This window comes from Cetorhinus maximus, chromosome 26 (assembly GCF_964194155.1).
Source record: "Cetorhinus maximus chromosome 26, sCetMax3.hap1.1, whole genome shotgun sequence".
NCBI classification, from domain to species: domain Eukaryota; kingdom Metazoa; phylum Chordata; class Chondrichthyes; order Lamniformes; family Cetorhinidae; genus Cetorhinus; species Cetorhinus maximus.
Window position 1 is genome coordinate 28,755,455 of NC_135904.1, and position 139,938 is coordinate 28,895,392.

Below are 139,938 nucleotides of genomic sequence, written 5' to 3' on the forward strand. Positions count from 1 at the left end.
GAAAATGATTCACAACTCTTCATCTAACCCTATAAATATAGCTTTTATTACTTTCTCATGTTTATCTAGTTTCCTTTAAAGGAGCTATGCTGTTTGCCTCAACTACTCCATATGGTGGAGAGTTCCATATTCTCACCACTCAGGGTAAAGAAATTGCTCCTAAATTCCCTATTGGATTAGTTAGCAGTCTTTTGGCCAAGCAAAGCTCTCTACTGTAGTGTGGCTGTGTGTGATAGCTCATCTATTCCAGCAGATGGAACCAGTGTCAGTTTTAAAATCAGCAAGTTTCCAAATGGATGGAATCAAAACTGGAAACCTCAACAGAACTCCTGCAGAAAAAGTGATTCCATCCTGTCCACAGAAAACACTTGTTTAAAATTTGCTGATCGCAAGGAGAACGCACCCCATCCTAGGAATGAAATAGTCCTTTAGGATGCACAGGATCAAAAAAGGGGATTTTTGAGTTGCCTGAACCCGAGATCATACATAAAAGATACTGCAGCATACAAAGGCATATTTGATAAGCCTATCCCTGCCCTCACCCTTATCAATTTCATTCCTTGGAGTCTTCCCATTCTGCAGCAATGGGCAATAACTAGGTAGTTGGTGATCACAGAATGTGTGTTCCGGGTGTACCTAGAAGGGTAGCTACTTGGCATATAGTTACAGAGGACAGGTACCTGGGATGAAGCCAAGTAGTAATCTTCGTGGAGGAAAATGCAATGAAATTTTAAAATCAGCATCCATACAGAGAATGACTCAAATTTCTGAAGATTTAAAATATTTGTAGTTTTAGGTAAACTGGACCCCAACAAATGATGTGATTAGCCCATAACCAGATCATGCCCTTCAAGGGCAATTAGGGATGGGTAATAAATGCTGGTCTAGCCAGCGAAACCCACATCCCATTAACGAATAAATTTTAAAAATGCAGATTCAAATCAGAGAAGTGGGATTTAACTGCTTCATAGAGGGTGGTGGACTCCAAAACTAGCAGTCATAAATATAAAAAAAGTTCTGTTGAAGGGTCATGAGGACTCGAAACGTCAACTCTTTTCTTCTCCGCCGATGCTGCCAGACCTGCTGAGTTTTTCCAGGTAATTCTGTTTTTGTTTTAGTCATAAATATAAGATGATCACTAATAAATTTGCCCAAATTGTGACGAGGATGTGGAACTCGCTACCAGAAGGAGTAGTTGAGGAGAATAGCATAGATGCATTTAAGGGGAAGCTTTAATAATTACATTAAAAGGATAAAGGAAGAGCAGAATGTGCCAGAAGCAAAATACTGCGGATGCTGGAAATTTGAAACAAAAACAGCTGGAAAAACTCAGCAGGTCTGACAGCATCTGTGGAGAATATGCTGATTGGGTTAGATGAAGAGGGGGGCAGGGAGGCTCATGCCATCCATTTTAATAAATCCATTGTATTTAAATTTCTAACTGGATAGTTTTTAAACTGAATAGATGTCATTCGAAAAAGCAAATTCCTTTATTTTACAAAACTTAGTTCGTTTTACTTTTTACATTCCTTGCACGTCTTTTTTTAAAGTGTCGTTTTTATATTAAAGTAAAACCTATCACAAGATAGAATAGGCAACACGTGTTCCTCTGCTCGAATATGTACATTTAAACCTATATACCCTCATACAAAAATATACACAGTATCTGCCAAATCTATTGGCCATTAAATAGAGATGCTCTCAAATGAGAGTAAAGGTTTGGAAAAAAAAATCTGTGATAGCATATAGTGAGCAAACATCACAAATCCCATGAATAATCTGTGGCTTAATAGAGATCAGTGAAAAACTACAATCCATGAAGTATTAGTTCTATGCTTTGCAGCAGTTCAGTGCTTTTTTCCCATCTGCTGCTATTAGCTTCATTACTGGTTCAACACGGTCCCTGATCTTTGCATTCTTCTTGGCTTCTCTACATGAAGAAAGAAATGAACATGAATTGTGTTAATATGTACACTGTGGCAGACATATCCAGCCTGCCACATTGAGTGCATTACATTTCAATAATTGAGATGAATTGGTGCTTTAGAACTGTGCTTCAACAGGTAATACTTGTAACTTGTCTTACTGTTCTGGTGCATACAGGGGTTTACTGTAGTCTTGATTTTGTTGGCCCAAGACAGGTTTTACACATCAACTATTTTATTTTGGCAACAAGGTCTGGATTCAAATTTCAGATGTTACAGCTTTTGACAGCAGTTTATGCAGCTTGTCTGGCGATTGTCCTTCCCTTCCTGAGGGGCAGCACCCAACCTCGCAGTGTAACAGGAGTCATCTGCATCTCATTAAGAAGCCCCATTAAAAAAACTCAGGAAATTAACTACTGACCCCAAATATCATCCAGATTGTAGCAACTCTCTCCACGTCTCAATCCTTCTAATTAGGTGAGTGAAAAACAGTTAGGATTCTCATTCCTGATTGCTATCCAGTGAGTGCAGACATTACACAAGACAGGATGAGACTCTGCTGCAAATTCTCACTGATCATCATGGCTCACTCTTGAATAGTGGCTGCATGGGTAAGGTACCAAGAGACCAAAGATTAGTGTCAGTGGATCTGTACCAAAGAGATACCCACACAAACTTCCATTTAGTAACCATTACCAGGGTGCAATTTGACAATTCCATTATCTTCTGAACTTTCTTCCAGGAAAAAATGATTGTGGATACACATCTCAATGCAGGAACGTCATCCCAACACACAGGGAACAACATAACACCAGAGTACTATTCAAAGAGGAGCAGTGAACTCTCCCAATATCCAGACCAACATTTCTCTCTCAACCAACATCAGATTATCTGCTCATTCATCCTGTTGTGGAACTTGTATTCACTGTTAGGCATACAATCTGTGTATGACATCTCCAAAATACTGTAGATGGGTTGTAAAAGTACTTTGAGGAGTCTAGAGACAGTGATAAGGCACTAAAAATACAAGTTCTTTTTCTTTAAAGTGCATGCATTCTACTACTCACATAATTAGTAATTATAATAGGCTTATTTTTGCTTACTTTAATACCTTAGATCTGGATAGTTCGCAGTGAACTTACCTGGCCAAATGCAGGACAGCCTCCACCACATTGGTCCCATCTTTTGCACTTGTTTCACAAAATAATGCATTGTAAGTCTAGAGAAAGATGAATCATAGAACAGTCACAGCACGGGAGGAGGCCAATCAGTTCATCAAGTCCATGCTGGCTCTCTACAAAAGCAATTCAGCTAGTCCCACACATATGTCCTTTCCACATAACCCTACAAAATCTCCTCTCTTCAGGCTCTATCCAATTCTCTACTGAAAGCCACAATTGAATCTACCTCCACCACCCTCTCAGGAAGTGCATTCCATATCTTAACCACTTACTGCAAAAAAATAATGTTTTCTCATGTCACCTTTGGCAAAAGAACCAATCTCCTTCAATGGGTGTCCTCGGGTTCTCAGCCCTTTTGCCAATGGGAACATTTTCTCTCTACACTATCTAGATCCCTCATGATTTTTGAATACCTCTATCAAATTTCCAATGAACCTTCTCTAAGGAGAAGAGACCCCAGCTTTTCCAATCTATCCTTGTAACTGAAATCCCTCATCCCTGGAACCATTCTTGGAAATCTTTTCTGCACCCTCTCTTAAAGCCTTCAGAGTTTTCCTAAAGTGTGGTGCTCAGAATTGGACACAGAAGCACAGGTTTACTCTGCATTGATCTATACACAGGTTAGTCTACAACTAGCACCATGATAACCACTTGGTGGATTAACTCAAATGTTGTCCCAAACTGCTGGGCTAATATTTTACAAACCAGCCACAGGCTGATATGATGTGAACCACTTAAAAAAATGTAATTTACCTGAAAATAGTTCTATATTAATGGTATCTTCCTTATGTATAGAGGGTTTACATGAAGTTAGTTTCTAACTTGTGTTAATGACAGCATGTATAGCAAGAGAAATCTTACCATCGCTAGTTTCTCTCCATGGGCAGTCAGCACAGTGCCACGCTGTGTATAAGGCGTTTCATTTCTTAAATCTATTTTATTCCCGATTAAGATAATTGGTGTTGGGATATCAGTAGAACTCTGAAAAAGATATTATTCATTGTAACTGTTTTACTGAACAAAAAGGGGTTATCGTGTTTTTAAGAACCATTTAAAACGAAACCTGTATATTGTGGACATTTTGGGGGCTGGCATCAGCTGTTTTTTTTTGCAGCTATTAAAATGCTTCAGGACAATGGAGAGTTCTTTACCCAAAGTCCACAGCAGCGGAGAAACCACTCTATCCCTAGGATAGAGCCGTGCAAACGTTCAGTCCCATAGATAGAGCAGTTTCTCTGCTACCACGGATGCCAGGAAAGAGGTGCCCATTTCCACAAAGGAATGTCTTTCACAGAAAACCACTGCCCCCCTCACGCTGAAATACGTGGCCAGTGTCTTAAGTTGTGAAGTCAAAGTTGTACCTTAAAGGCAGTTTGTAATTTGCAGCGTCTGTGATTTCAGGGTGCCTCTTTTATCTTTTACCATACAAGTCATTTGGGTGTCTCAATGAAAAAGAGTGTGTCTAGGTTTCACTGTAGATAAGATTATTGGGGAAGATTTCCTTTGATATTGTTAAAATTCATTAACCAGTTTATAAAGAACAGATTTAGAATCATTATTTATTTATTTATTTTACATCCAGGACAGAAGATGTTGTTTTCTAGTGCTGACAATGACATTTGGGAGGGTAAACAATCCTAGCTCACCATTCTGGTTCAGGCAGAGTGCAGTGCTCCACACACAGCAACACCCAGAGTAAGAAATAGTTAGGAAATTTCACAGTATCTCTTGCTTCCTCAGGACATTCTAAAGCACTTCACATCCAATGGATTAATTTTTGCTACGTAGGCAAACTTGGCAACCATTTTGTGGAATGCAATGTGCTTTAAATAGAAAATCTGATAAATGTAGCCTTCTAGCCTTGGCTGAGCAGTAACAATTGCCTGAGTTAGAACGTTATGGGTTCAAGCCTCACTTCAGAGACTCGAGCATGCAATCTAATCAGGCACTTGAATTGAGGCCCCACCTGCCTGCTCAGGTGGACATAAAGGATCTCATAGTATGAGCAGTTATATGCCACCTCCCTGCAAGAGCAATTTAGCTCATCCCATTCCCCACAGGCCTGCAAATTTCTTTGCCTTCAGTGTTTATTCAATCCCCTTTGAAAGCCACAGTTGAATCTGTTTCCACCACTCGCTGTGTAAAAATGTTTATCCTCGTGTCTTCTTTAGTTCTTTTGCCAATCGCTTTCAATCTATGTCCTCTGGCTCTCAACCTTTCTACTAATGGGAACAGTCTCCCTATCTACTCTGGTTAAACCCCTCATGATTTTGAATACCTCTATCAAATTTCTTCTCAATTTTCTCCAAGGAGAACAACCCCGGCTTCTCCAATCTATCCAAGTCCCCATTCCTTTAAAATCTTTTCCAAACCCTTCACATCCTTCCTAAAGATTGGTGTCCAGAATTGGATACAATACTCCAGTGGTTGCCAAACCAGTGTTTAGCAAAACGGCTTTGCTTTTGTACTTTATTCCTCTATTTATAAAACCCAGGATTGCACATGCCTTTTGAAACCACTTTCTCAACTTGCCCTGTCTTCACCAACTTGTGCACATGTACCTCCAGAACTCTTTATTGTTTATTAAAGAACTGTGCTCTTTATTTTATGCTGCCTCTCTCCATTCTTCTTACCAAATTCTATTATTTTGCATTTCGCTCCATTAAATTTTATCTGCCAAATGTCCACCCATTCCACCAGCCTATGTTCCTTGAAATCTATCACTATCCTCCTCTCAGTTCACTATACTTACATATTTTGTGTCATCTGCAAATTTTAAAATTATTCCTGGTACACCCAACACTAAGTCATTATTATAATCAAGAAAAGCCGTAGTCTCAGTATCCAACCCCTGCAGAACCCCTCCAGTCCAAAAAAACAACCTTTACCATGACCCTCCTGTCCTTTAGCCATTGTCCCTTTTTGAACCCCATTGGGTTCAAGTTTGCTGCCAAACCATTAAGTGGCCTTTTATCAAATAACTTTTGGAAGTCCAGAAACACTACAGCAACTCAAGCAAGTTAGTCATACACTATTTGCCTTTCGCAAGTCCATATTGGCTTTCTTTTATTAATTCTCCCTTGTCCAGGTGACTGTTAGAAATGATAATCCAGACATAATTAAGAGCTTTCCCACCACTGAAGTTAAATTGACAGGCCTGCCGTTGCTGGGTTTATCCTTACATATTCTTTTTGAACAAGGGTGTAACATTTGCAATTCTCTAATCCTCTGACATCACCTGATATCTAGAGGCAGATTGGAAGATCATGGCCAGTGCCTCTGCAATTTCCATCCTTACTTCCCTCAGCATCCTCAATGCATCCCAGTCTTGGTGGCTTATCAACTTTAAGTACATCCAGCCTTTCAAATAACCTGCTCTTCATCAATTTTTAGCCCCTCATATCTCAACTACCTCCTCTTTCAATATGCCTTTGGCAGCATCATCTTCTTGGGAAGGGCAGATGCAAACTACTCATTTAGTATCTCAGTCATGCCCCTGTCTCCATGGAGGCTCGGTCATTGAATTTGTTCAAGGCTGAGTTAGATAGATTTTTGATAGACAAGGGAGTCGGGGTTATGGGGTCTGACAGAAAAGTGGAGTCGAGACCAGAATCGGATCAGCCATGATCTTATTGAATGGCGGAGCAGGCTCAAAGGGCCAAATGCCCTAATCCTGCTCCTACATCCTATGTGAAGGTCACCTTCCTTTTTTAGTCTCTAGGCAGATCTAGACATTCTGTTAGTGTCCTGGACAACATTTATCCCTTAAAACAGATTGTCTGGTTATTTATCTCACTGCTGTTTGTCAGACCTTGCAGCACACAAATTGTTTAAATAAGTTACAAGATGTGAAAGGCACAATACCAATGCAAGTCCTTTCCTCTCCTTATAACTGATTTTTCACAGTTTTGGATCATCAGTAAAATGGCAGCTGCTGCAAGTGAAGCTGAACACCATGGAATGAAAAATGATTTGATATCTGTCGGGATGGTTTAGGAAACCTTTGCTATTGAAACCACACACTAGAAAAGAAACAAACTAACTCCAGACAAAATCAGTTTGATTATTCTCCATTTGTAATGCATTGCTTGGACAACTTCACCCTATATCAGGCATGCTGTATAAATTCTGTGGTTTATGCCTTTATCATACATATCACCCCTACAGTGTGTAGGGTGGAGTCTAACATAAGTTGAAGAAACTTTACATTTAGCACAACATTACTGCGTGTAGTCTCCTAGTTTCCCAAACCACGAGAAAGGAAGAAATCTTAAGGTTTTTGTATGTTAGTATTGCATAAGGTAACCTCAGGAAATGCGGTTTGAACATTTTAGAAAAGATCAAGTTTTATAGTCTGGAACAGTTAAAGGAGTGGGTTTCATGTACTAGAAGGCATGTTACCTGAAGGAAATTAAGAAACAGGTAGTAGGATTAAGATCCGATAGCACTCTCTGGAAAACCCAATGGAGACAGAGTCAGAAGATGGAGCAACAACCACACACAGATAAGGTTATCCAAGAGGAAGCTAGATCCCCACCAACATGGTTAAGTGAAGGACCATATGAACTTGAAAGTACACAATGCCAGAACAACCTGAGAAACACAATAAACCATTGGCAAGGCCGAGTAATTTGGTCAAGCCAACAAGATGATCTATACCTTAATTTCGTCAATCCACTCTCGGACATTCAGAAAACTATTCTCCGAAGTCACATCATACAGTAATAACACACCATGAGCTTTTCGGAAATAGGACTTGGCAATACTACGAAACCTGTAATAAAAAAAAATGCTGTTGTCATTAATGGACTGAAAAGGTCTCAACTCCAAACTGATTAATCCATTCTATCCATATACAGCAAGAGGTATTGTTAGAAATATGAAGTTAAGATTGTTCTGTATTGGGACTCTTTAATTTAAAATAAAATGGTGGAATGAAGGGTTTCACATGACCTGCTCCAAATTCTGCCCAACAAGCTTGGGCGGAAGGTTAAAAGGGAGCCCGGGTTGATTCATTGGGAAGATGATGCACGATTTCTCTCTGAAACACAACTTTGGAACAGAAAACAAATTCCTTTACAAACGCAGATAAAAGGTAAAAGATAATGAAATATGCCGGGGGTAATTTTCACCACCACCTGGGCTCACAACCATTGTTGAACTTAACCAATTACTCATTCCATTGGAATTACTGAACCAAAGATCAGGTTCTGTATTTAAGAGAGTGATAACTTGGTGCTGTTTTAACTTGATTTATTGCCTCTTGCAGAAGATGTCACGGTTCTGGGCTGGTGGGAAGTGTCACGGTTCTGGGTCGGTGGGAAGTTGTAAGTGCTGTGAAGCTTTGTCAATCACAATTAAATGGGACAGGCTGGAACCAGTAGTATTTTCCTGTCCATCCAATAGCAAAGTATCTGTATCTCCAAGAAATTCTTTTCATTGCATTAACCCTTTGACGTGTCACACAAACACACTGCTTTCACGTAGCTAAACTGAATACTGTCAGTGTAATTAACATCTATTGTAATAAAATACTACATTAAGTAAAATAATTGGCAGGAATACATATTTTAAATTCTGATCTATTCATAGCTTTTTGAGTAGAGAAAAGCAGCAGGTTTCTCATTTTAAACAGTCACCTTTACCTCTCCTGCCCAGCGGTGTCCCAAATCTGTAACGTGGCACTTTCACCATCAACCAATAGTTTCTTCATTTGAAAATCAACTCCTAGAAACAAACAGATGATATTCAACACTCGGGTTTCACTTGGATTAGGACATTTGAAAAACACAGAAATCTAAGTTAACTACAGAAAGGAGGTGTAGTCGTTAACACTGTCCATTATAATTATAAACGTTATTTTTCTAAATGGAAAGTGAATTCATTCTCAGGAAATGGACATCACCAGCAAGGCCAGCATTTATTGTCCATCCCTAGTTACCCTGAGGTGGTGAGCCTACTTCTTGAGCCACTTTAATGGTTTTGATACAACTGAGTGAAGCGTTCAGAGTTGGTGTGGGACTGGAGTCACATATAGGCCAGTCATGGGTGAAGGTTTTCTTTCCTAAAGCAGTTGGGTTTTTAATGACAGTACTGACAGATTCATGGTGGCTTTTATTAATGGCAGTTTTACATAATAAAAAAACTAACTAGATTCTCAAAGTGCCATGATGGGATTTGGATTCATGTTCAGTTGCATTACTAGTGACGTGTTTACGGTACAAGACTACCACACCCGAGTAAAACACACGGTGGGTGATTCACTGCTGTCTGTTTTGTGCCACTCCTATGACTGAACTTCCCAACCCCCCCACCCCCCCACAATCAATATGTCCAAACCTCAATTCATCCTGAACAGTCACAGTCTGGTAAACCAGATTCGTTTGATGTAGGTGACTCTCATCCCATTATCACTCACCTCACCTTCCCCCACACCAACAGAATGATCACCAGGGCTCAGACCCTCCTGGCTATTGCTTTTGAATAAAAACCAAAAGGTCCCAAAGCTGATAGCCATTCAACTTGTTCAAAAGCAAAGTAGGAAAGTAGCATTGTAAAGGGCCTAAGGCAGGTGAAATGGCATTTCATACAAAACACTTTCTGTGGCAAAGCATTCAAAAAGTTGCAGTGTAACACACTGGCTGGAATTTTATTGCCCCATTGCGGTGGGGACAGGGCTGTAACATGCGGCCAGCCATTCTAAACTCCACTGACTTTGGCGGGAATGTAAAATCCCGGTGCCATAAAATTCCACCCATTAGATAACAGGAAGGATAAATGTCCCATTATTTCTAGCCCCAAGTTAATGATCACCAGGAAAGGAGTGTGAATCAGTAAAAGGTGGATACCATTCAGATACAGAAGAATTTGGGGTGAAATTCTCCTCTTTATGCCTGGGATATGATAATTCCCCAGTAGAGGGGAACAAGCCTTTTTTGATCATTTGCATTCCTGAGGATCTTGCCAATGGGTGGAGGTCAGGCATTTTCTTCTGGAACATCTGGAGGCACATTATTGCTATGATAATGCAGCATGATGGCATGACACCACCTGCCTCCTCTTCCCAGTCTTCACTAGGTGCAGGCCTAATCACCCAAGCAGGCCTCAGTTTTCACCTAGCTTGCCTCAAGAGCAGATGATCAGAAAAGAAGCTGACAGCAAACTTGTGGAGATACCAGAAAGATAAGTGACTGACCCTCCATCGCCACCAGGACAATCAACAGGCTCTCTTGCTTTAGATAGCAGGCAAAAGGTTCCAAAACAGGCAACAATTTGACTAGTGCAAGAAGATCTCTTGCACGTTTAGCAAAGTAGGGCTATTATAAAAGGGCCCAAACCTGCAACAATTAATTGGTTCAGAATATGCTTTGGATGTGCTCTACCAGACTCGTGGTCTGGCTGGGGTTGGGGAGAGGTTAAAGGAAAATTGACCCCAATATTGTGATCAGATCAACATGCTGAAGGCAACCCCACTTCAAAAGACACACCACCCTTTAAAGATACAGGGCAGATAGCAAGGGATAATTATCTTACCCAACGTAGTAGGAATGTGTCTTTTGAACTCATTCATACACAGACGCAGTAAAAAACTGGATTTCCCTGAACCAGCATCTCCTGCAAGGACAAGTCTATAGAGTGGTCCATCAGATTGGGTATGGTCCCCTGCAATGCTCACATTCTGAAAGTAAAAACAAAACTAAGTGATAAACGCACAAACCTATTAACATAGAATAAAGAACAACATCAGAACTCAATTTGGCTCCAATCATTGTTGAATTGCCTTTTCAAAAAAAAAAGGAAGCTAGAATTTTAAGGAGATTAGTAGGCAAAGATTAGGTTGACCTTCCAGCACAGTGACCTACTGGCTTCTTAAAGCCACTTTCTCCAATTTATCTGGCTCCCTTGAATCAAATCAGCGTGGGGTACAAAATACCGATAGGTCACAGGTTGTGTGTTGGGATACAGGTGCATAGTGGCTGATAATATGCTCAGAGCATTTTACTGCAAACCTACATGTTGTCACGTGTCATGCAAACACAACAACTGCATTTGTTTAGTGCCTTTAAGATAGTAAACATGTTCTAAGGTTTCAGACAAAATTTAACACCTAACCTAATGAAGAGATTAAGACAGGTGACCAAAAGTTTGGACAAAGAATTACGTTTTAAAGGAGCAACATTTTTTGAGTGGTGGAGAATAATGTTCCCTCTAAGCTGTGCAGCAACCCAAAAGTCATCGCACAGGCTGCGCACAAACCATTCATTTTAAAATACTTTTGAAGGCTAGGCGGGGAGGCACAAATGGGAGGGGTATGACCTTCGGGGAGTGCCCTGAGGCACACAGGGCACCCCCTGAAGGAGGTACTCGCCCCCCCCCCATTCACCAGCTTTGTTTGAAAAAAAGTGTTTCCACTCTTGCCTGCCTTCCACTGCCCAGCATATTATGGCAGTGGAGGTGAATTCAGGCCCTTAATTGCCACTCAGTTAGGTAGTTAAGGGTCTCAATAGGCTTAAGGGTGGGCAGTTTAGTGGGCCCTCACCAAACCCCTGTATTATGGGGACCGGGTCAGGGGTGGGCTACCCACCCGATCTATTTTACCATATCTGTGCTACCTGCATGGAATCCATGTCCACTAAATGAGAATAATGTTGCAATGTAGTTGCAGGATAGATGTGACCAGCAGATGGTTTTAATCTAATCATTACTTAAGGTCATAAAAAACTGGGGGAATAACTTCAGTGTCAACTGTTTACAGGAACTACAGCATTTTAAAAAAGATTCGGCAGAAGCCATTCAAACCCTTGAGCCTCTACTACCATTGTCAGGTTGTAGCAGATCTACACTTCAACTCCATTTACCCACCTTTGCTGTACAACCCTTGATACCCTTATCCATCAAAAACTGTAGATCACAGTATCAAATGTCAATTGTCCCAGCATCCACAAGCTTTAGGGTAGTCTGTAGTATAGCACAGTAAGAGGCTATTCTACCCATCCTCCTGATGCTGACCTATTTGAAAGAGCTATCCAATTAGTCCCATGCTTTGAAAATGTTTTTTTTTTAAGCCTATATCTAATTCTCTTTTCTGAACGGTTTCCATTGCCCTCTCCGGCAGCACGTAACTTGTCTGAGAATATATTTTTCCTCATCTCCACTCTGGTCCTTTCGCCAATTATCAGTTAGGCATCACAGACTTAAATCATACTTTTCTCTGTACTTCTCCAGATGATGGGTCACATTCACATCATCAAGAGATACACACAGCATTAAGTGAACTGAAAACAGTCACAGATTCACGGGTGCAATGCAGTGAAAAGTTTAAAAGAGCCTTCTAAATCTAGCAGAACAAAAACATTACGCCTAAATGTGTCCATGTGTGTTATGAGTTTGGACAGCTGACTGGGACGGAGATAAATAGTTTGCACGCTTAATGTTGCAGATGGGATACTGATAGCCTAAAATTCAAACTCTGGATACCTAATTTCAATTCAAAACACTACAGGGTAGGTTTTACAAATGTAGCGTTCTCTGTGTAAAGCTTCATACGAAGAATATATTATCTTGAAAAACTCGGTCAGAGGTTTGCGCATCAGGTCAATTTTCTGTCCACTGAAATCAGCGTTGACAAAATAATTAATCTTAAAAGCACAGTTCTCTGAAAGTTTATTTTGTACCAGAAACTCTTTAAATGCTGTGTCATATAATCAATATGTTTATTCTGTTTAACTATAGTCAATTTAGAGCTATGCAGGACGACAAAGTAGCTTAAAATTGACTTTGAGGCCCTTTTCGTACCCGTACTTTAAGCTAACTCCTGAATCAAGGTGAATTTGAAAAGTAACAAGCAATGAAAAGTCTCACTGCTCAGGATAGGGCCAAATATAAATAACATTCCTGAAAATTAAAAAAAATGTAGGTCTTAGACCATATGCAGGGAGGTCTTGTGATGCAGCGGTAGCGTCCCTACCTCTGGGCCAGAAACTCCCACTTCAAGATTAGATGGCCACAGAAGGAGAGTTCATAACGTGGCCAAAGAGGCTGATTATCAGCTTGAAAATCCTTCCAATACACCTGGTGGCAGGCAGCAAGAGCAGAAGAGTTTCTTGGTCAGCCATACTGCAGAAGGCAATGGTAAACCAAGCATAATCGTGGCCCAATCCATTGGAAGTCCATGGTCGCCAACACCCGCTTAAGACATGGTACCTGAAGGAGGAGGAGGAAGACACTAGATGCATCAATTCAAATACTTGGAGCTTTCAATACTGAGATGTGAAGTGTTAGGTAAATGGAATTGAAGTGCAGATCAGCCCCAAGCAAACTGAATGATAAAGAAGGTTTGAGGGGCTGCATGGTTACCTCCTATATTTCCTCTCTCTTCATACTCTTTTCCACGCCCGCCCACCCCCCCCCCACCCCACCAAAACCCCACCCCCCCCCCCAAACCTCACCCCCCCCACCCCACCCCCCAACTCCTGCCAAGCTAGTTTATAGGCGATGACTTTCAGCACAGTCAAAACCCTGCACCTCCGGATTTGTACTGGAAGATGTCAATGACACTACAAACAGAAGAGGACAATACCACTTTGGTGCTCAATTTTCTGTTGAAATGTAGAAAATCCATTCAAACAGAGCAACAAAACGTCAATCAAAACCGGTGAAAAGATGGTATGTCCTGAAATGGATTGCTTTGGGGAGGAGAGGCACGGAATGGAAAGACCAACAGTTTAAGGTCATCCTGCCACTTTGTCATCTTTCTACAAAAAGACAGTAAAACCCCAAATTGTTTTCATGCAAAAGGTTGAGGTAAGGGGAGGTTAATCGCAGGTAAACTGGCACAAGGGAGCCCCCAAAAATGTAAATGTATAGCTTTCTTTGGCAATTTTCTTCCCCGCCCAAAGCTGTGGTTCCACATGCACCATTCATCCTCTTGTACCTTATCCAAGTGATGTTATTCATGTGTGAGCCTCAACAGTAAAATGTCAGATTATTCAATCAAAGCAGGAATAAGAGCCAAAATTGATTCTGATCTCACCCAACATCTACACAGGTGAATGGTGGGATCATTGAGCGCTCTCAGGAGTGGCAAGAGATGTGACGACCAAGTGGAGCAGAGGTGGGGTGGTGGTGTGGTGACCACCTGCAGTGTCCTACCACAGCATCAGCTAGAGATCAATTAACTCAACACTGACAAGGGATTTACCCTGGCCCTTTCCTATGTAGTTCCCTGCTGTCTGGATCAACTCCAGGTTCTGCTCTGTGGTGTTCCGAAGGAAGAGGAAAAGGAATGGGGAGCGTATGCAACCTTGCCATACTCTTGCAATGGTGATGTTGAAGGAGTCCATGATGCCCGTGCTGGCCTTGACACAGCAGCTGGAGTCACAGTTTAAGCCTTTGAAGATGTTAATATGCTGCTCTGGGATGCTGTGCTGTCTCACGATGTACCAGAATGACTGCTGATGGATACTATCAAAAGCCTTCCTGAAAATCAATGAATTGATAACAAGTGGCTTCTGGTACTCTAGGCTCTGCTGTTTGATGTTCCTGAGCATAAAGGTCTGCTCATTGCATGATCAGCCACCCCGGAAACCTGCCTGTTCTTCGAGAAGAGTATTGTCTACTTCTGCTTTCAATCTGTTCAGGAGCACCATGTTGAAGACCTTGCCAGGTATCAACAGCAGCATTACACGCCTGCAGCTGTTGCAGCCGCTGAGGATCCCATTCTTTGGCAGCTTAATGATTACTCCTCACCTCCAGTCATCCAGGACATCCTCCACAGTCCAGATCTTATTGAACAGGTCAATGAGCTCTGTTGCGACGGTGTTCTGGCCGTGTTTCAATAACCCTGCTGGTATCTTATCAATTCTCAGGTATCCTATTGTTCTTCAGAGATCCAAAGAGCCATCAAGAGCCTAATCTGGCAACTCCCCCCAGGCTGATGTTCAGCTGTTGACAGTGGGTGCAGACTTTGGCATCCCATAGCAGCACCACCAGTTGATGGACCTGGATCTCGCAGACGACATCACCTTGCTCCAATCACACGTGCTCCAAGACATGACCACCAATCTCGAGAGTAATGGTGCCAAGGTTGGTCCAGGCATTAGCTGTGAGAAGACCACAGTGATGTCAGGTCAGCAACAAGGTCCTCCCTCATCAAGGACATTGGCCACTTCCCCTACCTAGGGAGCAATATCTCCAGGGAGGGTGATGTGGGGATCAATGCCCGCACAAGAGTCAGCAAAGCAGCATCAGTCTACCAGCAGATCCACACAGTCTGGGCATTCAACCCCATCAACACGACCATGCAGCTGCGACTTTACACATCCAACCACAATCTGTGCCAGTGAGAGGTGGAAGAGAACATCAAAGTTGGGTATATTTCACCAGTTTTGCCCACGCAAGATCCTGGGCATCACATGGAGAGACAACATCACCAACGAAGAAGTGCTACAGAGGGCTGGTCAGAATTGCCTGTGGGACATCGTGACAGAGAAACGACAGAGACTGGCAGGACACACATTTCACCTCCCAGACATACGCCCTCCACAGTGGCAGTAGAATGGACACTACCAAATGGAAAAGGGTAGCAGGGCCAGCCAAAGACAACCCGGTGAGGTACATTTAAGGAAGGCCTTCAAAAGCGTGACACCTGGGCTGCAGCGAAAGAAACTGCGATGGATCATGGCTGGTGGCGGAGTCTTGCTGTCCATTGTTCCTCCAGTCCGTGTTGGACAAAGTCTAAGTCTGAATCAACTCAATGAGCCATGGGGGAGGGCAGAGGAGGCACTTACCATACACTGTTGTTGACATTTAAAGGCCAACCAGTTTTGCTTGCTGATTTACCACAGTCAGCATTCCATTCTGGAGATGAATTTAGCATGTTTGATTAATTTGAACACCTTTGACTGTTAACCTGGTGTAGATACTGCTCGCTAACATAAAAGCATATGATTATTGTAATCCCGGCAACATTTGAGACCATCGACGGGATTTTCTGCACCCGCCCGCCGATCTTCCGGTCCTGCCGCAAGTCAATAGACTTCTGGCTGGGGTGCCACCTTGCCCGCTGTGGGTGCCGCCTGCGATGGGGCCGGAAAATCCCGGCCCTAGACTTGGAAGGCCCCACAAGATGCCATCCGATTCCAGGCTTTCATACATGCATAGATATCTATCTCACACAATCAGGGGCAGCCTTGGGAATCAGTTACACTTCACAATGAATGTATACCGATACATCAAACTAGCACCGAATCCAAAGTCTCAGGCCCTCCTGAACCGTCCCCCCCCCCCACTTTGGTTGATACTGTAGGAAGCCGTGACTTGTAGAAACTCCCCAGGATGATAAGTAAGGACACAACAGCAATCTTCAGCAACCGACACAGTCATGCCACTCCTTGGTTTGCAGTCACATATCTGGAATGCATGGGTCTCCAGTTAGAAACCAGATTCTAAAAGATCCATTAGAAAACTGTAAGCTATGACGAGTGTTGCAAACAATCTTATGGTCTCCATTTGAACCCTGCTGTTCCAGGACCCAAGCAGGAACGAGAAGGTAACATTTGTTAAATTGCCAAATACTGTCAGCATGGAGTTTGAGAGAAATATTTTCACTTTAAATAGCATTAACCAGCTCTCCACTTTGTTTTGTGAATTGTCAACCAGAGTGCCTGTACAAGAAGCAAACTTAACACAAATCTGCAATTCATGCAGAATGGGCTAGGTTAACAACTGCTTTTGAGTGTACAATGAACAGTGTCCTCTCCATCTGCTCCTATTACGGTGGGGTGGCAGAGGAACACAGCGATCGTTTTTGCTACAGTCTTACACATTTTAAATGCAAATCAAACGTCTCAACAAAGAATCAATCATTTATAAAAGCACTTATTACCATAATCGCTGTATTTCAGTTTGAAGTACTGATGGATAATTTGTTATGTTCCTGAAGATGCTCGTGAGGACAGGGAATAGAGGTTTTCAAAGAAAGAACCATTTTGCTCTCAGGGAATAGATAGCCAATAGCTGGCACAATAGGTGAAATGAGCTGAATTTTCTTACCATTCTATTGGTAAGCTAATTACAAGCTGCACGCCAATGAGCACAAAATGCACCTCCCCATTCACTGGGAGTAAAACTTGTAGTTTTCATTTTGAAGTTTTCTTCCTGCCTTGAGAATTTGCAGTTTGCCCAATTCAAAACACTAATCACAGCCATTTCTTGTGTTCTATTCAGAAAGTCTCCCAGGAAAGATTCTTGGACAAAATAAGAAACAGTCCTCTCATTTGTTTTGATCACCTAAGAGGGTCAGAGTGAAATTTCCCAGATTACGCCCCCAACCCCCACCCAACCATCCTAGGTTTTTAAACCTGGTTTTACACCTCTCCCAGAAAATTACATGGTTTTATCTGAGTTGGGGAAGGTGTACACAAGGTATCGGCATTATGTGGGATAGGCTGGATAGTCCTGTTGGTCATTGTTTGGATGTTACCTTTGACGAGAATGCTGGCAGACGTCTCCTGGAGGATGCTGTGGAGCTGCAGCGGCTGACAGGCCGTGATGGTTTCCTGCTCCCAGGCACTCCGTCCACCTCTAACCTCAACTCCGGCATCTAATGGAAACACAGCCATATAAATTCCCTGCTGTTCTCCAATCCAAGCCCACACCAAGTGGGCAGTTATTATTACACATCAGGAGCACAACCGAGATACAATCATTTCTGACAGGTACAACATTAATCCCACTGTTTTCCCTGACAGTTCTTTGTCCCCCTCCAACAAAACACTCCTTGTTAGATCAATTTGAATTACATGCTCAGCAACTACCTACATTTGCGATACCATCTTTAGGGTAGTAAAAAATCACAAGCTGCTCAACAGGATTGATATCAAACAAACTTTGACACCAATCTACATAAAAAGATTATAAACCTGGTGACCAAATGCTTTGTCAAAGAGATAGGTTTGAAGGAGCATCTTAAAAGGAAGGGGGGGGTGGGGAGAGAGAAAGAGAAAGAGAATTCTAGAACTTGTAACTTGGTCAGCTGAATGTGCGGTTGCCAATGGTGAAGTGATGAAAATTGGATTTATACAGGATTAGATCAGAATTAGAACAAGACAGATCTCAGGGTTGTGGGTCTGGAGGAGGTTAGAAAGGGAGGGCCATGGTGTTAATCTGCTGAGCAGGGCGCCTGGTAAAGGAAGAAGCTGGAGCCAGTCAGCTTTCAACATAGGTTCACAAACCCAGACTTACTTTTCCCTTCTCCCCCACACAGGTGGAAACTGATTCTTTAAAAAAAAATATTACTGGTATGGTCATACTATCCAATTGCAAATAAAGCATTATAAGCTTTTAATTTAACAGTAAGTAAAGCACTGAAAATGGTGTTTATCTTAAGAACAAGCCAGATCACTGATTGTTAAATTGGATGGCAATGGAAGTGCTAGGAGGACTTGAAATGTCCCAGAGACCAAACTTGACCTTTGGTCAACAAATTCAACTCATTATCTCTGGTGGGTGATTAACAGGTGGCAGGATCACACAGAACACACGACAGTGGGCTCCAACCGACCAATCAAAACCAGCATTCACCTTGTGGGCGGGATGATGGCCGTTGGGCATAGTTTAGGTCTTCTAATCTTTCCCCAATTAGTATCAACTGCTCTTAAATTACAACTGGAGCAAACACTCAATTGTTAATGTTGCAAATATTGTGACAATGGGGGATACGATCTCAAGAATTAAAGTTTTAGACCTGAGGGGTCGCAGGACAAGTCAGCGATGTAGGCCAGTGAGCACAGCGGGGTGATGTATAAACAAGACTTGGTGCAAGTTAGGATTTGGGCAGCAGAGAATTGGACAAGCTGAGGTTTACACAGGGTAAAAGATGGGAAGGCCAACAAAAGAAAATTGGAATAGTCGAATCTGGAGGTAACAAAAGTATGGATAAGGGTTTCAGCAGCAGGGCTGGGAATGGGTGACATTGCAGCAATGGGTGTAGGCCATTTTGATGAGCGAGAGGACGTGATGCTCAGCTCAGGGTCAAATATAAGTCCAAGGTTGTAAACCTTCTGGTTTAGCCTAAGCCAGTGGCTAGTGGCCAGAGAGAGAGAGTGATAAAGAATAAAGTTAGTGGCAGTGATCAAAAAATTTAATGGCTTTGATCTTGCCTATATTCAATTGGGAACAAGGGCCAAACCTAGATGTATAGTTACATTCAAAATGAAATGCCAAACAATACACATTTGTTTAAAATTGAAGGTTTCTGTTACCAGTGAGTGTCCTTCACGATATGCTCAGTTTACCTGGAAACTGAACAATAAAGAGTAATTGCCCATTATACAAGGTCTCACAAAAGTAAATTGATCACAAACCTGACCTACAGCAGGGAGAACACCTTACGTTATTGGCTGCTTTGCAGAGCCAGTTTACATGGATACTATTGTACTTCTAATTTTATGGTTTGGAGTTGCTAGGTTTTGACCTCAGACGTGTGTTGCATAGGGGAATGTGGAATAGCAAGTTTATACTCTAAGGAGTTAATTAGAAAAAAAAATGTCGAAGCAGACAGCTGATGATATAATGCACAGATTAACATTTAATTCAAGTCCAGGTCACCCAGACTGGTTGGTTATGAGAGGTTTGATAACAAAATGTTAGCATTTTCTAACAGAATCAATCTACAAGAAAAAAGACCTGGATTGCAAAAACTGAGATTAACAGCAATTCTCCTCATACTTAAATGTGCCAAACTGTTGCATCTTATGACTGGGAACATCAGATCTGTGCAGCTTGTTGCTACTGTGATAGAAAAATTTGAACAGGTTTTGTATAAAGCCATTGGATGCACGTTGGGAGTGTTCATTTACTGGATTGGGGCATCTCGAAACTTGTCCAGTTTATTTTTCCTGCTCCCTTCAGCCGATTTTATTTTTGGCTCTAAAGCGAAAGCTAAAAAAGGTATCCAAGACGTGGGTGAATAATGGGACAAAGAACATTGTCCCCTTAACTAATAAGATTTACGGTTTGATAAATAAAGAGACTGAGGAGGAAGGTAAATTAAAGGGGATTAATTCAATGTCAAACCAGACGCAGAAAGAGAAATAGAGAGGGAAAAGAAGATTGGATTGAGTAATAGAAAACAAGAGACAGTAATGAAAATAAGAAAAAAATCTCCATCAACAATTCACTACATGAAGGAATGAGATGCCACACTTTCAATTGCTCACGTTGCGGGCCAGAGTCGTTGACTGGCAGTCTTTAACAATTATCACATTGTTAACAAGGTGCTTCTGCTGATCACTAACTTTCTGTGATGAGTATATTGGGCAATTAGTGTGCAAACCCAGCAACCTCATGCAACTCACAGGGAGGTTAAGGGCAAGATTACACTTCCACGAAGGTAATGACGGAACGGCAAAAAACTGTCCAGCAACTTGCGGCAATTCACAAGGCTTCGCTTTCTTACCACAAATTGCTGGCTAACTCTCATTAATAATAATGTACACTGTGCACATGCAATTATTAGTTCAGCAAATTCCAGCATGATGTCAGTGAGGATATACTGCATCGATTTGTTTCTTTGGAGATAAAGCAGAAGCCAGGCAATTTTGCCTTAATTAATGAGGCCCAGTACAGAGTTCTGCAAAACGTAGCTGGGACCAATTTGTAAACACATTATTTACAGCAATGCAATGGCTTTTTAAAATAGGTGCCTTGCAACATTTTCTGGTCTCCATAATGTTATAAAGATATAAAATTACTGAAAAAAGGTGCAAAGACCATTGACAAGGTTGATCCCAGAACTAAGAGGTTAGGCCCATCAGGAAAGAATGTTCAGGCTGGGAACCTTTACTCTAGAAAAGAGAAGGCTGAGTGATGACCTAATAGAGGCCTTTAATTGATGAAGGGGTTTTGTAAATAAATGTGGAAAAGATGTTCCCATCTGTGGGGGCGAACCAAAACTAGGGGCATAAACATAAGATAGGGAATTCAGAAGGAACTTCTTTACTCAAAGAATAGTTAGAATTTGGAACTCGCTACCACATGCAGTCGTTGCAGTGAATAGCAGAGATGCATTCAAGGGGAAGCTGCATAAACACATCTGATTGGCTGAGATGAAGTGTGGAGCATAAACAGGGACAGAGGCCAGTTGGGCCAAATGGTTCATTCCTATGCAGTACATTCCCTGTAACAAAAGGTTTACATTAAAAATACTGTATAATTTGTCATGAAGAGATATTAATGTTTATAATGTTATTGGAAATTTTTTAAAATAGAGTTCTAGTGGGGTCTGTGTCTATGTGTGTCTTAATTGGATTAAAGCCAGCTGGTCTGGGTGCTTTGATGTATAGTAGTTTTGAGATGTTAATTAGGTAAAAGTAAGGAGGGTAGAAGGTAAAGCGTAAATTTGCATTTGTTACAACTATTCAAAACTGCACGTGAAACCTTACACCTCACTAGAAGATGCCAAGCATTGCATTTATTTTTTTTCCTCAGCTTACTAATAAAATTGGTGGGATGAAAGGATATTATTGTTAGAAGAGGTAAAGTTAAAAGCCTAGTGATACAATGGAAAATTATACATATCTTTCTCTTTGAATGTAAAAGGAGATTGTAAGGGAGAGGCATTTTAAGATCCAACCAGTGTGAGAAGCCTCCAGCCTGTAAGCCTCAAGCTGCTGTCTGCAAAGACCCAGAGCTGAAAGAAACTCATTTTGAATGTGACTGACAGGTCGTGTTTTGCCAGGTGTCTCTTTAAATCTATAGATTTACTGTTGCCTTAACAGGGGTGATTTAATTAGGGGATTTTTGTAGTTATTATAGTAGTAATTTTGTAGATGTATGTATGTGTTTACAATCTTTGTATTAATAAATGTTTAATTTAGTTTATAAAAAAACCTCTTGAGACTCTGTGGTCTTATTACTACTGAATTCAATGCCTGCATCTTGAAATATACAAATTGCAAAAAATGGGTTATGACAGTTGTTTCAAGTTCCCTCAGATTTGAACAACTCAGCCTTTACCATTGGCTGTGTCATAATAAATTACAAGTTGTTCAAACAGCTCATTTCCGAACTCATCTGAATGAAATAAAATGCCCTTTTTGCAAAGCAAGTTCTGTCCTACAGGAGTAATTGGTATCAATTATTTTGCAGTGGTCAGCTAACATTTTTTGGGCGGTATTAGCAATTAATTTAAGTGACAGACAGTGGAGCCTGTGTGGAACCTGAGAGGGTACTAGATATAACACCACGGACAGAATAAAATTGCTGCACTCAAAGCATCTCTAAAATTTGGTCACCCAAAGACAAAAGTTTAATAATCAAATAGCTTGTTTACTTTTGTGAATTTTAGCTGATCCCTGTGAGAAGGCCATTGCCACTTATACTAAATTTCCTTCATCCATTCACAATAACATACATTGTTCGAAGCTCATTATTCAATGATGAAGACCCCATTAGCTGAGTGAATTAAAATCACGCCACAAACCTCTGGACAGGACATCATGACACACCAATGAGATGGAGCATGCTTACCATGACACACAACAGTTGGGAGTGAGCAAAGGATAGAAAAACTAAAAATAAAATCCCCATCATTGTGAAAAGGAAAAGCAAAGATTAAATTGGAGAATTTCCAAAGTTCACTTGAACCCAAAAAGTGATAACTGTAAACTAAAGACTCACTCTCACAACGTGTCATCATTAGAAACCCGCCAGGTCATAAAGCCCCTCACTGCAGAGTGTCTGTTACACTCCAGAAATCATTTCTAGGTCAGCTCACCTCAGCATCTGATGCCACACATGAATAACTGTAGTGCATCGTTTCACGAGAATCATTGCTTTCTTCACTGTCGTAATCATCCGAGGAATAATCCACGTCTTGAGATGTGGACACACCGTCCAGGTATCGGTCCGCCCAGTTTTCCACTTCAGATATTCTCTGTCTGGATTTATTTAAGATTGTACACTCTTCATTACCATTTGAAATACTGTACATGGAATTACATACAATATACAACACAGAAACAGAACTTCTCACAGTTTAACTAGTCTGTCCTCGTTTTTAAATCGACCCGAGTCTCCTCCCATTTCATCTCCCTCATTCTCATCCTTTCAGCATATCTTTCTATCCCCTTTTCTCTCTCATACTCGTCTACTTTCCACTTAAAAGCATCTAAGCTATTTGTCGCAACCACTTCTTGTGGTAGTGAGTTCCACAGTCTAATCACACTGAGCAAAGAAATTTCTCTTTTCTCACGCCCTCTTGGACTTCTTCATGTCTACCCTGTCCAACCAATCCATTAATTTATAGACCTCAATCAGGTCACCTCCAGTCTTCTCTTTTCTAAAGAAAAAGCCCCTGTTGAATCTTTCCCCATAGCTGTAATTTCTCAGTTTTAGTACCATCTTTTTTTCCAGTGTTTCTACATCCTTTTCCTATAATGGTGAGCAGAACTGTGCACATTACTGTAAGAGTTTGACACAAGTTGACTGCAACTTCACCATTTTTGAATTCTACATGCCTAGAAATAAACCCAGTGCTTTGCTGGCATTTTTAAATTGTATCTGAAGAACGTTGATGCATACAGATTTGCATCGGGTTCAGCAATTTCAACATCACATGCAACAGGTTAGAAGAGTCAGTTCTCTAAGCAACCTGTGTCCATCCGAAAATGGTCCTTTCACTCTCAGGGCCAGTTCAGAGTCCAGATCAGACAGATGGGTTGAAGCCTCTCTCCAGTGGTTGGAAATAAATCACCTTGGGTGTTTTCAAACTAGTTTCAATTAGATACAAGGGTACAGGAATACAACTGTTTATAGCCCAGCCATAATGAGCAATCTCATCTCTGGTCTTCTGGTTCACAACTATCCAATTAGTCCCCACAAGCCACACCCCCTTTCTCTACCCATTAAACTCATTCATACCCTCAATCTTTTGTTTATGTCCACTCATTAGTTCCACAAATAAAATGTATGGCTTTGAAAATTTGCAGCATTCTGTTTTTAATATATGGAACTCACTGGGAGAGGAGAGCAGCAGGTTTGGCAGATGGATTTGCACCCATGGGTCTGCCCTGTTTTCAGGTCTGGCAAACCTACAGTGTGTATCCAGCATTCCTTTATTTCCATTCTAGGCTGACCTGACTTTGTGCTGCTTTTCACCATCCTTTCTATTGCAGATTTGTTGGTTTTTGTAATTTCTTTTTGTCGACTTGCTGGGGTGACATTTTACATCATTTAACAGGAATCGACATCTATATTAAAGGAGTTCACTGCTCATTCAGCCTGCCCTTCAATGACTGTAACACCTGTTATAACGATATTCTGTCTTGCACACTTCAAAGAGACTTGCTTATCATTCAGTTCTGAAGAAGGATAAACCCCAGGATCATTAATTCATCTTTTCTCTAATGAAGTTGATAGTGCTACTGTGGGTGGTTCCAACCTTTCCAATGTTCTTATTTAGATAATACTGATGTCTGTTGCCATACCTGTTGTAGCCGGGTATTCCATTTTGTACCTCCGATTTTACTCCTCTCTCTGGAACCAATCCATTTAAGGAATACTGCAATCATAAGAGAAACTTTAGAAAATATTTCTTACTGAAACGCCAATCACCCAGTAATTTCAGTTTCTAAAATCTGGACAATAATGCAGTAATTATTCTTTTCTCCCAGTCTTTAGAGATCTTGCACCAATTCCTAGTTGAGAGCGCGTGAGAGAGCATACGAGCATACGAATTAGGAAGAGTAGGCCACTCGGCCCCTCGAGCCTGCTCTGCCATTTAAGATCATGGCTGATCTGATTGTAACCTCAACTCCGCATTCCTGCCTAACCCCCAATAACCTTTCACCCCCTTGCTTATCAAGAATTTACCTACCTCTGAATATTTTAAAGGTAAAGACTCTGCTTTCACCATCTTTTGAGGAAGAGAGTTCCAAAGATTCACGGCACTCAGAGACAAAAATTTCAACTATGTCTTCAATGAGTGACCCTTATTTTTAAACAGTGACCCCTAGTTCTAGATTCTCCCACAAGAGGAAACATCCTTTCCACAACCACCCTCTCAAGACCCCTCAGGATCTTATATGTTTCAATCAAGTTTCACCCTTATTTTAGATTGTCTGTCCATGTTTGCTTCCTACCAAAATGCATCACCTCACACTTCTCCGCATTGAACTTCATCTGCCACCTATCTGCCCACTCCACCAACTTGTCTATTTCCTTTTGAAGTTGTACATTCTCCTCCTCACAGTTTACAACACTCCCGCGCTTTGTATCATCCGCAACGTTTGAAATTGTACCCTGCGCACCAAGATCTAGATCATTAATATGAGATCAGGCAAATAAGGCTCTCAATACTAACCCCTGGGGAACTCAACTACAAACCTTCCTCCAGCCTGAAAAATATCCACTGACCATTACTCTCTGCTTCCTATTTTTCAGCCAATTTTGTATCCACGTTGCTACTGTCCCTTTTATTCCATGAGCAATAACTTTTCTCAAGTCCGTTGTGTGGCACTGTATCAAATGTCTTTTGAAAAGGCATGTACACCATGTCCATGTTCATCAGGACTTGTCAGCCCGCAGTTCTAACAATTTGCTAAGTACCACTTCCTTGTAATTTTCTGGAGTTCTTCCCTCCCTTCCATTTCCTGATTTACATCTATTTCTGGGTTGTTACTTGTATTCTCTATCGTGAAGACCGATAACCTGCTAACAAAATGACTGCAGTTGCACAACACTGGTTCAAAACAAAATATCATCCAATTTTTCTCTCCCTTTAAGTGTATGTTCCGGCCAAAAATCAGCTTTTATTTTATATTTTTCCTTTGCATCTAATCACATCTTTACCATGCTACATCGCTATGTTATTAACTGTATTCCTGACTAATTATTCTAATTCAAAGAGCTTGAACAAAATTCAGATTCTTCAGTGATTTGAATCATCAGCAGTGACCATTACTACCAAGAAACAGAGCCATTTGCCAGTCACAAATGCCTTTATCAAAATTTACCTTGTTTTTATTTGAGCTGTGATTTCTTTCCAAAGCAGTACGCAATCCATTATTGCTGTCGTAAAGACCCTTGTTGGCCTCCCTAAAAATGCAAAGGTTAACAATGGGCCATTGAAAACTAGAGTGATTTGCTAATCTATTCAGAAAAATTACTTCAGAACATGGGGAACAATATGCATTTATATCAGTTCTGAATAAAGGGCATCGACCTGAAAGGTTAACTCTGTTCCTCTCTTCACAGGTGTTAGCTGACACTGCTGAGTATTTCTAGCATTTTCTATTTTTATTATGCATTTATATAGGAACAAAGGAAACAGGGGTGGAAGTGGGCCATTTTGGTCCCTCGAGCCTGCTCCACCATTCAACTAGATCGTGGCTGATCTTCGACCTCAGCAGCATTTTGCTGCACTATCCCCATGTCCCTGGATATCTTTAATATCTATAAATCTATCAATCTCAGTCTTGAACACACTCAATTACTGAGCCTCCACAAACCTCTGGGTAGAGAATTCCAAAGATTCACCACCTTCCGAGTGAAGAAATTCCTCTTCATCTCGGTCCTAAATGGCCTGCCTCTTATTGTAAGGCTGTGCGCTCCCTGGTTCTAGACCCCTCCACCCTCCGCCTCCCAGGCAGGGGAAACATCCTTCCGACATCTCCCCTATTGAGACCTGTAAGAATTTTGCATGCTTCAAGGAGCTCACCTCTCATTCTACTAAACTCTGGAAAATACAGGCCCAGTCTCTTCAATCTCTCCTCTTGGGAAAATCCCACCATCCCATAGAGCATTTTTAACACAGTAAAACGTCCTAAGGTGCTTCGTAGGAGGATTGTCAAATAAAATTTGACACGAGCCACAGAAGGAAAACATTGGGAGAGGTGACCACGAGTTCGGACAAAGAGGTCAGTTCTAAGGAGCATCTTAAAGAGGAGGAGGAGGGGTTTAGGAAAGGAATTCTGGAGCTTAGGGCCTCGACACCTGAAGGTATGGTCTCCAATGCTGGAGCAATGAAAATTGAGGATGTGTAACATTTTGCCAGGAGATTTAACTAACCCGTGATCACGTTTAACCTAATATCGGATCAGATTTTACTTTTAGTAGCAAAACAGTGGTAAATTAGAGATTTTTTTTAAAATGAAGTAAATTGTATGGCAGGATAAGGGTATTGACTTCTACACACTGTCTAGTGGCCACTTCCATGTTGGGAAACTGTTTTTGCATTAGATGCAATGTCTATTGCGCCAATGCTCTCAAGAGTGGCCCGCTGTGCTTGCCATAGATTAGCCGTGGTGCACAGTGTGATGGGGCGGGGCGGGGAAGTAATGGGCCCACTACACAATAGCACAAACAGATTACAAGAGCGGAATGACATATGAAAATGAACATCTTAGATACACCTTGTAGTCTTAGGTTGATCCCAGTGAACATTTCAAGACTGAAAATCAATTTTAAATCCTTAAACATAAATAAAGATAACCTACTGAAGCATCTGTATCTGATTCATGGAAACTTCACTCTCTTCATTTAGTTTCTTCATGATTTCCTTCGTCCTATTTGGAAGAAATGGAATTATTCAAACAAAGCTTCTTTAAGGGCTCTTTTGCCCTGAAAAATACACACACACGCACGTGTCACACAATCCAGGTGAAAATCTCAAGACACACCTAACTCCCAGGCCTTGTGATTACAGCTCTTATCTAGTCACTACAAAATAACTGGCCAAGTGTTCACACTTTTCAGGAGGCTGTTCAGCATGTTCACTGAGTGGCCAATTGTGGAGAATCAGTTTTCAATGCATCTGTTGGCATGACTTCTGCTACATAAAACACAATTGGCTATTTGTTCTGCTTCTCAAATGATACATACCAATATCCCTTTTCAAAAATCACATTTCACTCCATTTATACAAAACAAAGTTTTTCTAAGGACTTTACCAGTAGGTCACAAAAGATCTGTAGAGCCATTGTGCATTTTATAATGCTCTGATTTTGGCACCAAACAGAAGGACACTTTCTCCTTCTTATGTAGAATGGGAAGCTAAATACAAGTTAAAGCAATCTACAGCAACATGCGGTTATATAGAAAGTTTAACGTAGTAAAATTTCACGAGGTATTTTACAGCAGCATAAATCAGTCAAAAAAATTTAAATCAAAGGAGGCAGTATTAGGACAGGTAATCAATGGCTTGATCAAAGAGACAGGTTTTAAAAGAACGTCCTAAAGGAGGACAGAGGCATGGCGACGCAGAGGGGTTTTGGAAGGGAAATCCAGAGCTCATGACCTAGGCAGTGAAGGCATGCTGAATGTGTACTATTTGGTTAGGAGACTCGAAATGAGACATAAATTGGACTTAGCCAGCCAGTGGAGGAGTGAAGGAAGTCAGGAATACACGAGAGAGATCGGAATTGAAGACATGCAGGTTTTCTGAGTGGTCTGTGGAACGGAGGAGATTACAGAGAAAGGAGGCCATGAAGGCATTTGAACATCAGGTCTAGAATTTGAAATTTTTGGTATTGCTGGACCGGGGGCCAATGTAGGCCAGGCACTACAGGGCGATGAATCAACAGGGCAGCTCAAGTTAGGATACAGGCAACAGAGTTTTGGATAAGCTAGTGTTTATGTAGGATGATAAACTGCTAAAATACTACAAAGCAGATAATTCCAACTACAATGACAGCAGTTTGAGGGTCAACTCTCCAAGTCAAACACTACGATTAGACAGAAAAATATTGTAATTCAGATGTCAGTATTTGTTTGGTATAAACCCTTATTTACTTACCGTTCCTGATCAAGTTGATGATCGGTGAGCTCATTTTTGCATTTGTCTAGTCTAGCTTCCAGAATGGAAGTCGCCGTTTGGCTCTGAAGCAGGGAACTTCTCAAATGCTCATTCTCCTGCAATAAACAAGCATAGCCCAACACTGAAACTTCAAATAACAAATAACAGTTGTCCTTCAGAAGGTTACAGGTTCAAGTCTCACTCCAGCCACTTGAGCACAGAGGCTAACATTTCGGTGCAGTACGGGGAAGGAGTGCTGTATTGTCAGAGGTGCTGTCTTTCAGATGAGATTTTAAACAACGGCCCCGTCCACCCTCTTGAGGTGGACGTATAAGATTGTGATTCACTATTTGAATAAGAGAAAAGGAGTGTTCTAGACAATATTTACCCCCTTAAATCAACATAACCAAAACAGATGATCTAATCATTATCACATTGTGACATGTGCAAGCATGGCGTGTGCAAGTTTGGCTGCCGCATTCCCTACATTACAATAATGACCACACTTAAAGTACTTCATTGGCTGTAGCGCTGGTGGGAACACTGGAGGTGATGAAGGGCACTATATAAACACCAACCTTTCTTTCACTGTTTAGAAGGGTATTGTAAGAGGAAGATTTTTAAGTGGCCGATGCTTTGCAGTTACTAGAGCAGGAGCGTGCATTTGGTGTAACACAGTGATACATATAGCTGCATCACTTAATTTTAACAAATCACATTCCGATAATCCACAGGTCTTGGGTGTCGAACTTTAAAATTTATCCATCCAAGGGGTTATAGCTTTTGCTAAAACGGCAAACTTAATTTTCAAACAGGCCAATAAGAAGTAGAGGTGCACAGAAGGCCATTTGGCCCATTGTGCCTGTGCTGGTTATATAAAAAAAAATATTCAGCTTAATCCCACTTTCCAGCCCTTGGTCTGTAGCCACGTAAGTACTAACATGCATATCAAAGTGCTTTCCAAATGAGTTTAGTAGACTGTAGGTGGTAGCATTGTCTCTGTACTGGAAGGGTTAATCAAGCTCTACACATGCACTCAGTTACGAATATTTTTCAGTTACGAATATTTTTTCTCAAGTTGAAAGAACTGGAACACAGAATTCTGCAACGTAAACAATTTGAAATGAACCTTTCCTCACAGATACTAATTGAGTAATAATTACATGGCACAACTGCAGCTAAATCACAACCAGCACCCTGGGATTTATGGACAGTTTGGGGAGATTGTGGCATAGTGCTAACATCACTGGGCTAGTAATCCAGAGATGAAAGCTAATAACCTGGGAACATGGGTTCAAGTCCCACTGCGGCAGTTGGTGGAATTTAAATTCAATTAATAAATCTGGGATATAAAGCTGTTCTCAGTAATGGTAACCATGAGACTATCATTGATTGTTGTCAAAACCCATCTGGTTCACTAATGTCCCTTAGGGAAGAAAATCTACCATCCTTATTTGGTCTGGACTACATGTGACTCCAGACCCTACAGCACTGTGATCGACTCTTAAACGCCCTGAAAAATGGCCTAACAAGGGCAATTAGGGATGGGCAACAAATGCTGGCCTTACCAACGACACTCGCATCCCGTGAAAGAATAAAGAAAAAGAAAATTAAGATATTTATCTGAATAATGATAACCAACCTATGATTCAACGTGATTAGACATCATTCACAAGCATTGCATGAATTGGGTCACTTGGCTAGGGCACATTTGGCATAACAAGTATCTCCAGACTGCAATTTAGCCTACACCTCCATGTCTGTTCATCTCAGTTGGGCAGCAGAGCTCGCATACTTTCAAGATCTCAAAAGGTATTGAGTTTTTCTCAACACTATCCATTACATCTCACTCCTAAAGCAACATAAACAAAGGCCTCTTTTTAAAAAATCAACTAAGGATGCTATTTGGGCAGTTAAACCCCTGGGCTTTGATTAACCTAACTCAGGCTTTGAATCTAGTCAGCTCAGGTGTCGGTTATTTCTCTGTGTTGTGTTGAAGCCTCAAAAAGATTGCACTTGAATTATTTATTATGGGTTTTATCAGGGGGAAGAGCTGACAATTAAATCATCGAATCATACAGAACAGAAGAAGGGCATACAGCCCATCATGCTTGGGCCTGCTTTTAGGAGGAGCTGTCCAATTAGTTCCACTCTGACTCTTTCCCCACAACCCTGAAAATATTTCGAGTATAAATCCAGTTAACCTTTAGCAAATTACTCATGAATCTGCCTCCCTCAACCTTTCAGGTAGTGCATTCCAGATCATAACTCTGTAAAACCAATTCTCCCATCTCCCGCTCTGACAACATCATCCCAAAGGTAGCACAAATCTGGAATAACTCATCCAATAAGCCTTGTGGATAATGAGAAGCGGGATAAGCCAAGTTTATTTTGGTTCTCTGCCAATTATAAGCTCTGTGCATTTGTTCTACTCAAATATTGGTTTTATTTTTCAATGGTGTGAAATAGCTCCTTCAGGGACTGCAACAATAGACGCGGCTCAAAACACACTTATGCATTCTTCCGCTATTTATCACTCAAGCTCCCACAGAAGCAAGGAATTTGAGAAATCCAAAGAGGTCGCCAAGACAACAGAATATCAAAGCAAACACAGCAGGGCGTGAGGAGTCTCTAATTTCCATCTGCTCAGGAGATGAATGGGAACTCCAGAAATACAAGAGATCATTGCATTGATTTATTTTTTAAAGTTAATATAATCCAAAATGGTTGCAACACAGTCAAAAAAACCCCACACATACCTGTGTTAATTCATCCAACTGTTCCTTCAGAGCAGAGATGTCCCCTTTGGAATTTGAATTCCACAACTCTTCATTACGCTGGAGAAACACAGCAATGATAGACATGTAAACGATACAGTCAACTAGAAGATTTCACAACGTTTACACAGCTAGCAAAATATTACAGCTTAAACATTGTGTTAGGCTATTGGGCTTTTAAGAATTTCCACAATGTGTACTTTTCTTTTTGGACATCCCCAAGATCATGGAAGGTTAGAATCATTCAGCACAAGAGGCCATTCAGCACCACAGGCTCTTGGAAAAAGCAATCCAAATAGTCTCACTCTCCTGCTCTTTCCCCTTTGCCCTGCAATTTCTCCCCCTCTAAGTGTTTATCCAATTCCCTTTTGAAAATTGCTATTGAATTGGTTTCTGCCAACTTTTCAAGCGAAGATTTCCACAGCATAACAGAGTAAAAAAAAATTCTCATCTCCACTCTGGCTTTTTAGCAAATTATTTTAAATCTGCGGTCTCTCCTTCCTGACACATCAGATGAACAGGTTCTTGTCGTTTACATATCAAACACCCTCCGAATACCATTATCAAATCTCCTCTTCACTTTTGCTGCACTAAGCGAGAACAATCCCAGCTTCTCCAATCTCTTCAGATAGTTGAAGTCCACACCCTCAGTGCTATTCTAGTAAATGTTGTAAAGTGCAGTGCCCAGAATTGGACCCAATACTCCAACTCAAACCCAACTGATGGTTGATAAATGTTCTTTTCAGATAATGGAAAGAATATCTGCAGAATGTAACTGGTCAGAGTTGAGTAACAAATCGAAATGTTAGATTGTCATTGTGGGTTATAGGGAACGGGAGAGGGGCAAGCAGAAAAACTGCTGTTTGAGTCTTTCCTCCCTACTTATCCCCCCTCCTCCTCCTCCAACATTACTAAACTAACCTGCTATTAAAATACCCCCTTTATTTTGTAATTTAAAAAACACATCAGACAGTGTACTTTAGTACTATCTTTACTCTGCCAATACAGCCATGTATAACCTCCAGAAGGCACATCTATGAAGTATATTGAATCTTCACATACTTTGCTTTAATTAAAGCTTGCCTTAAAAGGGCGTTGATGACCATGAACTTCCATTGGATTGGTCCATGATTATGCTTGGCAAAGTACTGCAGTGCTTTGCCGTCGCCTTCTGCAGTCTGGCTGACCAGGAAACTCTTCCGCTCTTTACCGCCTGCCATCAGGCGTATTGGAAGGATTGACAGGCTGATAATCAACCTGTTTGACCACATTGTGAATGGCCATCAAGTTTTGAAGTGGAGCTTGAACCGGAGCTTCGGGCCCAGAGGTGGGGATGCTACCCACTGTACCTCAAGACCGCCCTGTACCAACTTGTACACATTCTGCGAGCAGTGAGTCGATAAACCAAGCAGTTTTAGCTCACTTGCAAATCAGCAGTGCATCTAACAGAATGGAAAAAAGGTCGCTGTGTAGCATTAGTGACTGATTCAAGACTTATAGCTATGAAAGACACTGTACTGATATAATTCTGAATTAATTTTAATGCGTACTTTATAAAGATAGAATATTGAGCTTTAAAGTAATATATCTACAAAAGTTGCACAAATGCAGCTGTAGGATCATGTAACAGCGCTTGTTTTAATTCGACAGAGGCTGGCTGGGGTGAGATGAATTAAAGCAGAAAGCTGCTTGGTGCAGCAGAAACACCAGTATAGACCTGTTGGGCTGTGTGGCCTGGTTCTGTGCTGCAATATTCTATGTAACCCATGTCGTTTTTGTACAACTCTTACGCTGCTCAGCTTTGGAGCTGTAAAACTTGGAAGACGAAGACATTCAGCTGGCAATTTAGAAATTCATGCAGCGTCAGCAGTAACAATCCAAAAAAAGTTCTGGACTAGATAGGAACACTCAAACAGGCTAAGCTTTAATTAGAGTGAAGTGTGTGAAGATTCGATAGTCTTCCTAGATGTGCCTTCTGGAGGTTATACATGGCTGTATTGGCAGAGTAAAGATAGTACTGAAGTACACTGACTGTCTGATGTGTTTTTTTAAAAATAAAAAATAAATGGGGTATTTTAATAGGTTAGTTTAGTACTTTTGATATGGATCAGCTCAGGCAGTGAAAGATCGTTCCCTCCCTTTTGTTTTATTGCTGCCTTCTAAAAACCTGCCCTCTATTAAGACCAAAAATATGTTGAAGAAATGAAAAAAAAGTTTTTTGTTCAAATTGTTACATTATAGTGAAAAATCCCCTTCATTAAGGGATAAACCAGACTAACTGATAATGTAACAATATTCTTTGGAGCTTGACGGGTTTAGGTACCTTTTTCATTCGGTCAATGACTGCCTGTAGATCGGTTACCTCGGTTTCATGACGCTTCTGCATTTCTGCCATTTTTGCCTCGAGTTTCGACTGCTCCTGGAATGGGTGAAACTTGAACAGTGAGCTTCTGTTCGTCAGAGTGAACAAGCAATCTTTGTTGTCAAAAAGACCTGTTTTCAGCATGCTACACCAGTCAACGACAATAAAAAGAACAGCGTATTGAGCTACTGAAGCAACGTAACACTGCCTTCAAACTGGAACAGTACAAGACTCCGTTTCTTTAAAAAGGATAATGCTCGGGATTCGTCTCTCCAGCTCCTCTTCCCATCTCCTAAAGAGCGTAACACAGAAGAAGCATTTTTGCTGAAGATTTATAATGGAATTTACTTGTTTAATTCCAACTTGGTTCAATGTGGGCTAAAAATCAACTTCACACTTCATATATTAGTTCTGAAGCAACAGAAATGGTAATTTTGTTTTAAATCAGCTTCTCTCTGCACAGGTGCTGTCTGACCTGAGTGTTTCCTGCATTTGTCGGTTGAAATTTCAGATTTCCAACATCCGCTGTATTTCGTCCACCTGCTCTTCTCTCAGACAGATTTTCCATTTGTCCTTTATTTCTCCCCTCACCCCCCTCGTTCTGCACTTGCTTAAAAGCTTTTTCTCTCTTGACGTCTTCAGCTCTAACACAAGGGGTTGGATTTTCAGTTCCCGCCAAGGCCCGGATCGGAAGCGGGCGGGAGTGAAAAATACGCCCCCGGTCATCATGCCAATTCCCCAGCTCCGTTCCGCTTCCAGGCCATTTTTGGAGGCAGGATTGGGGGCCACAGGGCAGCCAATCATATTAAAAATTACCTTCATTTCGGCTCATTAAAAAAAAACTGCAGAGATTTTCCGGTTGCTCATGGAGGTTGGTACCAGATACATGAGCAGCCATAGGCTGTCCTGTAGCGGGGACCCTACCCACCTCCCCCACTCTGCCAGGTTCATTTACAGCAAGTCCTCACTTAAAGTTGTGGTTGCATTCCTGAAAATCACAACTTAACGAAACATTGGCTTCCATAGAAACCAATGTTAAAACTGTAGTTAGGTTCTGTTGGATCTTTCTTATCTGAAAGAAAATTAAAACATTATGAACCTATAAGTTGAAATATTTTACAATTGCCAAGTTCCTACTGTTAACAGGAGCATTTAAAAGAAAAAGTATTGTAGCAGCCCCAGTTCAGCACTCCTGCACCATTGGGACCCCCGCTTCCACAACATCGGAACTCCGGATTCGAATTGGATTCGGATCTTCAACGGGAAGCGGCGAGAGAGTTGGAGGTTCAATGAGAGGGTGGGAGCATGTCACAACCTGGAGGTCGGGCAGCAGGGAGAAGCGACTCCAAGATGGCACCAGATCAGGTCACGTGGGAAACTACATTAAACTGCTCAATGAGATTACAAGCCCCATTAACTTACCGATGTTAAAGTGAAACAACGTTAAAATAGTGCAACACTGAACGAGGAATTACTGTATTAAAATCAAGCCATTAGGGCGCGTGGAAATAATGCTCAATTTTCTTCAAAAGATGTAATCAGCAATGTGAATGATGAAATTGTTCTGTAGCGTGAGATTTTGCAAAGATACTTCACTTTAGAGAGAGCACATTCAGGCCGTCAATCTGTGCTAGATACCGGTGAGAATACAACATTCCCAAACACTAAAATCTAATGCCCCAGTATAAAGTTCCTTACTGCCTTCCATCTGTAACCTACAAATGCTACAGGCCACCAGAAGATGCATTTATTTCCTGTCAACAGAACAGCAGGTATAAAGCCTTGACCATCAATTTGGAACATATTACAAAGAAGCGATGTGCGAGAACAAATGAATCTTTTTGCTGAGTGATCAAAAATGTTGTGGGGACCTCCCCCACAGCTCAGTTGACAAAGCCCAAAAAAGGTCACGTGTTCAATTCCTGGTCTGGATCTACAGCTGGAGATGAGAATCAAGCTGGTTTCCCCATTTCCAATAAACAAGCCAACAACAACAGACCACCACCTTGAAAAAATGGCAGAAAGGCACAATGGGCTGAATGGTCTCTTTCTGTGCAATAAGGTTCTACAGGGGCAGTATTAACTCCCCCACCCAAAAAAAGGGTGGACTAGGGTCAGCCAAGAAGATAAAATCTTAACATTTTTTGAGCTTTACTCTAAGCCACCTCAAAACCTCCCACCTCCTTTTAACAGAGGTGTGTGAAAGTGGTGCAGGTGCCTCTCAGGAGGCAAGTCAGTTAGTGGAGTTTAAGGAGGTTGTGTGCCTCCATTTTAACAACCTTTTAATTTTTAAACTCAGGTTGACCGTGTTTCCCAGGTTTCAGGAAATCTGGCAGGTGAACAGAGACGAGAAGGCTGGGTCCATGAGACAACTGCCTTTATAGCACTGCTTGTGGGCCAGGAGCAGCAGGATCGTTTCCTCCAGGTCCAATGTGTAAACCAGTGATCTCCTCCCCTATTCGACACCACCCCGCCCTCCTCCCGTGGGTAGGTGTCAAGATTCACTTCCAAAGGGACTCTTGAATGGGAGGCATTAAAAATGCAAAGTGCTGGACTTAAAATCAATGGTAATTCTGTCAAGACAAATGGGAGAACTGCTAACCAGCCAGATACCCAACAGACATTGAAAACCCCCTGTGGAGGATGAAATAACTCACTCCATCTCCTGTTGGTTCCACTATCTTGAAATGTGTCAAAAGTTTCTGAATTGAAAGATCAAAAATGTGATTACTTGTTCGAAAGCAATGATTGCAAGTCATGGCAATTCAAATTCCTTCTTGAAATATACAGTCAGGAGGTTTAAGAACTAAATCTGCCAAGCCAGACGCAGAAGTCATCAAAGTGATCTGAAAAAACTGAAGTGAGCTGTAAGGAATCGCTCTCTTTCTTTCTCCCTAAAGCTAAGATTGTCTCCAAAGTGTAGTTACCCGAACTTCAGTTCAACCCCAGGATGTTAAAGGAAACCAGTTAACTTCAAACATTCACCAATCTATGCCTCAAGGACAAGCAAAGAGCTTAATCGTATATTCCTTTAGCTTTTATCTGGACTCTAACTTTTCCTACTTCTGAGATGTATGAGCACACATGCTTCTTTTACTCCCCCCACCCACCCCCCTTGGGTTTAACAACCAATAAACATGTTCTTTGAGCCAAGAAAACCTGGGTTTGATTGGCTCCTTATTAAAAAGTAAATGCATTTGGATTGGAAAAGGCTTCTTTGGGGAAAAAGAAATTTTAAAAATCCCTTTGTTGCAACCAACTGAGGGGGCTGAATAATGAGGAGTCAGTTCACTCCTCCTCACCCTGTTGTAACATTGCACTGCACTATTTTCTTGGAGCAATTCTCCTATCATCCCAAGGGTTAAAAAGGGATGCTGTTTTAATTGGAGTCCGGGGAAAGTTTATGCAACAACATTCCTGCACATTCTCCAGCTGGAGAATTTGAAGAATGCAGCGCAGTAAGTAATTAATAATTTCCCAACAATTAAAGGCACAGAGTTCATATCAGCTCATACACTCGGATCTCACCTCTCCTCGGATTTTCTGCTCAAGTTTCGTTGCCTGCTGTTGCATATCTTCTTCCATTTCAGCCAGCCGCACCTCAGCCATTTCCTCTGTCCTACAACATGATAATGGAGTAGTTTGTACGGTATTTACTGTAGGTTAAGATGAATTGTTCTCTCTTAGGGAAGTAGTATTTCAAAACAGCTTTGGGAATTACATTTGGGTGAAAAAGCTGGTTAGGCCATGTGTATGAAAGGGTAACTGTTAGTCAGGGAAACTCACCAAAATATTACCCAGTGCATTCGCATAAAGAAAGCTTTTCATCACTTCATTGTGGCCTTGCAAGTTTACAAAGCACTGATGTGACTTTATGTTGATTGAACTTTTTAAGTTTCATCAACATAAAATTAATGCAAGGCTTGAAATAGGTGACAGCTATGGGGGAGATCTCCACTCACTCCCTGTGCATAATACTGATCCTACAGTCTTCCAAACTCTATAAGCTTAAGAATAAATGCATTCATGAAGTTATCAAGATGCCTACACCCACAATGAGGAATGTGATACACCACATACTGCTCTTGGAATTTCTCCTCATCATGTTGGTGACACGAATGTAGACATTAAAGTTTGATACCTCATAACGCCAATTACTACAAATCTCATCTCTACACATTCTCTTGGCTTTGGCGTCACTGAGCTCCCTTGTAAATGTATGTACGCCACAAATCAGGAGCTTACCTTTACCTTTCAATATGTAGTCATACAATAGCATGGTGTAACAGATCGCAACAATAAAGCCCCCTAATTACACAAATCTGATACCGTTAACTCACACGTGCCTCCACATGCACTTTCCCAGTCTTTCAAAAGGCCAGCAGATTAACACTGTACCGAGACAGTGCCAAATCCAAACCATCAAGTTGTTTTATTTTAGTCAATAAGTGAACACCAGTATTAGTTACAGCAGACCTCATCTTTTTTCAATTCAATTTATTACCTCCTCGTAATAATAGAAGAAAATAATAAACTATGCCATACTATCCCTCATTACCAACTAACTAAATCAGTCTAGCTCTCTCAAACGAAGCCGGGATCTGTTCCCTCACCTGTCTTCACAACTGACTCCCAGCCAACCATGGGCGGAATTTTACAGCCCCTCCCACAGGCAGGATCTTCCGGTCCCGCTGAAGTCAATGGGCTTTTGAACGGCTCGCCGCATTTTATGGTCCCACCCCCACTGCAATCGTAAAATTCTGCCCCATGTGTTTGTTGCCTCACCACTGACAAAGTCAGCAATCCAACTGTTGACCTTCTCCTCATTCACCAGTAGAGCTACCAATTATACAGGCTAGGACGGCCATGGTTGGAGAACCTAGAACCTACATCCTACTGTTTTCATTATTATTTGGTCTACCCTGGCACAATGGGATCCATTTTGATTTTAGGATGGGTGGGAAGGCTGCAGTCACCAAGTGTGGGAATCCAGTAGCAGCATCACCCAGATTACCTCTGTGGGCCCTGGAGGTGCTCACTTGCTCCTCCAAGGCTGAGAAAAATAATTCAGGACTTAACCTCTGCTGGGTCTCTTGCTGCTGATTGTCCATGGGTCTGGTTGAAGCCCACACTATTCATGCTCCCACCTAGTTCCCATTTCAAATAGAATTCAGGGTCCAATTTACATCATAGAAACTTATTTCCATATTAGAGGGGCCTATTGCCTGGAACTTTGGTCACCTGATGGTAGGCTCTTTTCAAAATTAATATTAATGGGGTGGTGAGATCATTAAAGAGCCTTACGTGTCAAGTTTAGTTTTGTAACATTCCATAACCATAAGTGGTGTCATATCTTTACAGGACTAAAATAGGTAGCCAAAGTTTGCTGACAATACAAAGGGGAAAATAAGTTGCAAAAAGATCATAAAGAGACTGCAAAGGGATATAGACAGGTTAAGTAATTGGAAAAGAAGTTGGCAAATGGAATATAATGTAGAGCAATGTGAACTATCTACGTTGGTCAGAAGAATAGGAAAGCAGAATATTTTTGAAATGGAGGGAGCCTAATAAATGTTGGTCTTCAGAGAGAGATTTGGTTGTCTTTGTACAAGAGACAAAGTCAACATGCAGATACAGCAAGCAATTAGGAAGGTAAATGGTATGTTAGCCTTTACTGCGCGAGGATTGGAGTACAAGTAACAAAATGTTCTGCAATTATATAGGGCTTTGGTGAGACCACACCAGCAGCACTGTCTATAGCTTTGGTGTCCTTACCCAAGTAAGTTATACTGGTCTCACATGAGGTGTAAAAAAGATCACTAGTTTGATTCCAAATGAAAAGATTGTCCTATGAAGAGAAATTAAGTAGAACAGACCTACATTCTCTGATGTTTAGAAGAATGAGAGATGATCTTCTTGAGTCATACAAAATTCTTAGAGGACTTGACAAGGTCAATGCTGAGGGGATGTTTTCCCTGGCTGGAAAATCCAAAACTTGGGTCACAGTCTCAAGGTAAGGGGTTGGCCATTTAGGATTGAATTGAGGAGAAATTTTTTCATGCAGAGGGTTGTGAATCATTGGAAATCTCTACCCCATGGAGCTGTGGAAGCTCATTCATCGAGCTTTTTCCCAAAACTGAAATTGATAGATTTTTGGGCACTAAGGGAGTCAAGGATGTGGGGATCTTGCAGGCAAGTGGAGTTGATGTAAAAGTTCAGGCAGTAAGCTCAAGGGACTGTATGGGCTACTCCTGCTCTTGTTTTTTTTTTAAATTCCATTGAACCCAATGTTTAATTACAGAATAGAATTGTGAAGAGGTGATTCATACATTGTCAGAAGAATAATTATCCTAAGAATTGGCTGCTGAAATGACACTCCACAAGCTTTAATTTCATATGCGTACTATTTAAACCATGTTGTTTGACAACTTTCCTTCAAATTACCATTTGTTTAATTTTGCTGTACTTTTCAATTTCAAATAAAATTGCAATTAAATATTCAAGCAGGAACTTGAAGGGAACATGATAAACAGCATGCTAAAAAATAGTACAGAAAGCTGAATCCTCTGAAGTTACATGTTTCAAAAGTTAAAACCACGAGCCACTAATCTGGAATCCTTCCTATATTGTTGTGAACAAGTCACATATTTAGGGGATAGTTTTGGTATTAAGCAGTTTGCTAATATTTTACACCACACATTTTGTATTTCAACTAATTTATATTTGGCCACTGTAGCCCAGGAGGGTGCAGTGAACATCCAGCAGTACAACTTTGGTCATTTGGGTTGGCGTTGGTTCGATTACCATTTGCATGTGCCTCACATTTGTGTATTATAAGTTATATAGTATCCAGCTGCTCTATCAGCTTCAAAGCTTTCCTTAGAAAAGATCCCTGTGGTTGACATTTAAAGGGCCATTTGTAGCATTCATAATTTTCACAAGATTTAAAGTTACTTTGCCCTGGAAAAAACAGTGAAAAGCCACACATCAGTTTCAATGAAAAATGATTTTTTTAAAAAAAATCATGTAATGGTTTAGAGTCACTCTTAAAAGGCTAACACAACAATTCTTTCGCCATTAATTTTGGAATTGAAGACTATAAGAAATTAAGGAATCATGACAAGATGTCTCAGCTCAATACAGTTCCTCCAACAAGAAATCTGTAACTTATGGTCCTGGCCTGTGTTAATGAGAAGAAACAGTTAAAAACCAAAACAAGGTAACATTTCTAAAAACACATACATGTTTCTCTTTCACTCTAATAGAAAATCTAAATCACAATCGCATTTAAAGAGAACAGCCTTGATGTCAACATAAACATTAGGGGCGTTGAAACTATGGTCTCTAGGCCAATGCAGCTTTATAAAGCCCAGCCAACTTAATCCAATATTGCTCTTTTTTTCTCTCCAATTTGTCTTAGTCAAATTTTGTAGGTCCAGAGGTTTTGAAAGAAGCATTCTTGGCTCACCACCACCTTCGAGGGCAATTTGAGGAATGGGCAAATGCTGGCTTTACCAGCGACACCCACATCTCAAACAAAATAACAAAAATTCTTGATGCTATCAGCTCTTTGGTGGATAAATCCAAAATCGCTACATTGGGATCTATTAATATCAACAACTGCCGCTGTATACTTGTTAATGGATTCATCCATTTGAATATTATGGGCCTGGGGGTTTGTAAAAAAATTGTCACGTTGAAGATTTATGCACCAGTAATGTGAAAACCAAGATTAGTTAGCACCAATATCTGAAAGTATATGCTAATTAATGAGAGCATTGTTACATTTTGCATCTAGCCCAAAACCCCGTAATTTATGCAAGTGACCCATGAACACAACAACCTGGATGTGCCAGATCTCCACTTTGCAAAGCCAAATTCTGGAGATTATATTCCTATGGCTTTAACAGAATGGTAAACATACAATTCCATAGGAATGAGTTTCAGCATTTATATATACTCATGAAATTTAGTCCAATTCTAAACTACATTTCCATAAAGTTATTTTAAGCACTTATTGTATCAAAGAAGCATTCCCTCGAGTTAATTTACCCTCCAATAGCAACGTTAATTTGACACATAAACGAGTTATATTAAAGTTTGACTATGGTTTGACCAAAATTGAATCAAGTCCTGATGTTCATGTATTCCCTCACATCTCTTGAGATATAAAGGTACGCCCTCCTACAGAGACGGTAAGCCATATTTCAATTTTATACACACAACGTGTGAATCCATCCCCATATTTGTAAACTAAAAAGGAGATATCAAAGGGAAGTAGTTTGAAGCCTGGGATTTTGTTTTGATTATGACAGGCTGAGTGAAAATGGTGCTTCAATAATCACTCAGGTGCTGTGCAGTAAATTAATCCTTAATTAATTAATATCCTCCATGTGTGCTGGGATGAGTATAGAACCAGTTATTTCCAAACTAGAGTATATCATTGGTACAGTTGATACAGAAGATTATATTAACACAGCTGTAAAGTCTTTTACCATCAAGTTAAACTACACTGACCCCTGTGTGACAGTCTTGAGGCATTCTGTATTCCTCTGTTCATTCTGCTCTCTTTCAGGCCAACTGGAGACCAGCTCAGAAAGTGAAGACCCATCACCCACTTTCCAAATCCATCCATCACTTTCCCAATGCCTCTCCAACTTTCTCTTCAAAATCACCAAGACTGGAATAGATTTAGGCACAATTGTCTCATGATGCTCCTGTGAACCTGCCTTGCAAACAGCATGCAGTGTTTTACTGCAAAGGTGCTAGACAAAGGCAAGTTGTTGTGATTGATCAATTGGTCATCAAAATATACTTTAATGCAAGTACCCAAAATTGAACAGTGCATTGAACAGGTCAAAGTTCTGTTGAAGGGTCGAAACGTTAACTGTGCTCCTCTCCGCAGATGCTGCCAGACCTGCTGAGTTTTTCCCAGGTATTTTTGTAAAGGAGCTTTTGATTTGGACAGAGACCAGCCACACCACTATGTAGAAACTGAGAAGTCTACATCTGCCATTACTGCTGGAATAAATTGAAAACAATTGTTTTGGCAGGAGGGACAATGTTCATAAAAATATGTAAACATGTGGGAGGGTAAGATGGCTTTAGGCCAAATGGAACCCAACACTTGTTCGCATCTTTCAATATTCCAAAGCCTGACTTCGATTACACTCAATGAATGGTACAATATCGTACAAATTGGATTATTCCATGAATGTCCTTGATGGAACACCAGAGTCCCTTACCTTTTGAGTGTCTGTTCCAGTTTTCCTGTCTCCATGCCCTGAACCCTGCTGTCTTTGATCAGTTCGTGGATCAGTTTCTCAAACTGATGGTTCAAATCATGGTCCGGAACCGCACGGATGTGCAGGTAGAAGTCGAACAATTTCTCCCGGCTGTTGATGGGAAAACAATGTTAATCGCTGCTTGAATCCGACTGAAATGTCGAGTCACTTTAACTCATCTCCAGCTCCTGGTCATTCGCAGGGTTTCAGATGAGGATGAAACTCCATCACTGTTAAACAACACAGACCCCGAGCGACCATCCGATCCGGGATCGATTTCAACTGGTCGTCAAACAAAGGTCCGCATTTCCTGACTACCTAGAGCCCGTGTACACAGAGTGTAGGGAAGGCTACAGAAAGCACCGAGCCCTTCAGCACCTCACTCAGGTCTCACTATCCAGAGCCCGAGTGGATTGGCAGCGCCTCCCCTATAGACATGGTGCAATCGCCAGGGGAGAGACTCAGAGCGAAACCAACCCAGCCCCAACCTCCACTCAATCATGAGCAACCAGTGTCTGAAATAGGCACGGCTGATCCCACGCCCTGACTGAGTGGAGGTGAGATTGCATCTGCAGCCTCTGCCCAGCTTGCTCAATGTGCTGTGCAGACAGGGCGAGAGTTTAATGGGTTAAATATTTCTCATTGCAAAATGCTCCCAGTTGGTTTCTGAACAATGCTCAGTAAGAGAACAGGCGTGCCACAGCCGTTTGTTCCTCCCACAAAGGTTTCTATCTGGTTAGTATAGCATAGTCATGTTTAAAATGTTTCTTTGCCCCACACAGCAAGTTATTTTGGCCGCCAAGGTGGGACTATTGTAGTTGGGGACAATAGTGGTAGCCTCTCACTGACCCCAACCGGAATCAGTGCCATTTATAAATGTTCAATTAAGCTTAAATAAACTTAAAGTGATAGAGTCCTATCCCAAAAGAAAAAAAAACAAAGGAACTGCAATGATTAAACCATAATCTTATTCTGTGTCTTATTAAACAATCCATTGGGAACAGGAAGAGCCACCTAGCCCCTCAGATTGGTTCTGCCATTCAATGGGACCATCACTGATCTGGATCTCGACTCCATCCACTTGCCTCAACTCCAAATGCTTTTATTACCTTGACTGTCCGTCTCAGCCTTAAAATGATTAATTAAGTTAGCATCGACTGCTTTTTGCACGATAGTTCCACACTCCCGCCATCCTTTGTGCTGTTTCCTTACCTCTCTCCCGCACGGCCTGGCTCTGAGTTACATTGTCCTGGATTCCCCCCACCAGCAGAGGAAAAAGTTTCTTTTCGCATACCCCCATCAATTTTTTCAAAATCCTAAAAACGTCAGACAAATGACCCTTTAACCTTCTATATTTCAGAGGATGAAATCTCATTTGGGTAATCTCTCTTTATAATCTAACCCTTGGAGCCCAGGTAACATTTTGGTAAATTGTACTCCTAAGATCAAAATATCATTTCCAATGAGTATTGCCCAGAACTATACACAGTATTCCAGACGTGGTTTAGTACAACTGCAACAAAACTACCCTCTCCCTTCATATTCTAGCCTTCTAGTTATAAAGATTAACATTCCATTAGCTTTCTGATTATTTCCTGCAGTGTCTATCGGCTGAGGGTCTTGACTGTAGACACCACATGCTCCATCTCCAAAGTCACCAGGGCACGGACAAAAATATGCAAACGAGATAGGGAGCCAGAGCGATGTTCCAGGTGTTGTGTCCATCCTAGACCTGCCTATCGCCATTGGCTAGGTCCAGGAGCAGACCCATAAGAAAGGTCCTCTGACTTGCCCACCTCCCATCAAGTGGCAAAAGATTAGGAGCATTGGGCTAAAGTGCAACATAGCGTGAGGAGCAGATTCCGCAAATAACAAAATAGGGCCTGTAACCTACTCACTCAATTCAAATGTTTCTTCCTTTATCAACACTAGTGCGCTGCCTTCAGCTGACTGGAAACACAGAATGATACTGCCACAGATTGCAGCCATATGTCTCATTGTGTCTGTGCCGGCTCTTGGCAGACCTATCCATTTAATCCCACTTCCCTTGTTCTTTCCCCATAGCCCTGCAAATGTTTTCCCTTCAAGTATTGGCTGCCACTTGTAGCTACTCCTAACAGGAGATCTGCTGTCATAGGTCACCATCATCTGTCTTGCCCCATCCTCACACATCCACTGTAGCCTGTCTGCAACAGCTCTGTGACGTCTGTCATTCGACTGCTGCTGCCCCCCACTTTGCCCTCTAGAAGACACCTCTGTAGCTTCAAGAATGGATCCAATTCTTTTTTGACAGTTACTACTGAATCTGCTTCCGCCACTCTTTCAGCCAGTGCATTCCAGGTCACAACAATCCGCTGTGTAAAAATATGTTTGCTCAAGTCATTTCTGGTTCTTCTGCCAATCACATTAAATCTGTGCCCTATGGGTTCTACACTTCTGCCACTGAAAACAGATTGCTCCTATTTACTCTAAAATATTCATGATTTTGAACCTTTATCAAATCTCCTCTCAACCTTCTCCACTGTAAGGAAAACAATGCAGCTTCTCCATTTTCTCTACATATCTGAAGTCCCTCATCCCTGGTACCATTCTTGTTAAACTGTTTTGCCTCTTCCAAGCCTTGACATTCCTTCTAGAGTGGTTCCTCGATCACAATACTTCAGCTGAGGCCTAACCAGTGATTTATACAGGTTTATCATAACTTCCTTCCTTTTGTGTTCAGTTCAACTATTATTAAAGCCAAAGATTCTTTCTGTTTTTTTCGCAGCCTTCTCAACTTGTCCTGCCACTGATAATGATGTTTGTACATACATCCCTAGGTGTCTCTGTTCCTCTGTCCCCTTTACAATTGTACCATTTAACTTAGGTTCTCCCATCTCATTCTTCCGATCAAAGTGTATCTCTTTGCATTATTCTGCATTAAATTTCATCTGCCAAATGCCTGTCCATGTCACAAGTCTATGTCCTGAATTCTTCTTGTTAATTACTACACTTCCATGATTCATGCCATCTGAGAATTTTGAAATTATACCCTGTATATCAAATCCAGCTCATGAATACGTGTCAAAAAAAGCAGTGGTCTACATGTCAACTCCTGGGGGGGACAACTGTATACCTCCCTCCAATCTGAAATACAGACATTCACCACTTGCCCTTAACCAATCTTGTATCCACTGCCCTTTTAATCCTATTGCTTCTGCCAACTTTACCTGTGCCAGAGTTGGATTAAGGATCATTAAGAGTCCAGGCATAAGAACATTCAGCTTCCCTTCACAATGCTTTCTCAACTCACCCCCACGGCAATCCCTTAAAAACTCTGCCTAGTCTTCTCCGATGGTATTTTAAAATCCTGTGTTATAAAACCATGTTTTATATCAAAAATAACTTTATTTATTGAGTGGCTGAAACAAGATAATTTTTTTAAAAACGGAAAACAGCATTTTTAAGTAACCTAAACAGCAGCTCTCAAAATGGCTGAGAATTTACATAGCTATCAGAAAGGAGTCAGGGAAATAACCCACCAGGGCAATCAATTTAAAGAGGTGTGAATGGCCCAACCCCTGAATTTCTCAAACATTCAAATATAATCTGTTTATTCAGGTGGGTGCAGACCGAGCCATTAAATTCAATCATTTTAGACAGTGGATCCCAGCTGAGGAAGGGGTTCCATGGACCATTCAACCAAATCACTTTAAACAATGGGCCTGGATTGAGGGTTCCCCATTTTACTATGACCATATTTAGTAACTGGCTAATTTTGTGAATGGCAGTCATGTGATGGCAAGCTAACCATTTGTGTCAGACAGACCATGAGTGGGTAACAGTGAAAGGAGAACTTGTGATACCCACCACTTCCGACCCCTCCCCTCAGCCATTCTGCAGGTGTGTATCTGACCAGCCAAACACATCTGTTCAATGTAAACTAAACAGCTGCTTGCTTCAGAGAAAACAGGGCTCATTTGTCAAGACTTTAAACCGTACCTGCACAGAATCCAGAAAAATCCGTGCACACAGTCCGAAAACATCCAACACATCAGCTGACAGGATGCGTTTAAAATTTGACTTTCTTTTAGACACTCCAACAATTAACCTACTCTGCCTCCTTGTAACCTACTTGTGTGTGTTTATGTGTGTGTGTGTTTGTGAATTTCTTGAGTGCAAGTTGGAGCTTTTTTTCTTATCTAGCGGGTGTTAAGGGCAATAAACATCATTTCCTTATCTTTTAAAAATTGCAAAAAAACCTGTCCGTGTGCATCCTTTACAGTCACGGCACATAAACAGCAAATTATTTAAAACATTTTAAAACACCTGTTGCAGTCAAACAAGTGAAGGAAGGAAACAGGAGCCATTCTGCCACTTTTCAACTGCCCCTAACAGCTGTAATGTTTCAATGCAGCGGTTCAATGCAGTTTTTGCACATTGAGAGAGTTTTACAGGACGGGGGGGTGGGCAGTAGTGGGGCAGGGGGAAGGTGCATATTTGCTTGGGACACCTATGTCAAAGGCTGCATTTTTGTCTGGAGCTCCTTAACATGGGCCCTGCAGCAAATTCATTTATCCACCCCAGTATATATTGTTGTTTGATGTCCTATCTTGTCCTTTGTGAAGCTTTGATAGGCTAAACATAACACAAGTGTTAACACTTCAATTGTATTCTTGCTAATATGTCCAGAACTGTTTTTACATCATATTTAATGTCACTTTTAATGCCTGATTTAGCAGGTTACCTTGCATTCACACTCTGTTCCATTCTAAGCTAGACTTGCCCTGTTGCTCTATATCATTGTTTTTCTCCTCCTCAATCTGTTCGAACAAGTGCAGACAAGAATTTATCTTTGTCATTATTTCTCATGTTAGGTGGGGCACACAAACTCCTCATCACAAAACATTGTGTTAATTGCAAACACTCTCAGGTTATTTTACTTGGCCAATAAAGGAAATAGACAAGTGAGAGAGCTATTGAGAATACACCCAAGCTGTGCGATTTTAGATTGGCAGGTGCTAAGAAAGAGAAACATCTGTAATGATAGGGTTGTTAAAATTAAAAGTTGCAGCGAGTGTTACACAAGCCATCTTCCATAATAGTTGTGATCAGCGACAGGTTGTAACATTTGGTTGCTTTTTTTTCTAGCCAGTTAAAAGATAGATATAGCTGTTAGCAGTCTCTTTCTAAAGACTTGAAAAATAAAACTGCTGGACCACTCAGTCTTTTTAAGAGTGGAGTGTGCACTACATGGGCTTTGGTTGGATTCCAGTGAGATTTTTCAACAATTGACCAGACATATCATGGCATATAAAACTGTTCCATTCCTTTTGCTTTTTGTCCTTTTAAAAAAAACCAGTGTATCTCACTCTTACTTCCTGAACAATGCAAGTTTGTTGCATGTGAATTCCTGGTGCCATATCTTACATCCAGATAAACCCCAGCAATTTCTTTGAAACTAAAAGGCTGGCAGCCTCCAGATTTTGATTCCTGCCATGAAGTTGACATGGTAACTGACTTAAATTAGATACAAGATTAGCACTTAAACAATTTACAACAAAGGTGAACAAATGAAACAAAGCACTGCTATTAAGGTTTTTAAAAGCAAAATGTGATGGGAAGAGAGAATACTTCATCATAAGTGGAACAAACATTAACTCTGTGTTTACAAGGTTGACACAAGATGGAGCCCACTCCACTCATCTCGGCTAATTTATCCTGAACTGAAAAAAATCTCTCACGAATGCATGATCTGCTCCCAACAGATTCTAATACTTCTGCCTCCATTATCCTACTGAGAAGATCGTACCAAGTATTAATTACTGTTTGCAATGAAACTTGCAACATCTGCCCTAAATCGTTCTTATCACTAGTTTTAACCTCTTGCTCCATGTTGCAGTATCTTGGGTAACTTGGCAGTTGTGCTCCAAATCAACCTTGTGTATCGTTTTAAATGCCTTCCACAAGGTCTCTTCTCAGTCACCTATTTCTCCAACCTTTCCTCATCACTTTATCTTTTAATGCCAGCACAGGCATTTTCTGCTTTAACACTCGCCAACGTGCATTGTTTGGCCCGTTCATTTAATAGAAAATGTTGGCGTAAGGATTGGCCTCCTGGCTTTCGGCATCGTTTCCATGGCATGAATGGTTTCCCGATGGCGTAATGACCAAAGCTGAAGGTGTAACCGGATCAGAGGGCTATACGCTTTTAGCATGACATCTTCCGGGATATTCTAAGCTGACCCAGCAGTGTAATTTAACATTATCTCCAGTGCATTGATTTGACAAGTTAATCGTTGAAAAGAGTTTCTAGATTTTATAACCATGGCTACAAATTATCGCATCATTTTTGTGCCACATGAAAATGACAGGAGAGATGGTGCTCTGCTTGATACCAAAGCATTGCACTTCGGGTATACTTACACCTCAGAATCAACTTTGACCTCTCCCCGAGTCTTAAGTTGCAACAAGACAAAGGTCATTTAGCCCAGTAAGTTTGCTCCAGTGTTACAATAAATTGCACCACAGTCCAATCTCACTTGGCTGCTTGCTCCTCATTCCCTCCCATTGCTTATCTGGCTTCAGAAAGAAGGTAGACCCAGGAGATCATTGCCATGATGAGTGCCTGCACTTTCAAGCAGTTTTGCAAGGATCTGCTTTAACTTTTATAATATAGTCACTCAGAAAGTCAATTGCTTGTTCCAATGCAGGCATTCATCCCTTGTCTTCACTTGCCCAAAATCTACAAACGATTCCTTAGGTATTACGATACTACATCTTTTATTGGTTTGTTGTTAGGATGTGTGTGATACTGATAAAGATGTATTTATCGCCCTTCCCTATTTGCCCTGAGAAGGTAGGCTCTGCTTGAACTGCTGCAGTCTTTGTACTGTTGTTGTTCACAGGATGGTCTTAGATAAGAAGTCACAGGATTTTGACTCAATGTCCATGAAGGACCACTAGTGTGAAGTCCAAGTCAGAATGATGTGTGACTTTGAGAAGATCTTAGAGACAATGGTGCTACCATCACTTTGCTGCTCTTTTTCTTAATGGTAAAGGTTACAGGATGGGAGTTGCTATCAAAGAATGTTGGGGGTTGTTCCTGCAGTGCTTCCTGTAGATACAGTACATATTACAACCACTGCGCACTGGTGGAGGAGGAGGTGGATATTGACTTGATTGGCAGGAGTGCTGAACATGCAGATTGCTTCATCCTTGATGATGTCAAGCTTCTCGAGTATTATTGCAGCAGCAGCCATCCGAGCAGGTGATGAGTTTTCCATCACACCCCTGATATGCCATGTTGGATGGAGTGGCTTTCAGGAGTCAGTAGGTGAACCATCCAGTCCCTGTCCTGTGCTTGTAGCCATGATGCTAAAATGCCTGGACCAGCTAAGTTTCTGGTCAATGATGACCCCCAAGATGTTGATAGTGGGCCACTTGATAATATTGCTTTGTTGAAAGCCAGGAGGAAGTGTTTGGGGATTTTTTGTTTTGTTGGAGATGATCATTGCCTGACACTTGGGTGGCACAAACGTCACTTGCTACTCATCAGCCTCAGTCTGAGCATTGTCCAGATCCTCTCTTAGGATAGCATGAACTGCCTTGTTATTGGAGGAGTCATGAATGGAGCTGAACATTGTAGAGTCATCAACAAACAACACCACTCCTGATCATTGGACAGAGGAAAGATCATTAATGAAGTAGCTGAAGATAATCACTTCATACTTTAAATCTAATTCATAAACATGGTTGTTCAGAGACACAAATCATTACTATTAAATCTGCAAATGGAAAACAAGAAACCATTTACCCACTGTGAAACATTGATTGTAATTTGATATATAATTGGTTGATTTAGTAACAAGACATTTTTTAAGGGGGCTGGAGAAGTCAGTTAATAGCAGGAGAGATTGATTAGTAAAGCGAGCTGAAGCTTTGGTATGGAATGGCACAGCTCGGGTCCCTCCTTCCCTTCCTAAACCTCTTCACCTCTCTACCCTGCTTTCTTCTGAGATGCTCCTTAATACCTAACTCCAACCTCCGTACATGGCTCAGTATCAAATTTTGTTTGACAACACTCTTGTGAAGCACCTTGGGATGTTTTACTATACTAGAAGTGCGACGTAAACGCAAGTTGTTGTTGTTGTTTAGAAAAAATAAGACTTTGGTCCAGATAGATATCGTGGCAAGTGGTGGAGCATGGATTTTATAATCTACCTTAAAGAAATCTGAGATGCAACAACACTTCCATTACATTATTTTTCACGAGTCAGAATTTGAAACCTGAGGCAGTGGGGTCAGTGAACTACTGTAGATCCCATAAGTACTAGCGCGATGGATGAACAGGATTCAGTGCAAGTCAGGATAAATGCAGAGAAGTTTTAAACAAACTTTCAGACCTGAAACGTGCCCAATTTATCTCAAATTACGCTGGCAAGGCAAAGTGTCTCAAATTTGAACAACAGGTTAAGCAAGCCGATTCACACTGCTACTATGAAGTGGCTAAGTAGGTAGTATTTTCCACTAACAAGGTGCTGCCATCATTCCAAAATGATACTCTGGCTACCACACAATTGAGCAACATTGTGTATGAATTTCGGTGCTGGTGCCATGCCAGGTACGTAGGCCGGATGTCCCACTCACTGGCTGATTGAATCCAACAGTTATGTTCCTTTGGTTGTTTGCAATAGGCAGAGTGCAGACTGTACTCAACCAGCCCGCGTTTTGGAAAACCCAAAATAAAACACCCACTGTCAGATACGATTCTCCGATTTGGGCAGTACTTGGTCAATCCTGAGTGCGCTATTCGCTACACTAACAACCAACTTAAGGTGATCTGTTGACCTCATAACATGGCTCATTTACACTTGCTAGAAGTGACATACATTCATAGGTAGGGACCCATCCTCTGCTAACAAAAGGAATATGTTCAAGCCTTGCGCCTTTTTTAATAACCAGGAGACTGGGGAGCCTATAGTTCCCTGTTGCTTTCTCCATGGCAATGCCTCAGCCAATCAGAATTGACTTGCCAACCAATCAGTACCCTTTTCTCCTGGAGTATAGATTGTTGTGGTTGTTTAAAATTTGGCATTCTTGCATTTGCCCTGAAGAGTGGAAGATGAGAATCTTCAGCAACAGGCCTCTCTTTTCAGCAATATTCAAGTTCTGTACTACCGAGCGATGGTTAGTTTAAAACAAGCTGGGGTTTATGGAGAGTGCAGCAGGCCAGCAAGGAAGACAGTGGAGTAGTTAAAACTGGATGGGAGAGTAGTATATATAACTGGCATTCTGAAAATGGGTTATTTGTGCCTGGCTTGATAATAATCACCATACACTTTGCAATTAATTGCCACAATTATAGGACATTTCAAAACAAATACAAGTGAGGATGTTCACAAGGGGCAACACCCACAGTGAAAGTAGTGGATAGATTCAATTTACTGACTCCTACTAACTCTTTATATGCAAAAATGTGCACAAAGATGCCAAAACCCATCCTGGCATTATAATCTGAAAAATGCATACCCTCAAGCTTTGCATCAATGTTTTATTAAAACGGAAGAGGATTGTACAGCAATAACTATGTAAAGGTGTAAAGGGCTGCTAGATAGGCAAGTGGCGGCGGGGAGGGGGGTGGATATTGGTTTAATGGCTGTATCTATAAGAAATCAGGCAGCTAGGTAGAAGACATTGCATCCACGGTCACAGCCAGGTCTGTTCTGAGCTGTGGGTGGATCTGGTAGTCCTAAACAATGATACTGGAGTTAAAAAGTTTGACACTCTTAAAAACACACCTTTGTGATGTGGACTTCCCAGGTTCCGAGTTCCCTGTCATCTATACACAAATAGAGATGGTCAGAGTGGAGAACTGGCCCTTAGCATTCACACACGCTCAGGCAAAACAAAATTCCAAGGAGAAGTGCATTTGGCTCATCTTAGTTCATCCACTCAGAATAGCCTCTCCAATGATCTGTTCAGTAACTCCAGGGTTTTCAGCAGAATAGCTCGACTCAAAAATCCATTCCGCTCTGTAGCAGTGCAAGCATTTAATATTTAACTGATTTTGTTGCACTTTCTCACTAGCACCATCTGTTGGTTGTCCCTCTGTTGCAGTTTAAACTCTCAGGTTTTTTCAGCTTATCTGTCAGCATCAACATGAGGTGCTGCATTAATATCATCATATTGAGAATATCACATTCACTGTGCTAACTAGGCTCAACATCTTGGAAGATGCTTGTTTAGACAAAGGGGTTTCTTTCCAATTTTGTCAATGCCATAGAAGATTAATTAGTTCAGTGTTCTTCATTGTAAAGCCTGCAAGTGTGGTGGCTCCCATCGACGCTCCCACAGGCGCTCTCACTCCCACACACACGCCCTCGCTCTCACACGCTCTCTCACACCCACACGTGCTCTCATACCCTCCCACATACGCGCTCTCGCTCCCACACACACCCTCACAACGCTAAGTGTGGCACCTCCAACCAAGACCCAGGGAACACAGAGCGGCGGAGCAGAGTGCGGAGTCCTGGGAGGAGAATCTGACTGCAAGATCCAGGCCCCTAGGGAGGAGAGGCTGGCTGCGAGGTCAGGGAGTGAACCGCTGCGGAACAGAGCCCCTGTCATGGAGTGGGGGTGGTGGGCGGGGGTGATGCGGGAGGAAGTCGCCGACTGCTGAGTGTGTGTGAGTGTGAGAGAGAGAGAGAGAGAGGGTGTGTGTATGAGTGTTAGTATGAGTGATTGAGTGTGGGAATGAGAGAGTGAGTGAGTGAGCGAGAGAGTGGGCGTGTGCGTGTGGGAGTGGGAGCGAGAGTGAGTGTGTGTGTGTGTGAGTGAGAGTGTGAATGGTAGTGAGTGTGTTTGTGGGAGTGAGAGTGAGTGAGTATATGTGTGTGTGGGAGTGAGGGAGTGTGAGTGTGTGTGTGAATGAGTGTGGGTGAATATCTGTGACTGCGTGTGTGTGAGGGAGTGAGAAGTGTGAGTGTGTGCGTGTGGGAGAGAGTGAGGAGAGTGAGATGTGTGTGTGTGTGGCGGGGGGTGTATTGAGAGAGTAAGTGTGTGGGGGGAATGAGGGAGTGAATGAATGTGTGTGTGTGTGGGAGTGAGAGTGAGTGAGTATGTGTGTGTGTGGGAGTGTGAGAGTGTGTGAGTACATGTGTGGGAATGAGTGTGGATGAACATCTGTGACTGCGTGTGTGAGGGAGTGAGAAGAGTGAGTGTGTGTGCGTGTGGGAGAGAGTGAGGAGAGTGAGATGTGTGCGTGTGGGAGAGAGTGAGGAGAGTGAGATGTGTGTTTGGCGGGGGGTGTATTGAGAGAGTAAGTGTGTGGGGGGAATGAGGGAGTGAATGAATGTGTGTGTGTGTGGGAGTGAGAGTGAGTGAGTATGTGTGTGTGAGGGAGTGAGAAGTGTGAGTGTGTGTGTGGCGGGGGGTGTATTGAGAGAGTAAGTGTGTGGGGGGAATGAGGGAGTGAATGAATGTGTGTGTGTGTGAGAGTGAGAGTGAGTGAGTATGTGTGTGTGTGGCGGGGGGTGTATTGAGAGAGTAAGTGTGTGGGGGGAATGAGGGAGTGAATGAATGTGTGTGTGTGTGAGAGTGAGAGTGAGTGAGTATGTGTGTGTGTGGCGGGGGGTGTATTGAGAGAGTAAGTGTGTGGGGGGAATGAGGGAGTGAATGAATGTGTGTGAGAGTGAGAGTGAGTGAGTATGTGTGTGTGTGGCGGGGGGTGTATTGAGAGAGTAAGTGTGTGGGGGGAATGAGGGAGTGAATGAATGTGTGTGTGTGTGGGAGTGTGAGAGTGAGTGAGTATGTGTGTGTGTGGGAGTGTGAGAGTGTGTGAGTACATGTGTGGGAGTGAGTGTGGATGAACATCTGTGCCTGCGTGTGTGAGGGAGTGAGAAGAGTGAGTGTGTGTGCGTGTGGGAGAGAGTGAGGAGAGTGAGATGTGTGTGTGTGGGAGAGAGTGAAGACAGTGAGATGTGTGTGTGTGGCGGGGGGTGTATTGAGAGAGTAAGTGTGTGGGGGGAATGAGGGAGTGAATGAATGTGTGTGTGTGTGGGAGTGAGAGTGAGTGAGTATGTGTGTGAATGAGTGTGGGTGAATATCTGTGCCTGCGTGTGTGTGTGGGAGTGAGAAGTGTGAGTGTGTGTGCGTGTGGGAGAGAGTGAGGAGAGTGAGTGTGTGTGCGTGTGGGAGAGAGTGAGGAGAGTGAGTGTGTGTGCGTGTGGGAGAGAGTGAGGAGAGTGAGTGTGTGTGCGTGTGGGAGAGAGTGAGGAGAGTGAGTGTGTGTGCGTGTGGGAGAGAGTGAGAAGTGTGAGTGTGTGTGCGTGTGGGAGAGAGTGAGGAGAGTGAGATGTGTGTGTGTGGGAGTGTGAGAGTGTGTGAGTACATGTGTGGGAGTGAGTGTGGATGAACATCTGTGCCTGCGTGTGTGAGGGAGTGAGGAGAGTGAGATGTGTGTGTGTGGGAGAGAGTGAAGACAGTGAGATGTGTGTGTGTGGGAGAGAGTGAAGACAGTGAGATGTGTGTGTGTGGGAGAGAGTGAAGACAGTGAGATGTGTGTGTGTGGGAGAGAGTGAAGACAGTGAGATGTGTGTGTGTGGGAGAGAGTGAAGACAGTGAGATGTGTGTGTGTGGCGGGGGGTGTATTGAGAGAGTAAGTGTGTGGGGGGAATGAGGGAGTGAATGAATGTGTGTGTGTGTGGGAGTGAGAGTGAGTGAGTATGTGTGTGTGTGGCGGGGGGTGTATTGAGAGAGTAAGTGTGTGGGGGGAATGAGGGAGTGAATGAATGTGTGTGTGTGTGGGAGTGAGAGTGAGTGAGTATGTGTGTGTGTGGCGGGGGGTGTATTGAGAGAGTAAGTGTGTGGGGGGAATGAGGGAGTGAATGAATGTGTGTGTGTGTGAGAGTGAGAGTGAGTGAGTATGTGTGTGTGTGGCGGGGGGTGTATTGAGAGAGTAAGTGTGTGGGGGGAATGAGGGAGTGAATGAATGTGTGTGTGTGTGAGAGTGAGAGTGAGTGAGTATGTGTGTGTGTGGCGGGGGGTGTATTGAGAGAGTAAGTGTGTGGGGGGAATGAGGGAGTGAATGAATGTGTGTGTGTGTGGGAGTGAGAGTGAGTGAGTATGTGTGTGAATGAGTGTGGGTGAATATCTGTGCCTGCGTGTGTGTGTGGGAGTGAGAAGTGTGAGTGTGTGTGCGTGTGGGAGAGAGTGAGGAGAGTGAGTGTGTGTGCGTGTGGGAGAGAGTGAGGAGAGTGAGTGTGTGTGCGTGTGGGAGAGAGTGAGGAGAGTGAGTGTGTGTGCGTGTGGGAGAGAGTGAGGAGAGTGAGTGTGTGTGCGTGTGGGAGAGAGTGAGGAGAGTGAGTGTGTGTGCGTGTGGGAGAGAGTGAGAAGTGTGAGTGTGTGTGCGTGTGGGAGAGAGTGAGGAGAGTGAGATGTGTGTGCGTGTGGGAGAGAGTGAGGAGAGTGAGTGTGTGTGCGTGTGGGAGAGAGTGAGGAGAGTGAGTGTGTGTGCGTGTGGGAGAGAGTGTGGAGAGTGAGTGTGTGTGCGTGTGGGAGAGAGTGAGGAGAGTGAGTGTGTGTGTGTGTGTGAGGGAGTGAGAAGTGTGAGTGTGTGTGTGGCGGGGGGTGTATTGAGAGAGTAAGTGTGTGGGGGGAATGAGGGAGTGAATGAATGTGTGTGTGTGTGAGAGTGAGGAGAGTGAGATGTGTGTGTGTGGCGGGGGGTGTATTGAGAGAGTAAGTGTGTGGGGGGAATGAGGGAGTGAATGAATGTGTGTGTGTGTGGGAGTGAGAGTGAGTGAGTATGTGTGTGTGTGGCGGGGGGTGTATTGAGAGAGTAAGTGTGTGGGGGGAATGAGGGAGTGAATGAATGTGTGTGTGTGTGAGAGTGAGAGTGAGTGAGATGTGTGTGTGGCGGGGGGTGTATTGAGAGAGTAAGTGTGTGGGGGGAATGAGGGAGTGAATGAATGTGTGTGTGTGTGGGAGAGAGTGAGGAGAGTGAGTGTGTGTGTGTGTGGGAGAGAGTGAGGAGAGTGAGATGTGTGTGTGGCGGGGGGTGTATTGAGAGAGTAAGTGTGTGGGGGGAATGAGGGAGTGAATGAATGTGTGTGTGTGTGGGAGATCCATTTGTATCCAGGAGCCGATCCTGACAGCAGCCTCCACCCAGGGGGGTGCCACCTGGCGTTTCGATGCTACTGGAGGTGTTCAAGGGGCAGCTGCATCTCAGTAGGATGTGGCATACAGGAGTTCGCAACCAGCTCATTGGAAGAGAGAAGCACATTCTGCAGGTAAAGCCCTCACCCAGCACTGAGGCACGGCCTAGTCAGTCAATTTCAAACCTGTATCCCCCAGAAAGAACAATGTATTCTGCTTTTCAGTTAATGTCCTATCTTTCTTTGCGTTATCGCAAGCAGGAGCGACTCAGGCAATGGCCTCTATTATCGTGGTCGATGTGGCTCTCATATTGCAGGTTTTTTGCTAAAGTGGCCCTTGCTTGAAAAATAGTGAAGATCACTGAATTAGTTAAGGACTAATCACTAATTAAAACAGGAATTTAAGTCATGGGAACAGGAAACAGTAAGGAGCTAAAATTCTAATCGAATCACATGATTTTGTTGTATCAGTGAAAATAATTTTGTCAAACTTTCACATTTGACAGCTGAGTAAACTATGCACAAACTAAAATGTTCTCCTTAACACAGCTATTATAGTATATCAAACCACAGTCATCTTTCTGCTTTGAATTAACCACAATTTAAAAATTAAATAATTTAAATAAAACAACCCAGAAGAAAGGGTTTGCCTTTATATAGTGCCATTCTCAACCTTAGGCTCTCCCAAAGTGCTTTACAGCCAATAAAGTACTTTTAAACTGTAATCCCTGTTGTAATGTAAGAAAACACACAGCCATTTTGTGCACACCAAGCTCCCACAAACAGTACTGGGATCAGTGACCAGGTAATCTGTTTCGGTGGTATTACTTGAGGGATGAATGGTGACCAGGACACCCGGGAGAACACCCTAGCTCTTTGCATAGTGCCATGTGACCTTTTATATTCAGCTGAGATGATAGATGGGGCTTTGCTTTAAAAGCATCAAAAACACAGCCCCTCCAACAAATGCTGTGCTCAGGTGTTAGCCTAGAAAACACACTCATGTTTCTCGTACTTCTCGAATTCATAACCTTCCAACTCTGAAGCAGGAATGCCAACACTGAGCCAAGTTTCAATTTGAATTAAAAGTTGACCCCTATGGTGTGATCCATAAGTTCTGATTCTGTTCAATTACTGGCATATTCTGATGCTGAATTTCTCAAGCTGCTGCAATAAAGTATGTGACTGTGCATTTGTATAATGGTAACCATACAGGAAAGTACTGAATTTACAGTTACACCCATCACAACAGCCAACCACCCAAATTATCAAAGACCTGTGAGACTTAATGTAATTTAATGTATGCAAAAACTCCTAAGGTTAGTCATAGTTTCTGCTCTTTACAGGTGCTTTCTTAATCACAAAGAGGACATTGTTACTTTGAAGTGAGCTGAGACATTCCTACCAAGTCTACTCATAGCCAGAGATGCAAAGGTAATGGTTAGGCAGCTGTGTTGTTAAGAGGACCCAACAGGTCTTTAGAATGATACTTAAATCTACAAATTTTGCAACAGCTCTATGGAACTATGCTGCCCTCTATCATTCACACACCATTGGCATAATGCTCAAAATCACCCAGGCCAGATTTGCAAAAGGATGTTCCTTTACGTGTAATGGACTTGCAGTTTGAGGTATGATGCGAGTCCAGAAAATGTAATAACCAAACAGGTCATGTCTGTGAAACAGGGAAATCTTTCGGGATTTAAAGATTGAAAGTGTAAAGTCATCACCGAGGTGCGGAGAGAGAACAGCCACGTGGGGATGTGTTTTGAATGTTGAGAACTATGGTAACGCAAACCAGGGATCTAAGCATGTGGGACTACAATCTACAAATGATTCAGTAGCTACCGTTATAAGGGGAAAGTAACAGTAATCCATCCAATCCATAATTCACTTATAACAAATAGTGCCATTGGCTTTAATTGATGTTGTATAATACCTTTCAAATCGGTAAAGAATGAAATAAGTTTTCAGCTGAATCAGCCATTCTTACAGTTGGTACTGTCCTGATAATTTAATGCAGGCTCTAATCATAAAAGGGGTTGGTGAATTGACCTTCTGTTGCCTTGACGATAAACTGTTGCAGTAACCAGCTGTTAGGTAGGCACCAAAAAAGCTTTTAAAAACATGCTGGTTAAAATTGTGTCTGAGCTATCTGTGCTCCTCCAGTTCTGACCTCTTCTGCATCCCCTATTTTAACCACTTCAACATTGGTGGCCGTGCCTTCAGTTGCCAAGGCCCTAAGCTCAGGAATTCCCTCCCTACATCTCTCTGCCTCTCTACCTCGCTTTCCTCCTTGAAGATACTCTTTGGAACCTACCTCTTTGACCAAGCTTCTGGCCATCTGACTTAGATCTCCTTATGTGGCTCGGTGTCATATATTGCTGTGAAGCATCTCGGGACATTTTAGTACATTAAAGGTGCTATATAAATATAAATTGTTGTTTCCAAAGATCTTTCTCTCTCTGCAGTTATATCCCTCCAGCTTATGTTCTTATGAGTTTATGTCCTCTCTCCTGCATGTTGATCCTGAATAGTTTCTAGCTTTCTCTCTGCATTTTCTTCTTTCCCAGAGTGTGAAAACTTTTCTTCAACACTTTCTTTCTCTCCCCCTCTCCTGTCACACAGACTGTGCCCTGTTACTCTCTGTTTCTTTGCATCGCTTTCTCTGTAGAAAATATTGTCAGAACAGTGGGGAATTTTGGTTTTGGTGAACGTGTGGGATTAGGTGTAGGTGCTGAGGGTGTTAAATGGACAAAAATCCCAAGTGGGTTCGGAAGCTGGCTCCAGCCCACTAACTTGCAGGTTTTACTGAAGTGGGGGGGAGGCGTGGTCAAGCTCCTCCCAGTAAGCGAGTCGGCATTTTAAATATGATAATGATGGTGGGAGCTTCAAACTGAACCTGCTTTGCAGGTTTGGAGGGCCTCAGGAAGCCTGGCAGCAAGGCAAGGACAGCCTTAGGGAGCATTCTTTGTGGGGCAGGAGTGTTTCATCCTGAACCCCAAGGTGTCCCACTATCAGACCCCCTTGCCCTCATAAAACAAACATGCCACCATCCCCATGGCATCGGACCCCATCCTCCAGGGTTCGAGGATTCACCCCTCCCAGGCACACTCTGGAGGACTAGGCACCAGCAAGACAATTGTGGGTTGCAATAGATTGTATTCTGTTTTGCATTGTCCCTTACACTCAATCTCTGCCTCCTTTATTATTTCCTACTTCAAAAATAGTCACCACACTGCAAAAGTACTGCAAAGCGCTTGGGAATGTCTTGATGCTGTGAAGTACTTCTTGTTTTTAGTGTCAGCCATTAGTCACTCTCTTGCCTCTGGGTCAGAAGGCTGTGGGTTCATGTCCCACTCCAGAGACTTGGGGCAGGATTTTACCCCCCTCAGGGGTGAAGTTGAATTGCGGGCGCGTGCAGGCGACCCTCCGAATGGCGCCCCCGATTGGGGGCGCGGTGCCATTTTATGTGGGCGGGCCAATTAAAGCCCGCCCAGCGCAACATCTGCACAGAAGCGCTATGCGCTCCCTGTGCTTGGGGTGGGGTGGGGGGGGGAATCCCTAAATCGAGAGTGCGCTCTTTCGCACATGCGCACGAAAGAGTGCACTCATCTCCCTGAGGCTAAGTGCTGCCTCAGGGAGATCGGCTGTTCTGTGACAAATATTAAAAATAGAGAAAAAAAAATTCCTGACATGTCCCCTCATGTGACACTGTCACGTGAGTTGGGACACGTCCATAATGTTTACAAAAACTTTAATAAAAGTTTTAAAAACCGACATGAAACATCATCCCGCCCGTGGATGAGGTTTCGTGTTTTTTCTAATTCCCGCCAGGGCTCCCGGCTTGTCCGCCAACCTTAAGGTTAGACGGGCATGTCCATTAATCAGCTTAATGACCCTGTCAATGGCCTCAATTGGCCATTGACAGGTCGGCGGGCGCACAGCTGATTTTGCTGCGCCCCCGCCTACCGGAAAATTTAAATGGGGCGCGGTGATGTCAGGGATTCCGCCTGACGTCACCGCGCTTCATTTTACGCGTCGGCGAGAGGGCCCTGCCCCCGCCGCCCCCACTCGCCGACGGGCAAGTCCTGCCCTTGAGCACAAAATCTAGGCTGACACTCCAGTGCAGCACTCAGGGAGTCTTGCACTGTCATGTGGGATGTTAAACCAAAGCCTCATCTGACCTCTCAAGTGGATGTAAAAGATCCCATGGCACTTTCAAAGCAGTGCAGGGGAGTACTCCAGCTGTCCTGGCCAATAACAACATTAAAGAGCAGTTTATAAGACCATAAGACCATAAGCCGTAGGAGCAGAAGTAGGCCATTCAGCCCATCGAGTCTGCTCCGCCATTCAATGAGATCATGGCTGATCCTCAATTTCACTTCCCTACCTTTTCCCCATAACCCTTGATTCCCTTACTGATTAAAAATCTATCTCAGCCTTGAACATACTTAACGACCCAGCCTCTACAGCCCTCTGCGGTAAAGAATTCCACAGATTGACTACCCACTGAGAGAAGAAATTCCTCCTCATCTCTGTTTTAAGTGGGCGGCCCCCTTACTTTGAGATTATGCCCTCTGGTCCTCGACTCTTCCACAAGAGGAAACAACCTCTCAGCATCTACCCTGTCAAGCCCCCTAAGAATCTTATGTGTTTCAATAAGATCGCCTCTCATTCTTCTAAACTTCAACAAGTACAGGCCCAACCGACTCAACCTCTCCTCATAAGAAAATCCCTCCATCCCCGGGATCAACCTAGTGAACGTTCTCTTGTTACTCTGCCAGTATATCTTTCCTCAGATATGGGGACCAAAACTGTTCACAGTATTGTAGGCGTGGTCTAACTAGTGCCTTGTGTAGTTTTAGCAAGACTTCCCTATTTTTATACTCAATTCCCTTTGAAATAAAGGCTAACATTCCATTTGCCTTCCCTATTACCTGCTGAACTTGTATGCTAGTTTTTTGGGATTCATGCACAAGGACTCCCAAATCCCTCTGTGCTGCAGCTTTCTTCAGTCTTTCTCCATTTAAATAATATTCAGCTCCTCTATTCTTCCTGCCAAAGTGCATAACCTCACACTTTCCCACATTATATTTCATCTGCCACGTTTTTGCCCACTCGCTTAACCTGTCTATACCCCTCTGTAGACTCTTTGTGTCATCCTCACCATTTGCCTTCCCACTTATTTTTGTGTCATCTGCAAACTTGGTGATAGTACATTCATTTCCCTCATCCAAGTCATTAATATATATTGTAAATAATTGTGGCCCCAGCACTGATCCCTGTGGCACTCCACTAGTTACAGGTTGCCATCCTGAAAATGTCCCCCATATCCCAACTCTCTGTCTTCTGTTAGTTAGTCAATCCTCTATCCATGCTAATATACTATCCCCAACACCATGGGTTCTTATCTTATTAAGTAGCCTTATGTGTGGTACTTTATCGAACGCCTTTTGGACATCCTTATATATCTTGCGTGTTACCTCCTCAAAGAATTCAAATAAATTTGTCAGGCATGATTTCCCCTTCATGAAGCCATGCTGACTCTGCTTGATTATATTATGCATTTCTAAATGTTCTGCTATTACATCCTTTATAATAGACTCTTAACATTTTCCCAGTGACAGATGTTAAGCTAACTGGCCTATAGTTACCTGTTTTTGTCTCCCTCTCTTTTTGAATAAGGGTGATATATTGGCAGTTTTCCAGTCCTCTGGGACTTTTCCAGAATCTAAGGACTCTTGGAAGATTACTACCAGTGCATCCACTATCTCTGCAGCTATTTCCTTTAATTTCCTAGGATGCAACCCATCAGGTCCAGGTAACTTATCGGCCTTTAGCCCCATTAGTTTCCCTAGTACTTTTTCTCCTTTGATAGTTATTGTATTTATTTCCTCCCCACCTTTTGCCCCACGATTATTTAGTATTTGGTATGCTATTAGTGTCTTCTACCATGAAGACTGATGCATGATGCAAAGTATTTATTCAACTCCTCTGCCATTTCCTGGTTCCCCATTATTATTTCCCCAGCCTCATTCTCTAAGGAACCTATATTAACTTTGGCCTCTCTCTTCCTTTTTATATATTTAAAGAAGCTCTTACTGTTCGTTTTTATATTACTTGCTAGTTCACCCTCAAAGTTTATTTTCTCCCTCTTTATTACTTTTTTGGTCATCTTCTGTTGGTTTTTAAAACCTTCCCAATCCTCTGGCTTTCCACTTATCTTTGCCACATTGTATGTTTTTTCTTTCACTTTGATACTATCCTTAACTTCCTTGGTTAACCATGGTTGGCTTATCCTCTTCCTACAATCCTCCTTCCTCACTGGGGTATGTCTTTGTTGTGAATCATGAACTAATTTCTTAAACGTCTGCCATCGGTCATCAACCATATTTTCTGCTAAACTCCTTTCCCAGTCCACTCCAGCCAACTCTGCCCTCATTCCTTTATAATTACCTTTATTTAAGTTTAGCACAGATATTTCCAAACTAAGTTTCTCACTCTCAAACTGAATGCTAAATTCCATCATGTTATGGTCACTGTTGCCTAGGGGACCTTTTATTCTGAGATCATTTATTAAACTTGCCTCATTACACATTACCAAATCCAAAATAACCTGATCCCTGGTTGGATCCACAACATTTTGTTCTAGGAAACTGTCCTGAATACACTCTATGAATTCTTGCTCATGGCTACCTCTGTCAATTTGATTTTCCCAATCTACTTGGAGATTAAAGTCACCCATGATTAATATACGATCTTTTTTACATGCCCTCATTATTTCCTGATTTATTCTGTGTCCTACAGCATAGCTACTGTTAGGGAGCCTATAGACTACTCCCAACAGTGTCTTCTTCCCCTTGTTATTCCTTCCCTCCACCCATATGGATTCAACATCTTCCAATCCAAGATCATTTCATGCTATCGTACTTATTCCATCTCGTACTAACAAAGCTACCCCACCACCCTTTCCTTCCTGCCTGTCCTTTCAAAAAGTCACATACCCCTGAATATTTAATTCCCAGCTTTGATCTCGCCAATGTTGCTGTGGGAGCATTCTGTGTGCAAGTTGAGTGCTGCGTTCCTACACCATAATTGTGGCTACACTTCAAAAGTACATAATTCGTTAAAAAGCACTTTGGGATATCCTGAGGTCCTAAAAGCTACTATATAAATGAAAGTATTTTTCCTTTCTTTCTCCATGTCTTCCTTTCCCTTTGACTCTCTTAATTTCCCTCTCCTGTCCCCACACAAATTTTTTCTCTCTCTGTCCCGACTCTTTCTCCCTCACCCCTTTCTAATTCTTTCCCTGTCTCCTTTTCCTTCCTCTTTCTGTTCCTACGTTCTTTGCTTCCCTCTTATGCTTCCTCATCACAGTCTCTCTTCCTTGCTCACACATTCTCTCTCCCCTCACACCTTTTTCCCTCACTCTCCCATTTAATTTTTCTTTGTTCTCCCTTTCTCTGTCTGTCCCGTTTATTTCTCTTTCCTCTTCCTTTCTCTGACTCTCTCTCTTCCTGTCTCTACTTCTCCCTTTTGGTCTCATGCTGCCAAAACAAAAACATATAAAACTTACCTCAGAAGCCTGAGTTAAAAGTCCCATACTTCATGGTTTTTGTGGAAATCATCTCCCATCCTTCCAATATTTCCACTCAACGTTCATTGAACAGATGAGAATAACATTTATGGAGTCATGGTGAAAATGGATAGAGTTTTCCTTTGAGAAAGATCAATAATGTTTGGTTTTAACTATTTTTTTAAAAAGCAAAAAGAATAGTTATTGTTTGCCTAGTTTTTGCTGAGGTAAAATGTAACTGCATTTCTAGTGTGTTTTCAAATCACTTGGAAAAAAAAACTAATCAAAATTTCTCTCAATGGACAAAGAGCAAGGAGAAAATTCGACCAATGCATGTTTAGAAATTAGGCACCGACTGAAACATCTCCTTAAGCATTAGAGAATAACAACAGTGCATCAACTTTAGCCACACTCTCCAGTAACGTTGATGTTTGATGAACATGCTAGGCCTGTGGTGGAACTTGTGAAGTGGAACTATAGCTAGACTCAGGTATTTACTTAAAACTAGTTTATTTACATTATGTACAATATGTACAAGGTGGGTTATGGAGTAGGCACGTCTCTGCTGAGTTGCCTGTCTACTGTATAGAGTCTCTAGTACATGACTACTGATGTAACAGGTACACCATAGTCTACATCACTCATTAACATAGCTATTCTAATCATTTAACCCTTTACACTACAGTTGAGGCCTTTAAGTAAAAACTTTGAAGGGATTAAAAGACATACAATTCTGTTCTATGGCTAGAGGTAACAACCTTCGTGTGAAATATGTTAAGTTTTTTGTTTTTTTTTTCTTTTACTTTTTTCCGTTACTTTGTACGTGGTTAATTTCAGTTGCTGAGGAGAAAAAAACAGGATGGGAGAGGGAAACAATTTTTTCACCTTCTGACTTCCTTTAATTGAAGATTGTCCTGACTGGTCACTCAGGACTGGTTGCTTCTTTTCCAAGGACAGGACTTTATGTCCCATGGGTGGGCGGCGGCTGAACAGATCGGGCATAAAATAGCGCGCGATGATGTTAGGCGAGCGTCCCGATGTCATCCCCGCGCAATATTTCAGTCGGCCGTTGGTGCGAGAGTCGGCAGCCCGCCCGCCAACAATTAAGAGGCCTATTAAGGCCCTTAATCAATTAATTGAAAGCTATTTTTCGCTGCACTTTGGTGGGTGGGCAAATCGGCCTAGTGGCCTTTTGATTTTTTTTTGGAAAACCTCATCCACGGGCGGGATGAGGTTTCCCCAATTAAATAAAAAATAAATATAAATTTTTGGGCAGAATTTTTATTCCGTTTATGTTATTGTGAGTTAAGTCCCATGTCGAGACACTTTTTTCTGATTTTAAAATCTTTTGTTTGTGATTTTAAAATTGTTCAGCTCCCTGAGGCAGCTGCCCCACGGGGGCTTTCAGTGCGCACTCCCCCCATGCCTGCGCGGACTTCTGCTCTTGCCCTTCTCCCGCCCCCCCCACCCACCCCGGGGCAGTGCTGAGCCTTTCAGGATGCCTTTCACACTGGCTGACCGTTAATTGGCCAACCAGCGTGAAATCGCGGTCGGGAGCCAATTGCGAACGGCGAACCATTTCCTGGCCGCTCCCAGGCCCGTCTGCCGTGACCTCCCGACAACCCGAAAATCCTGCCCCAAGTTTCTATGTGAATCTTCTCACTTTCGTTTCGCACCTTGTCCCTTTCTGATTTGCTTCCATTTTACTTTCAGCCAATCAACAATGCGTGAGAGGAAAAAATGTATCAGCAAGTTTCCTTTTTATTCATTCGTGGGATGTGGACATCATTGACAAGGCCAGCATTTGTTGCCTATTCCTAGTTTCTCTTGAATGGCTTGCCAGGCTATTTGAGAGGGAATTTAAGACTCATCACACTGCTGTGCGTCTGGAGTCATATGGAGGTCAGACCAGGTAAGGATGGCAGATTTCCTTCCCACAAGGCAAGGCCAGCAATTGTTGCTATCCCTAATTGCTCTTGAATTGAATGGCTTGCTAGGCCATTTGAGAGGGCATTTAAGAGTCACCATTTAAATAATCAGGTAAGTGGAGTCTGGTGGTGACGGGGCCAGTGTAGCAAGCCCTAGTGAGTGGCAGAGGGGCTGGCATTGCTGGGGGTAGGCAGTGCTGTTGCCGCAGTGACAGCGATTGATGTCCGAGAGACCTTCCGTGGGCCTAAGGCTGCCCAGAAAGGAAGGGTCACCCAGGAGCCACTGGGAGGCCGTCAGGGTTTACCTGGCAGTCTCCCCATGCATTGGAAGGCCCACCCTTACACTGGTAAAATGCCAGTGGAGGTGGGATGGGGCCCTTAAATGGTCATTTCGGTGGCCCAATTGGATGCCAGGAGGGCGGGTTGTTTGCCATCTTTCTCACCACTGACAAAATGGCATGACGGTGGGAGGATAACAGTCATGTCTCCTTTCGCCTTTCAGCGCTATTTTGCCAGCCTTCCAGTCTCCCAGCCTCTCCTTAAAGGGCTGGTAAAATTCTGCCAATGTGTTGTTTGATAGGGAATATATGGATTAGGAGAATGTGTCATTGTAATATCAGCTGGTGTGCACTCACCCCTGAGTAGGAAGATTGTTGGTTTGAGTCCCATCTGAGAGACTTGAGCACAAAACGTAAACTCACATTCCAGTGCAGTAGTGTGGGAGTGCTGCATTGTCGTATATGCTGTCTTTTGGATAAGATGTTACACCAAGGCTGTACCTGCCCTCTTGGAGTGGGGGTGGGTGCAGGCAGTGGTGGGGGAGTGGGGTATGAAAAGGAGGACTGAAAGAGAGTTGGTAGTGTAGTGCTAATGTCACTGGACTAGTAACCCTGGGGTCATGGGTTCAAATCCCACCATGGCAGCTGGTGTGATTTAAATTCAATTAATAAATCTGAAATATAAAGCTAGTCTCAGTACTGGTGACCATGACAGCTATCATCAATTATCATAAAAACCCATCTAGTTCACTAATGTATTTTAGGGAAGGAAATCTGCCGTCCTTACCTGGCCTGGCCTACGCATGACTCTAGACCCACAGCAATGTGGTTGATACTTAGCTGCCCTCTGAAATAGTCTAGCAAGCCACTCAGTTCAAGGGCAATAAGGGATGGGCAACAAATGCTACACTTGCCAGTAACGCCCATATCCCATGAAAGAATGTTTAAAAAGACACGTAAGATCCCATTACTTCATTCAAAGAAGAGTCAGGGAGTTCTCTCATTGTCCTGGTCAACATTTACCTCTTAACCCACACCTAAAACAAATTATCTGGTTATTTATCTTGTTGCTATGTGCAAATTAGCTGCTATGTTTTCCACATTACAGCACCACACCTCAAAAGTTGCAAAGTGCCATGGGATGTCTTGAGGTCATAATAGGCACTATATAAATCTAAGTTTTTTTCCCCCTTTTATCAAAAAGCACAATAATAAATCACTGCTAGATTGGTACCAGAAACAAATTCAGATTTGAGAACAAGGCAATGAATCAGCAGTTTGGCAACCACATCCCCGGCAGGAAGGTTACATGGAATCTGGAGAGACCTTAGCAAGGTAGCATCAGAACCCTGCTCATAATCTAAGGCCTGCAACTCAATAGATTTGCTACTCTTTGTAGAACTTTAAAATTAAAATTAAACTGCAAAACATTTCAAACACTTCCGCAACAGCTTTGTGACTATTGCCTTAGTTTCAACTCTCTAAACATTTACATTGAAGGAATTAACCAGTAGAATACTCTTATTTGGCCAACAAAGTCTCCTCTGGTTATCTTTTTGAAAACATTTAAAGAATTAGCCAGGAACTTCCTTGGACATGCTCCAGTTTTGTCACCAGAACTTCACTGTAACTCTGCTGGAAACCCTGTTTATGTAATGTAAATAGAGTTTCCAATGATTTTAAAAGGGAAAAAGCAGAAGCTGCTTCAAGGAAATTGATGACCTTTTTTTTCCAGATTTGCATGTTTGGGCATGGCTCAATGATATTATGATAAGCCTCTTATCACAGAACCCATGCACCAAAACATTACCTGCTTCCAACCCCATGTGACCCTCGCTGCTGCAGAAGCACTCATCCACGTCTATCGCCTTTAAGCTTCTGCCAAGTCCTGCTCCGGGCCTGATCTGTTCCTCTGTGAAGTGAAGATGAAGTGAAGATCTGTTCCTCTGTGAAGATATTTTGTGATTAAAGATGCTATTTTTTTTCTTTATTCTTTCACAGGAGATGGAGGTGTCACTGGCAAGACTAGCATTTTTACCCATCCCCAATTGCCCTTATACTGAATGGCTTGCTAGGCCATTGCTAAAGTTAAGAGTCAACCACATTACTTTGGCTCTGGAGCCACACGTAGACAAGACTGGTTAAGGACGGCAGATTTCCTTCCCTGAAGGTCATTAGCGAACCAGATATGTTTTTAAAAAATTGATGATGGTTGTCATGGTCACTATTACTGAGACCAGCTCTGTATTCCCGGTTTATTAATTGAGTTTAAATTCCACACAGTCCAAGGTAACAATCTACCCCAGTGTTTCCCATGTGACGGAAACTAAAATCAGAGGCAATGTCTGCACCCAGTTCTCCAATCTTTGCCCCCGTTCCACACTGGGACAGATCTTGCAATTTTGGGGTTAAACATAAGAACATAAGGGCAGGGGTAGACCATTCGTCCCTAAGAGCCTGCTCCACCATTCAATATGATCATGGCTGACCTTCTGCCTCAACAGCTCTTTCCCACTCACTTCCCATATCCCTTGACCCCCTGAGAGACCAAAATATATTCAACACGGAGCATCTACAACCTTCTGGGGCACAGAATTCCAAAGCGGCTGCAGTGGGATTTGAACCCAAAGAGTTCACCTGGGCTTCCAGCTTAGTAACATTACCACCTGCCACACCTCTCCAGCAGGCATGGAGAATGGGTATAACAGTGTTAATGGTTACAATACTAGACTAATAATCATGAGTTCAAAACCATAGCAGTTTGAGAATTTGAATTCACTTTTAGAAATTCTAGAAATGAAAATCTGATGTCATTAAAAGTAAGCATGAAGCTGTAGATTGTTGTAAAACCCAACTTTTTAACTAATATCCTTTCGAGAACAAAACCTGACATAATACCTAGTCTGACTAATAATGTGATACTCAATAAATTATCTAACTCTTAGTGAGCAAATAGTATGATATGTTTGCGTTATGGTGTTCCAGACATGTTGAAAATTAGTTTGACACGAGGAATGATTAACGAGACTGGCTAAATCAACACAAGAAAAGAGTCACAAGACTAATCGTGATGGGGAAAAAAAAAAGGCAGACTTTGAACACAATGTTCAGGAGTTCCAAGCAATTTCTACTGAGACATTGATGGTAATAGATCAAGAGTGAAGCAAAAGGAACATGCCTATATAATGCAACTGAGCAAGGACAGATGTAACATTTATGAGTTGATACAGTCCATATGTGCATTCTTGGAAGAATGATTAGCAACTCCCGCACAGATTGACAGGGATGGGAGCGTTCGAACATGACTATGACCAGGTTTTTCAAATTCCCAAGAAGTGGCAGTCTCACACAAAAGATTTTTGCATTTTTCAAAACTCATTCTCAGAAAGTGGGCATCACTGGCGAGGCTCGCATGGATTGCTCATCCCCAACTGCGCTGAGAGTATATTGGGCCTTCTTGAACCACAGCACCAGGCTTTTATTTCACTGAGTGGCTTACAGGCCACTTTAGACGATGTTTAAGAGTCAATCGGCCACATGGGACTGAAGCTGGAGTCACACATAGGCCACCACTGGGTAAGGACAGCAGGTTTTGTCTCCCTCCCTGAAGGACATTAGTGAATCAGTTGGGGTTTTCCGCCAATCTGACAGTTTCATGGTCATTTTTATTGATACCAGCTTTTTATTTCCAATTTTTTTGTTGACTACCTGAGCGTGGGCAATTGGGGTGTTTTCTCCTGAAGTATTCCAGTGCATGAAACATATTTCAGTCGGCCTTTAACTCAACATTCATGGCTCCCTTTTTCTAGAAACCTATCTATTGAATTAATAAATAGAACTTGCTTCTGTACTTTCAACATTCTTTGTCAATGTATCAATATACACAAAAACCAATTACATCAGTTTTTCCAAACTAATCCAAATGCACTCTCAGAATCACAAACTGCACTGATGAAAGTATACGGAGAGAAATATTATTTCAAATGCTATTTCCAATGCCAAAGCACCAAAATTGTGAACCCTCTCCGGCGCACAGGTCAGAGAATTGAGGTCAGTGCACCTGAGCCACAGCAGGATAAATTTTCACTGTTGGCAGGGTGTTAGAAAGTGGATGGATCAACCACCCATTTTACACCCCGCCCACTATCTGAAGTCAGTAGAAAGCAAAACTGGACAGTGTCTAATAACTGGCTGATCCATTTTCCACTCAGTCCAAAGTAACAATCTACCCCAGTGTTTCCCATGCTATGGCAACTAAATCAGAGGCAATGTTTGCACCCAGTTCTCCAATCTTTGCCCCCGTTCTACACTGAGGCAGGATCGTGCAATTTTGGGGTTAAACATAAGAACATAAGAGCAGGGGTAGACCATTCGAGCCTGCTCCACCATTCAATATGATCGTGACTGACCTTCCGCCTCAACACCTCACTTCCCATATCCCTTGACTCCTTGAGACACCAAAATATATTCAACAATGGAGCATCTACAACCTTCTCGGGCAAGAATTTCAAAGATTCACAACCCTTTGAGTGAAGAAGTTTCTCTTTATCTCAGTCTTAAATGATCAGCCCCTTATCCTGAGACTGTGCCCCCCCGTGTTCAGCCAGAGGGAACAACCTACCCTGACAAGCCCCTTCAGAACCTTTAAGACTCTTAACAGTCACACTAATCCAGGTAACATCTTAACCGATTTCTTAAAACTGCATTCAAGAATAAAAGGGTTTAATATGCTAGAGATCGTCTACGATCACTCACCAGACTGAATCTTACTTAAGATGAAAATCTTCTCCACTGTGACACAATATCCATTAAATACTATGCAAAATGTTGTTCATAGAATCTCACAGCCATCAAGGAGGTCATTCGGTCCGTTATGCCTGTGCCAGCTCCGCGAAAGAGCTACATAATTATTCCCACTGAAAGTTTCCTCTAAACTGTGTGAATGCCTGACCGTGCAGCAACCTGCAATGTACCGTGCAGTGCAATAAGCAGGCCGCACATAAAGAGAGAAAAATTAGAGGGAACGTGGATCCTACACCCCTGCTCATTCCTCATAGCCCTGCAATTGTTACACTCGGGTTTTGGAAGATCAAAATATAGATCAGACATTTAATCAGATAAGGCCAAATTGTGTGCATTCCTTCCTATATCAGAATAACATATTGATCAAGTTATCAGGTGATGAACAGTCTTCAGGGCCAATAATGACTTTTTTTTAAGTGTGAAGGCGCTTTTAAAATGTGCAGTGGGTGCCAGAGGAAACATGACAGAAGTTAGGACTCACATTTCCTTGTTTCAATTGTAGTGATTGTGGGGCCAGAAAGATTTGAGAAAATTATACTGTAGTGTCAATGGTAAATTACAGGTTTCCTCACCATATTGCATGCTCCATCAATCCTGTTTCACATCAGAGAAGTTGAGTCAAAATTTAATCTTCTACATTCAGGAGATTGATATACAGATGATGAGGTTCTCTGTGATACTTTCTACCAGTCAAGACAATGCAGTGCAGCTGGCATGCTGGCCGAGTTATTTACAATGATACAGAACAGTGAAGTGTAGCTATAATTGCCCTCGTGTTCCTTGCATAACCATGAGGTCCTGGTTTAAGAACAGTAGATCTGGGCATAGCTGTTTTACATTGTGAATAGTACAGATTACCCTCAACAGAGCAATGAGTCTTCAGGCGTTTTGACTCTTTCAAAAGCAAGATATGGATTTTCCTCTGCAACCTGTCAAACAAGGCTATAATAGTTAATTAGAGTGGAGATTTTCTGGGTTTTTATTTCCCTTATTCTTTCATGGGATGTGTACATCGCTGGCAAGGCCAGCATTTGTTACCCAGCCCTCAATGCCCTTGAGCTGAGTGGCAGAGGGCAGAGGTCAACCACATTGTTGTAGGTCTAGAGTCACATACAGGTCAGACCAGGTAAGGATGGCAGATTTCCTTCCCTAAAGGGCAGTATTGAACCAGGTGGATTTTCACAACAATCGGTTTTAGCTTCATGGTCACCATTACTGTGACTAGCTTTCAATTCCAGATATATTAATTGAACTTAAATTCCACCAGCTGCTGTGGTAGGATCTGAATCCATGTCTCCACACTATTAGTTTGGGATTACTAGTCCAGTAACATTACCAGTTACAGCACCATCTCCCCCTTAGGGCATTGAATGTAGCTAATATTGGGGAAAGAAATGGGGCAGATTGCCACGCACGGTTGTGAAGGACCCCACCTAATTATCTGATATTTGCTGCACCCTGGTCATGACACTGAGAAATATACCTTTTATACCAGGGTTGATACAAGTTTTGTGGAACAATGAATGGGGCAGTGAGTGACGGAATCAGCTGTGTTGCAAATTCTTGCTACAAATTTGTCTTTTTCAACTGTATTTGTTATTTGTTTTTCCCAGCATAGGTTGGATGATGTTGAATTTGTATCTATGTACAGCAAAATGTTAAGAGGTTTAAAAACCCATTTGAGAATTGATAAGAGACAGTGCAATCAGTATTTCTAGATAGAGTTGTTGATAGTGTTATAAGCATTTAAGACATTTATCCATCCACTGTTCAATTTGATAAAATATTTGATGCGGTATCTTTTAGATGCTGCTGCATAACTTTAGCACACGTTTCTACAATAATTTATTAACTAGCAAAAATAATTAAAGGGCCAACACTAATATTTTCTTCATTAGATAAAAATGAGAGAGAGTTGTTCAGATTAAACTCTGCTTATCTATTTTCACTTGGGTTTGATCCCAACTGGCTTGCAAACTCCCCTATCAGCCCCGTGTTTTATTTTTCCTCGATTAGGAGATTACATGCTTGTGGGGAGTTGGGAAGTGTCTAGACCTGTGGCTGCAGACAGCATGACTGTGGGGCAAGCTCGATAGGCCAGCTGGTCATTTCCTGCCTCTCAGAGATTTGTATGTTTTGCATACTCTCAGGGTTGTTCGTGTTTAACAGTGCTTCATTCAATGTGCAATTTGGCATAGAGTTCAGAATGGCTAAGAAACAGGAAGACTACCTTTGTGAAGAGGGGGTTGGATTGAAGAGTGCTTCTGTAAAGAGGCTAATTAACTTGGGCAGTAACTACATTTCTCTACAAGAAATGAGAGGAAATTAATTTATTTAAAAACAAGATTAACTCACTCTAATAAGTCACAGTTTGAATGCTGGGAGTGGAGCATTCATAAATTGCAACTGGAACCCTGACAGAAAAAGCTGAGATTTTAACCACCATCTTTATCCACACTCTCACAAACCAAAAGGCAAATGAACATCATTTATTTTTGTGTCCACACTGGCCAATTCATCCATTTCCTCTAGTTTAAGCCCCACTGTAATCCCGCAGAGTTATAAAAGGAGTATATATCTTTATGTAAGATCTGGATTTAACTCTTGAAATGAACATTCCCCAATGTGATCAGCTGGCAGGATCAGAATGGATTAGTGAAGATGCGTTATTTGTATGTTTCTATGTTGCGGCTGTCTGTTTTCCTTCCTCCTCTCTTTCTCATACGGTACTGCTGTCAGAGGTGATGGTAAAGTCCCTTTGCTAATGGTATCGTCTTAACATTGTAGCTCCAAAAGTGTGATTGTAAATTCTACTCAGAATCTCCCATCAGTTCCAACTGGCTGTAATTTATAACCATGTAATGGATTCATCTGAATTGACCTGTCAAAGTACACAACCAATAAAGAGACACTATCCTACAAATTGATGACTTAAGTGTCAAGTGTGGGTCAGTCGAAACACGCTCTCCTTTGAGTCAGTAGTTTTTGGGATTTAATCCCCAGTTAAGAAACTTGAACATATAATCTAGGTAAACAGTCCAGTGAGGGAGTACTGCACTGTCAGAGGTGCCATCTTTTTAGATGGGATGTTAAACTGAAGTACATCGGTCTTCTCAGCTACGTCTAAAAGATCCCTATTTCCAAGAACAGCACAGGAGTTCTCCCCAGTATCCTGGCCAATATTTATCCCTCAACCGTCACTTGTTAAAAAAAAGTGACCTGGATATTTATTTAATTGCTGTTTGTGAGAACTCGCTGTGCACAAATTGAAATTTCGTACATTATGATGGTGACTAGACTTCAAAGTACTTCATTGGTGGTAAAACGTTTTTATCCTGACGTTTTGAATGGTGCTATATAAATTCAAGTTATTTCTTTTATCTTTTCGCTCAAAGAACCAGCACAAGCACAGTGGGCTGAATGGCCTCCTTCTGTGTTGTGAGTTTCTATGATTTTGCTCCATCTTATGTTGCAGAATAAGAAAGCCCAAATATCAAAGGGTAAAAAGCCCAAATATCAAAGGGTAAAATACAAGAAAACTCTGACTTTTGTTTATTATCTGGCTGCATGGCGCCTACAATGGGCAGACAGTGTTCTCACTCATGCACCAGAGAGTCAGTGTAGCAGGAACAAGAAAACTCTCTTCATGTTCCAACACTCTCAACCTGTGTTGAATATTCACTGAACAGAACTCGTTGTGGGTGGTGAAACCGGCATCATCACTGGGCATTCAAATAGCTGGAGATGTCCATGTAAAATGTAATAGTAAGTAATAGTGTGTGTGAGTGTGAGAAAGGGGGAGGAAGGAGGCGCAGGAGAAAGGGGCCGAGGGGCACAGGAGCAGTGGACATGAGGAGCATAAGAGGGAGGGTCCAAGACGCACAGGAGGGAGGGGGCGAGGGGCATGAGAGAGATGAGCACAAGGGGCACAGGAAAGTAGGGTCTGAGGGGCATGGGAGAGAAAGGGTTGGGGGCACAAGAGGGGGAGGGGCGGCGGGTATGGGAGAGATGGGCACAAAGGCCATGGGAGAGAAGGGGCCAAGGGGCATTTGTGGGGGAGAAGCACGGGAAAGAAGAGTCAAGGAGCACAAGAGAGGGGGCAAGGTGCATGGGAGAGAAGGGGCCGATGGGCCTGGGGGGGAGAGAAGGGGCCGATGGGCCTGGGGGGGAGAGAAGGGGCCGATGGGCATTTGTGAGTGGAGAGAAGGGTCAAGCAGCACAAGAGAGAGGGGGTGTGGGGCACAGGAGAGAGGGGGTGTGGGGCACAGGAGAGAGGGGGTGTGGGGCACAGGAGAGAGGGGGTGTGGGGCACAGGAGAGAGGGGGTGTGGGGCACAGGAGAGAGGGGGTGTGGGGCACAGGAGAGAGGGGGTGTGGGGCACAGGAGAGAGGGGGTGTGGGGCACAGGAGAGAGGGGGTGTGGGGCACAGGAGAGAGGGGGGTGTGGGGCACAGGAGAGAGGGGGGTGTGGGGCACAGGAGAGAGGGGGGTGTGGGGCACAGGAGAGAGGGGGTGTGGGGCACAGGAGAGAGGGGGTGTGGGGCACAGGAGAGAGGGGGTGTGGGGCACAGGAGAGAGGGGGGTGTGGGGCACAGGAGAGAGGGGGGTGTGGGGCACAGGAGAGAGGGGGGTGTGGGGCACAGGAGAGAGGGGGTGTGGGGCACAGGAGAGAGGGGGGTGTGGGGCACAGGAGAGAGGGGGTGTGGGGCACAGGAGAGAGGGGGTGTGGGGCACAGGAGAGAGGGGGGTGTGGGGCACAGGAGAGAGGGGGGTGTGGGGCACAGGAGAGAGGGGGGTGTGGGGCACAGGAGAGAGGGGGGTGTGGGGCACAGGAGAGAGGGGGTGTGGGGCACAGGAGAGAGGGGGTGTGGGGCACAGGAGAGAGGGGGGTGTGGGGCACAGGAGAGAGGGGGTGTGGGGCACAGGAGAGAGGGGGTGTGGGGCACAGGAGAGAGGGGGTGTGGGGCACAGGAGAGAGGGGGTGTGGGGCACAGGAGAGAGGGGGTGTGGGGCACAGGAGAGAGGGGGTGTGGGGCACAGGAGAGAGGGGTGTGGGGCACAGGAGAGAGGGGGGTGTGGGGCACAGGAGAGAGGGGGGTGTGGGGCACAGGAGAGATGAGCGCAAGGGGCATGGGAGAGTAAGGCTAAAGGGCACGGAAGAGAGGGAGTAAAAAGCATGGGAGAGGGTGTGAGGGGCATGGGAGGGGGCGAAGGAACATGGAGAGGGGCACGGGAGAGAGGGCAAGGGGGGAATGGAGGGGGGAATGGGCATCAAGAGAGAGCGGGAGAGGGGCAGGTGGGGTGTATGAGTGATAGGGAATGGGAGGGATGAAAGAGAGGGAGAGAGAGAGGGAAGGGGGAAGGGGTGGGGTGAGAGGGGGGGGGGAGTTTCCTACCTGCGAAGATCCCGCAGCCCATCCCCGAATCGGTCCTCAAACTCCTCCCGGGCCAGTTTCTGGGTTTGGGATCCGTCCGAGCCGAAGGTGGACAAATCCAGCACCGCCGAGACCGCCTGGAAACCGGCGGCGAAGTCGCTGAAGCTGATGGAACCGTCACCGTCCACGTCCAGCTTGTGGAAGAGGGGGTCGACCTGGCAGCGGGAGAGGCTCAGCTCCCGGCAAACGCTGCAGAAATCCGCAAACTCGATCCGCCCCGAGCGGTTCACATCACAAGCCGAGAAAAGCCTCCTGAGGTCCGGCCGGGTCATCGCCCCCGTCTCCATCCGGAGCTGGGGAGGGGGCTCAGCTCCCTCTCACTGAGGGTGGGGGCTCAGGTCCCTCTCACTGAGGGTGGGGGCTCAGGTCCCTCTCACTGAGGGTGGGGGCTCAGGTCCCTCTCACTGAGGGTGGGGGCTCAGGTCCCTCTCACTGAGGGTGGGGGCTCAGGTCCCTCTCACTGAGGGTGGGGGCTCAGGTCCCTCTCACTGAGGGTGGGGGCTCAGGTCCCTCTCACTGAGGGTGGGGGCTCAGGTCCCTCTCACTGAGGGTGGGGGCTCAGGTCCCTCTCACTGAGGGTGGGGGCTCAGCTCCCTCTCACTGAGGGTGGGGGCTCAGGTCCCTCTCACTGAGGGTGGGGGCTCAGGTCCCTCTCACTGAGGGTGGGGGCTCAGGTCCCTCTCACTGAGGGTGGGGGCTCAGGTCCCTCTCACTGAGGGTGGGGGCTCAGGTCCCTCTCACTGAGGGTGGGGGCTCAGGTCCCTCTCACTGAGGGTGGGGGCTCAGGTCCCTCTCACTGAGGGTGGGGGCTCAGCTCCCTCTCACTGAGGGTGGGGGCCGCTCCTTGATGTCCAGTTGCCTCTTTACGTTGCCCAGAGTCTGAGTCAATCCCGGTTAAACAGAGATAAAGTTTTTCCAGGTAGTTTTGTTTTTGTTCCCGGTTAAACAGGACTCGCTACAATCAGTTCACCTCGAACAGGCTGTTTCTCCGCCACTCAGGCTCACTCTGTGACTGTGTCAGGGACCCAGGCTGCATTTTACTGCAAAAAAAACCCACCCCACAAAAACCAACCCGCACAGCACAAAGCAGGTCACTTGGTTTGAATGTGTTCAAAGCACTCGCTCCACTTCCTGAAAGGTCCCATTTCCTGCTACAATTAATTGCCCCAGATCAGTTTCCACCCAATTCTCTGAATCACCTGGAGCAGTGCCACGGGAGGTTTGATACTAAAACTTTAAACTTTAACATTGAGCTCTGCAGGTATATATGCTGTGAGTGTGGAAGGCTTTGTGGGTGCAGGACCCACTCCACAGACTTGGGCGTAATGACCTAAGCAGCAGTGCAGCACTGTCGAAGGAACTGTCTTTTTCATGTAGGGTTGCCAACTGTGGTTAAATGGAGGTTCCATCACCCAACTTGCCCCCCCAAGCTCCAGCCGGTAGTCAGTCAACACAACCATCCTTGTGATGCACTTGCCTTCCCTACACCGATCAGAAAGCAAAAAGACTCATTCATTACCCAACTGGATGATTCTTGACTGTCAGCCAAACAGCCTTTATTCCCCGTTTTCAATATGTTTATATCTGATAAAGAGAAATGCTCAAAGAAAATGGTAAAAGACAATTTTTTGTTAAACGTCCCGATGACTTTTCTCCAGGGCTGCCCACAGCAGTGTCCTGGAGATTGACCTTCAATTCCTGGAGACTCCAGGCCAATCCTGGAGGGTTGGCAACCTGATTGTGATGAGATGTTTGGCTTCTCATGTGCACATAAAATATCCAATGGGAATATTTCAAAGAAGGGCAGGATGAGTTCTCCTTGGTTTCCAAACCATTATTTGCCCTTCAACCAACGCCTAAAACAGATTATCTGGTCTTATCTTATTTCTGTGCTTGAGACCTTATTGAACGGTTGTCAAATTTTCTACATTACAACTTGAATGACATGCTATGTGCACTCTGCCCAAAGGCAGGTACTTGGCTCATTCTCTGCTTCATTCTGAGGTGTTTGTCAAGGCAGTTCATGTCAGTGATAATTTGCCATTGCTTTCCACTTTCAAGGAGAGAGGGCAAGGATGCAGGTTCAAGTCTATCTCAACCAGAACAGGAGTCAAACACACACTGTCGGTGCCATGCTAAACCACACAGCAGCCATTTAAGCTAACTGACCCACCACTTTAAAAGTACTTTGTTGTCTGTGAAGCGCTTTGGGACTTCCTGTGATTATGAAAGGTGTTATATTTCCTTTTCCTCTTTCAGTTCTGAGGGAAAATGGGTTAAAACATTTGCTGTTGTAGGAAATTGGGGACGTAGCCATTATAAAGACATAGGGTGGAATTTAATGCCCTCCCCTGTGGCAGGTTTGTTGGTGGGGTTGATATTTAATCAGGCAGGATGGTGGCAGGTGGCAGGTGGGGACTCTGCTGCCTTCCCTCCATTGTCCGGTTAAGACTGTGGCAGGAAGGCCTGTGTATGACCTTCCCATTCCGCAGCTAATTGAAGCCCTTAAGTGGACAATTAAATCTACTCAAGGGCCTCATCCTGCCACTTCTGGTATTGACCCGGGCGGGGGACTCACCATGTGGGACGCTCGAAAAGCAACCCCTGTTGGGGTTGTTTCCAGCCTCCCGGGGGCTGGGGGGGGTGTGGGGTGGGGGTCGGGGGTTAGGAATCCCTCATTCAAAGGCACTCAGTGCCTGATCAAGGGACCCAAAATCTAGCAAGAGCTACCCCACTGCCCTTGCTGCCGAATCCCTCTTCCCCCGTGATCTCCGCTGCATGACCCCCCCTCCCACCATCACTCACCTGTGCCTGGGTCCATCAGTGTTCCTAAAACATCAAATGGGTGTAGTACTGGCAGCAGCCACCTCGCCCCTGGTGGCACTGCTGTGCAATGAAGGGCTACCAGCCTTTGATTGGCCACAGCTCTTGGCAGGTAGGACGTCTGCCCTCAGGGGCTTTGGTTCGGAGGCCCACCACTGTCATGTTAAGTACCTGAGTGGCATATTAATTCGGTGGGTCTTCCCAAAAAGAGGTGATGTGGGTTCTCGCAAGTTCCAGTCAGTGAGTAAGATCCCTGTCACCTCCCACTACATACAGCCCATTGAGTCTTTATGGAACCAATGGAGGCCATTCGGCTCATCGAGTCCATGCTGGCTCTTTGTAAAGTAATCCTATCAGTCCAATTCCCTCACCCTATCCCTGTAACCCTACAAGTTTCTTCCCCTCAAGCGCCGTCCAATTTCCTTTTGAAATCATTCATTGTTTCCACTTCCACCACCGTCGTGGACAGTGAGTTCCAGGTTGTTAACACTCGCTGCGTAAAAAAAGAATTCTTCTTCACATCCCCCTGCATCCGTTGCCCAAAACCTTAAATCTGTGTCCTCTAGTCTTTGTACCATCAGCTAATGGAACAGCTTTTCTTTGTCTACCTTATTTATACCTGTCATAATCTTGTACACCTCTATCAGTTCTCCCTTCAACCTCCTTTGCTCCAAGGAGAACAATCTCAGCTTCTCCAACCTAACCTTGCAGCTAAATTCCCTCATTCCTGGAACCATTCCGGTAAATCTCAAGGACCATCTAAAGTGTGGTGACCAGGACTGAACATAATATTCAATGATCTCCGCGGTCTGCAGATATGTACCGGCTGTTTGAGATCTTGAGCAGGTGGCTTCTAAGGCTGGTCAGTAACAGCCTCAGAATTGAGTCAGTAGACTTACCACCTCATTAAAAATCGTGAAAAATAGTGATAACATTTTGCCCAAAGCTCCTGCCTAATTCAGAGGGTGGGCCCCTTACAATATATAGAAATCAGGGTCCTTAATGTATGTGGGATCACTGCCACTTCAGATAGGAATTTGCTGGGGCCTGCACTATGCACATGCCAACCAGTTCCATGACCCATGGGAGCGAAGAGGCCCACCAGAGATAAATGTTGAAGTGTTCTCCTGGGATCCAGAAGGCCACAAAAATAATCTGGACAGCTTCTGCCTGGGACCCACACCCTCCATGATCCGGCACCTCCTCTCACCGCCCCGAGCGACTTTCCTTACTGGTGGCAGCTCTGGCCTGAACGCCCGGCTCCAATCCGGTGAGCTGCATTGTGACCCCACTGCAAGATTTAAGTGAAACTGAAAGCTCAAAATGACAGGGAATTTCTTCGCCACCAGGGCTGGCGAAGGCCCAGCAGCTCAAGGTCAAAATCGACCCCGTTCACTGTAACAGAAGTGAATTGATGAGGAACGTTGGAAATGCAGCTGTCTCTAAGGGGAACTGGCAATCGGCTGACCTGAGGCACTTTGCTATCACAAGAATGTCCTTTCCAAATGAACTGGCTTGTAATGGCTTTGGGGCTGGGCATGCTTGCTGAAACTCTTAAAACCCTAGAAGCTATTAAAGAAACTTAAAAGAAAGTGTTTTTGTTTAGAATCACAGTCAAATCTTTGTCAATCAATGCCGATTATTTCCAGCTCAAGGAAGTTCTCTCCCTCATCAAACATCAAATCTCCCTCAAAAAACAGATTATGACATTGCTGTTTATGGAAGCTTGCTTAAATGGGCCGCTGCATTTTCTGAATTACAACAGTGGCTATATTTTCAAAGTACTTTCACTGGCTGTGAAGCACTTTGCAATGTCCTGCAGTCCAGAAAGGAGCATATGGAGATGCTTTAGCCTGTCGAGATTGAACTGAGGTGATGACCGTAGTAATCAGATCTGCTATGGTTTCTCACGTGGCGAACAAGTCTATACACACTAACTGTGTAAATAACAATACAGTATCTAAATAGATGAGTATGCTTATGTTTTCATCCCTGTGCTCGCTGGCTCCTGGTCAAGTAATGTCTTGATTTTAAAATTCTCATCCTTGTTTTCAAATCCCTCCCTGGCCTCATCCCTTCCTATCTCTGTAATCTGCCCCAGCCCCACAACCCTCTGAGATATCTCTACTTCTCCAATTCTGGCCTCTTGTGCATCCCCGATTTTAAATTGGTGGTCGTGCCTTCAGTTGACAAGGCCCCAAGCTCTGGAACACCCTCCCCATACCTCTCCACCTCTCCACCTCACTTTCCTCCTTTAAGCCACTTCTTAAAACCTACCCCTTTGACCAAGTTTTTGGTAATCCGACGAAATATCCCCTTATGTGGTCTGGTGTCATACTTTGTTTTATATATGCTCCAGTGAAGCATCTTGGGACTTTCATTACATTAAAGATGCTAAATAAATATATGTTGTTGTTGATTCATAATATGCCACCCACTCTCCACAAAGCAAGAAAAACCCAGTAAACCACCAGCCACAAACCCACATTACACGTCTGTGCAACACTTGTTACAGCTCCCTCTCTAAACCAGACATCAATACAGGAGCATATATAGTGGTAGGTTTTGACACTGATGGTGGTTAGGGTGAGGATTCACTATGAGGCACAGAAACTTGGTGAGAAAGGTGGTGAATGATAAGCCAGCTAGATGTCATAGGGCAGCAGCCAAAATGACGCATTTGGTCCCTAATGACTGTGTAAGTTGTTTTGGGATGTGGGCAAGACAAATTAATTGTCTATTTGCTACTCTCTTGAGGGCAATAAGAGCCAACCACATAGTTCCCTAAAGAATATTAGTGAATCAGGTAGTATTTTACCACAATCTGGCAGCTTTTATGATCATTTTCTGATGCTAATTACACGAGGATACACTTTTCAAATGGAGCCTGTTACAGCAGCAGAACTTTATCCCTAATATCTCCTTCTTTGGTTCAGCATCCATTTTTGTCTGATTGTGTTTTCCACACAGAAATGAAATCTGTTGGTTGTTGTTACATGCCTGACATTGGGATGTGATCTGGGTAGCGTGAAAGTCAGTGCCAACTCCCACATCGGTAATGGATGTTTAGAGGTCTGTACTGTTGTGTATCATTGAACATTTGTATTGGAGACTTTAGTTTGCCAAGCCATCGGCACAAAGGCCATGAGTTCTCACATAGCTGCTATGGAGTTTTTAGTGTTGAAATTCCAAGTAGTCATGGTCAGATTCCATTCACTTGGAGAACAGACTGACGAAGGGATTCCAACGGCGCATTGATGATCTCTGTCCGATGGTTACTGGACATTGCCTTCCATGCAGAAGGTAACAACGATGCAAGCAGTGGCCAGTTATGTTGGCAGGAGTTTGGTGCCGTTGGAATTGGCTCTACTTCAGAGAGAAATGAGCCCACAGCAACTACAGAACCAGAGACGTCTTGAATTGACACCGATCCTATGAGGTCTATTTCAGGTAGATATACCAGGCTTTCTGTATCCCCTGAAGCCCATATTCAACTGGCATCACCTCTTCAACTAGGAGAGCACATCATGGTGGGAGCACATAACAACTGACACAGGAACCCCCATCACACACAGGAAGAAATGTGTCAGAAAAACATAGAGGGCATGAATGAAAACCAAATAAAGTTGAATCACTGTCATTATATTTTGTAAACTATAATTCTTTTGTGGAATATGCAAAAAGAAAAAGATTAGTGAAAACAAATGTAGGTCCCTTACAGTCTGAAATGGGAGAATTTATAATAGAGAACAAGGAAACGGCAGAGCAATTAAACAACTACTTTAGTTCTGTCTTCATGGAGGAAGACACTAATAACTTCCCAGAAATACTAGGGAACCAGGGGTCTAGTGAGAAGGAGTAATTGAAGGAAATTAGTATTACTAAAATAATAGTGCTGGAGAAATTAATGGGACTGAAAGCTGATTAATCCCTAGGGCCCGATAATCGACATCCCAGGACTAAAGGAGGTGGCCGTGAAAATAGTTGGTTGTCATCTTCCAAAATTCTGTAGATTCTGGAACAGTCCCAGCAGATTGGAGGGTGGAAAATGTAACCCCATTAAACTTGCCTCAAGTATTTTTAAAGACCAGGGTACTTGGATCAAGGTCAGTAAAAACATTATTCCAGTACCTTACATGTACAACCACTTTCTTCTACAACTTCATGCTTGGAAAATTATCAGCCTCCTTGTAGCCGTAGAAAGTTTTTGTAGGGTACAGAAGCAATATGAACTGTGTAATGTCAAATAAAGCACAAAACAGCTCAGCAGAGCCAGGTCATTCCTCATTAAATAAATAACACTGGTAACCGAGGACAGCTGAGCAGAGCCCCCCATCTCTTCTGCATAGTTCTGCTTTCCCTGATTAGGATGGTATCTGTATAATACCACACTTTTTATTGCATATCTTAATTTCTGAATTCACAGGACATGGGCATTGCTGGCAAGGCCAACATTTATTGCCCATTCCTCATGGCCCTCAAGCTATCTTGTTGAAATTCTACAGTCCATGTGTTTTTTGTAGCAGTTTGATACAAGGAGTGGCCATTTCAGAGTCAACCACCTTGCTGGTTCCATGATGGACCCAGACAGTAGCACCCAGGTATCAACATCGTATCAGTGCAATTAAATTAAATGCTAAGGCGTATCCCACTTAACCTTTTTCTCAGTGCCACTGCCAGCTCTCTCTACAGCTGGCTCAATATAATTTCACTTTTAAGTTTCTTACAATTCAAACAAGACTACATAGAACGCATTGCTACCTAGTCGAGAAAGATTGTTTACCCTGGAAGCCTAGTCCCAAACGTTTATACACTTTATGGATTGATCAGAATCAAGGGAAATTCTTTGAAGTTCCTCCTATTCCTAATCCACTGCCAATAAACACATTAACGGCAGCTCCCCCTTCACATATTGCATGACCGGTACCTAGAGTGCAATCCACTCCACTGAACAAAATAACCATCAAAGCTCTGGTGCACAACCAAAATGCAAAAGGTGCTGGCACATTGGATGAGCCCTGTGCCAATGACATAACCTGAAAGGACAAGTATTAGCTGGGATTCATGAGATTATAGCGAGACATCACACTGAGCTGTAAGAACCTTGATATAACAGCTCCTTACAGGCGGAAAACTTTATATTTAGTATTCATAAGTAGTCCTATGTACTTGGAATGCTTGTAACACATTCATGTTGCTAAAATGTTTATAGCATTGTTAACTCATTCAGACCTTGTAAACCAATTTACCCATACTCTTAAAAACAGTATTTTGCTGACTCACTGACTTTTAGTCACTTTGTTTCTGTCCTTTGTTGGTTGAAGATTAGATTGTCACTGAAACCAAGCATAAACTAATGTGCTGTATAATCCATCTTAATTGCAGGAGCCACATAAATGCCAGTGTGGAACAAATACCTCTCAGTAATTGGTCCTATGTGATACTGATTAGGTGGTGTGCCTCTATAGCCAGGTAGCGGGCTCTAAGGCAAGTAGCCACAATGATGCACAAGTAGAATTTCATACCCCACCTCCACCTTGTTCATTTGATGTCAATGAGAAGCATAGACATTGTTCATAAAAATGAATCATGATGAATACTGATACAAGATAAGATATTGCTCATTCCAAATTTGAATTTTGCGTGCTATTTGAGAAAAAGTTCATGCTTGTCACTTGTATGGATTTTGTAACCATTTTTCCACAGTATAGATTTGGAAAAAGAGTTAAATTTAATACTGGTGGCTTTAAAAGAAATGTCTAGCCACACGATTTACTTTTTAAACAAAAGGGTTAACACTATATGCTAATTTACGATGGCTATAATTCACAAGTTCTTCACTGGCTGTAAAGTATCCATAATGAAAGAACTTGCATTTATACAGTATCGTATACAACCTCAGGACTTCCCAACGTGCTTCACAGCCAATGAAGTACTTTAAATTGTAGCCACTGTTGTGATGTCGGAAACCTGGCAGCCAATTTGAGAACAGAAAGTTCCCACAAAAAGCAGAGATAATAACCAGACAGTCTGTTTTAGGGATAAATGAATTTTCTGCTTGAGGGATAAATATTGGGTAGGACACCGAGAAATCTACCCTAACCTTCTTCAAATACTGCCATCCTAACATTTACATCCATTTGTGAGGGCAGATAAGGCCTAAAGTCCCACAGTACAGCATTCTCTCAGTACTGCACTGAGAAGACTGGTGATGGAATGGGCAGCCTTGTTGACACGTCCTTTTTAAGGTACCAACCTCCTCCTGCTGTTTTCTGCCAATACTGAGCAAATCTGAAGCTGAGTTTTCAGCCACACACACATAAGGTGTCACCTCACAACCAAATATTTCCTGCCCATTGCTCCCTACTTCTGTTACCTCCTCCAGCCCTAAAGCTCTCCAAAGTCGCTGCCTTCCCACCCTCAGTACTGCCCCCCACCCATGCCCTAACCATGCAGACCATCCTTGTGTGTCTTTTAATTTGGGATTGGCGGGTGACATGAGAGAAAGCCACTTCTGTCACACTTCCTCAAGTGCAATCAACTGATGGAAGCTTTGGAACCATTGTTCCCATCAGCAATTGTCAATTTTCAAACATTGGTCCATGGTACTAGACATTCAAAGAGGGTTCACCCATAATAGCACCTTTAGCGTAGTAAAACATCGCAAAATATTTCACACAAAGCTTTATTGAGCAAAATTTGACAAGAGGCACATCAGATATTGGGATAGATAACCCAAAGCTTGGTGAAAACAAGGTTTTAAGGAGCGCCTTAAAAGAGGAGAAAGTGGCAGATAGGTGGAGAGGTTTAGGGAATGAATTCAAGAGTTTAGGACCCAGGCAACTGAAAGCGCTGCTGCCAATAATAGAGCAATTAAAATTGGGAATGCACAGAGGCCAGAATTTGAGGAAGGCAGAGATCTTGGCGAGCTGTAGGACTGGAGGAGGTAACAAAAGTAGGGAACAATGGGCAGGGAAGATTTGGTTGTGAGGTTGCACCTTATGTGTGTGTGGCTGACTCATGATTTAAAAACTCAACTTCAGATTTGCTCAGTATTGACAGAGAACAGTGTGTGGCCTGGATATGTGGAAAGAACAACGATAAAGGAAAAGGTAAAGGAGGGAGTCTCACATGTGTTTTTTTAATTAATATAACAAAACCAAAGTGAAGAGCCAGTTGCAGGACAATACAAAGGTTAAAGAGTCTAGTATAGATAATACAATGATCAAGATAAATCAAGCAGTAATGGTTAGGTTAGGTGATGCCAAACCTAGGTTTTAAGCCAGCAAGTTTATGGGTGTTATAACTGTACACAGTTCTGAGAGTTGTACGGTGACAACAAACTTCACAGCAAAACTTTAATGAGCAAAATATGAAAAGTTGAACTTGCAACATGGTTATAAATGCTCGGGTTGCATTTGTAACCCAAAGCCAATAAAAAGAAGCAAAAAAAGAGAAAGATTTGCATTTCTATAACATCTTTCACACCCCCCAGGATGTCCCAAAGTACTTTATTGCCAATGAACTACTTTACTGAAATCTCACTGTTGTAACGCAGAAAACACACACAGTGGTGTCCCACAAACAGCAATGTGATAATAACCAATCTGTTTTTGTGGTGTTGGTTGAGGGATAAATATTGGCCAGGATGCCGGGGAGAACATTCCTGCTCTTCTTCAAAATAGCACCATGGGATCATTTAGATCAACGCAAGAGGGTAGGCAGGACCTCAGTGTAAAATCGCATACATAAGTTGGCACCTCTGACAGTGTAGCACTCACTCAGTACTGCACTGGTGTTTCAGCCTTAATTTTTGTGCTCCGGTCCTGGAGTGGGACTTGATCCTGGACCCAGAGGTGAGATGACTACCAGTTGAGCCACAAGGCCAAGGAGAAAAATTAAAATGGAAGCAAGGAAATGCAAACCTGAATTAAACAATTCAGAACAGATGCAAATTGGACTGAGAGCGTTGAGCTCTCAGGAACAATAATTATTGGAATATTTGAACAGGAACCTGTGTCTTCCTAATATTTTCATTTTCAGTTACTCATGGAAATCTAGAACCATTTACAATGTTGGGTGCTTCTATTTGCAACAAATATAAACTTGGAAAGGTATGTAGACATGAAGCAGCAGTTGTAATGAATGTTACATTTCCAGCTAGACTTAAAAATCCAAAAATTTCACCTGTGCTTATTAAAATTTGGCATATTTCATATTTTCAGAATAGTAACATTAATTCAGTGTCATAAAACAATGCCTTTCTTGCACAATTCTCCACGGCCAGTTCCATAAGCCTGTAATGAGCCCTTCATTCTCACTCGCTCTCAGTTTGGTGAATGATGAATGGGATAAAATGAGAAAAGGGAGAGAGGATCTTTTGCTTCTGCTATTGAATCAGCTCAGGCTGATTGGGGGAGTGTTGGCCCAGCTCTTATTGGGTGCAAGATCATGCAGAAGCTACTCCTAATTCAGTATCAAATGGGGCAGTGTCCTTACTGAGACAACAAGGGTACAGAGTGGGAAACAGAAATATCAGACCAATGCAATAAGAGTTGTTAACTTGGTACACTTTGTCGAGCAGGTTAAAGGGAGCTTTTCTCTGTATCTGGTCTGGGATTGTTTGGACGCTGATCCTAGGTTGTAGATGTGGAAAGCTTATTTTTTAAATAGGAGAAACAGAGCCATGTGTTTATCCCCTGTGAGCCTCATTGATGTGCGGAGGTCCAAGTGCTCAGCTGCTTCCTACACAGGGAAGAAAGAAAATTGAAGGAAGCATCATTCTGTTTTACATCTGCAAAAACCTGGAGACTCATATACTGATGCTCTCACCTCCAGCTTCTGTGTGAACAAGGAGAGTTGACAAAGGAAGAATATAACTTTGGAAGAATCTATATTTAAATTGGAGAGCATAAAATCAAATTGGAGTTAGTTCTTTCCCTGGGTCTCTTTCCCCTCATCTCCACTCCCTGGACCTCTCTCCCTGCATAATTTGTTCCAACAATCTTCAGAACTAGTTATTGAGCATTCTCGTATTGGCAGCTATCCCAACAATGGTTGGAATAAAGTTGTAACAAATAGTTGAGAAACCCAGTTAAGATGTGGGAGGTTCATAATTTTAATTATGTTAGAGCCTCACTAAAATAAAAGGTACTGAACCTTTGAAGTAATTAATTTTTCCTTGGAAAAAAGTGCTTAGATGAGTTTTCCTACCGTACATATTCCAAAAAAATTAAATCCTTGCTTAAATAGAAGCATTGGAGAAGGTGCAGGAAAGATTGACAAGGATGATACAAGAATTGGGAGTTTATAGCTATCAGGAAAGATTGAAGGGGTGGATCTCTTTTCTCTAGAAGACTGAAGGCTGAGGTCTTTAAAATTAGCGATAGCCTGGATGTAGAGATGGTTCCATTGGGGAAACCACAATTGGGGCCACAAATATAAGAATTGAGAAGACGCGTCTTTACCCTGAGAGTGGTGAGAATGTGGAATGTGCTACCCTATTGAGTGGTTGAGGCAAATAGTATAGATAGGAATATAGGAACAGGAGTTGGCCATTTATCCCTTCAAGCCTGTTCTGCCATTCAATCTGATTATATCTGACCTTTGATCTTAAATCCATATACCCACCTTTGCCTTATATCCCTTTATTAACTTTGGTTAATAAAAACATATTAATATCAGTTGTAAAATTAACAATATAAAGGGAAGCTAAATAAACACATGAGAGAGAAAGAGATGGAAGATTATGTTAGAAGAAGAGTGGTAGGAGGAGGCTCATGTCATCCATAAACACTGGCATGGACCAGTTGGGCTGTTTGGCCTATTTCTGGAGTGTAAATGTCTATGTAATTCAGTAAATAATTTTGTAAAATTAGATACTAAATCATAAGTGATTAAGAAACTACCAGCTTTAATGGGAAGTTAGAACAGTTCAGTTTGAAAGTCAAAATGGCAGGTTTGAGATGAAGAATACAGATAGCCAATGATGCAAGTTTCCTCCCTTGGGTAACATGGTATTGAACCAATGACGTCAAAAGGGTGTTGTGAAGAAAGCCTGTTTAGTAAAGTAACCACTCCCAAGTTGTAGCCATGGTTAAATGGATAAATACAAAAATATATCGAGGTGTGTCACTGCCAGATATCCAGTGAAACAGGTTGGTGCTGTCAGACCAAAGGAAAGCAGAAACCATGAAGCCCAAATTTATCACATAAGAAATTAAATAGTAAAGATTTTTTTTAAAACAGAAGACATGTTGACTTTTATTCATCGTCATCACAATTATTTCTGTATGCTGACTTGATGAATTATCCCAGCTGTCTTATCATCATTAGCATGCGAAGCATATAGGCCACCAGTTAGTTCATTTAGTGACTTTGATCTCACGATGTGGGACGCGGTCTATCTTTGTCTGCAAAGGCATTTGTTCTGACATGAAGGACACATAGGTGAAGACTGGAGCTGTCTGCCTCTGTCCAGTTCGAATGGGGTTGAGAAGCATCCAAATATAATATGGTCAGATGAGTCCTGGTTGAGGGACTATAATGCTGGAAATAATATAGTGATTTACAAAAATAACATCTGCCATCCACTCTTCATCCCAGTGAGTTGGTCAGGGAAATTCAAAAGGAATTAGGAAATTTAGACCATTTTGGGCGTCTTGAAGAGAAAATTGGGGGAATCATAGAGCACAGAAGGAGTCCATTCAGCCCATGGTGCTCATAACTCTTCATTGATAATGCGTTACAGATCACTCAGAGCTCAAGCACTTATTACATGTAAGTTGTAGTCCGGAGCTATGGATAGTAATGGGAGGGGCTCCAATGTTCTTTCCATCACATGGCTGACCTGGAATCTCTCCCGCTCTATTGGTGCATGTTGGAAGGATTCACAGATTGATACTCAACCTGCTTGGCCACATTATAAACACACCTTCCTTGGCCATCAGGTCCTGGGATGGGAGTTGAGCCCAGAGCATCCAGTTGAGAAGTAGGGATGCTAACCACTGCACCACAACACCTCCTTAGCTTGTTGATTGAGCTATTTAATTTGGCTCACTCTCCTTTCCTCATAGCCTTGCTTTTTTCTTACTTTTCAAGTATTTGCCCAATTCCCTTTGAAAGTTCTATTGAATCTACATGCCTTCAGGCTGAGCCTGGCAGTTCATAACAACTTGCAACTGCTGTGTCTAAAAAAATAATCTCTATTGGCTCATTTGCCAGTAGCCTTAAATCTGGGGTGACCAGATTTTCAGAAGCCAAAACCAGGACACAAGGAAAAGGCTTGGGGAGGCGGGGCTCCATGATGATTGACATGTTCGGCGACCAATGGCAGAAATTGGAAGTGGGGCAGTAGAAGGCAGAGGATGCCATGTGATGACATCTTATTTGGAATAAACAGGTAATAATCAAAAGAGTGAAAAGCTTGAGACCAAATTGGCATAATTGTTTCTGCTTGCATTGCTTTTTGTTGATTGGTATCAATGCAGCTGAATTTACAGTAAGTGGGTACGGGCGTTGCAAAGGGGGTGGAGGGCAATCAGTGAAGGGCGGTGCAGCCCTACCCAGGCCTTTGCTGCAGCCGCAATGCCCAGATCTGGCTGCCGCTCCCTACCCCCACCCCCCCTCCCCCCCTTTCCCTCCATCCCTCACTCACTCATTCACCAGCTTCTGCTGTCCACTCGCTCCGACACACTGCTGGAAGACACTAGGGATTTCCTCTTGAGCAGTGGCATCTTGCTCTCTTTCTCTGCCACCTGGGCCAGGCTCATTGTGCCAATGTGTGTGTGTGTGTGTGATTGAACTGGTGTCTGTAGCCAGCAGCAGCTCCTGCTCACTAACTCAACTAACCCCACCCTCAACCCTCACTCCAGGCTTAAAATTGCCACTGCCCGAATGCACCAATCAACACCCATACCTCTGATTGGACGGAGATCCCTAACATGGCCCACCAGGTGAAGACTTTTGGTCGATCTCCTTAACGTTATAAAGTCAAAGCTTAGAGATTGCACAAGTCAGTCATGTTCTCCAAAAAATGTAGTTTTTATTTAACAATTAGATAAGATGAGCTTTCTAAGATACAGAAAAACAGTTTGAAGGTTATTTTTTGGTCTATTTATAGTGGTCAAGAAATAATACAGGTCTTTTGAAATACTTGTTTGGTGACACGGATAATCAGCCACACAATTTACAAAATCTAAAAGAACTTGTTAAGATATGGGATTTTTCGATGATGGGTAATGGACAAAGGAAATCACAAATATCACCCACACAGCAATAGGCTAAACTCACACGTATCACCCACACAGCAACAGGCTAAACTCACACGTATCACCCACACAGCAACAGGCTAAACTCACACATATCACCCACACAGCAACAGGCTAAACTCGCACGTATCACCCACACAACAACAGGCTAAACTCACACATATCACCCACACAACAACAGGCTAAACTCACACGTATCACCCACACAGCAACAGGCTAAACTCACACGTATCACCCACACAGCAACAGGCTAAACTCACACATATCACCCACACAGCAACTGGCTAAACTCACACGTATCACCCACACAGCAACAGGCTAAACTCACACGTATCACCCACACAGCAACAGGCTAAACTCACACGTATCACCCACACAACAACAGGCTAAACTCACACGTATCACCCACACAACAACAGGCTAAACTCACACGTATCACCCACACAACAACAGGCTAAACTCACACGTATCACCCACACAGCAACTGGCTAAACTCACACATATCACCCACACAACAACAGGCTAAACTCACACGTATCACCCACACAGCAACAGGCTAAACTCACACGTATCACCCACACAACAACAGGCTAAACTCACACATATCACCAACACAGCAACAGGCTAAACTCACACGTATCACCCACACAGCAACAGGCTAAACTCACACGTATCACCCACACAGCAACTGGCTAAACTCACACATATCACCCACACAACAACAGGCTAAACTCACACGTATCACCCACACAGCAACAGGCTAAACTCACACATATCACCCACACAGCAACAGGCTAAATAACTACTGCAAAATGCTGAATGGGAAGATGTCTACACACCATTTTCACTTGAAGATGTTTTCTGTTGCTATGCTACATGGGTCATTTACAGACATTGCTTAAATCTCTTCCCTCTGACATGGCTAACATCTTATGCAATCGATTAGTTTTCAGCTTGTAAGAAAATTGAAAATATCAAACACAGCATGCAAATTATTTCCTGTTGCCATGGTCATCAAAGTACTTAGCAATTGCTGGCTCTATCAAACTAAAAATACCTGGGTCCATTTTTCTTGATTCTAGATAAAATCTTAAAAAGGTGTGTTCATATTGGAATTTCTGTTAATAGTGAATACTTTGTGCAGATTTCTAACTTTTTGCCTTAATAGTAGAAAATATGACTTGCACCTTTCATGACTTCAGGACATCCCAAGGTGCTTCAGAGACCATGAAGTATTGTTAGGGCAGAATCTTTCCCTCGTCGGGCGTGCTTGGTGGGGGAGCGAGCGGGAGTGGTCAGGAAGCCAATTGAGGCCTGCCCAGCATGAAGCGCATGCAGCAGCGCTGCCTGTGTGGGGGGCGGGGAGGAGGGCAAGCGTGCAAGTTTGGGTGTGCGCAGGGAAAGCTCCCTGAGGCACAGAGCTACCTCAGGGAGATGAAGATTTTAAAAATTGAAAATGATGAATTTGAAAATGTTAAAAAGACATGTCCCCTCGTGTGACTCTGTCACATATTAATGAAATGTTACAATTTTTATTCAATCTTTAATTGCTGTTAGAATCCTCAAGCCCCCCCCCTCCCTCCCGTGGATGAGGTTTCCTAAGAAATACAAAGGCCGCTTTCGATTATGACTTTAATGGCCTTAATAGGCCTTTTAATTGTCGGCGGGTGCGCTGCCAATTCCCACGTGTGCCGCCCGACCAAAATATCGCGCGAGTGTACGATGACGTCGGGGACACTCACCTGGCGTCATCACCCGTCATTTTACTCTCGTTTGGGTCAGGCGCGCGTCTGCCCGACGAGCCGAAAATTCTGGCCTTAGAATTGTGGTAAAGCACAGCAACCAATAAGCACACAGCAGAGTCTCCAAGCAGCAATGAGATAAATGACTAGACAACCTGTTTAAGTGATAATGTTTGAAGGAAGGAGGTTGGCCAGGATAGCGGGGAGAATGCCACTACTGTTCTTTGAATCATGCCATAGGATCCACCTGAGAGCACATTTAATGTCGATGGATTAGACTACCCCTCCCTCCCAGAAGTAAGAGGCAGAACTGCAGCATTGAACATAATGATAAGTGAGAGGCTGATGCATAAGGTGTTTTTGACACTTTTCTTTCCTCATAGCAATGGTGTTGGTGATAACATGCGAATGCAGTCTCCAGTTGCTGTAAAGATTTGCATTAATGGTCTTTGTGGCGTCAGATAGCATTGTATGTGGTGGAATATTTCAAAGTGTCTAGTATAACTGACGCCAGTTTCTATGCAGTAGTTTTTGGCCCATGGTGGCATTGTTATAATCATGATGGAATGTACCTCTGGTAAAGTGCAAAATATACTTCCTGACCTACATAAGCTTTAACAATGACATGCCTATAGTGTTCCTCAGGCTCATTACTGCTGCTTAACCTGATGGTGTTTCCTAGAGGAGTAAACAGAACTGCTCAGGCATCATTTAAAATTAAACTTCCTTATATTATAGTGATTCACACTTATTTGATTAAAAATCTGCCTAATGAAATAAAATAAAACGAGAAGTTCTCCAGAACCTTCTCCAAGCTACTCCCACCCCATCATTATAATATCTCTGGGAGTGAGGCAGAAAACCAGCTGTTTCCATGGAAAGTTATGGCTCCAAGGAAATTCCAGGTCAAATCATTCCACGTTCAATAAATGGGATGACAATATGTTGAGAAATTTTTTGAACCAGTTCTCTAGGTTGGAGAGACCTGTATTTCTGAGGAGTTAGCTGTTAGATTCGGCAGGAAGAATGTGGATTTGTAAAGCACAATTTGTATTGCGCCTTCCATACATTCTTTGCAACTAATAATTTTTTACTTGAAATATGATCATTATTGGTGGTGGTGATTGATGGAAGACTGTTGGCCTGGCGTTGGATCAAGTGCGCTTGGTTTATTGGGGCTAAAGGATCCGGGTTGCACGTTTGTTTTGGGGTGACCAAGTTGGTAGCAAGACAGAGAAGATCAATAGATCATTTTCAGAAGAAACACATTCTGTTTATTTACAAAAGCAACTCAGCAGTTACACTTGTGTGCTTACAACTCAAATCTCTGTCTTCTCTCTTCAGACTCTAACTCAAGACTACTCTGCTATTGGGCATCAAGATCATGTGATCTTGCATTACAACACTTGTCTTAAAGGTATAATATACATCAGATTACTACAGCTAGATACCTGAGAACTCCCTACCCTTTCTTCAAATAGTGCCATTGGATCTTTTACAACTAACTAAGGAGGAAGACAAGGCTTCAGTTTAGCATCTCATCCAAAAGGCCTCACTTCTAACAATGCAGCACTTCCCACAACACTGTACTGAACTGTCAACCTGGATTGCATGCCCATCGCCTAGACTATGATTTGAACTCTTCAGTCCAGCTTTGAGTGTTGCCAACTCAGTCACGCTGACCAAACTCAGAAATTCTTTTTAAAAGTATGGTCCGGGTACAATTGGTGATCACCATAAATCTCAGCCCTTCAAATTGTCAGCTAATTCTGACCAGATTTCCCAGTGATATAATTACTTACTTGTGTCTTTGTGTACGGTTTTATATGTGGAGGTTCTCCATATATTGTCAGTGATGTCTTCTATGTAATTTCATTTTGTGCAAAAAAAAGGTACATGAGAAATGGAACAATGAGCTGGTGAGCCCATTGAATGGATTTTCATTATGGGAATGGGTATTGTTCCAGCCCATGAAATATGCACTTGAAATATTGCGGATTAAACATTAGTGCCATAGGCGTTAGCCTGGCAAGGATCCTGTTCTGGTAAAATTCTCATGCAGTTTTTCCCAATCTTACTGCCATTTGCGTTGTTTGCTGAGCTGCTCATTTGTCACTGCTCTTGTTTTGGGGAAAGCCATTCCCTGCCTCCTGCCTGGCAGTTTCAAGCTGCTGTACCAGGTCGAGCCAGTTGCTTAATAGCAGGGAAAATACGTGCGGAGACTTGAACACCTCTGCCAAGTGAAAGGAGTTCCCCAAAGTCACACTCCTTTACATTGCAACAGCTCACAAAAAGACAAATTGAGATCTCTCTGTTCTCTTATCTCTTCCTGCACTCCCTGAAATACGGCAACTTAAATTTCTTCATCATTACATTTCCCAAAAGTCACATTTAAATCAGAGGTGGATGTATACATCTACAGCAACCTGTAGAGGCCTAGTGTGGCCCTGCTGAACTAGCGCAATTTGGTCTCTCCTGTCAGTAATAAACAAAGCAAAGCCGCCAACAACAGACTCTTGCAATGCTCAGGAAGGTTGCAGTGGTCATAGTGAACAGCGGACAGGAATTTAGCAGCTCCCATCTCTGCAGATTTGGGCAGCGAAGTGAGGACAAGTGGATCAGCCTCAGGAGCAGATGATCGGTGCGCATGTTACAATCGGTCAACCCAAGGATTGACTGCTCCATCTCACAGTCAGCAAACTTCACCCTGGACACTGCATTTCAGGATTCCACCAGTAATAGGGAAATACGATCTGATATAGCACGCAACTATTTCAGGCAAAACTCGATAACCAGCATATGGGTAAGGGCATACAAACCCTATCCAATCTGATAACTGATACACAGGAATGGGGAATGGTGTGTGTGCAGTCTGATGTGACACATAGGACTGTGGATGAACTGACTCACAAGAATGCAACATGGGGAACAGTGTCTGCAGACTTCAACCAGTCAGTTCCCACAAATCAGCTGTGCCCACTAAACTAGAACCAGCCACAGCCAAAGTTGGCCGACAAAATAGGGTGCCAAGTGATTTCTGGTTGGATTTCCCAGTTGCTCTGGTTGCTCCTGGTACATACCGTTTATTCCCATTAGAAACCGGTTGGATACAGTCGCAGTCGTCAACCAATTTCAACTGACAGTTCCTCCTGAGGGAGGGCCTAGTTACCAGCCAAGTCCCCAATCCCTGGCACTGGCCCAGGCCCTGATCCAGGCCCGGATTCCCAACAACTCTTTCCTGAGGGTCACTGTGACGGTTCAGCGACCCAAACTTGGACTCACTTTACCACTGAGCTCTTGACGTTTTTGCTGGCAAGTGAATGACACTCTCCCTTGCAGCCAAATTTCTAGGCCATTCTTGTTTAAATCTCCTGATACTTAAAATGTAAACAGCAAATGGAACAGTAATATTTAAACACGCTATAAAGGAGGATTTAAAAGAGGTAATTGTGACATCCTTGTTCAAGAAAGGGTATAAGGACATTCCTACAAACTACAGGCCAGTCAGTTTAACATCAATGATGATTAAGGTTTAGAAACAATAATCAAGGAGTGGTTTGAGTTAATTAAGGAGAGCCAACACGGATTTGTAAAAGGTAGATTGTGTTTGACTAATCTGATTTAATTTTTTGATAAGGTAACAGAGAAGGTTGATGAAGGGAATGGAGTGTATGTTGTCCATATGGATTTTTAGGAAGTGTTTGACAAAGTTCCACATAAGAGGCTGGTTAACAAAATTGGGGCTTGTGGTAGGAAGGTCAGTGTCAACTTGGATTAAAAAAACAATTAGCTGATTTACAGACAACAGTGAGTCATGGTACATGGTTGTTTTCTAGACTGGAGGATGGCAGACACTACTATTCTCCAAGGGTCAGTGCCAGGAGCAGTTTGGATATTGTAAAACAGAGTAACATTTCAAAATTTGCTGATGCTACCAAACTCGAAGGTGAAACAAACATTGACAATGATACCAATCCTATGTAAATTTCCACACCCTACCTCATTATTTACAATAAATCAAAATATCTTAGAACCAAGCTTCAGAAAGGCATTCGTTTCTCATTCCTTAATGTTAATTCCAAAGGGACTGAACAAAGGAATGTGACTTGGTTACTTTTATCAGAAATGATGTCAGAAGCAATCATTGAACTATACAAATACCTGCTAACATACTGCAGCATGTGCTCAGACACAATGCTGAGATTCACTTCAATTCTTATACTTCATAAAGCACCTTGAACTTACATTTTTGTGTTTCCAGTTATATCACCATTCCAGAGGTCACCGTTGAGCAGAAACTGACCTAGACCAGCCATACAATAACTGTGGCTACATGAATAGGTCAGAGACTGGGAATCCTGTGGCAAGAACTCGCCTCCTGACTCCCCAAAGCCAGTCCACCACCTACAAGGCACAAGTCAGGAGTGTTGTGGAATACTTTCCACTTGCCAACAACACTCAAGAAGCTTGACACCATCCAGGACAAAGCAGCCCACATGATCGGCACCCCATCCACTACCTTAAACATTCACTCCCTCCCCAACCAGTGCACAGTGGCAGCCGTGTGTACCATCTAAAGTTGCACTGCAGAACCTCGCCAAGGCTCCTTCGACAGCACCTTCCAAACTTGCAACCTCTACCACCTAGAAGGAAAAGGGCATCAGATGCATGGGAACACCACCATCTGCAAGTTCTTTTCCAAGCCACTCACTGTCCTGACTTGGAACTGTATTGCCATTCCTTCACTGTCGCTGGATTAAGAACCTGGAACACCTACACTACATGGACTGCAGCGGTTCAAGAAGGTGGCTCACCACCACCTTCTCAAGGGCAATTAGGGATGGGCTCATATCCCAAGAATGAACAAAAAACACAATATGTTGCACGATGCACTTCTTGATGCCATACCATCCTTTTTCAACACCTCTCCTGTATGGTGCAACTCAGTCAGGTTACCCTAAATTTTTTCAAATCTTACTGATCTAATCACGGCCAGAGCATCTCCAGATATAGCTTCTCTTCCTGTCCTCACACTGTTACTTCCAGATCCCTCCTTTGGACCCTCCTCTTCCTTACCTGCATGCTGGCCCTTGGCAACATTTTCATGAACATGTATGTCAAAGGCAGCCAGGATACTCACTGGGCGACTTTTCCCAGACTGTTGGAAGCCAGTTCGGGATGAGTGGGGTGGGACAATCCCTGGAATTGCCACTGGGTCAGAATCCTGACCCGATCCCATTCCCTGTCAGCTTTCCCACGAGATGAATTGAAGGCAAGTGGGGAATTCCCTTGGGTCTGACAAGGAGTAATTAAGAAGTGGCTGAGGTTGTTACAAAGCCAATTATTAGCTATTTTAACACTTCATCTTGGATTTCCCAGCCATGTAATGTTTTCATAACCTGCCAGGATCACCAAGGTGTTTGCTCAGTGGGAAGAGCTTCATCAGTGAAACTGACAGGTTGGGAAGGCTTTGATCAGTTACTCTGAAGAGCTCCAGCCATGGCCACTGCTAATTAAAGCACTTCTCCTCACCGAGTGCTAACGCTGTTTGTCAGGTGATTGCCAACTCTTTGGAAGGCACTTCACCTGCCTAGCACTTTACTAACCTTCAGCTGTACTTCCCTGCTGCCAGCCTTCACCATTGCATGGGAGCAGTTTATGCAGCTCCACCTTCCACCCCTGATGACGATCAAGAGCAGAAACCACATCATCACCCACTGTTCCAGCAGGAGAAGGGGCAACACCAGCAGCATCACCAGCTGCCTTCTCCTCAGTTACATGCCCTTCCACAGGGCAGAGGGGATGGACACCAAGATCCAATTGGACTAAGGAAAGGCCCCACAACACAGGGTCTACAGGCAGAGGATCAGTTCTCATGACGTATTTTCACACCGGTGCCTCAGGTGGCTCAGGATCTTACGGCAGGTGACAACTGCAGCTCCCTGGAACAGGACCTCCTTCCCAGTGAAACAGGTTGGCATTCGTTGCCCGTCATTGGAGGGCCAACCGCACCCCACCCTACCCCCGCCACCCCAGGTCTCCACCTCTTGCCAAGTTGTGTGATCTCTTCTCCGACAAGGACAGAAAGCAGAAAGGTGTGAGCCCTCATAATGGCTTGTGTGCGGGGGAGGGAAGGTCAGCATTTGTGGAGGGTGACAGTGAAACCTGGGTGTGAGAGGGTAATAAGCTGAGGGTGAGTGTGAGTGCTGGCTGCTCAGATGGGGGATGTGAGGTTCCCTTTATAGAAAGGAATGATTGGAGCTGCAAGATGTGTTGACCTGAGAAGTGCTGTGCAGGAGAATGCTGAGCAAGTCCGAGCTGGGAGGTTGGCATCTGGCAGCGTTACCCCAATCACCTATCATGCTCCCCGGAGGTCTTGGAGCCTCTCTGCTCACTGTCTGCAGGTTGGAGGGCCCGCACTCCTGCTGGTGACTTCCCTGGCCACTTCCATCCATACCTGCTTCGTTGGGGAGATTGTCCTCTTCCTCCATCTTTAGTAGAACTCACCACACTGTTGGACTCCTACACTTACAGCAGGACCTGCAGATAAGAATGAGAGACCGGTGCAAGGGGTGAGGGGGTTTGGGAGGTGGGTGGTGGGGAATGTGCTAGGCATCAACCTCTCCATTCCTGTGGTTGCTGCAGCCTGTAAATTCCATGTGCTGGTGAGCTTTTTTGAAGTAGGCCTTGGTTTCTTTAATTAAAAACCTTCCTTTGACAAGATGGAGGTGTCATCCCACCCTCCATCATTAATTGGTCAGAGAACCCAAAAGTGGGATAACAATTGGTTTGCCTGGGTAAAGAGTAACTGTCAGGTGTCCAATTTAAAGATCTGGGTTCCAGACCCAGAATGATCCCACCACTCCGGCAGGGATGAAGGAGCTAAAATTCCGTCCATTGTCTCAGGTTCAACCAGACTGTTACAGCCGGAGCTAAACTTCTAACCCCATATTCTCACCATCACAAAGACTGCCTACTTCTACCTCCGCTACATCATCCATTTCTGACCCAGAGTCAGGTGATCTCTCGCTGAAACCTTCAGCTGTATCTTTGTCACCAATCCCCACTCTCTGTAAATTTCAACTTATCCAAAGCTCCCTGTTTCCCACCTCACACCAAGCCCTACTCACTCTTTACCTTTGTCATGTTTGAAGCCTTTCATTGCCTCAATCCTCCTTTTACCTGTAACCTCCACCTGCCCTACAACCTGCCCTCCTCCTTGAACTATCCATTCCTTTGACTCTGGCCTCTATATTCATCTTTCCCTCTGCCCCACCATTGATGGCTATGTCTTCTACTACCTGAGTCCCACTCTCTGGATTCCCCTCTCTAAACCCCTCCACCTCCCTCTCCTCATTTAACATCCTGAAATCCACCTCTTTGACCAACCTCCTTTTGTTTGGTTTCTATTTTTTTTAAAACTGTTGTCTCTGTGAAGTGCCTTCAAACTTTTTCTACATTAAAGGTGCTATATAAGTGCAAGTTGGGGTTGCTGTAGATAGGGCAGAAAAATAACACAAGCATCCGAGGCCATGGAATGTAATGTAGCACTGACAGGGCTGTATAAAACTGAGCCCATTAAACACTCCACCTGATTATTAGCTTCATGTGAAGCTAGATGGAATAGAAAATTGCACGGTGTTCATTGCAGTTTGCCAATCTGTTGCTGCCTATTTATAATCCTATCAAAGTTCAAATCTCTACCCTCAATATCACAAATTATTCGAAACACAATTTTTATGCATTGGATATCAATCATGAGATGAAATGGTGCAGTTCTGGAGCTCTCAATGAGAGATTACCCATCAGCTGGGAAGATGTGCACCACTCAAAATTTATCTCTCCATCAACCCAACTAAATCTGATCCTCTGGTCATATCCTGTTTGATAAATATCTTTTATTTGTACATTTACCTCTTACATTTCTACCTTCTCTACTTGCTTTTTCTTGGTGTCGGCCTTTGCTAAGTACAGCACTTTTGCCTGAGTCAGAAGGCCTCAACCTCTTGACTTGTCTTGCCAAGCTGGTGATTTTCTGGCTCCTACTTGCCCAGTTCCCCTCGACAGAGGTAATTTTTCTCAGCAGCAATTCCTGGTTGTGTGTGTGTGTGTGTGTGTGTGTGTCTGTGTATATATACACACACCAAAGGTAGACACCAAAGAGTATACACATCGAGTTAATTGGCCATGGCCCCAAGTGCATTCCTGAAGCACTGATTGGATTCCTTATCCCTCTGTAAATATGTTCCTGGTCTTGAAGCCTATTCATTATTTTTATTTAAATAGTGGAGGTCCCAGTAGTTGTGGACACCTCCTTTTCTATTTACACAATGAGTCAATAAAGACACTACCTACTTGCTCCAAACACCTAAGTAAGGGCTTTCACTCCAGAAGTATTCACTTTGAAACATGGTGTCAGATTTAAACCAATTCAAGGAAATAGCAGAGCAATTTTGATACCGTGACAACATCATGTGACCTGGACAATATTCAAGGAAGTAATTAATGCAATGCTATTTGTACATTATACATAACAGCCTTTTATCTTAAATCTCATTCACAGCTTTGTACCTCTGGCCCCACTCTGTGGTGACCTGAGTTTTTACAGCACGGAGGTTCCTGACAGGAAAGTTACGGGTGAAAAAGCTGCTCATCGTTACCTCAGACTAAAGATTTGAAAGTCCACTGAAGTGGAGAAGCTCAGCACAATGTTAATAGCCATGGGGGAAGGGAATTCAGGTCCTGAACGGGTCTGGCACACTTATGGGACACTGCTCCTGTCCAGCACTGGGGGGATGAAAGTAGAGAGAGGCCTGGAAAACCAGCCCCATATATAAGTATTTATAAATGATCCTTTGCTACAGTGACAGTATTCCACATCTATTTTGATACGTAATTTAGAAACATTCCCTCAGTGATCAGACTCTGATCAACCGGTATATGATTAATCAGTATCTGATAGTCTTTCAATTTGGAACAGAGCCAGGAGGATAAAAGAGTACGAGAAAGGAGAGAGGAGCATCGATTAGTCCACCCTGTACCTGGATTGCCATTGCAGCCCTGCCACCCCCACCTGAGTGAAACATCGCAGGGCTCATCTGATCCGTGACCCTGGAGCCGCCGTACACTCACTCCCAGCAGCCAGGGCTCTGACCCCCTTCCCCAGATGCTGCCTCCAAAACATTTGCCACTCACACTGTATGACCTTCCAAAGTAAGGAAGCACGACCACCTAGAAGGACAAGGGCAGCAGATGGATGGCTGCCCCGCCACCTGGAAGTTCCCCTCCCAGTCAGTCAGCATCCTGACTTTGAAATGTTTCGGTTTCCAGCACTTTGCCTGGGTACAGATCCTTGAGGTCGCGCCCAAAACAGCACTGCGGGTGTAAGTGCACCACATGCAGCGGATGCAGGAAGCAGCTCAGGACCACCCTCTCAGGGGCACCAAGGCATTGGCAATAAACGCTGGCCCACCCAGCAAAGGCCACATGCCGTGAATGATTCAATGCAGTAACCACATTCAGAGCTGGGGTGGGGGTGGGGGTGGGGGGCAGGGGGGTCGGGGGTGTGTGGGGGCAGTGGGGCCAATCTAACTGCTGTGCTAAGTGACCCATGCCAACAAGGTACTCTCCCTTCCCGATCGCAATATGCCATTGAACCGCTTGCGGCACTGAACCCCAGGTGCGTCGCACCACATCGTGTGCACTGACCCCTTCTGCGACCTCCTGCCAGGCACGTTTCGTCATGGGTGGGGGGGGGTGGGGGGGGGGGGGGCCCTCCTCCTCCCGGCCCTTGGACTGTGATCCCGCGCCGTGCTGCCACCTCCTCGAGGAGGGCAGTGAGGCACTCATCTGAGAATCTCGGGGCACAACGCCCCGCCGACCTGCCCTCCTGCCTGGCCTGCTCGCCGAGAGCGCTCTCCGGCATCCTTCTGTGCGCCATTGTTGCCGGCCTTTGGAAGGTTGTCTGCGCGGTTTTTAAACAGGCCACTGGGTCGCCATTGGACCAGGCGGTCATTGGACTCCTGCCACTGCCCTGCCCCCTCCCTCTGCTCTCGCGAGCCACAATTCACGCTGGACGGGTCTTAATTGGCCCATGCGTGCAAAATGGCGGCGCAGAGCCGATCGCGGGTAGCGACCAGCTCCGCGCCCGCCCAGGCCCGCTCCCGCCCGACATGCTGAAAATTCTCCTCATGCTGTAGCGGGGAGGGATTTAGATGCCTGAGGCATTGGGACTGATTCTGGCAAAGATGGGACCTGTGCAAGCTGGACAGGTTGCACTCCAGCAGGACCGGGGCAAATATCCTCGCAGGGGTATTTGCTAGGACTGTGCGGGGTGGGGTTGGGGGGTGGGGATGGTTTTAAACTAGATTGGCAGGGAGATGGGAACCTGAGCAGGGAGACACAAGAGAGCAAAACAAATATAGAAATGAAGGACAGAAAAGTAGAAAACATAAGTGGAAGGTAGAAAAAACAAGGACTATCAGCTAATAGGGTCGTTGTACAAAAAAAATGTGTAAAAATGTTAAAAAGACAAATCTAGAGGCATTGTGTCCGAATGTACTGAGAATTTGCAATTAGGTAGATGTATTAATAGTACAAATAGATTTGAATGGGTACAATATGATTGCATGATGAGAAATAGCAGCAGGGTGACCAAGACTGGAAACTGAATACACAAGGGTATTTGCTATATAGGAAGGAGAGGCAAAAGGAAAAGGAGGTGGGGTGGCGTTGTTAATTAAGGATGAAATCAGTACAATAGTGAGAGAGCTTATTGACTCAGAAAATCTAGATGTAGAATCAGTCTGGGTGGAGCTAAGAAGCAACAAGGGCAGAAAACATTAGTGGCAATTGTCTCCGAAGGGGCCTCCAAATAGCAGTGGTATGGAAGGGACGGCATTAAACAGGAAATTAGAGATGCATGTAACAAGGGTGCTACAGTAATCATGGTTGACTTTAATCTGCATATAGACTGGGCAAAGCAAATTAGCAATAATACAGTGGCTGATGAATTCCTGGAGTGCATATGCGATGGTATTTTAGACCAGTATGTCGAGGAACCAACAAGCGAACAGGCTATCCTAGATTGCACAATGAGAAGGGGTTAATTAATAATCTTGTTGTGCGGGGTCCTTTAGGGAAGAGTGATCACACTATGATAAAATTCTTCAGTAGGATAGAAAGTGAAGTAGCCCAATCTGAAACAAGGGTCCTAAGTCTGAACAAGGGAAACCACGAAGGTATGAGGGGTGAGTTGACTATGATAGATTGGGGAGCTTCATTAAAAGGCATGACAGTGGATAGGCAATGGCTAATATTTAAGGAACAAATGCATGCATTGCAACTGTTATTTATTTCTGGCACAAAGACACAACAGGTAAAGCAGCCCAACCATGGCTAACAAAAGAAATTAAGGATAGTATTGGATCCAAAGAGGAGTCATATAAAGTTGCTAGAAAAAGTAGCAAGCCCAAGCATTGGGAGCAGTTTAGGATTCAGCAAAGGAGGACCAAGAGATTGATTAAGAGGGGAAAAATAGAGCATGAGAGTAAACTTGCAAGGAACATAAAAGCGGACTGTGAAAGTATCTAAAAGTATGTAAAAAGAAAAAGAATAGTGAAGGAAAATGTAGGTCCCTTACATTCCGAAAGGGGAGAATTTTAATAGAGAACAAGGAAATGGCAGGGCAATTAAACAACTACTTTAGTTCTGTCTTCATGGAAGAAGACACAAATAACTTCCCAGAAATACTAGGGAACCAAGCATCTAGTGAGAAGGAGGAATTAAAGGAAATTAGCATTAGTAAAAAAATAATGCTGGAGAAATTATTGGGACTGAGTGCTGGTAAATCCTCAGGGCCTGAAACTCTGCATCCAAGGGTACTGAAGGAGTGGCCATGGAAATAATGGATATGTTGGTTGTCATCTTCCAAATTTCTGTAGATTCTGTAACAGTCCCAGCAGAGTGGAGGGCGGCAAATGTAACTCCACTATTTAAAAAAGGAGGGAGGAAGAAAACAACGAATTACAGACCGGTTAGTTTAACATCAGTGGTAGGGAAAATGCTAGAGTCTATTATAAAGGATGAGATAACAGGACACTTAGAAAATATCAATGGGATTAGACAAAGTCAACATGGATTTATGAAAGAGAAATCATGTTTGAAAAACCTGCTGGATTTTCTTGAGGACATAACTAGTAGAATAGATAAGGGAGAACCAGTGGATGTGGTGTATTTGGATTTTCAAAAAGCTTTTGATAAAATTCCACATAAGAGGTTAGTGTGCAAAACTAAAGGACATGGGATTGTGGGTAATATATTGGCATGGATTGAGAATTGGTTAACAGACGGGAGACAGAGAGTAGGAATAAATGGGTCTATTTCAGAATGGCAGGCGGTGACTAGTGGGGCAACGCAGGGATCAGTTCTTGTGTCCCAGCTATTTACAATATATGTCAATGCTTTAGATGAGGGAACCAAATGTAATATTTCCAAGTTTGCTGATGATACAAAACTAGGTGGGAATTTGAGTGATGAGAGGGATGTAAAGAGGCTTCAAGATGATTTAAACAAGTTGAGTGAGTGGGCAAAGACATGGCAGATGCAGTATAACGTGGATAAATGTGAAGTTATCACTTCGGTAGAAAAAATAGAATGGCAGAGTATTATTTAAATGGTGGTAGATTGGGAAATGTTGGTGTGCAAAGGGACCTGGGTGTCTTTGTCCACCAGTCATTGAAAGCAGCTTGCAGGTGTAGCAAGCAGCCAGGAAGACAAAATGGTATGTTGGCCATAAAAAGGATTTGAGTACAGGAGCAAGGATGTCTTACTGCAGCTGTACAGGGCCTTGGTGAGACAACACCTGGAGTATTATGTGCAGTTTTGGTCTCCTTACCTAAGAAAGGATATACTTACCGTAGAGGGAATGCAGTGAATGTTCACCAGACTGATTCCGGGAATGGCAATATTGTCGTATGAGGAGAGATTGGGCCGACTGGGCCTGTATTCAGTGGCATTTAGAAGAATGAGAGAGGATCTCATTGAAACATATAAAATTCTCACAGGGCTGGATCGAATGGATGCAGGGATGGTGTTTCCTCAGGCTGGGGGATCTAGAACAAGGGGTCAGTGCCTGAGGATATAGGGTAAGCCAGTCAAGACTGAGATGAAGAGAAATTTCTTCACTCAGAGGATTGTGAACTTGTGGAATTCTCTACCACAGAAGTCTGTGGAGGCCAAGTCACTGAATATTTATAAGAAGGAAATAGATATATTTCTAGACACTAAAGGTGCCAAGGGTATGGGGAGAGAGCGGGAGTACGGCATTGAGATAGCGGGCGGGATTTTCCACACCCGCCTGCCGCCGCGATCTCCCGGTCCTGCCGCAAGTCAATGGACTCCTGGCTGGGGCGCCGCCTCGCCATGGTGGGTCTCACCCACGACAGGCCGGAAAATCCCAGCCAGAGGATCAGCCATGATCATACTGAATGGTGGAGCAGGCTCGAGGGGCCGAATGACCTAATCCTGCTCCTGTTTTCTATGTTAATTCATTGGCAGATTTGACGTAGATTGTGTAGGCCAGTATGCTAAATGTACATTTTGATGATGGAAGATGTTGTGAGCTCTTGTACAAGATGTTGTTTCAGAATTTTAACGATGTTCACCATTTTCATTACCGTTTGATTACAAGAAACAAGTTTAGAACGAGAAAATGATCCGTGACCATCTCCTCCTCCTTCTCTGCTCTCGCCCTGTTTTGTTCTGAACTTTGCTCAAGTGGCAATTATTTATGTTTAAACCTGGACGAGCGAAATCGATCTCACCTTCCACCCTCCGTGAACACAGGCCGGCTTCCAGATATTAGGTAATCAGCAAACTGGAGACGAAGCCCAGGATCCTCTCGGTGTGCAAAGGTTAGCGACTCACTCCGGGATCGCAGCTGGTACTAGGTTGAGGAGCCCTGGCATTACTTATTTAATCATGGACAACCTTGCGATTGTTTCAGTTGCAGTGGAGTACAGAGCTGCACAGTCAGACTCCTACCCATCCCCATATCGCAGGGACAGCAGTAACCCTGCAGCCGATAGCTGGCTGAAAGAAATTGGCTTTGAAAAGGATCTTAAAGGAAGAGGGGCAGGAAAGGTTTCAAGAAGGAATTCCAGAATTCCAGCGGCTGCAGGCATGGCCATCGACGGTGAGGGAGACAGAATTACAATTCCCTTATACTTGTGTCGGGCTGTTTGTGTTCTTTGGCAATTGACGAAGGACTATCAAAACTCATTGTGACCAGGACAATATTAGGGGTGGAATTTTAGGGCCCCTCTTGCCAGCGAGATTTTTCGGCCCCGCCGAAGTCAGTGGAAATTTTTTACGGCTCGCCGCATTTTCCATCCCCGTCCCCGTCGTAAAATTTCACCCCAAATTTGGGTGGAGTCGATATATATTTTAATATTGTCATTCTTTTCAAAAACTGCTTGTGGATCATCTGAAAAAAAAGGCTCCCCTCTTGAGCCAAAGTGATTTTCTTGGCGATTGTCTGAGATATGCTATACGGGCATTGCCACCTCTGGAGAAAAATATTTTCTTCACTCCAGGGTTCCTCCAGGATGTGAGCACAAATAGCAAGGCTGACGTTCCATTGTAGCACTGAGGGAGTGCTGCACTGCCAGAGGTGCCACTTTCAGATGGGAAGTTAAGCTTAAGGTGAGGCCCCATCTGCCTCTCAGATGGTAAAAGATCCCATGGCACTATTTTGAAGATGAGCAGGGGAGCTCTCCCCAGTGTCCTGGCCACCATTTATTTTTCAACCAACATCACAAAAACGGATTATCTGGTCATCATCACATTGTCATTTGTGGGAGTTTGCCGAGTGCAAATTGGCTGCAGTGATTATTACATGACAACAGTGACTACATTGGCTGCAAAGCACTTTGGGATATCCAATGAAAGGTATTTCGAGGAGGTGCTTTTTGAAATGCAATTTCTAATTTTTCTTCTTCCAACTGGATTTTGTAAAACCGGGGCCCTATACAGATAATGGGAAAACTGCTGCAATACATACAATTTTGCATTCTACCTAGTGGGATGAAGACAGACACTCAACACCCTGGGGAGCATGAAAGATCCCATCCCCCGTTGATTCACACCAACCTGGGACTTTTCAAATGTTTCTGAGATGAGGCATCAAAACGCAGTTACCTGTTCTGAAACAATAACTGCAGCAGACATGAACTAATAGAATTTCTCTGGAATATACAACCAACAAAGTACTTCAAGGGCCTTACCAAGCAGGAGAGAAGAGAGAAGACAATGTTGTTCTGAACACAGGCTGAGTAAAGGTGCGTGCTCTCTCGCTGTCTCCCTTTCTTGGAAGTGCTGTCCCCAGTTTGCAAAGTAATCATCCTGCAAACCGAGATCTTCCCAAAAAAAGGTGGAAATCTGCTCCATACAACTACAGCCAGAGGTCAGCTGAACAAAACTGCTGCAATGTTGAACCACGGCATCGAGACCAGTCAAGGAACAGCTAACCATTTACTCCTTTGTTTTATCTTTCACGAACTGTAAAAACAATCCTATAACCTATCCTCTTACTCTGCCATCTGTACCAGTGTGAGTGTGGGCCCAGACAAATGTGTATGACCATATAAATGGTGGTTGTGTTTTCCCTAGATTTTTAGCTCGGGAAATAGTTTCAATGAACTTAACTTGTTCTTCATCTAACCTAAGACAACCTGTCTGAATAATTCTTTACAACCTCAAAGCAATAATAGTGGGATTCATTCCTGAATTGGTGAAACATCCTCTCTAAATTTTCATACAGACCCCTGTGACAGTCAAACCTGGGGTGGAAATTTCCGTGCCCGCTGATAGCGGGTGTAAGTGGACAATATGGCATGATTGGTTGCACGACAGCAGGAAGGCAGGCCGTGATTGTCCGCTCAACCCGCCGATGGTGGGCCGCGTTTCCCGCCATCGGTCATCAAGAACCTCATTGTAATACATTAGTATATCATTATCAGGCCATCCCGCCGGGCTCTTGCATCCCCGCTGGATCGTCCGTCCACGTGGGTGGGAAAGCACGCCGACGTGTTTCACAAAGGCACAGAGGGGACGTGCATTTGGTGACCTGCAGTTTGGGTGAACTGGAGGCGAGTGCACAGCAACGTTCTGCAGAGCTCACCAGGGTCGCCTGTTGCTTTGCAGTCTTCAGGGGCGCTGGGGTAGGGGGCAGGATCGGGGTTAAGTGTAGCTCTGCCTCTGAGGCGACTGGTGGCATGGATGGGGTGAGCGCTGTGATGGGACTTCATGGAGGGTGCCTCCAGATTCCTCTTCAGAGGTTTCTTCAGGGCTTGATTGAAAGCCCTGGCTCATGGACTCTGTCGGCTGTTTGGCAGAAAGCAAGGAGAGATAATTACTGCACAGCAGTGGCCTGTGAAACAGGACACATCACTCACAGCATGGTTGTCTGATGCATGTTGCACTGCTGGATCCTCAATTGGTAGAGCAGCGCCGACCTCACCATCAGCACAGGACTGGTCCAGATCCTCACTGGCCAGCTGGATGGCTCTGTTTTCAAAGTCCGTGAGGACCTTGATTTTGGGCATTCTGCCACCAGTCTGTGACCTCTCCTCCTTGTTGTGTGCCAGCTTGTCCTGCATGGACATAAATGGAGAAAGTGTAAGTCGCCTGCCAGGCCAGATGTTAAGTATGCCTGGCCAGTGTGGGTGTTGAGTGGTCCCATGGGCGGGATGAGGACAATGATGGTGAGTGTGAGAGTGTGAATGGTGATGTCTCTTGAATCAGCAGTGAGTGAGGGCCCTGTAGATGTGTGATGGGTTTGTGAGTGTGTGAGTTGAGAGTGATGAGAAGAGTGACTTACCCTGGTGGAGTGGAGGAGATCATTCATCTTGTGACACTGGGTGGCTGCCCTCTTTTGCAGGGCGTTGGCACTGACCACCGCTGCCACCATCTCCCAAGCCAGGTTATCACTGTTGCTGCCCATCCTGTGGCCAGAGCAGGGGTAGAGCACAACCCGGCGGGTCTCCATGGCATCCAAATGTCACTTGAGAGACGCATCGCTGAACCTGGGGGCTGCAGTCATCTTCAGTTTCAGGACCATGTCTTCTGTGCAGCAGTGATGAGCTGGAAGCACCGAGACGTGGGCTTGCGGCTGGTCTTTAAACATGGCGCCCGGCCTGATGCAGAGGCGGGGTGACAGCAGACGGGCGAATGAGAACCCGCCCGCCATGGAAACAGCCTGTTTCCCGGGAGTGCATAAATAACGAGGCGGGTTTGGGACAATACGACGTGAAAACCCGTCATTGCAGCCAGTGAGTAAAATGTCGATTTACCTGCCCACTACCGCACATAGTGCAAATTTGGGAAAATTCTGCCCCTGGAGTGGGAGAATAGGGGAGTCATTTCATCCCGCCTCACGAGGTCGTAACAAAGATGCTATATAAATGCAAGCCTTTTTTTCACCCATAGCCAAAACAAACTTACTAATTACGGGATCTCAAAAATAACTCTTGACATCCTAGAAAACAGGGCCGTAAGATTATGTTTGTTGGTGATTCCTTCATTCCTGTAAATGTGAAAACATCTTTACAATGTGATGGCTATTGAGTGGTCAATAAAAGCATAGGGGCAGAGTAGTTGTTAGAAGAATAAAGATCAAGCTCCACCTCGCGTGCTGGTACACACATGATGCGACAACGATGGAGTAATGATGGCAACCAAACTCTATCAATAATCTACAACAGACTCAGGCAAGAGGTGAGCAAAAACTTTGGTGGTGAAGAGCTTTGGGAAACATAAGTCCAAAGTCACCTGTTTCTCTCAAACATACTACACTTAGTACATGTCCTGTCCTCCTGTCTCAAATGACACATCTACGTTTAAAGAGCGTTACTTTCTGAAAGAAATCTATCAAACTTACATTTGAATGAATCAACACGATCTGTTTCCACTGTTCCATAAATTGACCAGTTGTCACTGGATTATTTCTGTAAACTGATCCAAGATTTGTTTCTATAAATCCAACACTTTTCTTCTCTGCCTTCTTGTCCTAGGAGTTTCAGGAGGCTGGAACTCTTAATCTCTTTCTTTCTAATTATGTTTATCATTGTAGGGGCACGGCCAACAGATTGCTGAGTGTGGGGGAAGTTTGATAAGATGAATCAATCCCAATGGTGATTCATTGTGGCTTTACACTTATGGGAAGAAAACTTTAAGTTTAACTGCTACTGTGATAATCTGTTGATGTTTCAAAAGGCTTTTTTCATATTCAAGGTAAGGTCACATATATTTTCATTGTAAGGGATGAACGTTTTTTAACAATGTGAGTTGATGAATGAACGCAGACAGATCTATGAATAGACTGATAGACAGAGAACTATATGAAGTCATATTTTATTGAATTGTTACCTGAATTTTGAAAGGTCTGACAATGATGATATATGACACAGTTATGATTCAACAGTTGAGTGGAGATCATCTAATCCAATTTGACACAAACGCACTTTTGCAACAATGGATACTTTTCAATGCAAGGAGTAGATGCCAACAGCAATCAGATATGTTTGAATCTATCAATTTCTCTGAACCATTCATCGCTGCAACAGCCAAAGTCATGTTCCTTATTTGATGCTGTCCTGTATATTTGTATAAAAATTAAAGATATGAAAGTTTACCAGCCAAACATGTTTCCGTAGTTGCATTTTGTGGCCTTACAGTCAATCTTTCAACATGTTTGAAGATCCTGAGCACAAGCCTTCCCTGCCTCTTGTAAATAAAGGTGCTGATTACTACTCTTCTCATTATGTTAATTTAAGGAGGAAAATTATAGCATAAAGCTTCCAGCTCCTGATTGCTACACACTGTCCCTGCTATAGGCTCAGATTTTCACCATGTTGTGGAGAATTTTAAAATGGTGTGGTACCCGAATTTGGAACTCCCGCTTTCCAGCAGTTCCCATTTTCACCAGTAGGGGAAAAGGGTGATTAACACGTGAGGGAAACCCAAAGGGCTTTTTGAACTCAGTTCTGAGTTCAAACAGACCCCATATTCGCTGTAACAAGGGCCTTAACCCGCAGTGTAGGAGTTATGAGTTTTAGAGTAGACATAAATGCTCTTGAAGGGTGCATAAGATCTGTAGAACTGTCAAACTGAGAAGTTATTTAAATGCCCATCCCTTTAACAATTAAAAAAGCCTGCCATTTTTCAGTGAGAGGCAGAAAAAAATCAAGCTATGAAGTTGTTTAAATATCCAGCTCTTTTCAAAATAAAAAAACAGCCAGCCTGTGTCAGTGAGAGGTTAAAATAAACTCTTTTCTAGCAGTTACAATAGCTATTTGCTGACATTACCTAGGGCCTATGATTATGTCATTATTAATGCTTGTCTGCTTTCTGCAACCTATCATTATATCAGCAGGGGATGTCCTAAGTTTGCAATTTGATTGATAGTTCAAAAATGTTATTGAAGGATTAGTTGTCTTTGATGTTTGTTTTTAGAAGGAATTAAGTATTTGAGGGGGTTTAAGTTTTGAATGGGCTTTCATGAATGGGAGCTTTTTTAATATAGTGAAGGCTGTAATAGATACTTAGACCTTTATTTCATTTCATTTCAACATGGTCCTTGAGGCCTGCCCATGGTGGGTACTGGATGAGTTGGTATGGAGGGTGTAAGGGCAAAGGGTGATTGGTGGGTCATGAGTTGGCATTAAGTAGGCCTAAGGGCTATAAGTGGCTTCCAAAGTGATCAAAGTCCTGGAATTAAATACCATCATGTGTCAGAACCCAGCAAGGCTCTAAGAATGCAGAAGGATTCCTGAAATTAACTGGAACAAGATGGTGGGAATATGAGTCATCTACTTGTACCACCACTGCATTGTTCTCCTGTTACCACTAACGTATTTCAATTTAGCTTGGGATCAACAATTCACTCCACATCATAAACATTAAACTTCAGAACAGATGAGAAGTACACTGAGTCCAAACTCCAGCACCTACCTGAACATCCTGTTAATCTTTCAGTATTTAGTGTCCTTTAATTTGGAGACTGAAATAGGTGGCGGGTGGGAGGACATGACTTGTCATGGATGGGCATGGGAAATAGATGGGGGTGGGCGCAGTGAGGAGGTGTAGGGATGAGGGCCTAAAATATGAGCATACAACTGGGATGAAGTCCCAGAGAACCAAGGTGGGCTTTTTCATCAACTCACCTCAGCACTTAGCAGCTCCTGGGGCCGCCTCCGATCCACATCCAGGGGTAGCAGGCCCGACCTGATCCCACACCAAACCCCCAGCACCCCCTAACCCAGAGTGAAAATTGGGATTGAGGGAGCACTTTCTACTGAGGCAGATCTGCCGATTTGGGAACTGCTTGCTCAAGGCGAAAATCCGGCCCATAAAATGCACAGTCTGATAAAACTCACTTGAACAGAGCACTTGACACCTGCCAGTGAGGACGGAAATGTATCCCACCAAGAGGCAGGGACCTCAGGAAATCAAGGAGTGGAATTCGGGCGTGGAAAGAATCGGGGAAAAAAGACCTCTTTGTCGGAACCAGGTCATTTTAAAATCAATCTCCCTGTGGATTGTTAACTGATAGTGACACTATATCACATTTCCAAGTTAAAGGACACTAAATACTGAAAGATTAACAGGATGTTCAGGTAGTGCTGGAATTTGGACTCCGTGTACTTCTCATCTGTTCTGAAGTTTAATGTTATAAAGTTTATGACGTGGAGAAAATAGTCAATCCCAAGCTAAACCTGCAAACAGATCAAGGGACACATTGGGAACATGTCAGTAATGAAACAAGTTGGCAGTAACATGGGAGGACAATGGCAAGGGTGGCATTGCGGATGACCCATATTCCTACCATTTTATTCCAACCCTGTTTCAGAAATCTCCAGCCATGCGTTAGAGCCTTCCTGGGTCCTGTTACATGACAGTGTTTAACTCCAGGACTCGGATCACATGATTCTCCAGAGCTTTCATTAGCCTGAAGAAAACAAAACTTGATCCCTTTGATCTAGTATTGTCAAACTTTCATATAGAACTCACTATAACAGAGACAATGTCATATTATTAGTCTTACTGAGCAGTGTAGAATAGAACAGAACAAACAACTGACAGGAATTCCAGGTATTACTGGGATTCAGACTGAAAGCTGTGTTCAGTCTTAGTCTTTGTATCCATGGAAGGATATACTCGCCTTGGGGACAGTACAGCCAAGGTTCATTAGGTTAGTTCCCAGAATGGGAGGCTTGTCCTGTGATGAGAGGCTGCGTAAACTGGGCCCTTATTACTTGGCGTTTGGAAGAATGGGAGGTGATCTCAATGAACCATACATGCCTTTTTTCAAAAGGGTCTCTGCTCAGAAGCCCGTCCCTGCCCACAACAATTGACAGTCTAGTCACCCTTTCACTCACGTTCCCCCCACCCCAACACAAGCTGCAGCCCAGGAGTAGGTAGGTATCCTGCTGCTGGGGGTAGAGATTTTGGAGAGAGGTAGTGGGGGAGGTGGGTGCACTATGGTTTTGAGCGTTGTGCGGGTGATTGCTGGGTGTTGGAATGAGATCAGGGCAGCCTTGGGGGGAGGTCCTGGCCATGTAGTTGGAGACTGGAAGGGGGTGACTAATCATGAGCCGGGAGGGGGGGTGGGGGCGAGGGTATCATGATCACTGGGGAGGTCAGTGCATGTGGGGTGGGTTGTCTAACCCTGGTGGGATTGGTGGTTGCAGGGGTGTCGGTGATTGTTGAGGGTCTGATTGCATTGGGGGTTCGGGGGGCTACGAGGTTAGTTTGGGAGGAAGCTGGAGGGAAATCACTCTTGATCTTCTTGGCCCACAAGTGACGCTGGAAAGGGACTTCACTCTCCCATGTAGCCGTCCCCACCTCCAAGCCCTAGAAACCTGGCCGGTCAGGGTTAAACCTGGAAGAGAGATAAAACATGATGAATGCAGCACCATTAAAATATTTAAAAGAGCAGTCCATCCCTTGTGTCCGGCCTGGTTGCCCACACACCATTCATCAACACCTTCCCACCTCCCCAAATCTGCTTCCTTTAAAACCTGAAGAGGCCAGGATTGAGGTAGGCTTTGTTTTGTTGGTTAAAATTCCTTTCATTACGACAGGCAACCAAAAGCTTGGTCAAAGGTCTTAAGGAAGGTCTTAATGGGGAACAGAGAAGCAGAGAGATTTAGGAAGGGAATTCCAGAGTATAAGCTCTACACAGTTATATATATGGTCACCAACTGTGGGACAATGGAAACTGGGGATGAGTAAAAGGCCAGCATTGGAGGAACACAAAAATAAAATAAATATGTTATTGAAATCATTTTATTTCCATTCTTCATATATTCTTTAGCTATGCAGAAAGAATGAGAAGCTAACCTTTTCTTTGGTCTTTCAGTGTTGTTCTATAACAAGTCATGACAATGTTCACACCATTCTCTGTCCTGACATGTTTGTAAAACCTGTGTTTTCCAGCAACTTTAATGGGGTCTTGCTGAACAGGATTTTCCTGCGCAGAGTGATGTTTTACTATCTGGTCATATATGCAGAAATAAATTTGCTAAAAAGTCATTTACAATTGAGTCAGAAGCTAAAATCCCAACGTCAAAGGTAGTTTGTGTCTTAGAAGTTCTAGTTGTGTTTTCAATCTCGATGTAAGGGGTATTATCGTGGTTCTGTAAAAATGTGAAAACAGTTTCATACTGCACCCAAAAGAAGCACATGGCCATGACTGGGGTTGGAATATTTTTATATGTGTGTAATTGTAAACTCTGTGCATTCATCATATTACACAACCTTCAGTAAATAATGGCTTCACCATTCAGGCTTACAATTCATTCCACATCTTCTTCTCTTCAAACACTCCTAAGAAAGCCTTTTAAAGATGACAGAAAGCAATGTCAAAATGCTTTGGATGATATTAACCCTAACTCTTATAAGACAACAATAATCAGCTCAATATCAATGTGGTCCAGCCTTCCCTTTATTAAAATGAATATGGAATTATTGTTTAGTGTAAGCCATCGTTCACTGGGTAGCACTCTTGCTTGTGAGTCAGAGGATTGTGCTTTTAACAGTCCCACTCCAGGACTTGAACACAAAAATCTAGGCTGACACCCTCCAGTGCAGTACTGAGAGAGTGCTGCGCTGTCAGAGGTGCTATATTTTAGATAAGACACTAAACTGAGGCCCCATCTGCCCTCTCAGTAAATGTAAGAAACCCCATGGTACTATTTTGAAGATTAGCAGAGATGTTATCCTGGTGTCCTGGCCAATTCTTATCCCTCAATCAACATCAGAAAAACAGATTATTTGATCATCATCTCATTACCCTTTGTGGGATCTTGCTATGCATAAATTTGCTTCTGTGTTTCCTACTTTACAACAGCTACACTTCAAAAATAGTTCATTGGCTGTAAAATGCTTTGGGAATTCAGTAGTTGTGAAAGGTGCAATGTTGATTCTTGTCTTTTTTTCCTTTTTATTATTGCTCCAAAGCCGAAACTGGATGTTGTTCAGCTGTCTGAGTACAGGATTGAAGACCATTGAGCTCTAGGTTTATATCCCAACAGGATTTACTCAGCCTTCTATCATTCGAAGACGGTTAAGACAAGTGCCACACCTTTGGATGTCCGAAGAGAGCAGGAGATTGGAGGGGCTGTGTGCCATTTTGAAATACTGATACAGATACTACCTTTGGGCATCTCTGTTTTCAAATACAGTTTCAGAGGGGAGGTTAGTCCACAATGTTGGAAGGCACTGTATAGTTGGAATACTTTTGTAGTGGATTGAAATTGGCTGAAGCATAGGAGGAAAAGGTTGTTCGTATGTCGAACTGGAATTGCAGTGAAATAGGTACCTGAGGGATTGTTGCTGGATCCTTTGCAGTTTACAGTGCACATGAATGGCTTAAAAGTGCAGATAGATACTAAGCTCTCCCTTTTTGCAGATGATACCAAACTGGCAGGGACTTCAAACAATGGGTAACGAGCTGATCAGATACAGAAGAATCACAGAATTACACAGTGCAGAAGAGGCCCTTTGGCCCATCGAGTCTGCACCAACACGCGAGAAACACCTGGCCTACTTAACTAATCCCATTTACCAGCACTTGGCCCATAGCCTTGAATGTTATGACGTGCCAAGTGCTCATCCAGGTACTTTTTAAAGGATGTGAGGCAACCCGCCTCCACCACCCTCCCAGGCAGTGCATTCCAGACCGTCACCACCCTCTGGGTAAAAAAGCTTTTCCTCACATCACCCCTAAACCTCCTGCCCCTCACCTTGAACTTATGTCCCCTTGTGACTAACCCTTCAACTAAGGGGAACAGTTGCTCCCTATCCACCCTGTCCATGTCTCTCATAATCTTGTACACCTCGATCAGGTTGCCCCTCAGCCTTCTCTGCTCCAATGAAAACAACCCAAGTCTATCCAACCTCTCTTCATAACTTAAATGTTTCATCCCAGAAGTTGGATTGATTTAGGAACTGGATTGAGGAGTGGGAAACATCACTTAATGTGGACAAATACGAAGTCATGAGATTAGGAAAGGATAGCAAACAGTGACAATAATATTATTCTACAGAACAAACTATAGGAGAGGAATGTGTTCATACCTGCAACTGAAAATCCTGGCCCACCCTATTAAGAAACATGAACAGAATGAGCGGTACAGTGATCCAATCCAAAAACAACATTTCTTGATTAATTTGTTAGCCTTCCCGGAGCTCAACTAAATTTGGTTGCCAGATATAAAATGAGAATAGAGAATGTGAACTGTACACTTACTTTCAAAGTGTGAGAATGCCTTGGAACACACCGTGGACTGAAGTCTATAAACGTGGTTGATTATATTGCTTTCCTCAAACATTTCAGGTGTGTCACACCAAAGCACATCCCATAATGACAAACGTCCCAGAAGTCTGGCATGCGATGTTCACCAAATCTAGCCAGCTTCTTCTGTTCCTGATCAGCTTGTTCCCTGTTTGCGGTCTCTTCTGGTTTGAAGAAGAAAAGAAAGACTTGCATTTATATAGCACTTTTCATGACTACTGCGGAATTTCATATCGCTTTACGGACAACAAAGTGCTTGTTGAAGTGTGGTCACTGTTACAATGTAGAAAACGCAGCAGGGCAAGTTGCGCACAGTAAACTCCCGCAAAACGGCAATGTGATAATGACATGATAATCTGCTTTTGTGATGTTGATTTGAGGGATAAATATTGACCGGAACATTATTGATAACTCCCTCGTCTTCTTCAAAGTAGTGTCACGTAATCTTTTATGTCCAGGGCAGATGCGGCCTCAATTTAACATCTCATCCAGAAGACATTACCTCTGGCAGTGCAGCACTCCCCCAGTACTGCACCGGAGTGTCAGCCTAGATTGTTGTGCTCAATGCCTGGAGTGGGACTTGAACCTAGAGACGTGGAGGTATGAGTGTTACCAACTGAGCCACAGCTGACTTCTAAGCAGGTAGAAAAAAAAATCAGACAGAGAAACAATGGCATTATAAAGAGTGACAGAAGGGGATGTGACCACATTACACATCAGCTACACACATACATATGAACTCAAAGCAACCTGTGCAACAAATGCTACCAGTTCAATCGATATCGAAACAATGAAACTTTGCCATAGCAGAAGCAAATAGATTGACACTTAGCAAGGAGAGACTGTAGGATTTATATTACCTCTTTTTTCAATTGTCTTAAAAAGATAGTTGCTGTACTCAGTTTGGCAAATTTGAAATAATGCAACCGGTGGCAAATATTATAAACCCCAGCTGAAGTTTAAGGAGCCAAGTTAAAAATACTAGGACTTGAATCTTACTCTTGGCGAGAGCACATGATCAGCGGGCCTGGGAGCGGCCGGGAAACGGACCCCCAACTGCAACTGGCCCCCAACCGCGATTTCACGCTGGCTAGCCAAATTACAGCCAGCCAGCATGAAACACGCACTGAAAAGCTCAGCACTGCCAGGGTGGGGGCGGGAAGAGGGTGGGACATGATGTCACCATGGGCGTGGGTGAGCGCTGTGAGCTCAGGGAGCTGCTGCCCTGCAAGTGATGGAATAAAGCTGTAAAAAGCTACAAAAAAAATGCCCATGCATCACAATCAAGCTCCTGAAAGCATATTTCATAAAAACGCTGTCCACAGATATTTATTTTTATTTTTATTTTATAACAGAGATTTCATCCCGCCTTTGGATGAGGTTTGATGATAAATGTAAAGGACGCCTGGCAGATTCGCCCGTCCACCAACCGTAAGGTTGGATGGGCCACAAAAAAATCGCAGACAATTGCGCCGTTAATTGGCCTCTTAATTGTCAGCGGACGCTCTTCCGACTTTGATGAGCGCCCACTGAGCGAAATATTGCGCGAGTGCGCGACGACATCAGGACGCTCGCCCGACATCATGTCGCGCGATTTTATGCCCGATCAGGTCGGGCATGTGTCCTCTCGCGGGATGTAAAATTCTGACCCTAGGAAAGCTCTCAGCTTTCTCCTTTCTCTTCATAGGACAAATGCAAATCAATAACTCGCATTAACTTTAGCCTTAGATGGAGAACAATTAGTTTCTTTAATGGATAAAGCTAGATTAAGTCTTATTCCTGATACTTCTCCCTCGTATCAATATGATTGTTGGGTCCTCTTGCCTGTTGCAAGCGTTAAGGAAAATTCCTTGTTATTCTCTAAGGTTTAAAGGGAGGGCGGCAAGTGGGGGAAGCTTGGTGATGAAACGGGTTTGAACATTGTCCCTTTGTCTCTACAGATTTGGGTTTGAGTTTGGCTTAAATGGATAAAGTGGTTGCCCAAAAGTCTCTTTTATGTGTTGGTTGTGAGGGGAATAAGTGAAATAAATTTGGACATCTCAATCCAGCTCCTAATGGATGAGGGTAAACACCGTTAATTCATGCACGGTTCAACACCAAATTTCTTCCAGAAAAAGCACCAGGTTTGGCTGGTGTGAGAAATTGAAATGTTATACTGGTAGGATGTAGAGGGGGGCTTTCTAAGTTTAAAATGATAAAAGGATTTGACGAAGTAGATGGAGAGCAACCAATTCCTCTGGTGGGGGAATCCAGAACAAGGGGTCACAATCTCAAAATTAGAGCCAGGCCATTCAGGTTGGAGATCAGTAGCAATATTTCACACAAAGTCTAGTGGAGACCTGGAAGTCTCACCCTCAAAAGGCTGTGGATGTTGGGGGTCAATTTAAGCTTTCAACACTGAGATCAACAGATTTTTATTCAGTAAAGATATCATGACATCTTGAACAAAGGTGGAAAAATGAGGTTGAGTTGCCGTGTCCTCACTGAATGAAGGAAGAGGCTTGGTCTCATTCCTGTGACTATGTCCCTATCAATTAAGGTGCACTGGTGCAGCAAAGGAGAAGAAGCATTCCCTTGACTATGTTTGTGTTTTACCTGAACGGAATATGCTGGAGTTTAATACTTGGTGCTAAGAGTGGAGAATACTCCATTGTCCAGCACTGATATACCTCACCTCACACAATAAGGTGAATAGTATTCAAGTAGATGTTGCATAAGCGCTGTGCCATGGAATCATATTCCCAAGTTAACTGCAGAAACTCAGATATGGAACCTAGAGGCCTGAGACAGAAAGCAGGGGATTGAGGCAGCTGCTGAAAGCAGGGAGGGAGGCAATGAGATGGAGGGAGCTGAGTAGAGAGTTCCAGAGAAGCGAATGAGCTCAACAAGACTAATTTCAATTGGTGCTAACACTTTCACACTACTTTTACCATTCAGATCATCCTTGATTCGTGCTTAACGAAAAGCAGAAGGGCTTGAATGGATTGTGTGTGGTTGTGTGTCTATTTTGCACTGAATTAATAAAGGATAAATACTCTCTTGAGGTACCAATGATAGGAAATTTTGTTTGAAGCATTTTGTTATATATTGTGTATAATCTGTAAAGAGCCAGGACCAAATTAGCTAGGAACTCATTGCTATGTGTAAATGTTCCAGGGGCCTACATTTCACGGCTGCACTAGACACTTAGGTGATGTGTAACAGTACCAGTTCAGACCGGTCTTTCTTTTGTACAAGGCAGCATGGTAAATCTTAAACATAAAGTGTTCTGACATTTCCAACCTTAAAATGTGATTATTACCAACATCTGGGAAGCAAAAGACTAGAACAACACAAAGCATATTTCATTTCAGAATGGCTAGTTGAAGCGAAAGCAAGAAGCACCTAGGGACATTTTTAAAAAAGATTTATTTTGGATCTATTTTACTATGTGTCAATTAAATCTGAAGAGACTTGAATGGGGTGATCACCACCACCTGGCAATTCCCCTCCAAGCCACACATCATCCTGACTTGGAACTATGGCCGGGATTTTCCGGCCCTGTCATGGGCGGGACCTGCCGGGGGAGATTGGGCGGCCCAGCCAGAAGTCCATTGACCAGATGATCCCGGCAGCAGGTGGGGCTGGAAAATCCCGCCCTATATCGCCGTTCCTTCAATGTCCCTGGGTCAAAATCCTGGAACTCCCTCCCTGACAGCGCTGTGGGTGTACCTACACCACATGGACTGCAGCAGTTCAAGAAGGCAGCTCACCACCACCTTCTCAAGGGCAATTAGGGATGGGCAACAAACACTGGTCTAGTCAGCAACTCCAACATCCCATGAATGAATTAACAATAATAATTAATAGCTAGTATAATAGAGAATTTAAGATTAATGGGAAAGGTATTGTAATAATTAGTTTTAAAGATACAATTCACAGACTTAGTGCAATCAGTGAGAAATTCATCACTCCATTTATATGCTAACCTGATGTTTATTTGTTGTAAAATCATAACATTTTTCATGACTAAGATAAATAAAGTCAGATTTAGAATACAAAAGCAAACTACTGCAGACGCTGGAAATCCAAAATAAAAACAGAAATAAATACTCAGCAGGTCAGGCAGCATCTGTAGAGAGAGAAACAGAGTTAATGTTTCAACTTAATGACCTTTCATCGGAACTGAGAAAAGTTAGAAGTGTAATGGATTCTGAGGAAGTGACAAGGGGCAGGGCTGGGAAAAAGAACAAAAGGGAAAAGGCTGTGATGGGATGTGGATTCTGGTAAAAATTCTATCATCCCATGTCTGCTGCAGTCATTGTTTTAGAACAGGTAATTGCATTTCATGGCTCACTAGGGAGGTGATGGTGTCGTGGTATTGTAGCTGGACTAGTAATCCAGAGACTCAGGGTAATACTCTGAGGACCTGGGATTGAATCCTGCCAGGGCAGATGGTGGAATTTGAATTCAATCCAAAAAAAAAAGATTTGGAATTAAAAGTCTAATGATGACCATGAAACCATTGCTGATTGTTGTAAAAACAAAATCCCATCTGGTTCATGAAGGAAATCTATTGTTGGTCTGGCCTACATGTGACTCCAGACCCAGAGCAATGTGGTTGACTCTTAAATGCCCTCTAAACAAGGGCAATTAGGGATGGGCAATAAATGCTGGCCTAGTCAGTGATGCCCACATCCCATGAGTGAATAAAACAAAATCAGAAACCTTTGGAAAGCCTCAGGATAGTGTCAATCCAACAAGAGATGGGGGGTCTTCTGCATTCTCCTGGGGGTGTCTTTTTTTTTTCCATCCCACTTGGTGGAATGCAAGCTGTATATTGTAGCCGTCTGGGCAGTCTCCATGGTCTTTCTAGGGTTTCCGTTTTTTAAAAAATCCAGCCCGAAAAGAAATATTAGAAATTGCGTCACTAAAGAAAAAGCACATCCTCGAAACAGTACAAAGGCAAAAGGTGTGGTAATGGAACAAAGAACGAAACAAGTGATGTGTCGAGAGGAAATGTGAATAGTAGGACAGCAGCCTTCTGAATGCAAAGTAAAGGAATTAAGAAAAAATGAGAGAATAAACCAAACCAGCACAAAAGTCACAAAACAAAATGGGAGCAGAAAATCAGATACGGATTTGATTGCAGATGAGATTTAGAAAATTTGCTTCCCATTTGACTATTTTAATTTAGTAGATACTTTTGAAAAAAACTGTCATGAAATTTGTCAGATAATTTTCAGAGAAGTGCATTAAACTTGGTTTGGCGCTATAAAGTGGGAATCTCTTCGTCAAAGAGTGTAAAAACTCAGCTTTTTTATTCACGGGATGTGGGTTTCATTGGCTGGGCCAGAATATATTGCCCATCGCTAATTGCCCTTGAGAAGGTGGTGGTGAGCTGCCTTCTTGAACCACTGCAGTCTCTATGGTGTAGGTACACCCACTGTGCTGTTAGGGAGGGAGTTCCAGGATTTTGAGCCAACGACAGTGAAGGAACGGCGATATATTTCCAAGTCAGGAGGGTGAGTGGCTTGGAGAGGAACTTCCAGGTGGTGGCGTTCCCATGTGTCTGCTACCTTTGTCCTTCTAGGTGGTAGCAGTCGTGGGTTTGGAAGGAACTGCCTAAGGAGCCTTGGTGAGTTCCTGCAGTGCATCTTGTAGATGGCACACACTGCTGCTGCTGCGTGTTGGCGTTGGAGGGGGTGAATGTTTGTGGATGTGGTGCCAATCAAGCGGACCACTTTGTCCTGGATGGTGTCAAGCTTCTTAATGTTGTGGGAGCTGCACTCATCCAGGCAAGTGAAAAGTATTCCATCACACTCCTGACTTGTGCCTTGTAGATGATGGACAGGCTTTGGGGAGTCAGGAGGTGAGTTACTCGCCGCAGGATTCCTAGCCTCTGACCTGCTTTTGTAGCCACAGTATTTATATGGCTAGTTCAATTCAGTCTCTGGTCAATGGTAGCCACCAGGCTTTATTTAGTGGTCTCCTTTCCAGAATTGTTACGTGGCCTGTACTATATGCTCATTGTTCAATGACTCAAAAGCTACACTAATAAAGCAGCTTTACCGAGAAATCTTATAGATTCCCAGAGATTGGAAAGATATTATTAAAAGTGCTATAGGTCGACAAATATGGGACCAATATTCATTTAAACTTCTACTTCTTTTACTTACAGTCATCTTCAAGATTGTCAGCCTGAATTTTCAGAGGACACATCTTTGCGTGAGATGTTATCTCATTGCGGCCTCATTGGATTTCAACTCATTTACTTATGGAATAAAATTGCATGCTGTCCCTCTTGGTTTCTTAAAATGGTTTCTTCATTCCTGTGCCTTGCATGTTGCTGGACCACATTGATATACAACTGATGATTCAGAATGGTCGAGTATCACCCAATTTTGATTATCTGCCAGGAAGAAAAAAGTTGACTTTAAGTAGCGCCTTTCATGACCTCTTCACATCTCAAGGCATGTTGCAGCCAACGTAGTATTTTTGCATGTAGCCACTGTTGTGCTATGGGGAAGCACGGCAGCCAACTTGCACACAGCAAGCCCCTAAAAACAGAAATTGACCAGGTAATCTGTTTAAGGTTTTGATTGAGGAATGAATATTGATGGGGACAGCATGAAGAACTCACCAGCTCTTCTTCAAAAGCTGCCGTGGGAGCTCTTATATTCACCCAAGAGGGCAGACATGGCCTCGATTTAACATCTCACCCAGAAGCCAGCACCTCTAACAGTACAGCACTCCCTCGACACTACACTGGAGTGCCAACCTCGGTGTTGTGCTCAAATCTCTGGAGTGAGGCTCAAAGCCACAAACTTGTGACTCAGAGGGGAGATAGGTACCCACCGAGCCACAGAACCAGCCCCTCGCCTACACCGCCCCTCCCCCCAACCATCCACAGGTTGGGTGGGCAATGGTGGGTAGTTTATACATGTCATGTCTGCAGTTTTAATCTTCGGCACAAATAGTAAAAATGGGAAACTGCAGCACAGGGGATTATTTCACAAAGTAATGAACACATGATAGGAGTGATTCCATCATTTAATGTTCCCTCCTGGGAACGGTGTTCCGGAATGGCACTTGGAAAATTGGAGGTGTACAATTTATAATTTTATAATAGATGAGAAATTGAGGGTTACCTGGCCAAATTGAGGGTCGTCCCTGTGGGTGCCACTACCAGTTGGAATGGTGGCCCACACTGGATAGCATTTTCCCTCTTCTCTCCTGAATGTTCTCTTTATGCCCCACATGTACAATTTTGGGTTTCCCTCACAAATTTTCATTACTGTCCACTCCTGATGAGATTGACTCCTCCCTGGAAGACTCCCAAAGCCCTAGTCTCCCAAGTGGCCATTGTCCATATGTGAACTGCGGTGGTGCATGGAGGCAGGCTCTTTGTAGTATACAATTATTCCATTGTTCTGTGTTTGATTATGAGAGTCTGGTAACTGATCTATGCTTACTGTGTTGATTGGTTAAGCCTGGGCGTTGACTCCGAGGAAAGTAACCAGACACACAGAGGCTACTAGAAGCTGAGGGCAGAAGCATGGTGTAGACATTTTAAAGCATTGTATAAAGCTCATTAGATGAAGTTCCAGAACACTTAAAAACTATTGTCATCCATGCATAGCTCTGAGAGCTATAAAATATACAACACTCTTCAACTGCAGAAGGCATCACAGCCATGCCCAATCTTGTCCTCACCCAACATCAATACACATTCTCCTCTAGTGAGAGTCACTGGGTTGAATCCAGAGTGGTTAATTTTTCTCTCTCTAACCGGCAATGATGAAGCTACTAGTGACACTCCTATCACATCCCAGCTGAGATCAACTAATTGGACATAGAGTGGGGGTGAAATTCAGACTTTCTGCATACAGATTGCTCAGCTGGATGTACTCGCATATTTTTTCATATTAAATTGCCAATATGCACTTGACAGACACAGAAAATATGCAGAATAAGCCATTACTTGCCAACTTCATTGGAATCAAAACCAGTCAGCAGTTCCTTAGTGTGGTCACCAAAGAACAGGGAGTATTCAGTACAAAACCTTTCAGCGATTATTCCTCCATAAGAGCAAAGCACAGCTGACAGTATAACTCCGTTTCGCAACAGCACTGGTACTATCAAATGAACTTATCTTTGCTCTATCATTGGTGGCCATGTCCAACTGCCTCAGCCCTAAGCTCTGGAAATCCCTCTCTAAACTTCTCTGCCACTCTAAGTCTTTCTCTGCCTTCATGTCATTCCTTAAAACCTACCTCTTGACCAAGCTTTTGGTGACATGTCTAATATCTCTTTATGTGGCTCAGTGTCATTGGGCAGGATCTTTCGCTCGACGTGTGGGCACATGCCCGACATGCCCGAGCGTGAACTAAAGCGCGTTGACATCGGCCAAGCTTGCCGACGTCAACGCGCACTCTCACGATAGATCGATCGGCGGGCGCGCGCGGGAGCCGGCAGCACACCCGCTGACAATTAAACGGCCTGTTAAGGCCATTTAGTTAACAACTGAGCTGAATTTTTCACTGCTCATTCAACCTAACGGTTGGCGGGGCAGGCGAAAAGTTTAGGAAACCTCATCCACGGGCGGGATGAGGTTTCCTAAAGCAAATAAAAATAAAATAAATATTTTACACTTGAATTGAAAACATGTCCCTGCTCATGTGACAGGGTCACATGAGGGGAAGTGTTTTATGACATTTTTACTTTGTTCAGTCGTTTTTTCAAGCAGCGCTTCATCTTCCTGACGCAGCTCCGTGCCTCAGGGAGATTGAAGCGTTCTTTCGCGCTAGGCTCGCCCGCACTCCTCCCCCCCCCGACCCGCACAGGCAGCGCTCAGCCGCTGACGCTCGTACTCCACGCTGGACGGGCCTTAATTGGCACCCCCCCGCATAAAATCGCGGTGTGGTGCTGATCGCAAGGGGCAGTCGGCTGCCCTTCCACCCCTCACCACCCCCGCCAAGCACCCCCACCAAGGGAAATATTGTGCCCATTTTGTCTGATAACACTCCTGTGAATCTCCAGGGACATTTTATTACATTAAAGATACTATATAAATGCAAGCTGTTGTTGTGAACTGCTTACAAAATGGAACAGCCTCATACTGAATGGTAAAAAAATAGCCTTCCCTGCTGAGGACATGTTTCACACTGTCTAAAGTTCGACCCTATTTAAGGCAGATTTATTTCATCAATTGAATGTCCTTCCATGTCTCCCTTCCGCTAGTTCATCAAGTCATACACAAATATCCTCATACTCATCAACGTGCCCCATCCAGCCAATGCTGCAACCTCACGCACCAATCACCAACCCATTAGCTACATTACCTCCCGGAAGAGGCAAAAATATTGAAACGCTAACTGATGTTTTCTTTCCATGGTTAAACATTGGCCTTCTGGCAGGAGATAACATCAATCCGATCCCTGATCATCGCTTCACTGAGGCTGAGATGGTTTGAGAGCCGTTTTGTCCATAGTTTTGTTAAAGCTCGTAAAGAAGGGCTTGGCTTTCCTTCAGCAATAAATAAAATCACAGAGTCAGTGAGCTGCTCAATGCAGTCCAGCACTTTCAATATATTGAGCTGTTTTCTGCCAATTCAGTGTGTTTTTGCACTGATTGCCCGTTAGCTTGTAATATAAAATGCCAGAACAGGAGTTTTTTTTATATAAATAGAATGAAGGCACAAAAGGGGAGATTTACATAAAGGCAATCACAATGAAACAAAGCCACTTTTCTCCATTTCTGTGCATTTATCTATTTTATTACACCTACATGACAGTAATAGCTTCCTTTTGCATAGTAAAATGGCCCAAGGTGCTTCATGGAACATAACCGACAAAATTTGACACCAAATGTTGTAAGGTGCACTGCAGCAATTCACCAAGGTTCCTTTGACCATACCTAGAAAGACGAGGGCAGCAGATGCATGGGAACACCATCACCTGGAAGTCCTCCTCAAAGTTACACACAATCCCGACTTGGAACAATATCGTCGTTCCTTCACTGTCGCTGGATCGAAATCCTGTAACTCCCTCCCTAACAGCACTGTAGGTGTACCTACACCACATGGACTGCAGCGGTTCAAGAAGGTGGTTCAACACCACCTTCTAAAGGACAATTAGGGGTGGGCAATAAAATGTTGGCCAAGCCAGCGATGCCCACATTCCATGAGTGAATTAAAAACAACAGAGAGATATTAGAGCAGGAGGCATAAAATCTTTATTGGAGAAGTTGGTTTTAAGGAGCATCTTAAATGTGGAGAAAGAGGGACAGAGGTGAGGAGGTTTAGGGAGGAAATTCTGGAGCTTAAGGTTTAGGCAGCTGAAAGCAAGGTGGGGCAAAGGAAATGGGAGATATACAAGAGGTCAGAATTTGAGGAGGTTAGAGAGATGGGGAGGGGCGAGGCTATAGAAAGGTTAACATAAATATGCAGTTTCTATTCGTGGTGAGTTTTGAGATATTTTCAATCCTGTTCCCGGTATGTTTACGGCCTTCAGCATAAACCTCGCTAACTCAGCATTGATTTGTCCTCAGGTTAGAGGGCAGTTGGTGTCAGAATTGGAGAATAAATTCCATTCTGGTACAGTGTGGGCTGCTCCTCTGAGGTTGAAGCACAGCGTCAGGCCAGGAGGGACTTTATTCTGAATCTGGTTAAGATGGAAATTGTGTCAGTGGCAGCATTGACTTTGCTGAGGCCCCTTTTGCATTCTCCATTTGATCAAACAGATGCGTCCAGTTTGAAACTTTTTCAATATTTAAAGGTTTAACGCCAATTTAATTCATGAGCTAATTGACGAGAGCGGCCCTCGCATATTGTGAGCTGAACACTAGGTGGCTCCCTGATGGGAGCAAGAATATTGAAGAGCAATTACACTCCAATCTCTTCTTTTGCATTTCTTTGTTTTTTTCTTGACAGACTAATTGAAAGGATCTGAAAATAAAAGCGGCTTGTTATTACCACACCAACATGAGTGTTTATTTGGTTATAACAAGAACCTCCATGGAAACTGACTGCAATGTACGGATTAAGCCAGACATGAATTTCACTAAAGCTATTTTGCAGCAAGTACTTAACCAGCTTGGATATCAACTGCAAGAAACTCCATGTACAGCTTTCACTTAGCCACAGGTCATTCCATAGTCACCAGATTACTGAACTATTGGGGATCCACCAGTCACAAAGATCGGACCTCCAATACTTTATCCCACTGTACCACCCACACAAAACAACTCCGACTGGAAGCTTGTCTGGCATCAGTAAGAGCTGTGTGAGTTTACAAACAAAAAATGATTAAACCAAGCGCTTCACACAAACACAACACCCGCAGCAAACAGAAATTAACCACCTTGTGAATGTCGTGAAAACAAAACAGTGATTACTATAAAATAGGTCCTGTCTTGTTCTGACATGGCGATCTTTCTTCCTGTGCATCACTCGTTATAGCCAAGGATTTTTACCATTGTACATGTCTCAGTACAGGGGATTACTTTTAAGAAGAAGAGTAAGGAAATAGACTAAGGGACACAGCTGGTGTTGAAGGAATCAACTTGAGAAAGTAATCTCTCTTTTTCAGATCTTGGGGTTGCTAGAAGTCTTTATGAAGACATGGGGGGGATTTTAATGGGTGGGTTTGGGTTGGTTATGTAGTGTATTGAAAATTGCATTGTGCATTTTGTCCACTTGAGGCTACCATACACACATGTGCCAGCAGAGGGAGTCTACCAGGAAGAGATAACAAAGGACCCATGATCTGAATTTCACGCTTGGTGTGCGGGTGAAGTCGGCGGGCCTGGGAGCAGATGAGGGATCCAAAATTTTGAACGGGATTTCATGCTGGGCGGCAAATTAAGGCCTGCCTAGCGTGAACCATGTCTCTTCACTGGCCGGAAGGGCCAGGTGGAGGCAGGAGCCTGTTAGGTGCTGGATCTAGTGGCGACCCGGTGAGGGATTCAAACGCAGCAGAGCAGCTCCCTGAAGGCTGCCAGGGGACACAGAGGGAGCTGTCGAGGCCGAAGAAGAAAAATATGTGTGGAATAGCAATGGCATCTGCACCTGCTGGGAACGCCAGGCGGGAGGGCAAGTCTGGTGGGCACTCGTCCCCCCCCCGGTTCTCAGATGAGTGCCTGGGAATACTTGTGGAGGATGTCAGTGCCAGGCGGGACATCTTGATACCCAGAGTTGGTAAGAGGTGTCACCGCACCTCAGCAAGAAGGCATGGGCAGAGGTGGCAGCCCATGTCAGCGGCCATGACATTGTGCGGCGCACTCGGGTGCAGCGATGTAAAAGCTCCAATGAGCTGCTGCGTTCGGCAGGGGTGAGTTGGCACGGATCTGTGTGGAGAAGTGTTAACAGCTGGTGCTCAGGGGTGTAAGAGTCTGAGTGCCAACTGTCAACGACATCGGCGCCAGTCAAGGCAGTGAGCTGTAGCTGTTTGGTCTGATTGCTTTGCAGGTTGAGGGCCATGACCTGTATGTGCCCTGCAAGGTGCTCCTCAGGTGAGGTTGGCCAGACTGCAATGGCGCTGCAGATAGAGAGTGGACTAATCAATGCTACTCTGTCCTTTCAGGAGAAGAGAAGCCATAAGAAAATCAAAAGATCAAGGACAGGCGGAGGTCCCCTCAAACCTGCTGAGTCTGAAGAGGTACGAGAAGGATGCCGTGGAGATGAAGTGCCAAAACCCAGCTCAGTCCACCAGTCATGGAGAGGAGGGGTTTATGATGAAGGTAAGAGGGCAGTGCACAGATGTGAGAGGTTTGGAGAACGTAAACATTGTTGTGTTGTCTCATCTGAAATGGAAACCTCAAATCTGGAGTCTCCATTGAGCATTGAAAGATGATGGCACCATGATGCGGATCTCCATTGTCTCACCAGCTCGCTGAGCATGCACAGTGACAGTGTGATGACTGATGATACTGACATCTCGTTTTCCTCCCCTAGAATCACCATCTAGCTAACGATTGCAGGACTCTGAGGAGCCACCCTTGACACTAGAGAACCAGTGCCTGTCAGATGCACCTGCTTCACACCTCCTCTCTGCACCAGGCACCAGTGCAGGTATCAGCACAGCAGTGAGGGCACAGCACACTGGCATGAGCTGCTGGTGGAGGCACACAGTGCCCAGGGTGCCATTAGTCGGAGAACTGCTGGAGACCAGGACCATGCTGAGTCCCTTAAATGTCTGCCACTGCGTCTCTATTGATGTATCCCCTTGCCTAGTATCCCAGTTAACTTAAGCCAGCTCAGCTTTCATGCCCACGTAGTTGCCCTTATTTAAGTGTAAAATACTAGTCTTAGATCCACGCTTTTCCCTTTCGTGCTGGATGTAAAATTCAATCATACAGTGCTCGCTACTACCTAGGGGTCATGGAGGTAGTTAAGTAATCTTGTCACATTACCCAAAACCATGGGCAGAATTTTACTTCCCAACCCAATCGGGCATAAATCGCGTGAGATGACAGGCGAGCATCCTGACATCATCACGCACTCGCGATATTTCGCTTGGCAGGCGCGCACAAAAGTCAGAACTGCGCTCGCTGACAATTAAGAGGCCAATTAAGCCCATTGACGGCGCAATCGTCTCCGGTTTTTTATGGCCCGTTCAACCTTACGGTTGGCGGACGGGCGAATCGGCCAGGCGGCCTTTACATTTTTCATCAAACCTCATCCAAGGGTGGGATGAAATCCCTGTTATGAAATAAAATAGAAAAATATCTGGGGGCAGCGTTTTTATGAGCTAAGCTTTCAAGTGCTTGATTGTGATGCATAGGCCATTTTTGCGCAGCTTTTTAAACCTTTTTTTGATGATTTGCAGGTCTGCAGCTCCCTGAGGCGGCTGTCTGCCTTCAGGGAGGGTCTCTTGCAGCGCTCGCCCACGCTAGTGGTGACGTCGTTGCCTGCCCTCTTCCCGCCCCCACCCAGGCATTGCTGAGCTTTTCAGCACGCGTTACACCCTAGCTGGCCATTAGTTGGCCGGCCAGCTTGAAATCGCAGTCGTGGGCCAATCACGGGGCCCATTTCCCGATCACTCCCTGGCCCATTGATCACGCACGCCCGCCAAGAGTAAAATTCAGGCCCATGTCTAATATAACCTGCCCTCTGGTTGGTTCCAGGACCTGCTGCTCCAAGAAACTATCTGAAAAACATTCTGTTTTATTAATTTAACCACCAATTTGTATACTATTTTAAACCTTAGGTATAGAGTAGACCTTAGCCACTCAGCACATACTCACCAAACAGCTAGCTCCTTTCCCTGTAGATGCAAAAGATAGATAAAGGAAATGAACACCTCCTCCTTCCCCCCCACCCCATTCATCAAACTCCCCCTCCCACCAAACTCCACGTCTGCACTCGGTTTCCTCAGCCGCACCCATTTGCCCTGTTGACACCAATCTGATCCACACCAGCTGTCCGGCCAACTGGCCCCCTACGGACAGCAAGTCATATTGTAAAATGCAGTATATGCGCAATATGTCCTATTGTAATCCAGAGCTATGAATAGTGATGGCAGAGGTGCCAACTTTCTTTCCATCACATGGTTGACCAGAAACCTCTCCCACTCTTCACACTGTCAATGGCGTATGTTGGAAGGATTTTGCAGATTGATACTCAACCTGTTTGGGCTGGGTTATGGATGTATCCTCCTTGGCCATCAGGTCCTGGAGGGGAACTTGAACCCTGAGCTTCTGGCTCAGGAGCAGGGAAGCTACCCACTCTGCCACAAAAGCTCCAACAGACATACTTTATACTACTGGAATTGTCCGCTGCAATATTTACACTCATCCACTGGATGGCATGTTAGTGCCATACTGTGACTGTAATATCTTGCCAAAACATGCTCCAATTTTCAGAATGTTGGACATTAAAGCATTTTTAGGCAGTAATTTTAAACACAGCTATCTCTAAGCCAGCGGTGCTTGAAGTGCATGGAGGGTTATATAATGAGCAGCTGAATTAATATTGCCCATTTTACACTGACAAAGTCAAAATTACCAACCCCAACTGCTCCCACCAATGTCAGGTACAAGAAGGGCTCATATGCTCTGTGCTGGGATACTTTGCTGATACATAGACGGTAAAAGATGTGCCTTGCATTATACATCTAAATAATCACAACTACAGGATTTAGTGCAAGTGCAGATTAGCACGGAAATTTTAAAATTGTGGTTTGTTACTCACTGCCCTGCTACGCTGTGGACCCTCACCACCAACAACGAACTGACAATCTGCGGAATTAATTAATCTGCTGAGAATGTCTCCTTTTCCGCATTTATACCACTGTTAGAAACCCCAGAAAATGTTAAGCCTGGTATGAAGTTTAGCTGGATTTTTAACAGCGACCTGGGTAATAACTACCACTGAACAACAGTGTTGGGCCCTGAAAATACAATTTTCTATCTGTGGAATGCTGTTAAATGCCTCCATCATGATTAATTATTAGATTTTTTGAAACTGGATCTTCTAACTAATTATTTATTTTAATGTTCATTCATGATATTTCAGCTTCTAACTTAACCCCTTATCAAGGATGTTAAAGACTGCTTGTCTGACATCCAGAAATTTCATCCAATTTAAAAAATATATTTATTGTTTGATGTGATGTGGGCGTCGCTGGCAAGGCCAGTATTTATTGCCAATCCCTAGTTGCCCTTGAGAAGGTGGTGGTGAGCTGCCTCTTGAACCGCTGCAGTCCATATGGTGTAGGTACACCCACAGTGCTGTTAGGGAGGGACTTCCAGGATATTGGCTCAGTGACAGTGAAGGAACGGCGATATATTTCCAAGTCAGGATGGTGAGTGACTTGGAGGAGAACTTACAGGCGGTGGTGTTCCCATGCATCTGCTGACCTTGTCCTTCTACATGGTAGAAGTCGCAGGTTTAGAAGGTGCTTTCAAAGGAGCCTTGGGTGAGTTGCTGTAGTGCTCCTTGTAGATGGTGTACACTGCTGCCACTGAGCGTTGGTGGTGGAGGGAGTGAATGTTGAAGGCGGTGGATGGGGTGCCAATCAAACAGCTGCTATGCCCTGGATTAGTCAAGCTTCTTGGGTGTTGTGGGAGCTGCACTCATCCAGGCAAGTGGGGAGTATTCCATCACACTCCTGACTTGTGCCTTGTAGATGGTGGACAGGCTTTGGGGAGTCAGGAGGTGAGTTACTTGCCGCAGAGTTCCCATCCTCTCACCTGCTTTTGCAGCTACAGTATTTATATGGCTGATCTAATTCAGCTTCTGGTCAATGGTAGCCCCCAGGATGTTGATAATGGGGGACTTAGTGGTGGTAATGTCATTGAATGTCAAGGGGAGATGGTTAGATTTTCTATTGTTGGAGATGGTCATTGCCTGGCACTCGTGTGGCGTGAATGTTGCCACTTATCAGCCCAAGTCTGAATGTTGTCCAGGTCTTGCAGTATATGGACATGGACTGCTTCAGTATTTGTGGAATCGCAAATGGTGCTGAACATTGTGCAATCATTAGTGAACATCCCCACTTCTGATCTTATGATGGAAGGAAGGTCATTGATGAAGCAGTCGAAGATGGTTGGGTCGAGGACACTATGCTGAGGAAATCCTGCAGTGATGTTCAAGGGCATTGAACATTGGAAAGACTGAAGTTATTCTCTTTGGCCTCTGCCACTAGCTGCTGATTCCATCCCTCTCCCTGGCAACTGTCTGAGGCTGAGTCAGGCTGTTTACAAATTTGGTGTCATATTTGACCCCGTGATGAGCGTCTGACCACTTCTCATATAACTGCACTATCACTAAGACTGGCCATTTCCACTTCTGTAACATCACCTGACCCTGTCCCTGCCTCAGCTCATCTGCAGCTGAAACCCTCATCCATGCTTTTTTAACCTCTAGGATTGGCTATTCCAATGCAGTCCTGGCCAGCGTCCCAAATGTGCCCTCCATAAACCTGAGGCCTTTTTCTTCAATTCTGCATATATCTGCACTATCACCATATCACCACTCCCCATATCCTCAGAAATTCTTCCCATTGCCCATCGTGGAGCAACCTCATACAGAGAGAAGTGTGGCTCTCTTATCACTGCCTACAGAAAGTAGACAGTCCTCCCAAAATATCATTGAGAAGTCATCTTTCTTCTTTTCCTGACAGTGTTACCAGAAGTTGGTTGTTTTTTTCCTTTGTCGTCTAAGTTCACTGAAATCTCAGATCTTCAATACCTTTTCAGTTTTTGATGTAGCAGTTGATGATGAGTTGTGACAGTCTTCCCCGGAGTTGAAGATCATTCCTCTTCTGAGGCTTCTTCCCAGAGTCCTTCGAGGAAGCAACAAGTTCCTCAGTGTCTCTTCTAGTCCCAGAGGGTCCAAAGGAAATTCTCTTCAGTCTTCTCTTTTGGATTAGTCTTTCATTGAAGAGTCTTCTTTGTCCTTGCAGTTCAGTCATCCTGAAACCTACACTCTGCTTCCCAGCAATGTTTACAGCAATGCTGATAAATTGTTGTCCTATTCTGTAGATGAAGATATCCTACCAGATGCAGAAAAAAGCCTCATATTTCCAAGCCACCTTCCCTAAGGGCTGAGAATGCTGTGAGAAATTGAATCTCCCAGGGCTATGACTTGGGGAGCGGGAGGATAGGAGTTGGAGTTGAGTTGCAAAAAGGGGAGTTACAGAAATGTAATTTAAATAGTTAAAGACATAGGCCAGTAAGTTCTGGCCCCACTGTGGCAGGACCTCTGAGGGGGATGCGGCAAACCAGCCAAAAGTCCATTGACTTTCAGCGGGAGAGGAAGATCCCAGCAGTGGGTAGGGCAGGAAAATCCCGGCCATAGTTTCAGGTTGTTGTTTAAAAAGTAGGATAGTATACTTGTAAGGAGCTGTAGTATAGAGGGTTAACAGATGGGATATGTTAATGTATGACGTAGATGATGTACTACTCACCAGTCAGTGATGTGTTAGACTCTCGAGAGGGAGGTTGGAATCGTGCCTAGAAGTAACATGTCTACTCTGTAACCTGTTTAGATGTAGTACTGATAAAAACATGTTAAGCAGACACCTGAATATGTCTACAATCTGTCAAAGAGCCATGTCCCACGCCTGGAATCCAAGACAGAAGGACCCACCTCAGAACAGACTGCTCCCAGCTCAGTGCCAATGTTGCTGTAAAGCTAAAATTATTGGAGAAAACAATGGCTGCACTGACCTCTGCAACCAAAATCCTAATGTGTGTGCTGCCTTTGTGGGAAAACTCTGTCCTGAGAACAGTGAACCATAACGATATCTAACAGGAGATATCTAACAGCCTCCCCGGTTGACTGAGTCTCTCATCTGCCCCTCTTCAGCCTCTCAATGACATTTGCTAGGGAACCTGCCCTGACAGCAAGGTTGAGATTAGGAAGGCCTGCGCAGCCTGTATTGATATAAATCCATGTTGTGTCACACATGCATGGGTGTCTCAATGTATTGTGTCACCATGGTAACAACCAAACTGTTGCACCTGAAGAATTACAAAGCAAACCTCTTCAGCTTTCATGGTCAGCTTGGAATTTAGTTAAATATATGAACATGACACTGAAAAGAATCTGAAGGCATTAAAAGCATATTTCTAAAAATCATTCCAAATAAAATTCCAAGAGATGAGGAACTTAAATTTACTAAACTCTAGAGTGAATTGGCCAACAACCTGTCAAAAGGCCAACAGTTTGCCTCAAGTGTTGTTTCAGAACATTTGATGTCATTCAATAATGGATTTATTGTAAGGGTGGGACTCAGGGTGGGAGGTAATTCTTTTAGAACAAAGCATTGGGAGGATTTCTGGAGAAGAAAAATTAATATATAAAAGTTGTTGTAACAAGCCTCCAAGAAATCTTCGATGGAGCCCACAGGAGAAGGGGATTAACTCCTACGGATTGAGCAGGCTGATTCACTTCAGAGCCCACGTTTGAAACAATTGTGCAAAACCTGTCTGCAGCTACCTCCGGTGAGCATCTATTTTATAAGAAATCTGAATGAAGCCAGTGCAACACTTGCAGGTACATTTGAAAATTAGCTGCTGAACAAAAATTGTGTCTGTTAGGGACTGTATAAATCTGAGCAACCTCTCAAGCCTGAAATAGCTGTAAGATTAATAGAGTTCCCTGCCTGCTTTTAAAAAATCCTTTTAATTGAGTTTTTCTTTGAAGAATGGGTTTTTTAAATGAAGAACATCGAACATCATCTGATGCACTCCATTAGCATTAGAAACAGATTCATCAATCATATTCTACCAAAGTTTGTGACAAGTAGATAGTGATATCTATCTGTCTGTCTGTCTGTCTGTCTGTCTGTCTGTCTGTCTGTCTGTCTGTCTATCTGTCTGTCTGTCTGTCTATCTGTCTGTCTGTCTGTCTGTCTGTCTGTCTGTCTGTCTATCTGTCTATCTGTCTATCTGTCTATCTATCTATCTATCTATCTATCATGAAAGGTATTGTTCATTTTGAGGAAAAATCAGACCCATACATGAGGATGGAGATCAGCAAGGATGAAACATAGGTTGATACTCATAGAATTGAAAAGGAACAGCCACAATCATTTCCACTGGTCGGGGAATCTAAAACATGGGGGCACAGTCTCACGATAAGGAGCTGATCATTTACGACCAAGATGAGGAGAACCCACAACCCTTCACAACCCTTCATTCAAAGGATTGTGAATCTTTGGAATTCCCTACCCCAGGGGTTGTGGATGCTCCAGCATTGAATATATTTAAGGCTGTGAAAGATAGATTTTTGGTCTCTCAGGAAATCAAGGGATATAGAGAGTGGGCAGGAAAGTGGAGTTGAAGACATGTATGGAATGGAATGAAGTATGGAATGGTGGAGCAGGCTCAACAGGCTATAGAGTCTACTCCTACTCCTACTCCTACTCCTATTTATTGTGTTCAATTGGTTTTGCAGAGAGGAGGCAAGGAGTCAAAGAGAAAATAAAGTTTCACTGGACTACAGAAGAGATATGAGCATCAGCAACAATGTTTTTTTTCAGAGAAGTGAAAGATTATGGTTGCAGTCACAGAGGATATGGTTAATGGTTTTGTCTAGGGAGGTCTCAGTGTTGTGGGCTGAGCAGAAACTGAACCAAATGGAGTTATGTGGGAATTTCTGGAGAAGTGAGCATGGAACTGGAAGTGAGGACATGCTCAAAGACCCTGGATAAGAAAGGAAGCTTACAAAGTGTTTAGTAGAGGGAAGGGAAACAGAGCCAAATGTAAACTTTTTCCGGTGTCTCAGCCAGAGGACAGGAAGGAAAATATATAGATATCTACCTCAACCTTTATAATTTTTATTTCAAAGATGGACAAGGCTTTACCTTGACTAGCTATGACTCATACAAAAGGAATTTCTAAGCCAGAGCTCCAGCCAATGGAGACGGTTTGCCTACAAAGACTCCTCTATTAAACACCTCAAGATTCCAGAGCTTTCCAGGGAAAATACATCTTTTGTCCAACACCCAGAAGAAGAAGTGGGAGGTATGTCACATGACCTCCCTCCAAGCTGCCAGAACCTGTAATATTGCCATGTGAAACTGAACACAGGCAGTGTACCATTTTACCATGCAACAGGTAGCATCATAAATTGTTCTGTCCAGGTCAATGGCCTGGCCCTCATCTACATGTGAACTACTGGAACATTGGAACTTCTGTATCAGTGCCTTCAAGACTAATTTATCTCCACGTGTCTTCTTCCATTGTGAAAATCCTCACTTCTGGAAATTCGGGTCACCCAGCAACAGTTTCAACCTGCAAACCTCTGAAGGAATACGCCACTGGACTTCTGATTCCG

General features: G+C 43.5%; 1 protein-coding gene across 2 annotated transcripts; it reads right to left on the reverse strand.

Moving 5' to 3' along the window:
- Positions 1 to 1,121: 1,121 nt before the first annotated feature.
- Positions 1,122 to 77,772, reverse strand: rasef2 (RAS and EF-hand domain containing 2). 2 transcript variants are annotated; one of them, XM_078530422.1, is made up of 17 exons: positions 77,443 to 77,772; positions 43,286 to 43,435; positions 37,569 to 37,659; positions 34,002 to 34,097; positions 31,661 to 31,738; positions 28,902 to 29,017; positions 27,604 to 27,672; positions 26,122 to 26,203; positions 24,595 to 24,668; positions 22,884 to 23,046; positions 17,589 to 17,708; positions 10,640 to 10,784; positions 8,752 to 8,833; positions 7,766 to 7,880; positions 3,968 to 4,087; positions 3,068 to 3,144; positions 1,122 to 1,930 (listed from the first exon to the last, which is right to left on the reverse strand). In XM_078530422.1, exons 1-17 carry the CDS (start codon positions 77,766 to 77,768, stop codon positions 1,831 to 1,833), a joined length of 2,004 nt encoding a protein of 667 aa, XP_078386548.1. In that variant the 5' UTR covers positions 77,769 to 77,772; the 3' UTR covers positions 1,122 to 1,830. The 2 variants fall into 2 exon arrangements, with proteins under 2 accessions (XP_078386548.1, XP_078386550.1); XM_078530424.1 differs by lacking the exon at positions 3,968 to 4,087.
- Positions 77,773 to 139,938: the final 62,166 nt, after the last annotated feature.

Coding starts and splice junctions, on each gene's coding strand:
- rasef2 (XM_078530422.1), bottom strand. CDS start 77,768: ATGGAGACGGGGGCGATGACCCGGCCGGACCTCAGGAGGCTTTTCTCG. Junction 26,204..27,603: donor AATCAGATACAGATGCTTCA/GTAGGTTATCTT, acceptor TTGCATTTTTAG/GGAGGCCAACAAGGGTCTTT. Junction 3,145..3,967: donor ATGGAGAGAAACTAGCGATG/GTAAGATTTCTC, acceptor ATCTTTCTCTAG/ACTTACAATGCATTATTTTG.